Genomic DNA, 144,179 nt, shown 5'->3' with positions numbered 1-144,179 from the left:
ATATATATATATATATAAAAGATGCTGTCATATATATATATATATATATATATATATAAAACATGCCCAAAGAGACATTAGTCTACTGGGTTCTAGAGTCAACGCTATGTCGATTTCTGCTAGACGTGTCCTGTGGAACATGCACAGGTGATGCCGACTAAAAGAGGCATATGCAAGGTTTACCTTACAAGGCTGAGGAATACTGTGGAGAAGGGCTCTCGGACCTGGTCTCCACAGCTATAGCTGGTAATTCTGATCTTTTGCCTTATATTCCCGCACAGCCTAAGAAAGCACGACATTATCAAATGCAGTCCTTTCGATCACAAAGCAAGAAAGTCCGAGGTGCGTCCTTTCTTGCCAGAGGCAGGGGCAGAGGAAAGAAGCTGCACAACACAGCTAATTCCCAGGAACAGAAGTCATCCCCGGCCTCTACAAAATCCACCGCAGGTCGCTGGGGCTCCACAGGCGGAAGTAGGCCTGGTGGGGGCACGTCTTCGAAACTTCAGCCACAAGTGGGATCACTCCCACGTGGATCCCTGGGCAATAAAAATTGTGTCTCAGGGTTACAAGCTGGAAGTCGAAGAGATGCCCCCTCACCGATACCTCAAATCGGCCCGACCAGCTTCCCCCCACGAGAGGGAAATAGTGTTAACTGCATTTCACAAATTGTATCTTCAACAGGTGGTGGTCAAGGTTCCCCTCCTTCAACAGGGAAGGGGTTATTATTCGACCATGTTTGTAGTCCCGAAACCGGATGGTTCGGTCAGACCCATATTGAATTTAAAATCCCTGAACATATACCTGAAAAGGTTCAAGTTCAAGATGGAATCGCTGAGAGCGGTCATCGCAAGCCTGGAAGGGGGGGATTTTATGGTGTCTCTGGACATAAAGGATGCATACCTTCATGTCCCCATTTATCCACCTCATCAGGCGTACCTCAGATTTGTGGTACAGGATTGTCATTACCAATTTCAGACGTTGCCATTTGGTCTCTCCACGGCACCGAGAATATTTACCAAGGTAATGGCGGAAATGATGGTACTCCTGAGGAAGCAAGGGGTCACAATTATCCCATACTTGGACAATCTCCTCATAAAGGCGAGATCAAGAGAGCAGTTGCTGATCAGCGTAGCACTTTCTCTGGAAGTGTTACGGCAACACGGCTGGATTCTAAATATTCCAAAGTCGCAGTTGGTTCCTACGACAAGTCTGCCTTTCCTGGGCATGATTCTAGACACAGACCAGAAAAGGGGTTATCTTCCGATAGAGAAAGCTCAGGAACTCATGACACTGGTTAGGAACCTGGACACTGGTTATTAAAACCAAAACAGGTGTCAGTGCATCACTGCACTCGAGGCCTGGGAAAGATGGTGGCATCATAGAGGCCATTCCCTTCGGCAGGTTCCATGCGAGGACCTTTCAATGGGACTTACTGAACAAGTGGTCCGGATCACATCTTCAGATGCATCGGTTAATCACCCTATCCCCCAGGGCCAGGGTGCCTCTTCTGTGGTGGCTGCAGAGTGCTCACCTTCTAGAGGGCCGCAGATTCGGCATTCAGGACTGGGTCCTGGTGACCACGGATGCAAGCCTCCGAGGGTGGGGAGCAGTCACACAGGGAAGAGATTTCCAAGGTCTGTGGTCAAGTCAAGAGACTTGCCTTCACATCAACATCCTGGAACTAAGAGCCGTATACAACGCCCTGCATCAAGCGGAGAACTTGCTTCGCGACCAACCGGTTCTGATTCAGTCAGACAACATCACCGCAGTGGCTCATGTAAACCGACAAGGCGGCACAAGGAGCAGAGTGGCGATGGCGGAAGCCACCAGAATTCTTCGCTGGGCGGAGAATCACGTAAGCGCACTGTCAGCAGTGTTCATCCTGGGAGTGGACAACTGGGAAGCAGACTTCCTCAGCAGACACGACCTCCACCCGGGAGAGTAGGGACTTCATCAGGAAGTCTTCGCACAGATTACAAGTCGGTGGGGACTGCCACAGGTGGACATGATGGCATCCCGCTTCAACAAAAAGCTACAGAGGTATTGCGCCAGGTCAAGAGACCCTCAGGCGATAGCTGTAGACGCCTGGTGACACCGTGGGTGTTCCAGTCGGTCTATGTATTCCCTCCTCTTCCTCTCATACCCAAGGTGCTGAGGATAATAAGAAAAAAAGGAGTGAGAACAATACTCATTGTTCCAGATTGGCCACGAAGGACTTGGTATCCAGATCTGCAAGAAATGCTCACAGAGGACCCGTGGCCTCTTCCTCTAAGACAGGACTTGTTGCAACAGGGGCCCTGTCTGTTCCAAGACTTGCCGCGGCTGCGTTTGACGGCATGGCGGTTGAACGCCGGATCCCAGCAGAGAGAGGCATTCCGGATGAGGTCATTCCTACGCTGATAAAGGCTGGGAAGGACGTAACAGCTCAACATTATCACCGTATATGGCGAAAATATATTGCTTGGTGTGAGGCCAGGAATGCCCCTACGGAGGAATTCCAGCTGGGCTGTTTCCTTCACTTCTTACAGTCAGGAGTGAATTTGGGCCTAAAATTGGGTTCCATTAAGGTCCAGATTTCGTCCCTATCCATTTTCTTTCAAAAGGAGTTGACTTCTCTACCTGAAGTTCAGACGTTTGTAAAGGGAGTGCTGCATATTCAGCCCCCTTTTGTGCCTCCAGTGGCACCTTGGGATCTTAACGTGGTGTTGAGTTTCCTGAAATCCCACTGGTTTGGACCACTCCAAACGGTGGAGTTGAAATATCTCACGTGGAAGGTGGTCATGCTATTAGCCTTGGCTTCGGTTAGGCGTGTGTCAGAGTTGGCGGCTTTGTCACATAAAAGCCCCTATCTGGTTTTCCATGCGGACAGAGCAGAATTGCGGACCCGTCTAATTTCTGCCGATAGTGGTTTCATCCTTTCATATAAACCAACCTATTGTGGTGCCTGTGGCTACTACTGACTTGGAGGATTCCGAGTTGCTTGATGTGGTCAGGGCTTTGAAGGTTTATGTAGCTAGAACAGCTAGGGTCAGGAAAACAGAGTCTTTGTTTCTCCTGTATGCTTCCAACAAGCTTGGTGCTCCTGCTTCAAAGCAAACTATTGCTCGCTGGATCTGTAACACGATTCAGCAGGCTCATTCTGCTGCTGGATTGCTGCTGCCAAAATCAGTTAAGGCCCATTCCACTAGGAAGGTGGGCTCTTCTTGGGCGGCTGCCCGAGGGGTCTCGGCATTACAGCTTTGCCGAGCGGCTACTTGGTCAGGTTCAAACACTTTTGCAAAGTTCTACAAGTTTGATACCCTGGCTGAGGAGGACCTTGTGTTTGCTCAATCGGTGCTGCAGAGTCATCCGCACTCTCCCGCCCGTTTGGGAGCTTTGGTATAATCCCCATGGTCCTTACGGAGTCCCCAGCATCCACTAGGACGTTAGAGAAAATAAGATTTTACTTACCGGTAAATCTATTTCTCGTAGTCCGTAGTGGATGCTGGGCGCCCGTCTCAAGTGCGGACTTCTTCTGCAATGCTTGTATATAGTTATTGCTTCAATAAGGGTTATGTTATGGTTGCATCAGGGTTGGACCTGATGCTCTGTTGTTGTCATACTGTTGACTGGTTGTTATAAACTCATGTTATATGGTGTGATTGGTGTGGCTGGTATGTATCTTGCCTTGGATTACCAAAATCCTTTCCTAGTACTGTCAGCTCTGCCGGGCACAGTTTCTCTAACTGAGGTCTGGAGGAGGGACATAGAGGGAGGAGCCAGAGCACACCAGAACCTAAATTCTTTCTTAAAGTGCCCATGTCTCCTGCGGAGCCCGTCTATCCCCATGGTCCTTACGGAGTCCCCAGCATTCACTACGGACTACGAGAAATAGATTTACCGGTAAGTAAAATCTTATTTTTAATACCTACCGGTAAATCCTTTTCTCTTAGTCCGTAGAGGATGCTGGGCGCCCGTCCCAGTGCGTACTGTATCTGCAGTTATTAGTTTTGGTTACACACATGCTGTGTTTCTTTTCAGTCGGCCTGTTGCTAACGTTATTCATGCCGTGGCATACATTATGTTATTATTGGTGGTGTTTACACACAGGTTGTGTTACGTTTTCTGGCAGCATATTGCTGCACATTCTTCATGCTGTCAGCTGGTGTTCTATTGAATGCCATGTTCTGCGGCATGCTGGAGGTGTGAGCTGGTTTGATGCTCACCGTGGTTTAAATCATAAATTCTTTCCTCGAAATGCCCGTCTTCCTGGGCACAGTTCATAACTGGAGTGTGGAGGATGGGCATAGAGGGAGGAGCCAGTTCACACCCCTTTTAAAGTCTTAAAGTACCCATGTCTCCTGCGGATCCCGTCTATACCCCATGGTCCGTTTGGAGTCCCCAGCATCCTCTACGGACTAAGAGAAAAGGATTTACCGGTAGGTATTAAAATCCTATTATTACTACCCCCCCCCCCCCCACACACACACACACACCCCCCTCCAAAACAGCACACAGGGTACTGTGCCCCCACAACTACCCACAGTGACAGTAAGCAGGCACCACATACTCCCCCTGCAGTACAAATAGCACTGCACAGCTGGCTCACCACCCTCCTCATCTTCATGGTACAAGCGCCAATGGTACTGCACAAACAACTCAATTGATATTTGATTTATGTAATGGTAATATTGAAAGCTGCAAGAATATGGCCCTTCAGCGCAAAATGTTTTTGTGACATTAATGTGCTTTTTTTCATGGGCGCTGAGGGCATGGACCTGATTCTAACGTGTAGAGTTTTGTTTGTGTAAGTTCCCTCTGGGTGCTCTAGTCTTATCACAAAACCATACAAGGGCATCATGAAGGGGCAAGTATTACCTACCCGGCACGGGGGCAGCCAGAATTACAGTGGGAGCCTGAGACAGTAGCACATTTGGCTGCTCCGTGGCAGCGGTCTCTCACCCTAGCCCAGCTGCTGTGTGCTGGACTGTGGAGGGTCCAGGGAGGCTGTCTTCTCTCTCCTCCTGCAAGTGTTACAGGCGGTTTGCACTGGTTGCCCACACCCCAATACCTGCCTGCCTGGCTGAGGCAGACATATCCGCCCACCTTCAAAGTGTGCCTTAAAAAAAAAAAAGTGGGTAGGGGGTGTGGCTACAGGTCCATGATTTTGCCACAACCCCAGGCCCATTGCTGCTCTAGATGGCCCTGAATCCATAGGGCTATTGTGAGGGTTCTTGATGCCGCTGGTTTTACACTAGCCACTGTAACTGAAAAAAAATGTTTTAAGATGAAGCGCTTGATTGAAAATAATACTATATACTAATTAGACTCCTAGTGCAGCTAGTAACACAAGGGTTACTCAACCCTTGAAGGAAAAAATATGTTACAGCGTAGGTGGCTCTAATTTTAAAACTGTTTATTAAAATAGATACCTGTACACATTAATACTAAAAAGGACTAGCGGCTGGTTTAATTAGCACATATTGTACAAAATGTGTTATTCACACAAAGTAAAACATAACAATAAATATCTCTAAGGGTACAATCTGCTTCAAAGGTATGTGTTACAATGTAGCTAGAAGACTCTCTCAGTCTGCTGAGAGATCCCCAGGAAAATGGCGCTATGGCCATTTTCCCAGCGTTTTGCGCATGAGAGGTAGAAAAACTGTTTTTCCAAAGACTTGAGGATGTGTATTGAACTTGGGTACAGTGCTAGGGTCTCTAGTGACCCTAGTGCACTGAGTCGCTGTGCTGGCGGCTAGATGGGGGGGGGGGCACCCAGACAGAAACTGCACATGGGCCCCTCCTCTCTTAAGATGCCTTTTAAAGGAGATATGCCAAAAATGGGAAGTTTAAACATGCGTAATTGCTGTATACAAAAACCAGAATCACCCCCTGTGGCTGTGGTATGGAATTTAAATAGTAAGCTTCAATGAGGCAGAGGTAGGGAGTGATAAAATAAACATGAAAAAGTTTTTTGTTTCATTTAAAAAACAAAACATTATTTATTCAAAACATGCAGAAGTAGACAGGCACTGTCCACCTACTTCGGTGGGTTGGTTGGTCTGATGAATAGTTGGTTAGATGTGTGGAGCGCTGATGAAAAGTTGGTTAGATGTGTGGAGCACTGATGAAAAATTGGTTAGATGTGTGGAGCACTGTTTTAGTTGAACAGATAAGTTGGATGGTTGGAAGTTTGGAGAGTTGGAGAAAAGTTGGTTTGAAGTTGGTCTGATGTATGGCTAGCATTACTGAGCTGTGCTTGCAGCATTTTTACTGAGTCATGTGGGCCTGACAAAAGTCCCCTCACTGCAGGTAAGGAGGAGAGGAAGGAAAGTAGTGGAGTGAAGGGGGTGGAGACATAGGTATTCAGTGCTTGTCGGAAACTGCCGTCTTGTCGGAAAGATGGCATTTTCTGACTTTTTTAGTATTCAATCCTTACTCCATTTTCTCTAACGTCCTAGTGGATGCTGGGGACTCCGTAAGGACCATGGGGAATAGACGGGCTCCGCAGGAGACATGGGCACTTTAAGAAAGAATTTAGATTCTGGTGTGCTCTGGCTCCTCCCTCTATGTCCATCCTCCAGACCTCAGTTTGAATCTGTGCCCGGACGAGCTGGGTGCTGTTCAGTGAGCTCTCCTGAGCTTGCTGTAAGAAAGTATTTTGTTAGGTTTTTTATTTTCAGGGAGCTCTGCTGGCAACAGACTCCCTGCATCGTGGGACTGAGGGGAGAGAAGCAGCCCTACTCTCTGAAGATAGGTCCTGCTTCTTAGGCTACTGGACACCATTAGCTCCAGAGGGATCGTACACAGGATCTCACCCTCGTCGTCCGATCCCAGAGCCGCGCCGCCGTACCCCTCGCAGAGCCGGAAGACAGAAGCCGGGTCAGCATAAGAAGCAAGAAGACTTTGAAATCGGCGGCAGAAGACTCCAGTCTTCACTGAGGTAGCGCACAGCACTGCAGCTGTGCGCCATTGCTCCCACACACACCTCACATACTCCGGTCACTGTAAGGGTGCAGGGCGCAGGGGGGGGGTGCCCTGGGCAGCAATTGGGACCTCTTTGGCAAAAGTTTAGCATATATACAGTTGGGCACTGTATATATGTATGAGCCCCCGCCAAGAAAGTGTATATTTAAGCGGGAAAGAAGCCCGCCGTCGAGGGGGCGGGGCTTCTTCCTCAGCACTCAGCAGCGCCATGTTTTTTCTCCACAGCACCGCTGAGAGGAAGCTCCCCAGCCTTTCCCCTGCAGATACACGGTAGAAGAGGGTAAAAAGAGAGGGGGGGCACATAATTAGGCGCAAAAATCAATATAAACAGCAGCTACTGGGTTAACATTAAGTTACTGTGTTATTCCTGGGTTAATAGCGCTGGAGTGTGTGCTGGCATACTCTCTCTCTCTGTCTCTCCAAAGGGCCTTGTGGGGGAATTGTCTTCAGATGAGCATTCCCTGAGTGTGTGGTGTGTCGGTACGTGTGTGTCGACATGTCTGCGGTAAAAGGCTCCCCTAAGGAGGAGATGGAGCAAATGTGTGTGTGAGGGGTGTCTCCGTCGACAACGCCGACACCTGTTGGATATGTGTAATTAAGTGCTAAGGTGAATTTATTGCACAAAAGATTAGAGAACAGACAGGGAATCTACCCATGTCTGTCCCTATGTCGCAGAGACCTTCAGAGTCTCTCAATGCTCACTATCCAAAATAATAGACACTGATATCGACACAGGGTCTGACTCCAGTGTCGACTACGATAATGCAAAGTTACAGCCAAAAGGGCAGGAAACTATTCAATATATGATTATTGTAATAAAGATGATTTGCATATCACCGATGACTCATCTGTCCCTGAGACAAGGGTACACATGTTTAAGGGGAAGAAAGCTGAGGTAAATTTCCCTCCTCTCATGATGAAAAAGAGCTGGAATCTCCAGACAAGAGACTGGAGTTTCCCACAAAGAATTCTCAGGGAGTATCCTTTCCCTACTAGGGCCAGGATACGATGGGAATCTTCCCCTAGGGTGTCACGTTTGCCCAAAAGGTAGCCCTGACTTAACAGCTATCCTCAGGGATCCTGCAGATAGCATGCACATTCTGGTACACTACTCAGACCGGCGATTGTGTCGGCATGGGTTTATAGTGCTGTAGCAGCGTGGACAGGTACCTTATCAGCAGAGATTGAGACCCTAGTATGTATATATATATATATATATATATATTAAAGATGCTGTCTTAAGATATATACATGCCCAAAGAGACATTAGTCTACTGGGTTCTAGAGTCAACGCTATGTCGATTTCTGCTTGACGTGTCCTGTAGAATATGCAATGGACAGGTGATGCCGACTTAAGAGGCATATGGAAGGCTGAGGATTGTGTGGAGAAGGGATCTCGGACCTGGTCTCCCAGTGGCGCACCCAGGGGGGGTTTCCGAGCACCCAGAAACCCCCCTCCACTAAATTTTTTTTTTTTTTTTAGCTGCATAAGTATTATTAATGATTGTCTAGCGTCCTCTGCAGCATGCTGTCTTCCTGGTGGCACTTGTAAGTGCAATAAAAGTTTACTTTATTTTAATTATAGTACATATATATCCATGTGCATACATATATACACATGTATATACATACACACACACACACACACACACACACACACGATATATATATATACATGTGTATATATATGTGTGTACATATATATATATATATATATGCATGTTTAATATGCTTTGTATATGTGTATATGTATGTGTGTATGTATGTATGTATGTATGTATGTATATACATACTGCCCTGAGGACGGAGGAAGCTCCGAAACATGTTGGCTTGTTGCTAATAAAGAATAAAGAATTAACGGATTCCAGACTGCCAAGTGCCGCCTGCTTTACTCTTTGATCTATATATATATATATATATATATATATGTGTAGATATATGTATGTATATATACACACACACACTAGTTTTACGGACCCAACCTATACTGGGTCACCTCAGTTCCCACCCCCGTGATTGGCTCCGCCCAGTTCTGGAAACCCCCCCATGCAAATCCTGCGTTTGCCACTGTCTCCACAGCTATAGCTGGTAATTCTGATCTTTTGCCTTATATTCCTGCACAGCCTAGGAAAGCACGACATTATCAAATGCAGCCTTTCGAACACAAAGAAACAAGAAAGTCCGAGGTGCGTCCTTTCTTGCCAGAGGCAGGGGCAGAGGAAAGAAGCTGCACAACACAGCTAGTTCCCAGGAACAGAAGTCCTCCCAGGCCTCTACAAAATCCCCCGCATGTCGCTGGGGCTCCACAGGCGGAGCTAGGCCCGGCGGGGGCACGTCTTCGTAATTTCAGCCACAAGTGGGTTCGCTCCCTGTTGGATCCCTGGGCAATAGATATTGTGTCTCAGGGATACAAGCTGGACTTTGAGGAGATGCCCCCTCACCGACTGCCCTGCCGGCTTCCCCCCACGAGAGGGAAATAGTGTTAACTGCAATTCACAAATTGTAGCTTCAACAGGTGGTGGTCAAGGTTCCCCTCCTTCAACAAGGAGGGGGTTATTATTCGACCATGTTGTAGTCCCGAAACCGGACGGTTCGGTCAGACCCATATTGAATTTAAAATCCCTGAACATATACCTGAAAAGGTTCAAGTTCAAGATGGGATCGCTAAGAGCGGTCATCGCAAGCCTGAAAGGGGGAGATTTTATGGTGTCTCTGGACATAAAGGATGCATACCTTCATGTCCCCATTTATCCACCTCATCAGGCGTACCTCAGATTTGCGGTACAGGATTGTCATTACCAATTTCAGACATTGCCGTTTGGTCTCTCCACGGCCCCAAGAATATTCACCAAGGTAATGGCGGAAATGATGGTGCTACTGCGGAAGCAAGGTGTCACAATTATCCCGTACTTGGACGATCTCCTCATAAAAGCGAGATCAAGAGAGCAGTTGCTGAACAGCGTATAACTTTCTCTGGAAGTGTGACGGCAACATGGCTGGATTCTATATATTCCAAAGTCGCAGTTGGTTCCTACGGCTCATCTGTCTTTCCTAGGCATGATCCTAGACACAGACCAGAAAAGGGTTTATCTCCCGATAGAGAGAACTCAGGAGCTCATGACACTGGTCAGGAATCTATTAAAACCAAAACAGGTGTCAGTGCATCACTGCACTCGAGTCCTGGGAAGGATGGTGGCATCATACGAGGCCATTCCCTTCGGCAGGTTCCATGCGAGGACCTTCCAATGGGACTTACTGGACAAGTGGTCCGGATCACATCTTCAGATGCATCGGTTAATCACCCTATCCCCCAGGGCCAGGGTGTCACTCCTGTGGTGGCTGCAGAGTGCTCACCTTCTAGAGCGACGCAGATTCGGAATTCAGGACTGGGTCCTGGTGACCACGGACGCTAGCCTCCGAGGGTGGGGAGCAGTCACACAGGGAAGAAATTTCCAAGGTCTGTGATCAAGTCAAGAGACTTGCCTTCACATCAACATCCTGGAACTAAGGGCCGTATACAACGCCCTACGTCAAGCGGAGCACTTGCTTCGCGACCAACCGGTTCTGATTCAGTCAGACAACATCACCGCAGTGGCTCAGGTGAACCGCCAAGGCGGCACAAGGAGCAGAGTGGCGAGGGCAGAAACCACCAGAATTCTTCGCTGGGCGGAGAATCACGTAAGCTCTGTCAGCAGTGTTCATCCCGGGAGTGGACAACTGGGAAGCAGACTTCCTCAGCAGACACGACCTCCACCCGGGAGAGTGGGGACTTCATCAGGAAGTCTTCACACAGATTACATATCGGTGGGAACTGCCACAGGTGGACATGATGGCATCCCGCCTCATCAAAAAACTACAGAGGTATTGCGCCAGGTCAAGAGACTATCAAGCAATAGCGGTAGACGCCCTGGTGACACCGTGGGTGTTCCAGTCGGTCTATGTATTTCCTCCTCTTCCTCTCATTCCCAAGGTGCTGAGGATAATAAGAAAAGGAGGAGTGAGAACAATCCTCATTGTTCCAGATTGGCCACGAAGGACCTGGTATCCAGATTTGCAAGAAATGCTCACAGAGGACCCGTGGCCTCTTCCTCTAAGACAGGACCTGTTGCAACAGGGGCCCTGTCTGTTCCAAGTCTTACCGCGGCTGCGTTTGACGGCATGGCGGTTGAACGCCGGATCCTAGCAGAAAAGGGCATTCCGGACGAGGTCATTCCTACGCTGATAAAGGCTAGGAAGGATGTGACAGCTAAACTTTATCACCGTATATGGCGAAAATATGTTTCTTGGTGTGAGGCCAGGAATGCTCCTACAGAGGAATTCCAACTAGGCTGTTTCCTTCACTTCCTACAGTCAGGAGTGAATTTGGGCCTAAAATTGGGCTCCATTAAGGTCCAGATTTCGGCCCTATCCATTTTCTTGCAAAAAGAGTTGGCCTCTCTACCAGAAGTTCAGACGTTTGTAAAGGGAGTGCTGCATATTCAGCCCCCTTTTGTGCCTCCAGTGGCACCTTGGGATCTTAACGTGGTGTTAAGTTTCCTGAAATCACACTGGTTTGAACCACTTAAAACGGTGGAGTTAAAATATCTCACGTGGCAGGTGGTCATGCTATTAGCCTTGGCTTCGGCTAGGCGTGTGTCAGAATTAGCGGCTTTGTCACATAAAAGCCCCTATCTGTTTTCCATATGGATAGAGCAGAATTGCGGACCCGTCCACAATTTCTGCCAAAAGTGGTATCATCTTTTCATATGAACCAACCTATTGTGGTGCCTGTGGCTACTCGTGACTTGGAGGATTCCGAGTTACTGGATGTGGTCAGGGCTTTGAAGGTTTATGTAGCCAGAACGGCTAGAGTCAGGAAAACGGAGTCACTGTTTATCCTGTATGCATCCAACAAGCTGGGTGCTTCTGCTTCAAAGCAAACTATTGCTCGCTGGATCTTTAACACGATTCAGCAGGCTCATTCGGCGGCTGGATTGCCGCTGCCAAAATCAGTTAAGGCCCATTCCACTAGGAAGGTGGGCTCTTCTTGGGCGGCTGGCCGAGGGGTCTCGGCATTACAACTTTGCCGAGCGACTACTTGGTCAGGCTCAAACACTTTTGCAAAGTTCTACAAGTTTGATGCCCTGGCCGAGGAGGACCTTGTGTTTGCTCAATCGATGCTGCAGAGTCATCCGCACTCTACCGCCCATTTGGGAGCTTTGGTATAATCCCCATGGTCCTTACGGAGTCCCCAGCATCCACTAGGACGTTAGAGAATATAAGATTTTACTTACCGGTAAATCTATTTCTCATAGTCCGTAGTGGATGCTGGGCGCCCGTCCCAAGTGCGGACTTCTTCTGCAATGCTTGTATATAGTTATTGCTTAAATAAGGGTTATGTTATGGTTGCATCAGGGTTGACCTGTTGCTCTGTTGTTGTTCATACTGTTGACTGGGTATGTTTATCTCAAGTTATACGGTGCGATTGGTGTGGCTGGTATGAATCTTGCCCTGGATTACCAAAATCCTTTCCTTGTACTGTCAGTTCTTCCGGGCACAGTTTCTCTAACTGAGGTCTGGAGGAGGGACATAGAGGGAGGAGCCAGAGCACACCAGAATCTAAATTCTTTCTTAAAGTGCCCTGTCTCCTGCGGAGCCCGTCTATTCCCCATGGTCCTTACGGAGTCCCCAGCATCCACTACGGACTACGAGAAATAGATTTACCGGTAAGTAAAATCTTATTTCTCTGACGTCCTAGTGGATGCTGGGAACTCCGTAAGGACCATGGAGAATAGACGGGCTCCGCAGGAGACTGGGCACTCTAAAGAAAGAATTAGGACTACTGGTGTGCACTGGCTCCTCCCTCTATGCCCCTCCTCCAGACCTCAGTTAGAATCTGTGCCCGGCTCGAGCTGGTTGCACACTAGGGGCTCTCCTGAGCTTCTAGTAAAGAAAGTATTTATTAGGTTTTTTACTTTCAGTGAGATCTGCTGGCAACAGACTCACTGCTACGAGGGACTTAGGGCAGAGAAGCGAACCTACCTGCTTGCAGCTAGCTTGGGCTTCTAGGCTACTGGACACCATTAGCTCCAGAGGGATCGAACACAGGCCCAGCCTCAGTCGTCCGGTCCCGGAGCCGCGCCGCCGTCCCCCTTGCAGAGCTAGAAGACGGAAGATCCCGAGGACAAAATCGGCGGCTGAAGACTCCGGTCTTCATTAAGGTAGCGCACAGCACTGCAGCTGTGCGCCATTGCTCCCCATGCACACCACATACTCCGGTCACTGCTGGGTGCAGGGCGCTGGGGGGGGGGGGGGGGGGCGCCCTGGGCTGCAATTAGATTACCTTACAAAATGGCACAAAATACACATAATATAGTCTAATAAACTATATATGTGTTAAATCCCCTGCCATAATATTAATATAAAGAGCGGGAGAAGCCCGCCGAAAAAGGGACGGGGCTATCTCCCTCAGCACACTGGCGCCATTTTCTCTTCACAGCTCCGCTGGAAGGACGCTCCCCAGGCTCTCCCCTGCAGTTTCCAGGCTCAATAGGGTAAAAAAGAGAGGGGGGGCACTAAATTTAGGCGCAATACTGTGTATTATAGCTGCTATAGGGAAAAATCACTTTGTGTAAGTATAATATCCCTGTGTTATATAGCGCTGTGGTGTGTGCTGGCATACTCTCTCTCTGTCTCCCCAAAGGACTTTGTGGGGTCCTGTCCTCAGTCAGAGCATTCCCTGTGTGTGTGCGGTGTGTCGGTACGGCTGTGTCGACATGTTTGATGAGGAGGCTTATGTGGAGGCGGAGCAGGTGCCGATAAATGTGATGTCACCCCCTGCGGGGTCGACACCAGAGTGGATGGATATGTGGAAGGTTTTAACAGACAGTGTCAACTCCTTACATAAAAGGCTGGATGACGTAACGGCCGTGGGACAGCCGGCTTCTCAGCCAGTGCCTGCCCAGGCGTCTCAAAGGCCATCAGGGGCTCAAACGCCCACTACCTCAGATGGCAGACACAGATGTCGACACGGAGTCTGACTCCAGTGTCGACGAGGATGAGACATATACACAATCCACAAGGGGCATCCGTTGCATGATTACGGCAATAAAAAATGTGTTGCACATTTCTGACATTAACCCAGGTACCACTAAAAAGGGTATTATGTTTGGGGAGAAAAAGCAACCAGTGGTTTTTCCCCCATCAGATGAGTTGAATGAAGTGTGTGAAGAAGCGTGGGCTTCCCCCGATAAGAAACTGGTAATTTCTAAAAAGTTACTGATGGCGTACCCTTTCCCGCCAGAGGACAGGTTACGCTGGGAGACGTCCCCAAGGGTGGATAAAGCGCTCACACGCTTGTCAAAATTGTCAAAAAAGGTGGCACTGCCATCTCAGGATACGGCCGCCTTAAAGGAGCCTGCGGATAGAAAGCAGGAGGCTATCCTGAAGTCTGTATATACACACTCAGGTACTATATTGAGACCTGCTATTGCTTCAGCATGGATGTGCAGTGCGGCAGCAGCGTGGTCTGATTCCCTGTCTGATAACATTGATTCCCTGGACAGGGACACTATATTGCTAACCATAGAGCATATTAAAGACGTAGTCTTATCTATGAGAGATGCACAGAGGGATATTTGCCGGCTGGCATCTAGAATAAATGCAATGTCCATTTCTGCCAGGAGAGTATTATGGACTCGGCAGTGGACAGGTGATGCGGATTCTAAAAGGCACATGGAGGTTTTGCCTTACAAGGGTGAGGAATTGTTTGGGGATGGTCTCTCGGACCTCGTTTCCACAGCTACAGCTGGGAAGTCGACATTTTTACCTCAGGTTCCCTCACAGCCTAAGAAAGCACCGTATTATCAGGTACAGTCCTATCGGCCCCAGAAAGGCAGGCGGGTTAAAGGCGCGTCCTTTCTGCCCAGAGGCAGGGGTAGAGGGAAAAAGCTGCACCATACAGCCAGTTCCCAAGAACAAAAATCCTCCCCTGTTTCCACTAAATCCTCCGCATGATGCTGGGGCTCCACTGGTGGAGCCAGGTGCGGTGGGGGCCCGTCTCCGGAACTTCAGCGACCGGTGGGTTCGCTCAAAGGTGGATCCCTGGGTTCTACAAGTGGTATCTCAGGGATACAAGCTGGAATTCGAGACGTCTCCCCCTCGCCGTTACCTCAAATCGGCCTTGCCGGCCACTCCCCAGGTCAGGGAGGTAGTACTGGCGGCAATTCACAAGCTGTACCTCCAGCAGGTGATAATAAAAGTTCCCCTCCTTCAACAGGGAAGGGGTTACTATTCCACAATGTTTGTGGTACCGAAACCAGACGGTTCGGTGAGACCCATTCTAAATTTGAAATCCTTGAACACTTATATAAGAAGGTTCAAGTTTAAAATGGAATCGCTCAGGGCGGTTATTGCAAGCCTGGAAGAAGGGGACTACATGGTATCACTGGACATCAAGGATGCTTACCTGCATGTCCCCATTTACCCACCTCACCAGGTGTACCTCCGTTTTGTGGTACAAGACTGCCATTACCAATTCCAGACGTTGCCGTTTGGTCTGTCCATGGCACCGAGGGCATTTACCAAAGTAATGGCCGAAATGATGATACTCCTTCGAAAGAAGGGAGTTATAATTATCCCATACTTGGACGATCTCCTTATAAAGGCGAGGTCCAGGGAACAGTTGTTGGTCGGAGTAGCACTATCTCAGGAAGTGCTACAACAGCACGGCTGGATTCTGAATATCCCGAAGTCGCAGCTGGTTCCTACGACGCGTCTGCTGTTCCTGGGTATGATTCTGGACACAGAACAGAAAAAGGTGTTTCTCCCGGAGGAGAAGGCCAAGGAGTTGTCATCTCTGGTCAGAGACCTCCTAAAATCGAAACAGGTGTCGGTGCATCACTGCACGCGAGTCCTGGGAAAGATGGTAGCTTCTTACGAGGCAATTCCATTCGGCAGATTCCATGCAAGGATCTTTCAGTGGGATCTGTTAGACAAGTGGTCCGGATCGCATCTTCAGATGCATCGGCTGATCACCCTGTCCCCGAGGGCCAGGGTGTCTCTGCTGTGGTGGCTGCAGAGTGCTCATCTTCTCGAGGGCCGCAGATTCGGCATACAGGACTGGGTCCTGGTGACCACGGATGCAAGCCTCCGAGGTTGGGGGGCAGTCACTCAGGGAAGAAACTTCCAAGGACAATGGTCGAGTCAGGAGGCTTCCCTACACATAAATATTCTGGAACTAAGGGCCATTTACAATGCCCTAAGTCAGGCAAGACCCCTGCTTCAAAACCAGCCAGTGCTGATTCAGTCAGACAACATCACGGCGGTCGCCCATGTAAACCGACAGGGCGGCACAAGAAGCAGGATGGCGATGGCAGAAGCCACAAGGATTCTCCGATGGGCGAAAAATCACGTGATAGCACTGTCAGCAGTGTTTATTCTGGGAGTCGACAACTGGGAAGCAGACTTCCTCAGCAGGCACGACCTCCACCCGGGAGAGTGGGGACTTCATCCAGAAGTCTTCCAACTGATTGTAAACCGTTGGAAAAGGCCACAGGTGGACATGATGGCGTCCCGCCTAAACAAAAAGCTAAAAAGATATTGCGCCAGGTCAAGGGACCCTCAAGCAATAGCTGTGGACGCTCTAGTGACACCGTGGGTGTACCAGTCGGTTTATGTGTTCCCTCCTCTTCCTCTCATACCAAAGGTGCTGTGGATAATAAGAAAGAGAGGAGTAAGAACTATACTCATCGTTCCGGATTGGCCAAGACGGACTTGGTACCCGGAACTGCAAGAAATGATCTCAGAGGACCCTTGGCCTCTGCCTCTCAGACGGGACCTGCTACAGCAGGGGCCCTCTCTGTTCCAAGACTTACCGCGGCTGCGTTTGATGGCATGGCGGTTGAACGCCGGATCCTGATGGAAAAGGGCATTCCGGTTGAAGTCATTCCTACGCTGATAAAAGCTAGGAAAGATGTGACAGCAAAGCATTATCACCGCATATGGCGAAAATATGTTGCTTGGTGTGAGGCTATGAAGGCCCCCACAGAAGAATTTCAGCTGGGTCGTTTTCTGCACTTCCTACAGTCAGGACTGACTTTGGGCCTAAAATTGGGTTCCATTAAAGTCCAGATTTCGGCCCTGTCTATTTTCTTTAAAAAAGAACTGGCTTCACTGCCTGAAGTTCAGACGTTTGTTAAGGGAGTGCTGCACATTCAGCCCCCTTTTGTGTCCCCGGTGGCACCTTGGGATCTCAACGTTGTGTTGGATTTCCTAATATCACATTGGTTTGAGCCACTTCAGACCGTGGAATTAAAATATCTCACGTGGAAAGTGGTCATGCTTTTGGCCTTGGCTTCGGCTAGGCGGGTGTCAGAATTGGCGGCTTTGTCCTGTAAAAGCCCCTATCTGATCTTCCATATGGACAGAGCAGAATTGAGGACGCGTCCCCAATTCCTCCCTAAGGTGGTATCAGCGTTTCATTTGAACCAACCTATTGTGGTGCCTGCGGCTACTGGGGACTTGGAGGCCTCCAAGTTGCTGGATGTAGTCCGGGCCCTGAAAATCTATGTTTCCAGGACGGCTAGAGTCAGAAAGACTGACTCGCTGTTTATCCTGCATGCACCCAACAAGCTGGGTGCTCCTGCTTCTAAGCAGACTATTGCTTGGTGGATCTGCTCCACGATTCAACTTGCACATTCTGCGGCTGGACTGCCGCATCCTAAATCAGTCAAAGCCCATTCCACGAGGAAGGTGGGCTCTTCTTGGGCGGCTGCCCGAGGGGTCTCGGCGTTACAACTTTGCCGAGCTGCTACCTGGTCGGGATCAAACACGTTTGCAAAATTCTACAAGTTTGATACCCTGGCTGAGGAGGACCTTGAGTTTGCTCATTCGGTGCTGCAGAGTCATCCGCACTCTCCCGCCCGTTTGGGAGCTTTGGTATAATCCCCATGGTCCTTACGGAGTTCCCAGCATCCACTAGGACGTCAGAGAAAATAAGAATTTACTCACCGGTAATTCTATTTCTCATAGTCCGTAGTGGATGCTGGGCGCCCATCCCAAGTGCGGATTGTCTGCAATACTTGTATATAGTTATTGCCTAACTAAAGGGTTATTGTTATGAGCCATCTGTTCAGTGAGGCTCAGTTGTTATTCATACTGTTAACTGGGTATAGTTATCACGAGTTGTACGGTGTGATTGGTGTGGCTGGTATGAGTCTTACCCGGGATTCTAAATCCTTTCCTTATTGTGTCAGCTCTTCCGGGCACAGTTTCCTTAACTGAGGTCTGGAGGAGGGGCATAGAGGGAGGAGCCAGTGCACACCAGTAGTCCTAATTCTTTCTTTAGAGTGCCCAGTCTCCTGCGGAGCCCGTCTATTCTCCATGGTCCTTACGGAGTTCCCAGCATCCACTACGGACTACGAGAAATAGAATTACCGGTGAGTAAATTCTTATTTTTCCTCACAACCTAAGAAAGCACCGTATTACCAAATGCAGTCCTTTCGATCACAAAAAGGCAAGAAAGTCCGAGGTGCGTCCTTTCTTGCCAGAGGCAGGGGCAGAGGAAGGAAGCTGCACAACGCAGCTAGTTCCCAGGAACAGAAGTCCTCCCCGGCTTCCACTAATGTCTCCTGTGGAGCCCGTCTATTTCCCATGGTCCTTACGGAGTCCCCAGCATCCACTACGGACTACGAGAAATAGATTTACCGGTAAGTAAAATCTTATTTTTACCCACCGCAGCATCACCTCTGCCCGTTCTGTTCCTCCTCTCATTACTTCCGGCAGCCCAGGTGCTGTGCGATGTCCCTGACTCCTACTGACAGCAGCAGCAGTAATAATAATGTTAGGGGGAGGTATCAATGACAGTGGCTGGGGGGAAGAAGTACTGTACTAGAGCAGGGTCAGGGACACACAACTCCCAACTGGTAATATTTTTAATCTAACTGTTATGCTAGCCAAACATCAGAACAATTTCTTTCCAACCAGCCAACTGGTTGGCTGTTTGGAAAAATAATCTGGCAGTGTGTGGGAGCAAACGATTATCAGCCGTTGCTTCCACATGCTAAAAAACTTCCAGAAACAGTCTGTCCAGCTAGTTGGGAAAATCAAACCTGTTTGATTTTCCCAACTAATCGTTCAGGTATAGGGGAAACTTTCTCCCCAACTGAGATAAGACGGACACTGGCCAGCAGTGTCCGCCTACTTCTTCTCCATCACTGCCGGCTGGGCTGCCCCTGTTAGACTGGCAGCGAGCGGTGGAAGTGGAGCGGAGATGGGAGGAGGTTCAGGGGCAGCTGCGGCAGTCCATCACTGCTGCTGGGCTGCCCCTGTAATCCCGGCAGCGATGGCGTTAGTACTCCACTGTATGGCTAGCATTAGCATCGGGACCCCTGGCAGCTGCGTCAGAATGAGAAGCAGGGGCAGCGGCGGCACTCCACTACTCCATTGCTGCCCCTGTGACATTGGGACCCCTGGCAGCGGTGGCAGAGCAGGAGGAGACCCAGGGACAGGGGCGGCAGTACTCCACTGCTGCCCGACTGCCCCTGTGACATCGGGACCCCTGGCAGCGGCGACAGAGCAGGAGGAGAACCAGGGGCAGCGGCGGCAGTACTTCACTGCTGCCCCTGTGACACCTGGACCCCTGGCAGCAGCGGCAGAAGGAGAAGCAGGGGCAGCGGCGGCAGTACTTCACTGCTGCCCGGCTGACCCTGTGACACCGGGACCCCTGGCAGGGGCGGCAGAGCAGCAGGAGAACAAGGGGCAGCGGCGGCAGTACTTCACTGCTGCCCCTGTGACACCAGGATCCCTGGCAGCGGCGACAGAGCAGGAGGAGCGACCAGACTTACATGACTTATTACAAGTCTGGTCGCTCCATCCAACGTCACGTCATATATTTACTGATTGACTCACTGTTACGGCCTGCAATACAGTCATTAATTAGGTCTATATATACCTGGAAAATGTCACATAATGGATATGTACAGTTAAAAAAACAGATATTAGGGGACTGCAAACAACATCAAAGTGTCAGTGCCACCAGAGAACGCAAGTCACTGCCCCACCAGACAGCGCAAGCCACTGCACAGCCAGAGAACGCAAGCCACTGCGCTACCAGAGAATGCAAGCCACTGTGCTGCCAGAGACCGCAAGCCACTGTGCCACCATAGAATGCAAGTCACTGCCCCACCAGACAGCGCAAGCCACTGCGCCGCCAGACAGCGCAAGCCACTGCGCCACCAGAGAACCGAAGCCACTGCCCCACCAGAGAACGCAAGCCCCCTGTAGTCCCTAACCCCCCTTCACTGCTGCCCCTGTGACACTGGGCCCCCTGGCAGCGGCGGCACAGCAGGATGAGAACCAGATGCAGCGGCAGCAGTACTTTACTGCTGCCCCGGTGTCACCAGGGTCCCCAGTGGCATTACACAGGTCTGTGCAGGAGGAGAAGACCTGTCCCCTGCCCACACTCCACCCCAATCACCCACCACCCCTTCCCGGCGATCAGTACCCGGCTGCAGCAGTGTCCCCTATCCGCACGCACTCCAACGGCAACCACTCACAGGCACTCCCCTCCCTGCGATCACCATAATTTCTCTGTCATTTGCTGCCTTTGACATATATGACAGTCATGTGTCAAAAGGGGGGACTCTGCCTGTCGAAATGTGTTAAAAGGGAACTCTGCCTGCCGTAATGTGTAAGAAGGGGCACTCTGCTGCTGTAATATGTCAAAAGGGGACTCTTTTGACATACTGTAAATGTTTAAAAAATATTCAAAACAGGCAGACACTGTCCTCCTACTTCTGTGATATCACAAGGTGGACAGAAGTTAACAGGTTGGTTGGTCTGATGAAAAATTGGTTAGATGTGTGGCGCACTGTTTTAGTTGAACAGACAAGTTGGATGGTTGGAGAGTTGGAGAAAAGTTGGTCTGAAGTTGGTCTGATGTATGGCTAGCATTAGGCAGCTGGCATGCATCGCTGCTCAGTTTCTAACCCCTTCCTCCTCCCTTCCTACCAGGAAGGAAACTGCTGGGCCCAGAACCGGCGCACTACTAATAAAAAAAAAACAACCCAAAAAAAACCCAGAACGGAGCAGTGGGGTCGTTTGCTGTGCCTTTAGGCCCCCCAGCGGCCAGACCCCATAGCACTTGCATCCCCTGCACCCTCCATAGTTACGCCAGGGCCATTTCACAAAAAAGAGGGCAAATAAAAAATAAAAAAAAATGTATTTCTTCGTGGGCGGGTCTGGGCCATTTTTAGCCAGGGGGCTACCCTTGTTTTATGGGGTCTGTGATGTGATTGCAGTTGAATTGCGATTGCATCGCCGGCGGCCATTAGCATGCTGGGCTGCCTTGCCCTGTGCTGGGCGGCCCCCAGCATGCGATTCTAGGCAGTTGCAGTTTTGCTAACTTAGCAAAACTGCAACTGATACTGATTAAGGACCTTAGGTCACAGTTCCACCTGTGAAGCCTTTTGTAGTAGTGAAGTACCCCACAGTTAAAGGAGATCACAAACACTACAATGGAAACAGAGCTATCAATAATGACAACTTTTTTACTGTACAATACTTGAAAAGAAAAGGTGGTCTGGTTTTACAGGATTATGTTTTCCCCAAGAAAGAAAACATTGACATCATAAGCACAGATTTAGGCTGGGTACACACTTGGCGATATTCACCCGATATATTGTCTGATCCGGTGGATCGGATGATATATCGTTCACATCGTCCAGTGTATATTCACTATATCGTTAGCCCTGCGCACTCCCGTGTGTCTTTAACAATGTACAATATCTTTCGTTTTTACCCTGAAATTTAAAAATATTGTACAAGACGGTATGATCCTGGATGTGGCTGCTGAAAATATAGTAAACAATATCGTTCAGTGTGTATGAATGATATCGTTTGTGGGGGAAAGCTTGCACAATGTCACATCTGATGTGCATCAGCAAGTGTGTACCCTGCCTAAGTGCTGTGTACTTTGGCAGAGCCGTGGAAATTGTGTGGCAAACATTATTTCTCTGATTTGCCGTGTAATAATGAGTTTTGTTACGTGTTTATTGTTACACTACACAGAGTATAATGTATATTCTTTGTGTAACAGCTATTTCTCTTATGTCCTAGAGGATGCTGGGGTCCACATTAGTACCATGGGGTATAGACGGGTCCACCAGGAGCCATTGGCACTTTAAGAGTTTGAGAGTGTGGGCTGGCTCCTCCCTCTATACCCATCCTACCAGACTCAGTTTAGAAAATGTGCCCGGAGGAGCCGGTCACAGCTAGGGGAGCTCTACAGAGCTTCTTTAGAAAAAGGGTTTTTTTTTTGTTTATTATTTTATAGGGAGGCTGCTGGCAACAGCCTCCCTGCTTCGTGGGACTAAGGGGGGGGGGGGGGGGGGGGGTAATGTCCGCCCTGCGGGGTCTGAGCCACTATCTCTTCTGACAGGACACTGAGCTCCTGAGGGGATCGATCATTTCCCGCCACAGGGGATTGCTCACCCCAGCAGCATGCCGCCACCCCCTTACAGAGCCAGAACATTGGTGGCGATTGAGTTACCGACTCCCCTAGTACGCGGGGGGCCGGTGTGAAGATGGCGGCAACAGGGTATGGAGCACAGTACTAACTGCGCTCCGGGGCTCAGCGGTACATAGTGCGGCGCTGTGAGGGGCACCCTGAGCCAGCGCCTACACCCTACACTGGTCACCCAGCCTGTTGGGGTCCCGGGATCTCTGCCAACATAATTCCTCAGGCCAGTATAATCCTATGATGAGCAGGAAGACCGCGCCATTTTGGGGGCGGAGCTTCTCCTCAGAGCAGACCCAGCAGCGTTCAGTGCCATTTTCCTGCCTGCACAACGCTGTCAGTGAAGAACAAGTCCCTCCAGAACAACTCCAGCTATCTCTCACGGTACCAGGGGGTCGTAGAAGGGGTGGGGTGAGGCTGTATACAGGCTGTGTAACCTATTAAGGTGCACAGTCAGCGCTGGTTGGGGGTCTCCCTTTACCTAAATAGCGCTGTGTGTTGGTTGGCTCCAATCTCTGTGTCTCTCTTGCCATGCTTGGGGGTGAAACTCTGTCTGCCCTCCCCTGTGTGTGTGGAGTGTCTATGGTCTCCATTAAGCTATTTCCAGGGACTCTGTGTCATATGCTGCAGGATATGTCCTCTCAGGATGATCCCATTCCATGTACACAGAATTGCACTGTCTTAGCACAGATACCAGCAAGGGAGACTGAGTGGTTATCCTCTATCAAATCTATGAGTTCTCAGATTTCTACTAGGGTTGCACAGAATGAGTATGCAACTCAGGCTTTACAGAACTCTATGGCAGTCTGGCCCAGTTCTGTTACCTCAGGGCCCCCCATTGTATATTCCCAAAAACGCGCTCTTGCACAGATTATGCAGGGGATGTGTTGAAGTGGGCAGCATCTCTTGCAAAAGCGGTGCAGTTGATGATAGAGGCCATTAGGGATGTGTTGAATATTACTGATACAACACCTGTGCACAGTGTCGGGCTGGGGCATGTCGGGCCCACCGGAGGAATGCAGTGGTAGGGGCTCATGTTAGGGGTGTGGCCAGTCCGCAGAGGGGATGTTGCCTGTCACCTCTTTGGTTTGACTAACCATTAGAGAGTGCAATGTCTGGGCCCCTTCATAAAATATACATTAAATTTAGTGATGAGCGGGTTCGGTTCCTCGGAAACCGAACCCCCCCAAACTTCACCCATTTTACACGGGTCCGAGGCATACTCGGATTCTCCCGTATAACTCGGTTAACCTGAGCGCGCCCGAACGTCATCATCCCGCTGTCGGATTCTCGCGAGATTCGGATTCTATATAAGCAGCCGCGCGTCGCCACCATTTTCACTCGTGCATTGGAAATGTTAGGGAGAGGACGTGGCTGGCGTCCTCTCCGTTTATTCATTGTTGATGCAAATATTTGTGCTTGCTTATATCTTAATTGTGGGGACTGGGTAGCAGCTGTATTATTAATATAGGAGGAGTACAGTGCAGAGTTTTGCTGATCAGTGACCACCAGTTTTATCCGTTCTCTGCCTGAAAAAAACGCTCCTTATCCGTTATCTGTGCTCAGTGTGCTGCATATGTCTGTGCTCACACTGCTTAATTGTGGGGACTGGGGAGCAGCAGTATTATATAGGAGGAGTACAGTGCAGAGTTTTGCTGACAGTGACCACCAGTATACGTTGTCTGCCTGAAAAACACTCCATAGCTGTGCTCAGTGTGCTGCATATATCTGTGCTCACACTGCTTAATTGTGGGGACTGGGGAGCAGCAGTATTATATAGGAGGAGTACAGTGCAGAGTTTTGCTGACAGTGACCACCAGTATACGTTGTCTGCCTGAAAAACACTCCATATCTGTGCTCAGTGTGCTGCATATATCTGTGCATCACTGCTTTATTGTGGGGACTGGGGACCACCAGTATATTATATAGGAGGAGTACAGTGCAGAGTTTTGCTGACCAGTGACCACCAGTATACGTTGTCTGCCTGAAAAACACTTCATGGGGTAAATTTACTAAGAATCGTATTTTCCCGTTTGAGGTCAAAGTTCAATCACGAATGACATCGAAAGTGTAAATAAGCAACTTTTTGAATTGATTACGACTAATTTACTAAGCTGCCGTATTCTGCATTTTCGTTTTTTCCGATGTCGATGTCATTCGTTTTTTTAGGCAGTGTTTTACGTGAGTGACTTGTAAAACACTGCCGACTTTAATACAATGAATCTCGGCCGGATCTGAGAGATCCGTGCAGGGCTTCATTGTGCACCTTGTAAAAAAAAAAAAAAAAATGTTTAAACTTAAAAAAAAAATTGCGTGGGGTCCCCCCTCCTAAGCCAAACCAGCCTCGGGCTCTTTGAGCCGGCCCTGGTTGCAAAAATATGGGGAAAAAATTGACAGGGGTTCCCCCATATTTAAGCAACCAGCACTGGGCTCTGCGCCTGGTCCTGGTTCCAAAAATACGGGGGACAAAAAGCGTAGGGGTCCCCCGTATTTTTGAAACCAGCATCGGGCTCCACTAGCTGGACAGATAATGCCACAGCCGGGGGTCACTTTTATACAGTGCCTTGCGGCCGTGGCATCAAATATCCAATTAGTCACCCCTGGCCGGGGTACCCTGGGGGAGTGGGGACCCCTTCAATCAAGGGGTCCCCCCCCCCAGCCACCCAAGGGCCAGGGGTGAAGCCCGAGGCTGTCCCCCCCATCCAATGGGCTGCGGATGGGGGGCTGATAGCCTTTGTTGAAAGTAATGAATATTGTTTTTAGTAGCAGTACTACAAGTCCCAGCAAGCCTCCCCCGCAAGCTGGTACTTGGAGAACCACAAGTACCAGCATGCGGCGGAAAACCGGGCCCGCTGGTACCTGTAGTACTACTACTAAAAAAATACCCCAATAAAGACATTACACACACACCTTGAAAGTATAACTTTAATGCATACATACACACCACCATATACACATACTTACCTTATGTTCACACGAGGGTCGGTCCCCTTCTCCAGTAGAATCCATGGTGTACCTGTTGAAAAAAACCTACTCACCAAATCCAGTGTAGAGGGCTCCTCGGATAATCCATTTGTAATCCACGTACTTGTAAAAATAAAAAAACGGGACACCCGACCACGAACTGAAAGGGGACCCATGTTTTCACATGGGACCCCTTTCTCCGAATGCCAGAAACCCCCTCTGACTGATGTCTAAGTGGGTTTCTTCAGCCAATCAGGGAGCGCCACGTTGTGGCACCCTCCTGATCGGCTGTGTGCTCCTGTACTGTCTGACAGGCGGCACACGGCAGTGTTACAATGTAGCGCCTATGCGCTCCATTGTAACCAATGGTGGGAACTTTCAGGTCAGCGGTTGACCGAAAGTGACCTCACCGCTGACCTGAAAGTTCCCACCATTGGTTACAATGGAGCGCATAGGCGCTACATTGTAACACTGCCGTGTGCCGCCTGTCAGACAGTACAGGAGCACACAGCCGATCAGGAGGGTGCCACAACGTGGCGCTCCCTGATTGGCTGAAGAAACCCACTTAGACATCAGTCAGAGGGGGTTTCTGGCATTCGGAGAAAGGGGTCCCATGTGAAAACATGGGTCCCCTTTCAGTTCGTGGTCGGGTGTCCCGTTTTTTTATTTTTACAAGTACGTGGATTACAAATGGATTATCCGAGGAGCCCTCTACACTGGATTTGGTGAGTAGGATTTTTTCAACAGGTACACCATGGATTCTACTGGAGAAGAGGACCGACCCTCGTGTGAACATAAGGTAAGTATGTGTATATGGTGGTGTGTATGTATGTATTAAAGTTATACTTTCAAGGTGTGTGTGTATTGTCTTTATTGGGGTATTTTTTTAGTAGTGCATGCCTATACAAACACGGGATAAAAAAGCAGGTCTGTTTTTTTTTTTAGCACTTTTTCAGGATTTGTATTTTAGCACGGCAGTGTTTGGCTATTGTCGGCAGTGTTTGTGTTTTGCACTTTCTAGTAAATGACCGATTTCTACCAAATTGCAGGCGTATTTGACCGATGGTGTATTGATTCGTGATTTTTTCCTAGGACTTCCAAAATATTACGAATGCCCTCATCACTGCCGAGATTTTTGCTTAGTAAATTACCGAGATGACACTTTGAAGAAAAAACGGCATCTCGGTCAAAATCGGGACCTTAGTAAATATACCCCCATATCTGTGCTGCATTGTAGTATATAGTAGGAGTACAGTGCATAATTTTGCTGACCACCAGTATATAATATATAGGAGTACGGTACAGTAGGCCACTGCTGTACCTACCTCTGTGTCGTCAAGTATACTATCCATCAATACCTGTGGTGCATTTCAGTTTTGCACAGTTTGCTGACCACCAGTATATAATATATAGCATTACGGTACAGTAGGCCACTGCTGTACCACCTCTGTGTCGTCAATTATACTATCCATCCATACCTGTGGTGCATTTCAGTTTTGCACAGTTTGCTGACCACCAGTAAATAATATATAGCATTACGGTACAGTAGGCCACTGCTGTACCTACCTCTGTGTCGTCAAGTATACTATCCATCCATACCTGTGGTGCATTTCAGTTTTGCACAGTTTGCTGACCACCAGTATATAATATATAGCAGTACGGTACAGTAGGCCACTGCTCTACCTAACTCTGTGTCGTCAAGTATACTATCCATCCATACCTGTGGTGCATTTCAGTTGTGCGCAGTATATATAGTAGTAGGCCATTGCTATTGATACTGGCATATAATTCCACACATTAAAAAATGGAGAACAAAAATGTGGAGGTTAAAATAGGGAAAGATCAAGATCCACTTCCACCTCGTGCTGAAGCTGCTGCCACTAGTCATGGCCGAGACGATGAAATGCCATCAACGTCGTCTGCCAAGGCCGATGCCCAATGTCATAGCAGAGAGCATGTAAAATCCAAAAAACAAAAGTTCAGTAAAATGACCCAAAAATCTAAATTGAAAGCATCTGATGAGAAGCGTAAACTTGCCAATATGCCATTTACGACACGGAGTGGCAAGGAACGGTTGAGGCCCTGGCCTATGTTCATGGCTAGTGGTTCAGATTCACATGAGGATGGAAGCACTCATCCTTTCGCTAGAAAACTGCAGTGCCACTCCTAGATGGGCCAGGTGTTTGTGTCGGCCACTTGTGTCGCTTAGCTTAGTCACACAGCGACCTTGGTGCGCCTCTTTTTTTCTTTGCATCATGTGCTGTTTGGGGACTATTTTTTTGAATTGCCATCCTGCCTGACACTGCAGTGCCACTCCTAGATGGGCCAGGTGTTTGTGTTGGCCACTTGTGTCGCTTAGCTTAGTCACACAGCGACCTTGGTGCGCCTCTTTTTGTCTTTGCATCATGTACTGTTTGGGGACTATTTTTTTGAAGTGCCATCCTGCCTGACACTGCAGTACCACTCCTAGATGGGCCAGGTGTTTGTGTCGGCCACTTGTGTCGCTTAGCTTAGTCACACAGCGACCTTGGTGCTCCTCTTTTTTTCTTTGCATCATGTGCTGTTTGGGGACTATTTTTTTGAAGTGCCATCCTGCCTGACACTGCAGTGCCACTTCTAGATGGGCCAGGTGTTTGTGTCGGCCACTTGTGTCGCTTAGCTTAGTCACACAGCGACCTTGGTGCGCCTCTTTTTTTCTTTGCATCATGTGCTGTTTGGGGACTATTTTTTTGAAGTGCCATCCTGTCTGACACTGCAGTGCCACTCCTAGATGGGCCAGGTGTTTGTGTCGGCCACTTGGGTCGCTTAGCTTAGCCATCCAGCGACCTCTGTGCAAATTTTAGGACTAAAAATAATATTGTGAGGTGTTCAGAATAGACTGAAAATGAGTGTAAATTATGGTTATTGAGGTTAATAATACTATGGGATCAAAATGACCCCCAAATTCTATGATTTAAGCTGTTTTTGAGGGTTTTTTGTAAAAAAAACACCCGAATCCAAAACACACCCGAATCCGACAAAAAATTTTCAGGGAGGTTTTGCCAAAACGCGTCCGAATCCAAAACACGGCCGCGGAACCGAATCCAAAACCAAAACACAAAAAACGAAAAATTTCCGGTGCACATCACTAATTAAATTCAGCTGCTGCATGCATGATAATGTACCAGATTAATAACAGCAATGTACTGTAGAAAATACACTATAGTCAGGGCCGGACTGGCCATCTGGCACTTCTGGCACATGCCAGAAGGGCCGATGGCCAGGTGGGCCGGTCTGGCAGCTGCAACCCCTCCCTCTTGACACTCCCACCTCCTCGCTGCGGCCGCTGTGCTCCGGGGAAAAGTCCTCTCCGCTCTCGTCCCACGTTCCCAGAATGCCGATGGGGGTGCGACGTCATCGCGCACAGCATTCTGGGAGCAGCCGCGGTGATGGGAAAAGGCCGGGGAGTAGCAGCAGAAGCAGCAGCCGCCCCAGCATGGCGTGTACTACACGCAAGGACCATGTCTGCTGCCTGCCTGAGCCCCTGAGGAGGAGTCCCGCCACCATGCAGATCCCGGCCCCAGCAGCAGCACACACATGGCCAGCTGCAGCATCAGCACTGCAGGGAGAGTGCTGTCCCCTGGCCAAGGTGAGTGCGAGTGTATACATGCACTGACTGATTCCTCCCTCTGTCTCTCTATCTCTCTGTCCTCACCCCCCCCCCCAACCCCTCTCTCTCTCTCTCTTTTGTCCTCACCTCTCTCTCTTTTGTTCTCACCCCCCCCCCTCTCTCTTGTCCTGACCTCTCTCTTTTGTTCTCATCCCCCCTCTCTCTTGTCCTCACCTCTCTCTTTTGATCTCACCCCCCCTCTCTTGTTCTCACTTCTATCTCTTTTGTCCTAACCCTCTCTCTGTCTCTTCACCTCTCTTTTCCTCACCCCTCTCTCCCATCCACATCCCTCTCTCTTTTTTGTCCCCACCCCCTCTTTCTTTTGTCCCTAACCCCTCTATTTTTTGTCCACACCCCCTCTCTCTTTCTTTTGTCCTCACCCTCTCTTTTTTGTCCCCACCCCCTCTCTTTTTGTACACACCCCCACTCTCTTTGTTTTGTTCTCACCCCCTCTTTTTTGTCCACACTCCCTCTCTCTTTCTTTTGTCCTCACCCCCTCTTTTTTTTCCTCACCCCCTCTCTTTCTTTTGTCCTCACCTCTCTTTTGTCCTCACTCCCCCTCCCTCTAGTCCTTACCTCTCTCTGTCTCTTTCTTGTCCTCGCCTCTCTCTTTTGTTCTCACCCCCCTCTCTTGTCCTCACCTCTCTCTCTTTTCCTCCCCCCTCTCTCCCATCCACATCTCTCTCCTTCTTTTGTCCTCACCCCCTCTCCTTCTTTTGTCCTCACTCCCCCTCTCTCTAGTCCTCACTTCTCTCTATCTTTTATCCTCACCTCTCTCTCAGCTTTACCACCTCTTTTGCCCTCACTTCTCTATCTCTTGTTTTCACCACCCTTTTGCCTCACCCCTCTCTCTTTCTATCGTCATAGCACAGAGCATTCTGGGAGCAGCTATGGGGGAGAGAAGTCCTAGGAGCAGCAGCGCGGCGTCTGCCCACAATCGCCCAGTTTACAGCCTGCCTGAGCCCCTGAGGAGGAGACACGCCACCCATGCAGTCCTGGAACCCGGCCACAGCAGCACCACAGCACATGGCCAGCTGCAGCATCAGCAGTGCAGGGAGAGCGCTGCCTCCCACCAAGGTGAGTATGGGTATACCCATGCCATGGCTGTCTCTCATTCTCTCTCTCTGTCCTCACCTCTCTCTCACTCTCTTGTCCCCACCTCTCACCCCATCCCTCTCTCTTGTCCTCACCTCTCTCTCCCGTCCTATGTCTCCTGCCCTCACCTCTCACTTTCATCCTCACCTGTCTTTCTCTTGCCTTCACCCCTCACTCTCTCTCAAGTCCCGACCTCTCTCTCTGTCTGCACCTTTCTCACACTGTCTTTTGTCATCACCTTTCTCTCTCTATCTCGTCCTCACCTCTCTTGTCCTCACCTCCCTCCCTCTCTTTCTTGTCCTTGCCACTCTCTTTCTTGTCCACACCTCTCACGCGCTCTCTCGTTCTCACCTCTGTCTCTCCTGTCCTCACCTCTTTTACTCTCTTCTGTCCTCACCTCTCTCACTCTCTCTCTCGTCCCCACCTCTCTTTTGCACTCCCCTCTCCCTCTCTCTCATGCCCTCACCTCTCTCTCAGGCCTTGACCTCTCTCCTACTTGTACTCACCTCTCTCTCTCTCTCTCTCTCTCTCTCTCGTCCTCACCTCTCGCGCTCTCTCTCTCTCTTGTCCTCACTCCTCTCTCTCTCGTCCTCTTGTCCCCACCTTTCTCTCTCTTGTCCCCACCTATCTTTCTCTTGTCCTCACCTCTCTCTCTCTTGTCCTCACCTCTCTCTCTCGTTCTCTGTTTGGCTTTAAAATATAGATTGCCTTGCTCTAGATGGGCGTACAGTGAGGAGCTAAACTGGACAGACCTGTGTGCTCAGTCCTTCTCTGCACCTCTGCCAGCTCCCACAGCCTTCTCCTCCGCACCATCTTCGAGGCCCACAGCCTCCTCCGCCCCGCGCCGACCACAGCCTCCTCATCCACCACAGCATCCTCTGCTAAATAGGTAATCTTACCCTGCTGCCTTTCTCTCTCTCTAGTCCCTACTGTATGCCCTTGCTGTCCCTCTCTCTATCACTCTCCCTGTCCCTGTGTCCTTGCTGTCACTTTCCCTGTCCCTCCGTCACTCTCCCTGTCCCTCCGTCACTCTCCCTGTCCCTATGTCCTTGCTGTCACTCTCCGGGTCCCTCTGTCACTCTCCGGGTCCCTCTGTCACTCTCCCTGTCCCTATGTCCCTGCTGTCACTTTCCCTGTCCCTCTGTCACTCTCCCTGTCCCTATATCCCTGCTGTCACTTTCCCTGTCCCTCTGTCACTCTCCCTGTCCCTATGTCCATTCTGTCACTTTCCCTGTCCCTCTGTCACTCTCCCTGTCCCTATGTCCCTGCTGTCACTTTCCCTGTCCCTCTGTCACTCTCCCTGTCCCTATGTCCCTGCTGTCACTCTCCCTGAATTTTGTCTCATTCCATGTGGCATAATGTGAATTTCGGCTCATTCTGTGTGCTACAATGTGAATTTCAGCTCATTCTGTGTGCTATAATGCAAATTTTGGCTCATTCCATGTGCTGTAATGTGAATTTTGGCTCACTCTGGGGTATATTTACTAAGCTCCCGATTTTGACCGAGATGGTGTTTTTTCTTCAAAGTGTCATCTCGGGAATTTACTAAACTCAAATCACGGCAGTGATGAGGGCATTCGTATTTTTGTTGAAGTCCAAGAAAAAAATTACGAATGAATACACCATCGGTCAAATACGCCTGTTATTTGCTAGAACTCGGTAATTTACTAAAATTTGTATTTCACAAATACTGCCGGCAATAGCCAAACACTGCCGTGAATAAATACAAATCGTAAAAAAAAGCAGTTTTCAAATAGACCTGCTTTTTTTTACCGTGTTCTGATAGGCATGCACGGATCCGAACCCGTGCATGTTTATCAGTGGGAAGGGGTGGGAAAGTGTTAAAAAAAAAAAAAATGCGTGGGGTCCCCCCTCCTAAGCAAAACCAGCCTCGGGCTCTTTGAGCCGGTCCTGGTTGAAAAAAATATGTGGAAAAAAATGACTGGGGTTCCCCCATATTTAATCAACCAGCACCAGGCTCTGCGCCTGGTCCTGGTGCAAAAAATACGGGGGACAAAAAGCGTAGGGGTCCCCCGTATTTTTTGAACACCGGGCTCCACTAGCCAGGTACATAATGCCAGAGCCGGGGGACACTTTTATTGTGGTCCTGGCTGCCCTGGCATTACATACCCAACTAGTCACCCCTGGAGGAGTGGTAACCCCTTAAATCAAGGGGTCCCCCCCCTCCAGCCACCTAAGGGCCAGGGGTGAAGCCCGAGGCTGTCCCCCTCATCCAAGGGCGGCGGATGGGGGGCTGATAGCCAAGTGTAAAAAATCAGAATATTGTTTTTAGTAGCAGTACTACAAGTCCCAGCAAGCCTCCCCCGCAAGCTGGTACTTGGAGAACCACAAGTACCAGCATGCGGTGGAAAACCGGGCCCGCTGGTACCTGTAGTAGTACTACTACTAAAAAAATACCCAACAAAAAACAGGACACACATACCGTGACAGTAAAAGTTTATTACATACATGCACACCTCCATACATACTTACCTATGTTCACACGAGGCTCGGTCCTCTTCTCCATGTAGAATCCTCGGGGTACCTGTGGAGAAAATTATACTCACATAATCCAGTGTATCTTCTGTTCTTTGTATAATCCACGTACTTGGCAAAAAAACAAACCGGAAACCCGACCACGCACTGAAAGGGGTCCCATGTTTACACATGGGGCCCCTTTCCCCGACTGCCAGGACCCCCCCTGACTCCTGTCAAAGAGGGTCCCTTCAGCCAATCAGGGAGCGCCACGTCGTGGCACTCTCCTGACTGGCTGTGCGCTCCTGTAGTGTCAGCGGTTGACCGAAAGTAACCTCACCGCTGACCGCAAAGTACCCATCATTGGATACAATGGAGCGCATAGGCGCAACATTGTATCTCTGCCGTGTGCAGCCTCACTGACACTACAGGAGCGCACAGCCAATCAGGAGAGTGCCACTTGAATTCCACTTGAATTCCTTCAGAAAGGGATTTACCAATTTTAGGTTCAGAATGGGCCTGAATGAACCATCCGGTTTCGGTACCACGAAAAGGTTAGAATAGTAACCTTTGTTTTGCATATGAGGAGGGGCCGGTACAGTAACCTGTGCCTCCAACAACTTCTGGACGGCTGCTTGCAGGACAGCCCTGTCTGCCAGCAAAGCTGGCAAGCCTGATTTGAAGAATCGGTCAGGAGGGAGATCTTGAAATTCCAGCCTGTACCCCTGGGACACGATATCTTGCACGCAGGGATCCAGGCCGGACGACACCCAGACGTGACAGAAAAGCCTGAGTCTCGCTCCCACCGTCTGTGAGACTGACCTGGGTTGGGGGTGTTGTGAACTCGGGGGTTCTTCCGATGGTCGGGAAGAGGAACCACCGCTGGGTCGGAGCAGAGATGGCCGGATATAGGTTTTCCTCCTATAGGACTCTGACAGTTAGAATTGGTGTAAAAATGCTAAAGAACTTTATTATGAGACGGGAGCAATACAGCGACACATAAAAGGGAGAGAAGTTGTGGGTGATGTCCACGGTTACTGAATAATTTGTGAGCGATGTCTACAGACACTGATGAATGAAGAACTTGTGAGCGATGGTGAAAGACACTTGATGAATGAAGAACTTGTGAGCGATGGTGAAAGACACTGACAAATTAAGAACTTGAGAGCGATGGTGAAAGACACTTGATGAATGAAGAACTTCTGAGCGATAGTGAAAGACACTGACAAATTAAGAACTTGAGAGCGATGGTGAAAGACACTTGATGAATGAAGAACTTGTGAGCGATGATGAAAGACACTTGATGAATGAAGAACTTGTGAGCGATGGTGAAAGACACTTGATGAATGAAGAAGTGAGCGATGTTTAAAGACACTGTTGAATGAAGAACTTGTGAGCGATGGTGAAAGACACTGAAGAATTTGTGAGCGATGTTTAAAGACACTGCTGAAGGAAGAACTTGTGAGCGATGGTGAAAGTCACTGAAGAATGAAGAACTTGGGAGCGATGTTTGGAGACACTGTTGAAGGAAGAACTGGTGAGCGATGGTGAAAGACACCGATGACTGCACTGCAAAGAAACACGCTGGTTGCTGGGAACTCTGGATACTTGGCTGCCGAAAGACACCCTGAAACGCTGGAAGCACTGTAGTACAGCTGCAGGGAGACACACGGTGAACAGGAGCACTGGCATCCACTTTAGGGGAAAAGACGATACTCAGGCGCCGGGGCTCTGACCGGCATCTGGTTTTGAATTCCCCGCCTTTTCGCGATTGGTGGAGCGGGTAGGTAACGTCAGCCGCTCTCCGCCCCCATGACGCCGGACGTCATGGCGGCGCCCACGCTCCGGGGAACCTCCGGGAGCTGCGCCAGCCAGACGCCGGAACCCGAGGACCGCCGGAGGTGAGAGCTGCCGGACCGACCAGCAGACACGCAGGGGTAAGCGCGGCCGCCGCTGCCCCTGGCGTGTGACACACTGCCACTCATTCCAAAAGTGCTAAAGCTCATAAGGAGAACAAGGGTTCAAGCGATCCTCATTGCTCCATACTGGCCAAGAAGGTCTTGGTACACGGATCTACTGCTAGAAGAGCCGAGGCCTCTTCCTCTTCAGGAGGACCTGCTGCAGCAGGGGCCGATCGCCTATCAAGATTTACTGCGGCTGATTTTGACGGCATGGAGGTTGAACGCCAGATACTAGCTCGGAAGGGCATTCCAAACAAGGTTATTCCTACCCTGATACAGGCTAGGAAAGGAGTTACGTCTAAACATTACCATCGTATTTGGAAAAAATATGTATCTTGGTGTGAGTCCAAGAAGTTTTCTACGGTGGAGTTTCAACTGGGACATTTTCTCCTCTTCCTGCAAGCAAGTGTGGATATGGGCCTGAGGTTGGGATCCATAAAGGTCCAAATTTCGTCCCTATCCATTTTCTTCCAGAAACAGTTGGCTGCCCTCCCTGAGGTTCAGACCTTTTTGAAGGGAGTTCTGCACCTCCAACCTCCCTTTGTGCCACCTACGGCACCCTGGGATCTTAACGTGGTGTTGCAGTTCCTCCAGTCGGACTGGTTTGAGCCTCTACAGGAGGTTGAGGTCAAGTTTCTCACGTGGAAGGCTGTCACTTTGTTGGCCTTAGCTTCTGCTAGACGTGTGTCGGAGTTGGGGGCTTTGTCATGTAAAAGCCCATACTTGATCTTCCATGAAGATAGAGCTGAGCTCTGGACACGTCCGCAGTTCCTTCCGAAGGTTGTGTCGGCAATTCATATCAACCAACCTATTGTGGTGCCAGTTGCTACTGACTCCTCAGTTTCATAAAAATCCTTGGATGTTGTAAGGGCTCTGAAAATCTATGTGGAGAGGACTGCTTGTCACAGAAAATCGGACTCTCTGTTTGTCCTGTATGATCCCAAGAAACTTGGGTGTCCTGCTTCTAAGCAGACAATCTCTCGCTGGATCAGTTTCACTATCCAGCATGCGTGTTCTCCGGCAGGATTGTCGTGTCCTACGTCTGTTAAGGCCCACTCTACTCGTAAAGTGGGTTCTTCCTGGGCGGCTGCCCTGGGTTTCTCGGCTTTACAGCTTTGCCGAGCGGCTACTTGGTCTGGGTCGAAAAGGTTTACAAAGTTCTACAAGTTCGATACTTTGGCCTCTGAGGACCTGAAGTTTGGTCAATCAGTTCTGCAGGAGCCTCCGCACTCTCCCTCCCATTCTGGGAGCTTTGGTACATCCCCATGGTACTAATGTAGACCTCAGCATCCTCTAGGACGTAAGAACGTAAGAGAAAATAGGATTTTGGTTACCTACCGGTAAATCCTTTTCTCGTAGTCCGTAGAGGATGCTGGGCGCCCGCCCAGCACTTCGTTTTCCTGCAGTGGTTATTTGGTTCAGTACAACTTCGTTTTAGTTGAGTACTGCATTGTTACTTGGTAAGTAATGTTTCAGCGGTTGCTGAGTTTCAAGCCAGTTAGCCTGATGTGCCTTGTATGTGTGAGCTGCTATGAATCTCGCCACTATCTGTGTAAAATCCTTTTCTCGAAGATGTCCGTCTCCTCGGGCACACTTTTCAAGACTGAGTCTGGTAGGAGGGGCATAGAGGGAGGAGCCAGCCCACACTCTCAAACTCTTAAAGTGCCAATGGCTCCTGGTGGACCTGTCTATACCCCATGGTACTAATGTGGACCCCAGCATCCTCTACGGACTACGAGAAAAGGATTTATCAATAGGTAACCAAAATCTTATTCTTATGTGATATTAGTTATAAAAACGTGCCTATTTTGATAAATCTTAAGCATAAACATAACTGGAAATTTGTGGTCCACAATTAACTATTTATACAAACGTAATCTTATGTAAGACTATCGCTATTGTAAAGGAAAAACTTGCCATTTACCTAATTTAACAAATTTATATTAAAAAAAGTTTAATACTAAGGTTTATTAATCATTCATGGCATGTAGTCCTAACTTAAACAAAAAATGTGTGAGAAACATTAATTCTTTAATTTACCAAGTAGAATTGAGTTTATTCTTATTATACTATAAAGAGAACAATTTATCCTGTGTAATATTTTCTCTACGTAACACTAGTTACATGTGTGTAACGTTAGTTACAATAAAATCTATTTAATAACTATTAAACACCGTTAAAACTTATGGTATTTCATTTAAATAAATATACTAACATGATCATATTTAGTGCTGTACTAAAGAAAAAATGCCATTTACATAAGCTATATAGAGAATTCTAACAAAGGCTGTTACTTTTAATCACTCATAACATGTAACGTTAGTTACAGCAAATTGGACCAATTTTTTTTATTAAATGTCAACCTAAGTTTTTCGTCAAAAAAAAGTTAATTATACTTTTAAAAGCATATTATCTTCCTCATATCTTGTAGTAGTATATTTTATACATCTTCCATCTATTTGGAGGTTATGCAGTATTGATCATGTAACAAACAGTAGATATGTAACATTAGTTACTTTGAAATGGCCCGCTACTGTTTGTAACTGTGTGAATATAGGTGTATGACAGTATGTATGTGTATAAGTGTGTGATTATATGTATGTGTGTATATATGCGTACAACCAATCCAGTGGCGGATCTTGCCACGGGCAAGCAGTACTTTTGGCCGGGGTGCCGCCTTCCGGAAGGCGCCGCACCCTGGCAAGATCCGCCACTGTTCCCCCCGCTGTGCCCGCCGCTGGTCCCCTGCTTTGAAGGGAACCAGACGCTACGCCTCTAGTTTCCCTTCATGGAGAGGACCTGTGCTGTGCGGTGCGCGATGACATCATCGCACACCGCACAGCAAAGGTCCTCTCCACGAAGGGAAACTAGACACGTAGCGTCTAGTTTCTCTTCATGGAGAGGACCTTTGCTGTGCGGTGCGCGATGACGTCATCGCGCACCGCACAGCATAGTGGCACAGACACTAGGGGTCATAATTGACCTCTAGTGTATATGCTGTGCTATGGTAGAGATGTAATGACGTCTCTCCCATAGATCCGAGGACTGGAGAAGAGCGGCGCCGGCGGAGGAGGAGGTCTGGAATCAGGAGCGGGGATTGTAAGTATACTTTTATTTTATTTTTCTTCCAACTGCGCTACAGGGGCACAAATGGGGGCGTAACTGACGACGCCCCCATATGAAGCCACGCCCCTATTTTTGCCCGGGGCGCCACAAGGGCAAGAACCGGCCCTGAACCAAACCTTTAGATAATGAAGATTGTGACCTCTTTGCGTGCCAAAGGTACGGTCTTGCTGCAGGGGATGTGACTTTTTGAGAAATGCCATTCCTATGTACTCATCTCCCACTTTCTTTACATTCGGAGTATGCCCAGCACTCCGGGAGCTGCTGACCATGCCCTCAGTCCTTCTCTCCTGTGAATAGACACTGCAGGCATACACGCAGCATCTGTACACTGCAGCTCTGCTAAGCAGAGCAGCGAGTGAGAGGGGGGCCTCTTAGCCTTCCTCCCCATGGTGGGACTCTGCACCCTTTGGGTGGAACAGTGCCCAAAAATGAGGCTTTTCCCAAAAATCAGTACTTTTGGGAGCTATGTATATGTGTGTCATGCATTTGTATGTATAAAACATTGGGCCTAATTCAGACCTGATTGCAGCAACAAATTTGTTAGCTAATAGGTAAAACCATGTGCACTGCAGGTGGGGCAGATATAACACGTGCTGAGAGAGTTAGATTTGGGTGGGGTGTGTTCAAAGAGAAATGTAAATTGCAGTGTAAAAATAAAGCAGCCAGTATTTACCCTGCACAGAAACAATATAACCCACCCAAATCTAACTCTCTCTGCACATGTTATATCTGCCCCCCCTGCAATGCACATGGTTTTGCCCATTAGCTAACAAATTTGCTGCTGCGATCAAGTCTGAATTAGGCCAATTGTTTTATATTAGTTTCCCACCTTTATATCTTTGATTGACAATGTTCGGAGTACTAAACGGTATTTGTTCTGTTTTGTAGGAATCTGTTCATTTTAGCAAAGTCTGTACCCAACTACTGTTGCAAAGTGCTTCTGAGAAGGTCCTGTACAGTTGAAGATGCCTTAGCTGTGATTGTTGATGATTCAGGTGTGGAAGGACAACCAGAAATAGACATTTTGCCACCCAATGATAGAACAGAAATCTGATGTTGAAGACATTTATGACAATCAGATCCAGGTGATGTTTGTGGTGAGTTAGATGTCATTTTATATTCATAGTCCAGTTCAGAAACAGAAGTTGAAGCTTCAAATTCATATAATAAATTTGTGGCATTACTGCCTAGGAAACGTTCAAGGAAAGAGCAATTTGTGCCGAACTAGAGCAAAAGGGATGATTTTGTTGCTGTTCACAAAGGCTTTCCGCAGCCATTAGCGGCCATTACTTGTCATCTACCACTCAGGGTAGATGCTGTGTTGTCGAAAAAAACACTAAGGCGGAAATTCAGTTGTTTTAATAGTGGCAATAATTAATAGGCGACTAACGGAGCAATTCAATTGTTCCTGTCACCCATTAATTATAATGTTTGTCATGACCAAATAGCCTGGGACCAGGTTTAGCTACGTATAGCTAATAGACTTATCTTCTCTTACTGCTCCACAACAAATGCGTATAGACTAAAGTACTGGATGTGAAGTGAGAAATGCTGTCTGGGCATCTAAACGGGACACTTTTTGCACATTTCTGATCACCAGCCCAGCATGCTGTGAGCAGAAATGTTTGTGCCAGCGGCACTCACTCCCTAACGGAGCAGCAATTAATAATAATAATAATTTTATTTATATAGCGCTCTTTCTCCAACAGGACTCAAGGCGCTTTACAGACATCAAAAACAATGCACATGATACAGAGGATTTGAGTAATACAACAATTGACAAGCAACAGACATAAAAGAAAACCTTAAGCCCACAGAAAGCATAACGCAGGATTGGTGCAGGCATTTTGGGTAATAACTTCCAAGGGTTGTGTATTCCACCCTCACAAGGTACCAGGTGCAGCAGCCATCTTAGGCGCTCGGCGTAGGATTGGGATAGTCGACCCCTAGAAGTGATGACACAAAATGGGGGTGATTTCAGAGTCCTACAGTTCAGAGTAGGGTTCCATCAGGCCTATGTATTTTTCATCCCATCCACAAGTGTACCATATGGGGCAGCCATGTTGGGCGCACTTTGGAGGTTACACTGTGGGAGGTGAACCATACAAGGGCCAAGGTCATATATGGGAAAACTGATGCTTATGTAGTAGTATGATGTACCCTGCATGTAGGGCACAATGGAAAGGTGTGCAATCAGTGGAGGTAAACATTACAGGAAAAACACATGGTGGGGTGGAAGAGAGCAATGGAGGGGAGAAAAAAAAAAAATAGCAGGTAACTAGTGGCAGAGTAGGATTGGGCTAACATTTTGATCAGATCTTAGTACGGGTGGGTAGGAGAATGTGGGGGGCATACTCAATACTCAGAAGCAATGGGGATGTCCCTGCTGAACCTGGTCCTGTGCCCCACAGTTCCCTGTTCATCTTGGGGGTTAGGCCCGGGGGCAGGCTTGATGTTCTCAGCCAGAGAGGTGCTAAGCCTGGAACAATTGAATTGTTCCATTAGGCGCCCATACCAGAGCAAAACAAAACTATTGAATTGCCCCCAAAAAATGGTGTAAATATTGTGGTAAATGTTTTAATTAAAAATTATTTCAAGCCTTTCTTAAAAATCACTGATTAGTTGGCAGAGAGTATTATTTGCGGTTTACTTTCTTTACATTTTGCTATTTGTGTTTGTGCCATGTGTTTGTCATGCAAGAATAAAAATGTGCAAATGCCGTTTGTACCGCCAAAGTTCCCAAAGTTGAACATACGTCTGTCTTCCATTCTGTTTTACATAGCAATTCCCAAATGTGGCTTACAACCTTAGAAACAATCTAAATTCGTCATTGTAAACTTTGAAAGAAGTCTGCTTAGTGGTTCATAGTGCGGTGGGTAAAACGTTTAAAAAAAAAATGGTATCATAGTGGCCTCCATGAAATGTAAAAATAAATAAAAATATATTTCTGCTGCAGGGTACACTGGGCTCCACAGGGAATGACATTGGGGTGTAGAGTAGGATCTTGATCCGAGGCACCAACAGGCTCAAAGCTTTAACCTTCTTGCTAGAATGCATAACGCTGCCTCCTCTATAACTCCGCCTCCATGCACAGGAGCTCAGTTTTTTAGTTGGTGCCATGCAGTAAGCAGGCATACAACATGGGGGCTGCTCCAGGAGCGCGGAGAATAAGTTTTTAAGAAAAATGAAGACTTCAAGGGCTGCAGATGTCAGTTAGACATCTCCTGCTGCAGCTTTATCACCTCTGAGGAAGATAGATATATTGAGCTTAAGCAGTATCAGCCATTTTGTTAAGTAGCATCCATGATGTAGTGAAGAAGAAGTATGCTTTACTGAGAAATCATAATAATGCTGACATTTCATAGTTAGGACGTTCTGTGAGAAACAAGGTCCTAGCTATAAGTCTTGAAAACATATTATTAGGCAGTTTGTCTTGTGTTTAGACTTCTCTTGAAAGACACAATGGAAGGGGTTAGCTAGATTGGGTTTCTGGAAAGAGATGCATTTTGTTACACTTTTTGATGTATATCAGTTTTTCATGAAAGTAACTTTCTGCTATATAATGTCATGCTGAATAAAGTTGCTTCAGTCTCATTTTGTGGACATAACTGCGTGTGTTGTCTGCTTCCTGGGATTCCCAATCGATTAGTAAACAAACGGTATCGTACAGACAATTGAATAGACTTGATAAGAAGGAGGCTTATCTCTAATAACAGTTACATGGGGGCTCTTGTTCCGGGATCGATGAGCTTATCGATGTAAGATGACGACGCAACTGCTGGATGTGGGCAACTACTGACATACCTGGGTAAGTAATCTGAAGATTGATCATTATATATCAACCTGATTACTCTGTCAGTACTTGTATACAGTCCTCTGGTCTGTTCATCTGATTAGGTAAGCAATATTCGATCATTTGGACCCAATTGTCTGTTTGAAAAGCATTCATTATTTTTCTGTGTGCGCAGATAAAAATGAAAAGTTTTCGTTTCACTGTTGCAAGGGAAAAATGTGGTTTTATTTTAAAGTTCTAAGTTTCAGTTTCACTTTTGCAAGGAAAAAATGTGGTTTTATTTTTAAATGACGTGTCATATCTGCAAATGTTCAGTATTGTTGTGGTATGATCCTGCAGTTGAATCTGATTATTGTGAATTCAAAGGTACGTTGCAAAATAGTGATTTCTGTTTTTTAGGGAACCTTAAGCTTTGCTGCAGTTGTGGGGTGGCATGTTGATAATGTGGTGATACAGAAATTTATCACCAATAAATTTTCTATTTGTCTTGTGTTTAGACTTCTTGTGAAGGACACAACGAAGGGGGTTAGCTAGAGGGGGTTTCTGGGAAGAGATGCATGTTGTTATACTTTGTGACGTATATCAGTTTTTCATGAAAGTAAGTTTCTGCTATATAATGTCATGCTGAATAAAGAACTTCAGTCTCATTTTGTGGACATAACTGCGTGTTTTGTCTGCTTCCTGGGATTCCCAATCGATTGGTAAACAAACGGTATCTTACAGACAATTGAAGGGACTTTATAGAAGGAGGCTTATCTCTAACACCTCCCCCAGCGGCGCTGTATACTCCCGCGCCCTGGTTGCCGGGTTCTTACAGAGGAAGCTCTGGTTTTCTTCCACTTAGTCACACACACGACCGCTGTTCTCCTGGATCGCGTCGCCGCACTCAGGGAGGAGGTAAGTGGGTCCCCCCAGCGGGACCCGCTGTAAATCGCGATCCCGTGCGGCCGGTGTGGACACTGTGGTAGTACAGGGACCCCACTAGACCACCAGGGCAAGGGCACAGGTTGGTTTTCTCTCATAAACCGTTTATATAAGCCCACAGTACCCGGTGGTGAAGTCCAGCAGGGGGATAAGGCTTTGACCTGAAGCCCCTTCCCCAGTCCCAGGGCGCCATTTAGAGTAAATGTCCCCGCCCTGGAGCTGCATATCTCTCTCTCACTCCCTGTCAGCGTTTGGGCGCCATTAGGACAAGCTGAGCTGATTCTGGGACTGTTTGGGCAAATCCTCCTCTGTAAAGCCGCCTGCATGTCAGCGCTGTGCATTTTACAGGACACTTAAGTATTCTACATGTCCGCTGACAGTGTTAGTTAAGAAAGAGTGCATTTAGTCAGGGTTATATAGTAAAAGTACCCTGTGATATACATTCAGTCTTTACTGTGTATTGTTATATCTATTGAGTGTATAGCTATACATAGTACTACTCTGTATTGCTAGTTCAGTGCAGTTTTATTGCATATCATAATTTCTGCATTGTACAATGTGACTATGTGTGTGTGCATATAGCTGCTTTGTGACCTCCATTTCGTGTATCTCACTCAGATTGCTATCCCTATATTCTATAACCTGAGGGGGCTAAGTGCGTCAGGTTTATCATTTAATAGAGGTAGTTCACAGGATATACTCAGTATGTATTTTAATCATGATATACCTCTTGAATTCCCTGTTTGTGCTGATACACTGCACAGCGGGTTTTTGTCAGGTATTGTGCTGCTGATATTGTACTGCGGTGCCCTGCATTGAGCTTTCGGATATGTCCGCTACAAAGGGCAATGGTGCTGGGGCTGATCCCACATTGCGTGGTGGTGACACTGCAGACACATTTGAGGAAAACATAGCAGCTGAGGGTTCAGGTTCTGGGGATCCTTACCCCCAAGTGGGACTGTAGCAACGAGGGTTCAAAACGACCCACCTTGGGCTACCTTCTCCATGCTATTGAATATGCTGGTAACTAGACTATCGCCCCCTATGGGACCTCCTGTGCCGGTACAAATGCGTATGGTCCCCGCGGTTAACCTGTCATGAGCAGCTCAACTGTCTGCTCAGTTACAGCAATTGAACCAATCACCGACCACTCAGAAGTCTAACCCTCGCCCGCCTAAGAGCAAGGGGTCATCTGAGTGGGCCATTACTTCCTCACAATCCACCAACGTCCCAGACTCCTCGTCTGATGAGGATGGTGTTTATACTGACCCCACAGATTCTGATCCCGACGCTTCAGATGGGGAATCTGTTTCACAGGAGGATGTTCCTGACTTGTTGGAGGCTATCAGGACCATTCTTCAAATTACTGATGACCCGGAGCCTGATGGTGCCCCTAAGAAATCGGACAGGTTTAAACGTCAGTGGTTAAACAAGTTTTACCTCATTCTGACCATTTAGTTGACATACGTCAGGAGTCCTGGGAAAATCCAGGAAAGAAATTCACGCTTCCCTCGCAGCGGAGCTAAGTAAAAATTGGGAAACACCCCCGCCAGTGGATTCGCAGGTGGCGTGGCTGGTGGTATCCTCAGGACTGCTGGTAACTACTGTCACATCTCTGAAAGAACCGACGGATAAGCGTGTGGAGGGTTGTTTAAAGGCAATTTACACCCTAACTGATGCTGCGCATAGGCCCACTATGAAGGGTGGGCTCAGGAGCTGGAGGCGGAGTTGCCTTCCAGTGCTTTTGATCATGCTAGACAATGTCTGTCTTATATTGTCACAGCTTCTCACTACATTAAGGAGGCGGCTTCTGATGCCGGTATTCTGGCGGCCAAGGCTTCTACTACGTCCATTTTGGCTCGCCGGATTCTCTGGTTACGGTCCTGGTCTGTGGATCTGGACTCTAAGAAAACCCTGGAGGTACTGCCTTTTAAGGGAGACATTCTTTTCGGAGAAGACCTCAACAAGATAGTGGCTGACTTAGCTTCTGCAGCAGGCCTAGCACAGCACCCCACAATAGTTTGTGGGTGGATTTCTAGGGCAGTAGTCAAGTGGCCCAATAATATTATGAATGGATTAGACACTCTGCCCCAGGATGAGGTCATTACTCTGCTGCAACACATACAGGATGCTGCAAATTTTATGAGCGAGGCTATAAAGGAATTGTGTAAGATAAATGGCCACACTACTGCTATGGCAGTTTCGACACGCAGAGCTCTGTGGTTACGTCAATGGTCAGCGGACACTGATTCCAAAAAGGGTGTAGAAAATCTTCCCTTTACAGGTGATGCCTTGTTTGGGGACGACTTAAATAAATGGATCTCCCAGGCAACAGCAGGTAAGTCTACCTATCTGCCATCGGCTGCGCCACCAGCTAGACGTTCTTACACAGGACCCTCCCCGCAGTCCTTTCGTGTGGCAAGGTTCAGAGGCAGGGTTCTCTACCACTACCAGAGGATCTCGTGGTAAGTCCTGTAAACCGGCAACTGCTGCCACTCTGGACCAGACCACCGGATCCCCTGCCGCTAAGCCTTCCGCGTGACCGTTGGCCCCAGCAGCAAGACGACATTTAGGTGGGTGCTCGCCTTCAACACATTGCCCACGTGTGAGCAAAGTCCTGCCAGGATCCTTGGGTGAGGGACCACATTTCCCAGGGACACTGGCTGGAATTTCAAGCACTTCCTCCTCACAGATTTTTCAAATCGGGCTTGCCAGTTTTACCCACAGCAAAAGTTACCTTGCAAGAGGCTATTCAAAAACTTGCGGACAGGGGTGGTTCCAGTACCTCCTCCGTTACGCAACAGGGGTTTTTACTCCAGTCTTTTTGTCGTTCCAAGACCAGATGGTTCGGTGCGACCCATCTTAAACCTGCAGTCTCAAATTCAAGATGGAATCCCTGCGGGCAGTGGTGTCCGGTCTGGAAGAGGGGGAATTACTGGTATCCCTAGATGTCAAGGATGCTTACCTACACATTCCCATGTGGCCCCATCAGCAGGCCTACCTCAGGTTCGCCATCTTGGATGACCATTTCCAGTTTCAGGCTTTGCTCTTTGGCCTGTCCACAGCTCCTAGGGTCTTCACCAAGGTCATGGTGGAGATGATGCTGGAACTGCGCATGATGGGAGTCAACATAGTCCCCTACTTGGTCGATCTCCTGATAAAGGCTATGTCCAGGGAGCATCTCTTGCACAGCATCGATCTGCTGACTCGCCTGCTTACGGATCATGGGTGGATTCTAAATTTCCTGAAATCTCACCTTGAACTGACCCAACGTCTTCAGTTCCTGGGAATGATAGTGGATACAGTGTCTCAGAAGTTGTTTCTTCCGATGGACAAGGCCATTGCTATCCAGGCTACGGTCCGCTCATTGCTCCATCCTCGCAAGATATCCATACATCTTTTCATACGCTTGCTGGACAGGATGGTTGCTGCTTGCGAGGCAATCCAATACAGCAGATTTCATGCCCGGCCATTTCAGCTGGACTTGCTGGATAAATGGTCGCGGTCTCACTGTCACATGCATCAGGAAGTGACCTTATCTCCAAAAACCTGGATTTCTCTGTTATGGCTACAAGTTCCTCACCTGGTAAAAGGCAGGAATTTCAATATCCACTCGTGAATACTACTGACAACGGATGCCAGCCTCCGGGGGTTGGGGATCTGTGACCAAAGGGGCGCAGTTCCAGGGGATATGGTCAGTTCAGGAATCTGCTCTGCCGATAAACATCCTGGAATTCAAGGCAATTTACAATGCTCTTCTGCAAGTTTCCCATCTCCTGAAGGATCAGGCAATCCAGGTTTAATCGGACAACGCCACAGCAGTGACGTACATAAACTGACAAGGGGGAACAAGAAGCAGAGCGGCGATGCGAGAAGTGTCAAGAATACTCATCTGGGCGGAGGCCAACGCAAGGGCCATATCAGCCATATTCATTTCAGGTGTGGACAACTGGGAAGCGGACTTCCTCAGCAGACACGACCTTCATCCAGGGGAATGGGGCCTTCTTCCCCAGGTGTTTGAACAGTTAATTCACCGGTGGGGCCGTCCACAGATAGATCTGATGGCTTCTCATCTCAACAAGAAGCTATGCCGTTACTGTTCCAGAACTAGGAATCCACAGGCTGTAGTAGTGGATGCGCTGACGACACCATGGGGGTCATTCTAACTTGATCGCACGCTGCAGTTTATTGCAGCGGTGCGATCTGGTCAGAACCGCGCATGCACTGGTGCCGCAGTGCGCCGGCGCATGCCAGATGGCCGAAGGCCGTCGGGCCGCTACGATCGCTTCTGCCTGATTGACAGGCAGAGGCGGTCGCTGGGTGGGGGGGGGGGCGGAAATGCCCTGTGCTGGGAATTTCTCCGCATGTCAGTGTGAATGATCGTAGCTGTGCTAAATTTAGCACAGCTACGATCATCTCGGAATGACCCCCCATGACCGTACCAGTTTGTATACCTGTTCCCTTCTCTACAGCTAATCCCAAGGGTTCAAAAAAAAACTAAGAAGGAAAAGAGTTCAGGCAATTCTAATTGCCCCAGATTGGCCTCGACGGGCGTGATACTCGGACCTCCTAACCATGGTTCTGGAGAATCCCTGGCCTCTGCCGTTTGAAAAGGATCTTTTTCAGCAAGGTCCGTTCATTTATCCAGACTTACAGCGGCTACGTTTGACGGCTTGGAGGTTGAGAGGGAGATTCTAGCTAGAAAAGGTCTTCCCTCCTGGGTTATTTCCACCATGGTCCAGGCCAGGAAGATGGTTACGTCTAAACATTATCATCGTATCTGGAAAACGATATTTCCTGGTATGAAAGTAGAAAGGTTTCTCCCGTGGAATTTAGAATGCGTCGCATTCTACTTTTCCTGCAAGCGGAAGTGGATATGGGCCTACGTTTAGGTTCCATCAGAGTCCAGTTTTTCTTCCAGAAACTACTTGCCATGTTGCCGGAAGTACAAACTTTCCTTAAAGGAGCTCTTCATATGCAACCACCCTTCGTACTTCCCACGGCTCCGTGGGATCTCAATGTGGTTCTGTCTTTTCTTCACAATTGGACTGGTTTGAAACTTTACATAGGGTGGAGTTGAAATTTCTCACCTGGAAGACAGTGATGTTGTTAGCATTGGCGTCTGCCAGACATGTCTCTGAATTGGGGGCCTTATTCTGTAAGAGCCCTTATTTGATTTTTCATGAAGACAGGGCGGAACTCAGGATCAGATGTCAGTTTTTGCCAAAAGTGGTGTCAGCTTTTCATGCGAGTCAACCCATTGTGGTTCCGGTGTTGTCTGATGCCTCCGTTGGTCCATAGTCCTTGGATGTGATGAGGGCTCTGAAGATTTATGTCAAACGGACTACTCGTCATCGGAAATCTGATTCGCTGTATGTCCTTTATGATGCCACCAAGATTGGTCATCCGGCTTCTAAGCAATCAATTGCTCGTGGGCTCAGGTTGACCATTCAACAAGATTATACTTCAGTGGCTCTGCCTTTGCTGACATCTATTCAGGCCCACTCGACGAGATCTGACCAGGGTGTCTCGGCCTTACAGTTGAGCTGAGCAGCTACTTGGTCTGGTTCAAATACTTTTGTTAAGTTCTATTGGTTCGACGCCTTGGCCAAGGATGACCTTCAGTTTGGTCAGGCGGTGTTACAGAGGTCTCAGCACTCTCCCACCCATTTGGGAGCTTTGGGACTTGCCCATGGTACTAAAGTACAGATCCCCAGTATCCACTAGAACGTAAGAGAAAATAGGAATTTAATACCTACCGGTAATTCCTCGTAGTCCGTAGTGGATTGCTTACCTGAGTAACTGTTTGGTTGGCCCGCCGTTGCGGTCCCATTTTGTTGTTGGGATAACTTTGCTATCCTGGTTAGGTTGGTGTTGCTATCCTCTGTTTTGGTTAGCGCCCTCCTTTTGGTTCTGGTTGTGTGTTGGCTTAGTGCCTCACTGCTGTTGTACCTGTTTTCTTCTCTCGTGGTATATCCGTCTCCTCGGGCACAGTTTCCTAGACTGAGTCTGGTAGGAGGGGCATAGAGGGGAGGAGCCAGCACACACATACACACACTAAAGGTTTTAAAGTGCCAGGCTCCAGTGGACCCGATCTATACCCCATAGTACTAAAGTACAGATCCCCAGTATCCACTACGGAGAAAATATTAAATTCCTATTTTTTCTACTGTCAGCTTATACCTTTCCCTTTTTGTTTCCTAAAACCCTACAAACAGATATAGGGGTTTAATATACTTCACTGCTACCAGTGTTTGTGAAGGTTGTCACAGTAATATAATTGTTGCACACTGCTTAGTGCCATATTGTGTGTTATACTGTTCTTGCAGCTATGTCTAGCAAAGGCAAGGGTCACAAGGAGGCTGCTGCTCCTATGCTGGTCTCATGCAAGTCCTGTTCAGCGGTTTTTCCCCTCAGGACATTGTTCAGGATGGTATGTTTGCCTTTTGCTACATCCTACCCAACCAGCCAGCCCCTCCAGCTCCTGTGCAGGATCTTCCCTGGGCTTCTTTTTCACAGATACTGCCACAGATAGCTGACCGTCTAGCAACCCCCGTGGTGCTTCGCCCACAGCAGCTATACCAATCAGCTATGCCTCCTCCCTGGGTGGATGTGCTCTCTATTTTCAGTACTGTCTTACTACTATCTCTACTGTCTGTCAACAGATGTTACAGTTTGAAAGACCCTTGCCCACTAAAGTCACTAAGTGTGCTGTACTATCCTCACAGTCTACGTAGCTTTCAGAAACTGAGCAGTCATCTGTAGAGGCAGAGGAGGCATATGTCTCTCACAGAGTGCCTCTCAGGGGAGGAGGAGCGTCAGTCTACCTTCGATAAATCTGCGCTAGTAAGGGCCGTCAAATCCATTCTTCAAATAGAAGAGGAAGAGCCTGCTCCTAAACTAAAAGCTCCACTGTTTAAGCGCCAGAAGGTAGGTAGGGCTTAATTTCCTCAGTCTGAACAACTTAGTAAACTCATGCGAGAAGCATGGAATGCCCCTGGTGAAAAGTTCCAGCTACCCAAGACTGGCTTCGTTTTACCCTATTCCAGTGGCTGATTGTGCTAAGTGGGAGGTTCCCTCAGCCATGGATTCCCATGTGACACATCTGGTTAAAACCTCTACCTTACCTATCCCTATAACATCTTCCTTAAAGGAGACTACAGATAGGAGACTTGAAGCCTGTCTCAAATCTGTTTATTCACTTACAGTAGCTATTACTCGGGCAGTTATGGCCGCTTCCTGGGTGGCTAAAATTATTGAAAGTTGGGCAGAAGCTCTTGAGTAAGGCCTTCCCTCTGACGTTTCCCGGAAACATATGTCCCACATCACGCATATCAGAGATTAAGCTTCCTACGTAGGTGAAGCTGTTACTGGATATACTGGTCTCCTGTTTCCAAGGTGTCTGCTGCTTTGGTGCTAGCCCGCCGCATCTTCTGGTTATGTCCATGGAAATCTGACATGGATTCCAAAGGGTCCTGGAAGTGCTGGCTTACACAGGGGATATCCTATTTTGGTACAAAATTGGACAAGATTGTGACTACTTTGGCAGCCGCCAAAACTGCTTTTCTGCCCTCGGCATCTATCCCGAGGTCTCGGACATCTACCTTTCAGTCCTTCTGTCCCCAAGGCAAAGCTAAAGGTCAGTCCTTCCTTTGGCAGTCAGTTTCTCCAAAGACCGCCAAGCAGACCTGGGCTACCAGACGTCCAACTACCAAGTCTGAAGACAAACCGTCAGCCTGATGGGACGGGCCTCCTCCTGAGGGATCCCACGGTGGGAGGTCAACTTCTTCAGTATGCACAGTCCTGATGTCAGACAACCACAGATGCCTGGGTGCAAGAATTGATGTCTCACAGATACACTGTCTTATTCTGGGGCGCCCCCCTGCAATTATTTTGCACAGGCCCCCATCAGATCCAAACAAGGCTGTGGCCCTCCAACGGGTCATTCAGTCTCTACTGCAATCAGGGGTATTAATCCGGAACCCTTTGGCACAGCCCAGGATGGGGTTTTACTCTACTCTGTTCCTACTTCAGAAATCCAATGGGTCTCATCGACCTATTCTCAATCTCAAATGTCTCAACAGGTTTATCAAGGTACCCAGGTTTCGTATGGAAACCCTCCACTCTATTGTCCTAGCTATAGAGTCTGGGGACTTTATGGTATTCCTAGACATTCAGGATGCTTACCTCTCATCAGCAGATCCTACGGCTTGCTGTCCTACAGCAACTTTTCCAATTTAGGGAACACCCCTTTGGTCTTTCTACTGCTCCCAGGGTCTTTACTAAAAGTATGGCTGTTAGGGTGGCACAGCTGTGTTATCAAGGTATTATAATACTTCCCTACCTGGACAACCTGTTGATTTTCACACACTCTCCTGAGGTCCTTCATCACCATCTTCATCTGACCATTGCCTTCCTGCAACACCACGGATGGCTAATAAACTGAAAAAAGTAATCCCTTATGCCTTCTCAAAGGATGTTACATCTGGGAGCTCTCTTTGATTCTCAGGTACAAAGAATTTTCCTGCCAGCAGACAAGTTTCCGCACTGCAGCTCAGAATGTTCAAGTTGCGTCACAGTCGCCGAGTGTCCATGCACTCAGCCATGCAGGTCGTGGGGTTCATGGTCTCCACCTTCGACATGGTGGAGTATGCCCAGTTTCACTCCGGACCCCTGCAACACCTGGTCCTGTACAGATGGAATGGACAGCCACATCTGATCAGGTCCCAGACAATGGTCTTCTCTCCGGAAGTTTGACTGTCCCTAGCCTGGTGCCAACCAGGCGTCTCATTTGGACAAGGGTATTCCTTACCACGGATGCCAGTTTCCGTGGATGGGGGCAGTGACCAGTCAACACTCTTTTCAGGGCCTTTGGACTCCTACCAAGAGTTGCTTACCAATCAATGTCCTGGAACAACGAGCTGTCTACAGAGCATTCACTCAGGTACGGTCCATTCTACAGGGGAAACTGGTCCAGGTCCAGTCCAACAATGCCACTGCGGTGGCCTACCTCAACTATCAGGGAGGCACTCACAGTCAGTTGGCAGTGCAGGAAGTGACTCACATTTTCCTGATAGGCCAGACGTCATCTCCCGGCCATCTCGACAGTGTTCATCTCAGGGATCCTCAACTGGGATGTGGACTTCTTCAGCCGTCATGACGTGCACGCCAGCAAGTGGGCTCTACAGCCAAAGGTCTTCCAGCATCTGGTGGACATGGTCCCTGGTACTCTGCAAGGCGCTATGACCCTCTGGTTTTTAGAGTTTCCCGAATCCTGGCTTTTTGTCAATATAGTTTGGATCTCGGACTCTGCCTGGCCTCTCTGAAAGTGTACATCTCTGGGCTGTCAATATGGTTCCAGCACAGAACTGCTCCACTGCCGAATGTTCACACCTATCTTCAGGGTGTCCTCCGTACTCAACCTCCAGTGGGAGGTTCTCCAAGCACTTCATTTGGATCCTTGGAATCAGCACACCTCGAAAGGCTAACTGCAAAGACTCTTTCTTCTGGCCATTACATTGGACAGAAGGATGTCAGATTTAGGTGCGCTCCCACCACTCCCTGGACCTCTCGGCGGGGTAGGCCTCCTTGGACGTGGTCCATGCCCTTCAGATCTACATGGATTGTACCAGGTCCATCTGGAAATCGGGTTCCTTCTTTGTCCTCTACGGATTCCACAAGCGGGGCTGGCAAGATACCAAACACACTCTGGCCAGATGGCTTTGCTTGACTATCTTACAGGCTTACCCTCCCTGTGTTGGATACAGTCTCTGCTCATTCTACTCGCTCTGTGGGTCCTTCATGGGCAGCCCGCCGAACAATTTTGCAAGGTGGCCACGTGGTGTTCTTACCACACCTTTCTTAGGTTCTATGCCTTTAATACATTTGCCTCTCAGAATGCTTCATTTGGATGCCGGGTTCTCCTCTCAGCTTAGGAGTGTACCCTCCCTTGAACATCTGCTTTGAGACATCCCCATTGTCTCCCCTGTGGAGCCCTATGGACCCTGAAGAAGAAAAGGAAAGTTATGGTAGACTTATCTTTGTTAACACTCTTTATTCGAAGTCCATAGGGTCCACAGGGTGTCCACGCTCACACACCTGGCTTCTGTGGGTTTTTTCTCTTGGTCATCAGTTCCCTTCTCTATTGCGTGAGTGTGATTCTTGTATGTACCAGTCTTCCTTCCCTCCTATCCTGCTCCTGCCTTGGGCTTGTAGACAAAACTGAATAGCCTAGGGTGTGGGCTGTGGGTGGGGTATAGGGGGAAGGACCGGAGCATCCTCGGATGTGTTAAAGCTTTAACTGTTTGGTACCCAGTCCTATCCACCTCCTGCACCTCATTGTCTCTCCTGTGGACCCTATGAACTTCGAAGAAAGAGAGTTAACAAAGGTAAGTCTACCATAACTCTCCTTTTCCCCACTATCAAGCACTGTGGAGCAGTGTGGTAGCCTACAAACCAACTATAACAATCACTAGTGTAGTTTAGGTACAAACATGCTTTGGTAAAGGGCACAATATACTACCAATGTGTACGAGCTTTTGATAGCTGTGGTGACATTTGTTGTCACAAAAGCACTCCTCTAGTGGCAGTTTATTATTAATTCCACTTTCTCTGTCTGTAAGCTGAGCACATCAGTAAATTTAGTAGAGTAATAATTTATATAGGAGATAGATTTTGCTATTTATATAGTAAACCTTCATTTACAGTAATCTACCAATGGGCATATTTCAAGACATAATGAAATTCTACTATATTTATATAAGGCAGGATACCTGATAAATATCTTATTTGGTTTAGACTAAAGACACTGTTGTTTCTTGCAGTGTACATTAAGTACTTTTTCCCTCCAGTGCTTATAAAGTGTTTAGCCCAGTGGTTTCCAAACTTTTTTGAATCACGGCGCCCTAGAATATCAGAAATTTTTTCACGGCACCCCTAGGCCAAAAATGTCTTATTGAGAAATTTAGAAAGAAATATTACATTAAGTAGATCACATTTATATGTCATCCTTATGGTCAGTTGTGTGGTGAGGGACAAGATTTGCTTCTGTTTGGCCACATTTTATAACTGGCAGCCACCAGCACTGGTTTTGCCTATTATATTGACCATGAATAATTTGAATTGGTCCCGGACTACCAACCCAGGGCACCCCTGCAAGTGTCCCGAGGCACCCCAGGGAGCCACGGCACACAGTTTGGGAACCTATGGTCTACAGATTGTACTTGTGTGCATGTTCCTAAAGTCTATAAAACCTGTTTGATACTGATAATTCAAGAATATAAACTAGTAGACTTTCCCACAGTTTATCTCTTCTTGCTTCATCATTCAACATTGCCTCCAGCAATGGTGTTGATACTTGGCTAGATAATGCTAATGAAGTACATTCAGTGGCACAGTACTATATGGAACCGTTAATATGTTTTAATGAACACACTTCTAATGCTCTGGTAAAGCAAGGATAAATGTACAGGGCCTTTTTCTACACTTTTAACTAGACATATTAGAAAAAGTAAAAAAAAAAATTAAAAAAGCATGTTAGTTGCAGATAGATCTCTGTGATTCATACTTATCTACTCTACCGGAATATCCAGGAAACTTTAATGTCAGGCTTCCAGGACTCATGGGGCATGATGACAGAATTTTGAATTATATTGGGGCTCTGCTTCCAGCTGTACACGATTATATAATTGCTGCATCCCCTCCCCTCCCCACATCTCCAACCTGGATGTCCTTTTCAGGATTCTCCAATAGGTAAATGTAAAAAGACTGAATGTATGCAGCGATCTGTCAGCTCTAGGTTTACTAAGGACAGAAGCCTTATATAATAAAATGATGTCCTCACGATGGCATGTAATAATGGCATGAACTCTGACCCCTTCCACCAGGGTCGGACTGGCCCATTAGAGGCCCTGGGAGGTCCCTGGTGGACCCCAGTGCCTCAGAGCCTCTACCATATTGTAGGGCATAGCCAGATCACAAGCAATTTAATTCAGTCAGTGTCCTTCTGTCACAGAGATCAGGGAAGAGATGATTAAGAATGCACCGTCCATCACAATCATCAGTCCAGGACAGGACTTTTCACACTATGCTGTTGCATACATAAGGAAAGAAATCAAACTCTGCTATCTGTCATGGTCATCAGTGTGTGTGTGTGTGTGGGGGGGGGGGGTTGGGGGGGTGGGTGGAAGAGTCGGACTGTAAGGCTGTTCTAAATGTCAGTTGGAAGGTAGGAGCAGGAGGTGTCGGGAGTAGAGAGAATGGGAAGAGACAAGAGTCTTGCTGCAAGTGTAGCACTGGACAAACGCATCAAGGTTTATCCAAATCTTCTAGTTATACAAGTTATTAACTATGTGCCACTACCACATGCATTACCATAATATGCCATTAACACTAGATTGTAAGCACAGAGAGAACAGTCAGTGATTTACATCTTTCTGTTATTTACATTCATACTGTATATAACCTCTGCCCCCTGTTGTCTCCTACTCACTCTTTGTTAGCAGTATAATCCACTACTTAAGCTTTCCCTTTTCCCTCCCATTAAACACTGTGGGGCATATTTATTATTAATTGTAGCCATCGTCCAATATGAAAAATTCCTTATCACTGCAATCCTTTGCAATAATTAATCTTTATTTGGCAGAATGTATGATCTCCGAGTTGCCGGGAACAGGGCTTTGTTAGGAGCCCTTGGCGATCAGCTAGAGCTAAAGTGATCGCATCACTTCCTAGTTCATCCCCCCACTGCACTGCTGCATGCACAGACATCCCCTGGAGCATACGCATGCAGCACATACGCATGCAACAATCACTGGGAGGGGTTCTCCCAAAGAAATCTGTGCATGTATCGTGTAGGCTACAATGGCTAATTACATCTTCTGTTAACTACTAAAGTAAAAAAAATTTCTTACAGCACCTGAAATTGAGTTTTACAGTGTCCTATTTTACTTTTTTTTATATATATTAAAAAAAAAAACTAATTATGTACTTTTTATTAAAGATTTGAAAAGTTAATACCCATAAAAAAATAAAATAAGACGTACAAGAAAGAAAAAAAAAACATGTCAGACATAAAAATCGGTGTGCACTAACGTAGAATCTTGACTCAAATGAACATAATGGAGTAACAAAAGGGCAATGGGTGTCATTCCGAGTTGATCGCTCGCTAGCAACTTTCTGCAGCCGTGCAAACGCATAGTCGCCGCCCACAGGGAAGTGTATTTTAGCTTTGCAAGTGTGCGAACGCTTTTGCAGTCGAGCACTACAAAAACAGTTTGTGCAGTTGCTGAGTAGGTCTGAACTTACTCAGCCCTTGCAATCACTTCAGCCTGTTCTTGCCTGGAATTGACGTCAGACACCCGCCCTGCAAACGCTTGGACACGCCTGCGTTTTTCCAAACACTCCCTGAACACGGTCAGTTGACACCCATAAACGCCTTCTTCCTGTCAGTCTCCTTGAGATTGGCTGTGCGAATAGATTCTTCGTTAAATCCATCGCCCAGCAATGATCCGCTTTGTACCCGTACGACGCGCCTGCGCATTGTGGTGCATACGCATGCGAAGTTTTGCAGAGTTTTGACCTGATCGCAGCGCTGCAAAAAGTTGCTAGCGAGCGATCAACTCGGAATGACCCCCAATGTCCCAGCATTCATTATAGCAATTAGAAATATACAACTAAAGAAGTAAAGAAAAATGAAGAAATAGATACAGCATCTCAACTGTCCAACAGGTGTAAAAAAGCAATGATTATGTTCATGCATACAGTAAAACACCATAATACAGTACATAAGAACAATAGAACGAGGGCCTGAAGGCGCCATCCAGGCCCACCTGGCAAAAGTTAGGACATCAGTGGGATTTCATTGAACGAGAAATTAAATACAGATGAATACTCTTGCACCTACAGAATACCAAAACAGAGAGGATAAAAATGATTAAATACATATCTAACATTTCTAAAATAAAATAATAATCACAAAAAAATACAAACAAGAACAAGACATCCCACCCCCCAAAGTCCCCTCACCCTGTATACCTGACCCCCAACCCAGGCATAACTGGATCCTTAAACAAATCAGCCAACCATGGGATTATGAAGCCGACAGAGGAATCCTAGCAGCAGGCGAATAGAGGAACCACTGGAGCAGAGGAACCAGCCAGGTAAATTGGAGTTACAGCCAAAAGGGAGGACAACTGCAAGATAGTGGCACACAGTAGCGGCTCTCCGGAGGGTGCCGCCGCCGTGGCAAGATCGACTACTGGTGCTGCCCGGTGCTGTTTAGATGCCCGGTGCACTGAATTGAGCGGCACGTAGACGCTAGAGGTCATAATTGACCTCTAGTGTCTATGCGGTGCTATGAGATCCGGCGGCCGGAAATGGAGGGCAGCAGTGGTCAGGAAGCAGAGGCAGGGATTGTAAGAATTCATTTTTTATTTTATTTTCTACTCTACAGGGGGCACAGTACTGGGGGCAATACTATTGGGGGCACAGTACTGGGGGCACAGCTACAGGGGGCATAACTGACCATGCCCCTTCTCCATGAAGCCACGCCCCTATTTTTTCGCCCGGGCGCCACAAGGTCTAGATCAGGCCCTGTCGACTCAGCGTGCCCCAGATGAATGGACAGACGGAACGGAAGCTGGAGAGGAGGCAAGCAGGGTGAATCACTCCCAGGAGTGAACCAGCAGGTAAGTGCCACTACACAAGGCAACTGCACAGCTGTAGAAGGAAAAAGGAACACCAGTTTTCTGAGTGAAAGATGAACTGGACATTCAGAATACCAGGAAATTGTTAGGGAGCTCAGCACAGAGCATCAGACAGGCTAGAAAGGGAACACCCCATTAAAGCAACCAAGAGCTGGAGGAATATCCAGGTAACTAGGGCACATAACAGGAGAGCTGGCAAGGTGCTGGCTGTGCAATGCTACTCCAGGCCACACGGTTCTATTTTAATTTTGTGTGTAAGTGCCAGAGAAAAAAGGTTACGTTCGCACGCAGCGGTTTGTCGCTGCGGTGCGAACGGGTCCAGATTGCGCTTGTGTGGCGGCCGCACTGCACATGCGCAATGTTGCCCCGGCGACAGGGGTCGGCGGGTTACGTCGCATCCTACAAAAAAAACAGTCGCAGAGCCGACCGCAAGATTGACAGACAGAAGGCGTTCCTGGGCGGATCCGGACTGTTGGCTGCCGTTTTCAGGGAGTGGTAAGGAAAACGCAGGCATGTCCAGGAGGGCAGATGTCTGACGTCAAAGCCGGCTCCAGCATCGTAGAGATCGTCGCACAGGGTAATATGTCCAGGGCTAGTCTAAAATACACTCCCCCATAGGCGTGTACTAGTTGATCGCAGCAGCAGCAAAAAGTTGCTGGCTGCGATCAACTCGGAATGACCACCTATGTCTCTCATAGTTGACTGCCAAACTGCCAAACTCCTATTTGTGACTGATTACGCACCGTTGGACTCTATTCACTGACTCCGACAGAGGCAAAAATGCACAGCAGAGAGTGATGGGGCAGTGAGATAAGCAGTAGGCTAGAAAGAGAGGTGGATAGAAAGGTATATGTTTAATTTGCCGGCTGTCGGGATCCCGGCGTTCAGGATACCGACACTGGAATCCCAACAGCCAGAATACAAGCCCAACATGACTTCCCACTTTTTGGTATCCATGACACCCATAGAGTGGGAATAGAACCTGTGGCGAGCGCAGCGAGCCACCGAGACCACAGCATGGCAAGTGCAGTGAGCCCGCAGGGGACTCTATGTGCTTGCCCTGCTGCCGGTATACTGGCGGCCGGGGTGCCGCTGACGGTATATTGACGGCCAGCATCCCGTCTGCCGGTAAATCATACTGAACCCGGTGTCAGGTCTGTGTTTGTGTCTGTTCCCAGAGGGGGCATTAGCGGGTCAGTGGTGGTGCGAAGGAGAAAGCGAGGAGGTTGAAGTAGATTCCTGCGCAAATTATATTTATTGAGGATACACACACGAAATAAAGGAAACTGGAATAATGGTGGAATGTGCAGATGTATCAGCGAGAAATGTTCGCTCTGGAAACCGATGATTAACAGAGGTTTTACAACTATCGGTCTGGGAACCGATGATAACCTGGAGCAATTGATGATCGGCCTGGGGACCGATGTTGAACTGGAGGAATCGATGGTCAGCCTAGAAACTGATGTTGAACTGGATCAATCGATGGTCGGCCTGGAAACAGATGGTAATCAGGGGTAGATGACGACCGGCCTGGGAACCGATGGCGAACAGGTACAATCGATGATGGTCAGCCTGGGAACCGATGGTGAGCAGGTGCTGGGACTACACAGGCAGTTAGTACACTTGGCAGCAATGGAAATAGGTTTGGCTAAGCAGGAGACAGTTGAGGAATAAAGCAGGATTCCCAATGCAGATAGAATGGTACTGATACTGCTGCAGGCAGCTAACGAACAGGTATGAGTAATAATGCAGCACCTGGAGAGAGTCTCTGACTCTCTCCAGTGAATGCTGGAGCAGAATGCAGATGGAGCTGCAACCAAACTGGATGGCTGGTGCCTGTAGTACCACGGAGCACTGACACAGGGGAGTCTCAGGGGACTGCTAGTGAATGCTGGAGCAGAATGGCTCCAACCAAACTGGATGGCTAGGTGACAAGGCTGCAACAAAACTGGATGGCTGGTGCCTGTAGTTACACGGAGCACTGACACAAGAGAGTCTCAGGAGAAGCTGTGCATAGGATGTGACGCGTTGTTCAAGGGGATGTAGTATTGTATGCCGGCGGTACTGAAGACCACCCGTTCAAGGCACTGGAGCATTGTCTGAGCTTCCCCTGTATTCCCCTTAGTCAGCAGGGATTAGATAATGAAGTCATGTGAGCGCTCAGGAGTGGATAGCACCAAGTCAGCTGTCTGCAGGTGTCATGGCATACCCTCCAACTGTGCCTTTTTAGCAGGTACAGTACCTTTCTTTATGGTCTGTACCGATTTTTGGCTCTCCAAACTTCCATTGAAAGTATAGGAAAAGGGGCGTGTCCCTTTACCCGTGGCTACGCTCTCTATTCTAGTTTGTACCGATTTTTATGTGTAAAATGTTGGAGGGTAATGGTGTCGCCCATACTCTGGAGATGGTGGGAATACATTGGGGTACACGCTATATGGCAAGCAGGGTACACACTGGAGAGGATCTCTGCACATTGCAGGCAATCATGGAACATGCAGCCAGGCTGAGGAAGTGACCTCCGGACCTCCAGTGCATCAGAGAACTAGTAAGTGATGTGATGCAAAATGCAGATTCCTGACACCCGGATAGAAAATATTAGGTGGCAAAGAGAAATGGGAAAAGAAGAGGAGAAAGTGTCACCAGGAGATAGATGGAGAAACATATGAGGGTGGTGGAGACAGGAAAAAAATAAAAGCCAGGCAACACTAGGCATTACAGCTAGTAAATAAGAAAATCCTTACCAATTGATTTTTCCTATTCCTCAGAGTTTGTTTTATGACCGTTTGTGCTTTATCAGAGTTTTGGGATGTGCTGCTGTTGAACGGTGGCTCAAATGCACTTGGGTCCTTAGTTCTAATTGGATTATTGTATTGTAGCTCATCCAGAGATGGGACTTCTGTGGAGGGGGAAAAGTGTTGAAGGGAATGAGGTGCATTGTGTTGCTACCTGTATCTTGCCAATGTTTTTCTTTCAACAGTACAGCAGTATATAATATATATTACTTTTCTTTATTTGTTCCATTGTTTTTATGTAAACCACAGATATAGCTGCTAAGGGATTTATTTTTTACCAGCAGGATTCCAGCGCACAATGATTCATAATCCTTTGTCATATAAATGGTATCCTATGCCTTTGGGGTGGTATCCTTTAATTATGTGATCCTAAACTTACATTGTTTTATAAGGCATTGATCCACTGCACTTGCCACTGTTAATGCCTCTTGTTTATTTGTTTCATATTTTTATTAATATTTTTGTGATTACATCTTCTCATGCAAACCTGTGCAATATTTTTTAATCTATCATATGTCGGCTGTTTTCCTAGGTGTTTAAAGCAGGCATGGTTGGTGACTGTCTCACCGCTTAATAGCCAGTGGGCATTTGAGCTTTAAATCAGTTGACAAACATTAAGCTTAATTCTGATGTTACAATGGAGTTACCATGTTTATAATTCTGAGTGATAGTGTTTGATCAGTATATGAATATCAATATATAAACCCCACTGTTTATTATGCTGAGCCTCTGTGAATTTTATATATATATATGTGTGTGTGTATATATATATATATATATAGATATATATATATATATATATATATACATACATACATACAATGCCTAAAAATTATAGGAAAGGGGGGCGCCAATAGTGCATTAAAAGTTTAACAGTTTATTCAAACATCACACAAAGCATATAAGATAAAATCCGTACCAAAGGTGGCATTATGACCACCGCTTGTATAGCAGCTTAAAACGTAACCTGAAGGCACATACTCCACCGCGTCATCCGACCAGGATTAGTTGTCTGCGTCAAGGGGCGCGGCGTGACACGACTAATCCCGGTCGGAAGACGGACAGGTATAGCCAATACTGGGATAGCCAAAACAGGGATAGCCAATACTGTTGTACCTAGGGGTGCACTCAGTGTCGTATTGGCCCACAGGGGTAACGCCCGGAGGGCCCCACTACCTGAGGGCCCAACCCCTCCTCTAGAGAACAGGATCCAGACTGTTCTTTTGAATTATACATGTTACCTTATACTACACTGGACTATAGTGTATTTCTACAGTGTGCTAACAGTATTTACTATATATATATATTTATCAAGGGACCAAAACCATGCACTCCCTAATAGTTATTCAAACCTCTGTGGTGGCTGGTCACACCCCTAAGCATGGGCCCCCACCCCTGCATCCCCCCCGGTGGGCCCTTCATGTCCCAGTCCGACACTGGATGCACTAACCCCTAAATCCTCCCTTGATGGTATGCAGACCTGCACATATATCCATGCAATTCTGTTTTCTTATGTCATTGGTCTTGAAATACCAGTGCAAAAAAAAAAAAAAGGACTGCGGGAAATGGGGTGAGATGTCTGCATACGACAACAGGACAAAGACCTTGAATAGAGATGGTTCTTCATATTTAGCATATTCTGGTATGAATAGATTCTCTGATAGAAAGTGTACCCAATAAACTATCTAAGGTAGGAACTTGTAAATAGTCTCTGTGTACCTACTGTACTACTTTCAAATTGCTAAAAAAGAATATTGTTCACAAAGGATACGTGACTTTTTTAAGAGTTGAATAGATCATCAAAAAGCACCTTTCTCTTACGTCCTAGAGGATACTGGGGTCCACCTTAGTACAATGGGGTATAGACGGGTCCACTAGGAGCCATGGGGTATAGATGAGTCCACTAGGAGCCATGGGCACTTTAAGAAATTGATAGTGTGGGCTGGCTTCTCCCGCTATGCCCCTCCTACCAGACTCAGTTTAGAAAATGTGCCCGGAGGAGCCGGTCACGTTTGGGAAGCTCCTGAAGAGTTTTCTGCATTTATTTTCTTTTTTATTGTTTTCAGGCAGGTCTGGCTGGCACCAGAATGCCTGCTTCATGGGACTTGTGAGGGGGGGACGGCCCAACCTCCCTAGGGTTAATGGTCCCGTTCCCCGCTGACAGGACACTGAGCTCCTCAGGGTCCTATTCGCAAGCCACCCCTAACAGAGCTAGAAGTCAGAAGAGTGGTGAGTAGGTGGCCGGCGTCCCGGTTAGCGGGTCGCTGGCTGTAATGCTGGCACAAGAGCATGAGTGCAGCGCTGAAATGCAGGCTGCGCTCCAGGCTTCAGAGACACTGTAGTGACCGCTGTGAGGGGCGAGCTGAAGCCACTACTGATACCCACACTGGCAGTGCACTACAGGGGTTTTAACCCACTGTAGCACAGTATAATTACCTCAGCCAGGGAAGACCACGTGCCATTAAGGGGGCGGGGCTTCACTCTGAGCGGATCCTGCAGCTCACCAGCGCCATTTTCCCTCTGCAGCTATACACAGGCAGATTGACAAAGAAGCGCAGCTCCACCACAAGGACTCAAGAACACTTCATTGGTACCAGGGGGGTCATGGCAAGGTAGGGGGGGGAGCAATATTTGGTGTATGAAGGGTGCTTAGTTTGCGACCCAGCTAAACTTGTTATTTAGCTATAGGGGCGCTGTGTAGCTGGCTCCATTATACTCTGTGTCTCCCTAGGAGGGCTCTGTATGGGTTAACTGTACTTTTAAACTATTTTGTGTGTGTGTGTTCTTTCACATTTACTATGTCAAAGAAGAGTGTATCATGCACAGCAGAGTGTTTTTCTCAATCTGGGGGATCACTGCCGTCTACTCAGGATAGTACACATTCTCAGGCTAGTGGATCTGAACCAGTATGGTTAGATTCATTAAAAGGGATGATTTCCAATATTTCTAATAAATTATCCCAAAATGAGAAGGAGACGCAATACTTAAGGCAATCTGTTGATAACCTGATGAATAGAGATTCAGTGGTTATTCCAGCGTCTCGGACCCCTGCCATTTGTCCACAGAAGCGTACTCTGGCCTAAATCATGCAGGCTGATAACGATGATGTATCAGACCCAGAGGAGGGTGAGGTGGACTCGGAAGATGGGGATGCAGCTTTGTCACAGGGAATACAGGCCCTGATAGAGGCTATTAGAGAGGTCCTGCAAATCCCTGATAAGGTATCCGAGGACGAGGAAGAATCTTATTTTAATGTGAAAAAGAAATCCTCAGCTACGTTCCCTGCATCTAAGGAATTAAATTCCCTATTTGAAGCAACTTGGGTAAATCTTGACAAGAAGTTTCAGGACCCAAAATGGTTACTCACATCCTTCCCGTTTCCTCAGTATGATAGGAAAAAATGGGAAACCCCAACGATTGTTGACGCATCGGTTTCTAGGCTGTCTTGTAAGATAGTTTTACCTGTCCCTGGGGCAGCTTCCTTGAAGGATGCTACAGACCGTAAGATTGAGACCTCTCTCAAATCTCTGTACACAGCTGCGGGGGTGGCCCAGAGACCCACTATAGCTTGTGCATGGAGCTCTAGGGCCATTGCTAAATGGTCAGTTAATCTAATTGACGGGTTAGATTCCTTACCCAGGGGGGAGATAATTTTACTCCTACCGCATATACAGGATTCTGCTAACTTTATGGTGGAGGCCATAAAGGAAATTGGTTTACTCAATTCACGCACCACTGCCATGGCAGTGTCAGCACGCAGGGGCTTGTGGCTACGCCAGTGGACTGCGGATGCGGATTCCAGGAAAGGCGTGGAAAGCCTACCTTTTACAGGTGAAGCCCTTTTTGGAGATGAACTGGATACATGGATATCCAAGGCTATGGCGGGTAAGTCTATATACCTTCCTTCCACAGCTCCCCCGGGTAGAAAATCCTACACTGCTCCAACTCTACGGTCCTTTTGGACAGCAAAGTTTAAAAACAAAACCAAAGGTTCTTCTACGGCCTTCAAAGGCAATAGAGGTAAACCCAGAAAACCAGCAACTGCAGGTTCACAGGAACAGAACCCTGGTTCTGCTTCCTTCTAGCCTTTAGCATGATGGTGGACCGCACTGCCTAAAAGACAGGCAGGTGGGAGCCCGTTTGAGATTCTTCAGTCACATATGGGCAACGTCATGCCAGGTCAAAGATTTTATAGCCCAGGGCTACAGACTGGAGTTTCAGGAACTCCAACCATACAGATTCTTCAAATCAGGCTTACCAGCTTCTCGAGAAGCAAGTATGACTTTACAGGAAGCAATTCAGAAACTGGTGCGGACTCGGGTCATTGTTCCAGTTCCTCTTCAGCTGCAAAACCAGGGTTATTATTCCAACCTGTTTGAAGTTCCGAAACCGGACGGTTCGGTAAGTCTCACATTTTAAATCTCAAGTTGTTGAACCCGTACTTACGGGTAAAAGTGATAGTGGGTATGAAAATGTGGCGCTACCCAGTTGCTATTAGGATACTTCAGATACAATGAATAAAGTTAAAAATATAAAAATTTATTACACTCTGTAGCATACAAATCATGTAACTTATAAAATTGCCACACATACAGGCATTGTGTGGACAAAATAAAAACATATAGTTCAGGAGTCCTACCAAGGGATACGTTGGGGAGCAGCAGGTGGTGATGAATGCAGGGAAGTCCGTACTTGCCCTGCATAAGCTCCCAGATCTTAAGTCCTTCCTGTGGCATGTAATCCTCCTCTGGTCCAAGGAGTGATGGTGCCAACGTGTTTCAGAATATTAAAGTTCCTTTTTCAAGACATATGCCTGTATGTGTGGTTATTTCTCTATCGTCCTAGTGGATGCTGGGGTTCCTGAAAGGACCATGGGGAATAGCGGCTCCGCAGGAGACAGGGCACAAAAAGTAAAGCTTTTCCGATCAGGTGGTGTGCACTGGCTCCTCCCCCTATGACCCTCCTCCAGACTCCAGTTAGATTTTTGTGCCCGGCCGAGAAGGGTGCAATCTAGGTGGCTCTCCTAAAGAGCTGCTTAGAGAAAGTTTAGCTAGGTTTTTTTATGTTACAGTGATTCCTGCTGGCAACAGGATCACTGCAGCGAGGGACTGAGGGGAGAAGGAGTCAACTCACCTGCGTGCAGGATGGATTGGCTTCTTGGCTACTGGACATCAAGCTCCAGAGGGACGATCACAGGTACAGCCTGGATGGTCACCGGAGCCGCGCCGCCGGCCCCCTTGCAGATGCTGAAGACAGAAGAGGTCCAGAATCGGCGGCTGAAGACTCCTGCAGTCTTCTAAAGGTAGCGCACAGCACTGCAGCTGTGCGCCATTTTCCTCTCAGCACACTTCACACGGCAGTCACTGAGGGTGCAGGGCGCTGGGAGGGGGGCGCCCTGGGAGGCAAAATAGTACCTATATAAGGCTAAAAATACCTCACATATAGCCCTAGAGGCTATATGGAGATATTTAACCCCTGCCTGATTTCTCAAAATAGCGGGAGACGAGCCCGCCGGAAAAGGGGCGGGGCCTATCTCCTCAGCACACGGCGCCATTTCCTCTCACAGCTCCGCTGGTCAGGACGGCTCCCAGGTCTCTCCCCTGCACTGCACTACAGAAACAGGGTAAAACAGAGAGGGGGGGCAAATTTATGGCGATATTTTTATATAACAAAGCAGCTATAGGGGAGCACTTATTATAAGGCTATCCCTGATATATATATAGCGCTTTTGGTGTGTGCTGGCAAACTCTCCCTCTGTCTCCCCAAAGGGCTAGTGGGTCCTGTCTTCATTAGGAGCATTCCCTGTGTGTCTGCTGTGTGTCGGTACGTGTGTGTCGACATGTATGAGGACGATATTGGTGTGGAGGCGGAGCAATTGCCAAATATGGGGATGTCACCTCCTAGGGGGTCGACACCAGAATGGATGCCTTTATTTATGGAACTACGGGATAGTGTCAACACGCTAAAGCAGTCGTTTGACGACATGAGACGGCCGGACAATCAATTAGTGCCTGTCCAGGCGACTCAAACACCGTCAGGGGCTGTGAAACGCCCTTTGCCTCAGTCGGTCGACACAGACCCAGACACAGGCGATGACTCCAGTGGTGACGGTGACGAATCAACCGTATTTTCCAGTAGGGCCACACGTTATATGATTTTGGCAATGAAGGAGGCGTTACATTTAGCTGATACTACAGGTACCACTAAACAGGGTATTATGTGGGGTATGAAAAAACTACCTATAGTTTTTCCTGAATCAGAAGAACTAAATGACGTGTGTAATGAAGCGTGGGTTGCCCCTGATAAAAAGCTGATAATTTCAAAGAAATTATTGGCATTATACCCTTTCCCGCCAGAGGTTAGGGAGCGCTGGGAAACACCTCCTAGGGTGGACAAGGCGCTAACACGCTTATCTAAACAAGTGGCGTTACCCTCTCCTGAGACGGCCGCACTTAAAGATCCATCAGATAGGAGGATGGAAAATATCCAAAAAAGTATATACACACATGCAGGTGTTATACTACGACCAGCTGTAGCAACTGCCTGGATGGGCAGTGCGGGGGTAGTTTGGTCAGAATCCCTGATTGAAAATATTGATACCCTGGACAGGGACAATATTTTACTGTCGTTAGAACAAATAAAGGATGCATTTCTTTATATGCGTGATGCACAGAGGGATATATGCACACTGGCATCACGGGTAAGTGCTATGTCCATTTCGGCCAGAAGAGCTTTATGGACGCGACAGTGGACAGGCGATGCGGATTCAAAACGGCATATGGAAGTTTTGCCGTATAAGGGGGAGGAGTTATTTGGAGTCGGTCTATCAGATTTGGTGGCCACGGCTACAGCCGGGAAATCCACCTTTCTACCTCAAGTCACTCCCCAACAGAAAAAGGCACCGACTTTTCAACCGCAGCCCTTTCGTTCCTTTAAAAATAAGAGAGCAAAGGGCTATTCATATTTGCCACGAGGCAAAGGTCGAGGGAAGAGACAGCAACACGCAGCTCCTTCCCAGGATCAGAAGCCCTCCCCGGCTTCTACAAAAGCCTCAGCATGACGCTGGGGCTTCTCAAGCGGACTCGGGGACGGTGGGCGGTCGTCTCAAAAATTACAGCGCGCAGTGGGCTCACTCGCAAGTAGATCCCTGGATCCTGCAGATAATATCTCAGGGATACAGGTTGGAATTAGAGACAGATCCACCTCGCCGTTTCCTGAGGTCTGCTTTACCAACGTCCCCCTCCGAAAGGGAGACGGTGTTGGAAGCCATTCACAAGCTGTACTCTCAGCAGGTGATAGTCAAGGTACCTCTTCTGCAACAAGGGAAGGGGTATTATTCCACTCTTTTTGTGGTACCGAAGCCGGATGGCTCGGTAAGGCCTATTCTAAATCTGAAGTCCTTGAACCTGTACATAAAGAAGTTCAAGTTCAAAATGGAGTCACTCAGAGCAGTGATAGCGAACCTGGAAGAGGGGGACTTTATGGTATCCTTGGACATCAAGGATGCGTATCTCCACGTTCCAATTTACCCCTCACACCAGGGGTACCTCAGGTTCGTTGTACAAAACTGTCACTATCAGTTTCAGACGCTGCCGTTCGGATTGTCCACGGCACCTCGGATCTTTACAAAGGTAATGGCCGAGATGATGATTCTTCTTCGAAGAAAAGGCGTATTAATTATCCCATACTTGGACGATCTCCTAATAAGGGCGAGGTCCAGAGAACAGCTAGAGATGGGATTAGCACTGTCTCAAGAAGTGCTAAAACAGCACGGGTGGATTCTGAATATTCCAAAATCCCAGTTAATGCCGACAACTCGTCTGCTGTTCCTAGGGATGATTCTGGACACGGTTCAGAAAAAGGTTTTTCTCCCGGAGGAAAAAGCCAAGGAGTTATCCGAGTTTGTCAGGAACCTCCTAAAACCAGGAAAGGTGTCTGTACATCAATGCACAAGAGTCCTGGGAAAAATGGTGGCTTCTTACGAAGCGATTCCATTCGGCAGATTCCACGCAAGAATTTTCCAAAGGGATCTGTTGGACAAATGGTCAGGGTCGCATCTTCAGATGCACCTACGGATAACCCTGTCTCCAAGGACAAGGGTGTCTCTTCTGTGGTGGTTGCAGAGTGCTCATCTATTGGAGGGCCGCAGATTCGGAATACAGGATTGGATCCTGGTGACCACGGACGCCAGCCTGAGAGGCTGGGGAGCAGTCACACAAGGAAGAAACTTCCAGGGAGTATGGACGAGCCTGGAAACGTCTCTTCACATAAACATTCTGGAACTAAGAGCAATATACAATGCTCTAAACCAGGCAGAACCTCTGCTTCAGGGAAAACCGGTATTGATCCAGTCGGACAACATCACGGCAGTCGCCCATGTGAACAGACAGGGCGGCACAAGAAGCAGGAGGGCAATGGCAGAAGCTGCAAGGATTCTTCGCTGGGCAGAGAATCATGTGATAGCACTGTCAGCAGTGTTCATCCCGGGAGTGGACAACTGGGAAGCAGACTTCCTCAGCAGACACGATCTTCACCCGGGAGAGTGGGGACTTCATCCAGAAGTCTTCCACATGCTGGTAACCCGTTGGGAAAGACCAATGGTGGACATGATGGCGTCTCGCCTCAACAAAAAACTGGACAGGTATTGCGCCAGGTCAAGAGATCCGCAGGCAATAGCTGTGGACGCGCTGGTAACGCCTTGGGTGTACCAGTCGGTGTATGTGTTTCCTCCTCTGCCTCTCATACCAAAAGTATTGAGAATTATACGGCAAAGAGGCGTAAGAACGATACTAGTGGTTCCGGATTGGCCAAGGAGGACTTGGTACCCGGAACTTCAAGAGATGATCACGGAAGATCCGTGGCCTCTACCTCTAAGGAGGGACTTGCTTCAGCAGGGTCCCTGTCTGTTTCAAGACTTACCGCGGCTGCGTTTGACGGCATGGCGGTTGAACGCCGGATCCTAAAGGAAAGAGGCATGCCGGAAGAAGTCATTCCTACTTTGATTAAAGCAAGGAAGGAAGTAACCGTGCAACATTATCACCGAATTTGGCGAAAATATGTTGCGTGGTGCGAAGATCGGAGTGCTCCGACGGAGGAATTTCAACTGGGTCGATTCCTACATTTCCTGCAATCAGGATTGTCAATGGGTCTCAAATTGGGATCTATTAAGGTTCAAATTTCGGCCCTGTCAATTTTCTTTCAAAAAGAATTGGCTTCAGTCCCTGAAGTCCAGACCTTTGTTAAGGGAGTGCTGCATATTCAGCCTCCTGTGGTGCCTCCAGTGGCACCGTGGGATCTAAATGTGGTTTTGGATTTCCTAAAATCTCATTGATTTGAACCACTAAAAAAGGTGGATTTGAAATATCTCACATGGAAAGTGACCATGCTTCTAGCCCTGGCTTCTGCCAGGAGAGTGTCAGAATTGGCAGCTTTATCTTACAAAAGCCCATATCTGATTTTCCATTCGGACAGGGCAGAACTGCGGACTCGTCCGCATTTTCTCCCTAAGGTGGTGTCAGCATTTCATCTGAACCAGCCTATTGTAGTGCCTGCGGCTACAAGTGACTTGGAGGACTCCAAGTTACTGGACGTTGTCAGAGCATTAAAAATATATATTGCAAGGACAGCTGGAGTCAGAAAATCTGACTCGTTGTTTATATTGTATGCACCCAACAAGATGGGTGCTCCTGCGTCTAAGCAGACGATTGCTCGTTGGATCTGTAGCACAATCCAACTTGCACATTCTGTGGCAGGCTTGCCACAGCCTAAATCTGTAAAGGCCCACTCCACAAGGAAGGTGGGCTCCTCTTGGGCGGCTGCCCGAGGGGTCTCGGCATTACAACTTTGCCGAGCAGCTACGTGGTCAGGGGAGAACACGTTTGTAAAATTTTACAAATTTGATACTCTGGCTAAGGAGGACCTGGAGTTCTCTCATTCGGTGCTGCAGAGTCATCCGCACTCTCCCGCCCGTTTGGGAGCTTTGGTATAATCCCCATGGTCCTTTCAGGAACCCCAGCATCCACTAGGACGATAGAGAAAATAAGATTTTACTTACCGATAAATCTATTTCTCGGAGTCCGTAGTGGATGCTGGGCGCCCATCCCAAGTGCGGATTATCTGCATAAGTTGTACATAGTTATTGTTAACTAATTCGGGTTATTGTTAAAGGAAGCCATCTTTCAGAGGCTCCGCTGTTATCATACTGTTAACTGGGTTTAGATCACAAGTTGTACGGTGTGATTGGTGTGGCTGGTATGAGTCTTACCCGGGATTCAAAATCCTCCCTTATTGTGTACGCTCGTCCGGGCACAGTACCTAACTGGAGTCTGGAGGAGGGTCATAGGGGGAGGAGCCAGTGCACACCACCTGATCGGAAAAGCTTTACTTTTTGTGCCCTGTCTCCTGCGGAGCCGCTATTCCCCATGGTCCTTTCAGGAACCCCAGCATCCACTACGGACTCCGAGAAATAGATTTATCGGTAAGTAAAATCTTATTTTTATAAGTTACATGATTTGGATGCTACAGAGTGTAATCAATTTTGATTTCTCATACGTCCTAGAGGATGCTGGGGTCCACTTCATGACCATGGGGTATAGACTGTTCTGCAGGAGCCATGGGCACGCTTAAGACTTTTCAATGGGTGTGAACTGGCTCCTCCCTCTATGCCCCTCCTCCAGACCTCAGTTTTAGAAATGTGCCCAGGCAGACTGGATGCACTCTGAGGAGCTCTACTGAGTTTCTCTGAAAAGACTTATGTTAGGTTTGTTACTTTCATTGAGAACTGCTGCCAACAGACTCCCTGCTTCGTGGGACTGAGGGGGCAGAAGTAGGCACCAACTTCCGGAAGAGTTTCATGGCTCTACTTCTGGCTGATAGGACACCATTAGCTCCTGAAGGGAACTGAACGCTAGCTGTGCCTAGATGCTCACTCCTACAGCACGCCGTCACCCCCCTCACAGAGCCAGAAGTCAGAATACAGGTGAGTAGAAGAAGACAGATATTCTATCAAGAAAAGTGATGGCTGAGGTACAGCGCAGCTGGCGGGAGCGCAGCGCGCCATTGCTGCCCACACACACAGGCACTGCAGGGTGCAGGGCGCTGGGGGGGGGGGATGCCCATGGCAGCAAAAACACCTCTATAAACTGGCAAAAAGGGTGCAGGCACAGCCCTACCCCCGCCAGTATAAATATTATGAAAAGTTTTTGAGGTAAAAAGGGCGGAGCTTCTTCCTCAGGCAGCCAGCACACTGCTCAGTGCCATGTTCTCTCTCCTCAGGCTGCAGAGAAAACGCTGGTCCTCCTTCACTTCCTGCTACAAGTATCAGGGTGTAAAACGGGGGTGGGGGGGCACAAGCGAATCTGGTGCTTTACAAGTGTGTTTTACTGTGTAAAAAGCGCTGCATGTCAGTGGGCATTCTGTGTTCACAGGCATTAGATACTGGCGCTGGGGTTGTAAACTGGCTGCTCCTAAACTGTGTCCCTCTGACAGATTTTACTGTGGGTCTGTCCACTAATAAGTCCCAGTGTGTCTGTGTGTGTGTGTGTTGTATACGTGTGTAAGACATGTCAGAGCAGGGAGTTCCTCCCCGGAGGAAACCATTTTAGGGACACAGAAGTGTAATGTGGTGACGCTGCCGGCACACCAAGAGCCTGCATGGGTGAAAGAAATACGTGATAGTATGCATCATATCAATAGGAGATTAGATAAGTCTGAATCTCATGCTGAGTGCTGGAGAAAATCTGTGGAGGATGTGATTTTTCAGGTCTCTGTTCTTCCATCCACAGGTGACCCGTCTGGGTCACATAAGAGACCATTTGCAAATATTGTGAATACTGATACTGACACAGACACTGATTCTTGTGTCGACGATAGTGACTCCAGGGAAATAGATAATAAATTGGCAAAAAATATACATTATATGATTGTGGCTATAAGGGAAGTTCTAGAAGTCACGGAAGCCACTCCTGTACCTCAGGAGAAGGCTTATTTCTATAAAGAAAAGAAATCTAAGGTCACTTTCCCTCCTTCCCACGAGCTTAATACACTCTTTGAAGGGATGTGGGTGAATCCCGAAAAGAAATTTTGTATTCCCAAGAGAATTCATATAGCTTATCCTTTCCCGGTGGAGGACAGGAAAAAATGGGAGTCACCCCCTGTGTTAGACAGTGCACTGTCCAGGTTGACAAAGAATGTAATTCTAACACACAGTAAATTTATGGTATACCAATAGCGCTATTAACACGTGTTCACATACAGAAAAATATCTTACATCAACAATGGTTTCCTATTGCAGCTTAGCAGAAGGAAATGCTGTGAGTAGCAGGCCACAGATCGACCATAGGCTCGTATCTCAGATGTATTCACCTCATAAATGAGGATATGGAGTCACCTTCAAATATTTCAAAAACAAATGGACATGGTGCAAGTACAGCCAGATATTTGAATAAAAAGGTGATTTTAATACAAGAAATTCACAAACCGAGAGAAAATATAAGCATGTAACCACTATTGTGGGTTAGAACATAGCAGCAGGCATCAACACCGTTACCCTCCCAGGTCTTCAACAAGGAAGCCGATCAGAGCTCCGGAATCTCCAACCCACTGGTAACTGTCACGAACCTCGGGCAGCGGCGACCGCGCTTGTCCCTGCGGGTGGCCTGGTCTGCCCGGCGCCTCTCTTCCCCTGTCAGTCTCCGGCTTCAGCGGCGGGTCGGCGCTGCTCTCCGGCGGCTTCCCGGAAGCAAGGGCGCCGCCATCACAAGCAAGGGCAAGGAGGCGGAGCAGGTCTGACGTCACCTGCCTGCTCCGCCAATCAGGCTAGGGCGGGGAATTTAAAATCAGATACCAGGCAGAGATCCGATGCCTGAGTATCTTCGTTTCTCCTGTGGAAGCTATGATCCAGAGCTCCCTCGTCCCTGCAAGCATCCTGTGCTTCCAAGCATCCTGTCCCTGCAAGCATCCTGTGCTTCCAAGCATCCTGTCCCTGCAAGCATCCTGTGCTTCCAAGCATCCTGTGCCTACAAGCAACCTGTGCTTCCAAGCATCCTGTGCCTACAAGCAACCTGTGCTTCCAAGCATCCTGTGCCTACAAGCACCTCCGTGCCTCCAGTTACCTCCGTGTCTCCAAGCACCTCGTGCCTCCAAGCACCTCCGTGCCTCCAAGCACCTCCGTGCCTCCAAGCACCTCGTGCCTCCAAGCACCTCGTGCCTCCAAGCACCTCCGCGCCTCAAGCACCTCCGTGCCTCCAGTTACCTCCGTGCCTCCAGTTACCTCCGTGCCTCCAGTTACCTCCGTGCCTCCAAGCACCTCCGTGCCTCCAAGCACCTCGTGCCTCCAAGCACCCCGTGCCTCCAAGCACCTCCGCGCCTCAAAGCACCTCCGTGCCTCCAGTTACCTCCGTGTCTCCAAGCACCTCGTGCCTCCAAGCACCTCGTCCCTCCAAACACCTCGGTGTCTCCAAACACCTCCGTGCCTCCAAGCACCTCCGTGCCTCCAAACACCTCCGTGCCTCCAAGGGTCTCCCAGCACTCCCTGTACTCCCAGTACCTCAGTGCCTTCAATACCACAGTGTCTCCAATATCTCAGTACCCCAGCCTTCATTATTTCTACAAGTCTTGTCTTACAGGAGACCTACAAGAATTCCTCTGGGCCTCCCGCCTGCCGTCTTAGTTCTGCATGAGGAAGACCTACATCCGGCCATCTCTACTACGACCCAGTGGCGGTTCCTCTTCCCGGTCATCGGAAGAAGCCCCGAGTCCACAACACTCCCAAACCAGGTCAGTGATAGTATACTCAGGCCACATGGACTCGGGGGATCGGAACACGGACTCTAGTGCCATCCAGAACCTGGCTTCTCGAGTGCAAAGTCAGGAAGCAGCACAAGGTCAGGTGATGCAGTACCTCCAGCAGTTGTCCGGGCGTCTGGATCAGATTCAGGCGTCTCTGGCCTCAGTAATTCCGGCTCCTGTTCCAGCAGTCGCACCAGTTGCCGTTGCCAGCAATGTTCAACCATCGGCCGGTGTCACTCCACGCCTTCAGTTGCCTACTCCGTCCCGCTATAATGGGAATCCCAAAAATTGTCGTGGTTTCTTGAACCAGTGCGAGGTACATTTCGAGCTACTTGCACACAACTTTCCTACAGACCGGTCCAAGGTAGCATATATTATTTCTCTGTTGGAAGGTTCTGCTTTGGATTGGGTGTCTCCATTATGGGAACGATCTGATCCCATGGTTTCCAACTACACCAACTTCATCTCGTCCTTTCGAAGGATTTTCGACGAGCCCGGCAGAATGACCACTGCTTCTTCCGATTTGCTCCGTGTTCGGCAGGGCGCCCGTTCCGTGGGCCAGTACGTGGTTCATTTCCAGACCATTGCTTCCGAACTACGCTGGAATAATGATGCCCTGAGAGCTGCCTTCTGGAACGGTCTTTCCGACCGGCTGAAAGACGAGCTGGTTACTAGAGATCTGCCGGATCCATTAGAAGATTTGATTTCCCTTTGCGTCAAGGTGGATCTTCGGATGCAGGAGCGTGGAAGAGAACGTAACCGTTCGGATCGTTCCAGGTTCCGGAATCCTACTCCTAGGCCGGTGGCCTCACCTAGCTCAGATGAGCCCATGCAAATTAACCGCTCCCGACTGTCTCCGGAAGAACGACAGCGTCGTCGTGAGGGTAAACTCTGCCTTTACTGTGGAGCCGCAGATCATTTTCTTAAATCTTGTAAAGTCCGTCCGGGAAACGGGCAGACCTAGCTTGTTCCGGAGGAGTCAAGCTGGGAGTTACGACAAAAGCTTCTCCAACTTCGGACTGCTTGCTTCCAGTAACTCTAGTCTCCAATTCAGTCTCCAGGTCTTGTGAAGCCCTATTGGATTCCGGAGCTGCAGGGAACTTCGTTTCTTCCTTCTGTGCCCAAAGTTTGGGTTTAAAGTTACGGCCTATCGAGCGGCCAATTTCACTGACGGCTATCAACGGGACTAGAATTTCCAAAGGTCTCATAATGTGGCGCACGGGGCCAGTTAAGCTGCGGGTCGGGGCTCTACATCAGGAAGATTTGGAACTCTTGGTAATCCCAGAAATGCCCCATGATCTGGTTCTTGGAATGCCTTGGCTGAAAAGTCATAACCCCCACATCGATTGGAAGTCGTCACAAATTCTGTCCTGGAGTTCCTTTTGTCACACTAATTGTCTTACTCCTGTTTGTCCGCTCCGTGTTACCTCCAAAACGGATGAAGAGCACATTCCGGAGGCATATCAAGGGTACAAGGACGTATTTTCGGAACAAGCTGCTGACCTGTTACCACCTCACAGGCCTTGGGACTGCCCTATTGACCTTGTCCCAGGGAAGACGCCACCTCGTGGTCGCACATATCCTCTGTCTCTTCCCGAGACTCAAGCCATGTCGGAGTATATTAAGTCCAATATGCTCAAGGGATTCATTCGCCCCTCTTCCTCCCCTGCTGGTGCAGGCTTCTTTTTCGTGAAGAAAAAGGACGGGGGGTTGAGACCATGCATCGACTACCGCGGCCTAAACGACATTACTATTAAGAATAAATACCCCTTGCCACTAATCACAGAGTTATTTGATAGGGTTCGTGGTGCCCGCATTTTTTCAAAACTCGACTTGAGAGGAGCTTATAATCTTATACGCATCCGAGAGGGGGATGAATGGAAGACTGCCTTTAATACCCGAGATGGGCATTACGAATACTTGGTGATGCCGTTTGGTCTTAGTAATGCTCCCGCGGTTTTCCAGGGATTCGTCAACGAAATCTTTCGTGATATGCTGTATCAGAGCGTTGTGGTATATCTGGACGACATACTGATTTTTTCCAAGAATCTTGTCGAACACAGGACTCAAGTCAAAGAGGTGCTACACCGTTTACAAGAGAATCATCTCTACGCCAAGCTTTCCAAATGTACCTTTGAAGTAACATCTATTCCGTTCCTCGGTTATGTCATCTCGGGGACGGAGCTTCGCATGGATCCGGAAAAGTTGTCGGCCATTCGTGATTGGACTCAGCCTCTTTCCCTGAAAGCAATACAAAGGTTCCTGGGCTTTGCGAACTACTACAGGAAATTCATTAAAGGTTTCTCCACCATTGTTGCACCCATTACTGCCCTGACGAGAAAGGGTTCTAATCCTAGTTTGTGGCCTCCGGAAGCCATTGTAGCTTTTTCTCGCTTAAAGTTAGCTTTCACGACGGCTCCAGTTCTCCAACAACCAAATTTCGAGGAACCCTTCTTCTTAGAAGTTGATGCATCTTCAGTCGGGGTGGGGGCTGTCCTCTCCCAGCATTCCTCTGATAAGAAATTACATCCGTGTGGCTTCCACTCTCGTAAATTCTCTCCAGCCGAACGAAATTACTCTATTGGAGACCAGGAACTCTTGGCAATCAAATCTGCCTTGGAAGAATGGAGATATCTTCTAGAAGGGGCTAAACATGTGTTTACCATCTACACGGATCACAAGAATTTACTGTACATCAAATCCGCACAATGTTTGAATCCTCGCCAGGCGAGATGGGCACTTTTCTTTTCCCGATTCTCGTTCATTATCAAGTACCGTGCCGGGACTCTCAATATTAAAGCAGATGCGCTTTCCCGTTCACAGGTTCCCACAGACGAGGATGAACCTCCGGAGCGGGGTTTAATTCTGAATCCAGTTTCTGTCTCTGCTGCTTTAACTACTCCAGCTCCTCCTCCTGGAAGAATGTCCGTACCAGCTAGATTCCGCCCAGGAATACTACGGTGGGTCCATAACTCCAAGTTTTCCGGTCATCCCGGCGCTCAGAAGATGTACAAGTTTCTGCAAAGGTCTTACTGGTGGAACACCATGAGGAAGGATGTACAAGATTGCGTTAATTCATGTCCCCAATGTACACAACATAAATCTCCTCGTCTGCCCCCTGCAGGGTTACTTCGTCCTCTGCCTATCCCTGTGAGACCCTGGACTCACATTTCCATGGACTTCATCACTGACTTGCCCTGTTCCAAGGGTTGCAACACCGTTTGGGTTATCGTTGACCGTTTTTCGAAGATGGCACACTTTGTGCCCTTGACTGGTCTTCCGACAGCACCGAAACTGGCTCTATTGTTTATCCGAGAACATTTTCGTTTGCATGGGTTGCCACAAGAGATTGTTTCTGACCGTGGAGTACAGTTCACCGCCAGGTTTTGGAAAGCCCTTTGTTCAACTCTACACATTAAACTTAAGTTTTCGTCGGCTTATCATCCCCAAACAAATGGACAAACGGAACGAGTCAATCAAGATCTAGAGACTTTTCTTCGGTTGTATCTCTCTCCTTCACAGGACAACTGGGTGGAGTTGTTGCCTTGGGCGGAGTTTGCCCATAACCATTTGTTTCATTCTTCCACTGGGGAATCACCATTTTTCGTCAACTACGGGTTCCATCCCCGTGTTCCGGAATTTCCAAGCCTTCCGATAATAGAGGTTCCTGCTGTAGCGTCCACTCTACGACACTTTGGACAAATTTGGAGAAAGGTTCATGCTAATCTTAAGCAGGTTTCTGTTCGGTACAAGTTCTTTGCAGATAAGAAACGGCAAGCCGCACCTCAATATAAAGTTGGGGACAGGGTATGGCTGTCCACACGGAATCTCCGGTTGAAGGTGCCCACCATGAAATTCGCTCCAAGGTTCATCGGTCCTTACCCTGTGCTACAAGTCTTAAATCCTGTGGTCTGTAAACTGGGTTTGCCTGCCCATCTTCGCATACCTAACGCCTTCCATGTTTCTCTACTCCGTCCCCTCATACTGAATCGATTCCACTCAGCACTCCCAAGGCCAACGTCCGTAGTGGCAGAAGCTGGAGCGGAGTTTGAAATCAAAGCTATTCTGGACTCTCGTTATCTTCATAAAAAATTACAGTACTTGGTGGACTGGAAGGGTTATGGACCTGAGGAGAGAAGTTGGATTGGGGCTACTGAAGTAACGGCTCCTCGTCTGATTCGGATCTTCCACTCCAGACATCCGACTAAGCCCGGGAAGTGTCCAGGGGCCACTCCTGGAGGAGGGGGTACTGTCACGAACCTCGGGCAGCGGCGACCGCGCTTGTCCCTGCGGGTGGCCTGGTCTGCCCGGCGCCTCTCTTCCCCTGTCAGTCTCCGGCTTCAGCGGCGGGTCGGCGCTGCTCTCCGGCGGCTTCCCGGAAGCAAGGGCGCCGCCATCACAAGCAAGGGCAAGGAGGCGGAGCAGGTCTGACGTCACCTGCCTGCTCCGCCAATCAGGCTAGGGCGGGGAATTTAAAATCAGATACCAGGCAGAGATCCGATGCCTGAGTATCTTCGTTTCTCCTGTGGAAGCTATGATCCAGAGCTCCCTCGTCCCTGCAAGCATCCTGTGCTTCCAAGCATCCTGTCCCTGCAAGCATCCTGTGCTTCCAAGCATCCTGTCCCTGCAAGCATCCTGTGCTTCCAAGCATCCTGTGCCTACAAGCAACCTGTGCTTCCAAGCATCCTGTGCCTACAAGCAACCTGTGCTTCCAAGCATCCTGTGCCTACAAGCACCTCCGTGCCTCCAGTTACCTCCGTGTCTCCAAGCACCTCGTGCCTCCAAGCACCTCCGTGCCTCCAAGCACCTCCGTGCCTCCAAGCACCTCGTGCCTCCAAGCACCTCGTGCCTCCAAGCACCTCCGCGCCTCAAGCACCTCCGTGCCTCCAGTTACCTCCGTGCCTCCAGTTACCTCCGTGCCTCCAGTTACCTCCGTGCCTCCAAGCACCTCCGTGCCTCCAAGCACCTCGTGCCTCCAAGCACCCCGTGCCTCCAAGCACCTCCGCGCCTCAAAGCACCTCCGTGCCTCCAGTTACCTCCGTGTCTCCAAGCACCTCGTGCCTCCAAGCACCTCGTCCCTCCAAACACCTCGGTGTCTCCAAACACCTCCGTGCCTCCAAGCACCTCCGTGCCTCCAAACACCTCCGTGCCTCCAAGGGTCTCCCAGCACTCCCTGTACTCCCAGTACCTCAGTGCCTTCAATACCACAGTGTCTCCAATATCTCAGTACCCCAGCCTTCATTATTTCTACAAGTCTTGTCTTACAGGAGACCTACAAGAATTCCTCTGGGCCTCCCGCCTGCCGTCTTAGTTCTGCATGAGGAAGACCTACATCCGGCCATCTCTACTACGACCCAGTGGCGGTTCCTCTTCCCGGTCATCGGAAGAAGCCCCGAGTCCACAACACTCCCAAACCAGGTCAGTGATAGTAACAGGAAGCTGTGTCGGTCAATGGTAGTCCCCAAATACGTCAGTCACCACGCCTGAAGCTTTTCGGACCTTAGTCCTTCATCAGAGGCATGGTGGCTGACTAACAATGTTACTCCTAAATACCCCATCTAATTATGTGAAGTAGCACCAGGTGTTCTTCTTAATCCCATCTCATCCGTTACCGCTGGTTTCCCCGCGGAAATGACGTTCGCGGAAGCTCTACCGGAACCGGAAGTACGTATCGTGCGTTCCACGGTGCGTTTCACCTGCGATCACGCCGGAAGTAAGACTGTTGTATTCCAGGGTGCGTTCCAAATGTCCCATTGCACCGCTTCTACAGAACTTAGCGCTCCAAATCGCTTGTAAAGTCCTTAGATCGTCCATAACAGGAGTAGAAATAATATATCCACAACAGTGTATACCCAAAATAAAAACAAACATAAAAATATATTAAAACAATGAAAATTAAAACATCATAAAAACCACTTAAGTTCAAACTCAGAATTTAAGCCCTTGGAGATTAATGAATTCAATTTAAACATCCATTTCATCTCCGCCTTAGCCAAATTAATCTCTAAATTACGATTTCTCCAGTTCGGAGTAATGGTTTGAATACTCATAAAATATTTTAAATATTTTGGATTGCATTGATGTACTTTTTTAAAATGCATGGAGACTGAATGTGTTTCTAACCCCTTTCTTATATTATAGGTATGTTCGGCAAGACGAGTCTTAAGGTTCCTACTCGTCTTGCCGACATAAAAAAGATCACATGTGCAAGATAAAACATAAACAACATTTTTGGTGTTACAAGTAATAAAATGACGGATGTGGAATTTCTCCCCATTTACATCAAACTCTTTTTGTTTACTAGGGCCCTTTACCAGACGGCACATGGTACACAGTCCACATCTATGGAATCCATGGCTCCTAGTGCTTGTACGTTTCGTATCATTTATAGCACTGTGTACCAGCTCATCTTTAATATTTTTGGCCCTCCTATAAGTAAATAGTGGTTTTTCAGGGATCTCTTTTCCTAAAACAGGGTCCTCTTTTAAAATTCTCCAATAGTAGTAGGATCCTCCAAAATAAAAATAATTGTTTGTTAGAATAAATTTGATACTTTTCAGGACAAACGATTTAGTGGCCTCTGAAAGTGCTGATTTATCTAAGAAGTATGTCACTGCTTCCAAACCCCTCTCCATCTCTATTATTGTATAGAGCGTAGATACATCTGCACTTATCAGGGTGAAATTGTCACTCCATTGTATGTCCTCTATAACTCTCAATACATCACTCGTATCCTTGAGGTATGAGTTAGTTAATTTCACCAGAGGCTGTAAATATGAGTCGACCACTGCCGAAAAGATTGGAGGAAATGCTATTTGTACCGGCAACTATTGGTCGTCCAGGGGGGTTAAGGGGATCCTTATGTATCTTGGGTAAGGTATAAAAGGTTGGCACAGTGGGAAATTTAATATTAATGAATTCACTTTCTGATTTGGTCAAAACCCCACTTTGGACAGCTTCCTCTGTCAGGTTGTTTAATTCTTTTACTATCCTTGCCGTAGGGTCTGTTTTAAGCTTACGGTATGTTGTCCCATTTTCAAGCTGTATCAGAATTTCCTCGATGTATCTATCTCTGTCCATCAGAACCACACCTCCCCCTTTATCTGCGGGTTTAATTATCAGACTCTCGTTATCCCTTAACACCTTTAGGGCCAGATATTCATTCTTTGTTAAATTACATTTAAATTTCTTTTTCTTTTTCATAAGTTCCTGTACCTCATTGTTTACTAATTTGCCAAAACACTCAATGAAACACCCTTTTTGATGGGACGGGTAGAAGGTGGATTTTGGTTTGAACTTGGAGATCACTACTCCTTCCTCATATTCACATTCCTTACCCTCCTTGTTTAGGAAAAACCTTTTCACTGTGAGTTTCCGGATATATCTATTAATATCCACAAAAAACTCAAAAGGGTCAACCCGTCTAGTGGGTGAAAACTTAAAACCCTTTCTCAGGACATTTTCCTCATCTTTGCTCAAAAGTTTTTTTACTGAGATTGAAAATCTTTGTGGTGGGGTTGGTGGTTAAAGAACTTGAAGATGAACTTATTCCCTTAACTTTCTTATTTTTCTTACCTGACCCTCTTTTCCCTCTTTTATTCTTTTTGCGTTTAGGTTTCTCCTTTACCACCTTCTCCCCATCCTTTGATCCTGATCTAAAAAATGGGGGATCTGATCCCTTCTTTCATTGATATCAAAGCGATTCCTCTCAATAGGTATTCTATAATTTCTTTGTAAAGGGTGATAACTGTTGTGATAACTATCTTTTGATCTATAATTTACATTTGACCTATAATTTTCCTGCTGAGGGTATCTTGAAAAGGGCTATAAGAGGGAAGATCTGGAATGTTCCAAATTGCGGTTGGAATCAATAGATAGGAAATCCTTGTTAGATAGGAATAAGAAGATTCAGGATATAGGTAGTCAATTTCAAACATGGAATTTTATAAGTGATTTCAATATTCAACACAAGGAAATTGAGTCCATCTTCAAGAAACATTGGAAAATTTTAAAAGAGGACCCTGTTTTAGGAAAAGAGATCCCTGAAAAACCACTATTTACTTATAGGAGGGTCAAAAATATTAAAGATGAGCTGGTACACAGTGCTATAAATGATACGAAACGTACAAGCACTAGGAGCCATGGATTCCATAGATGTGGACTGTGTACCATGTGCCGTCTGGTAAAGGGCCCTAGTAAACAAAAAGAGTTTGATGTAAATGGGGAGAAATTCCACATCCGTAATTTTATTACTTGTAACACCAAAAATGTTGTTTATGTTTTATCTTTCACATGTGATCTTTTTTATGTCGGCAAGACGAGTAGGAACCTTAAGACTCGTCTTGCCGAACATACCTATAATATAAGAAAGGGGTTAGAAACACATTCAGTCTCCATGCATTTTAAAAAAGTATATCAATGCAATCCAAAATATTTAAAATCTTTTATGGGTATTCAAACCATTACTCCGAACTGGAGAAATCGTAATTTAGAGATTAATTTGGCTAAGGCGGAGATGAAATGGATGTTTAAATTGAATTCATTAATCCCCAAGGGCTTAAATTCTGAGTTTGAACTTAAGTGGTTTTTATGATGTTTTAATTTTCATTGTTTTAATATATTTTTATGTTTGTTTTATTTTGGGTATTCACTGTTGTGGATATATTATTTCTACTCCTGTTATGGACGATCTAAGGACTTTACAAGCGATTTGGAGCGCTAAGTTCTGTAGAAGCGGTGCAATGGGACATTTGGAATGCACCCTGGAATACAACAGTCTTACTTCCGGCGTGATCGCAGGTGAAACGCACCGTGGAACGCACGATACGTACTTCCGGTTCCGGTAGAGCTTCCGCGAACGTCATTTCCGCGGGGAAACCAGCGGTAACGGATGCGATGGGATTAAGAAGAACACCTGGTGCTACTTCACATAATTAGATGGGGTATTTAGGAGTAACATTGTTAGTCAGCCACCATGCCTCTGATGAAGGACTAAGGTCCGAAAAGCTTCAGGCGTGGTGACTGACGTATTTGGGGACTACCATTGACCGACACAGCTTCCTGTTACCAGTGGGTTGGAGATTCCGGAGCTCTGATCTGCTTCCTTGTTGAAGACCTGGGAGGGTAACGGTGTTGATGCCTGGTCCTATGTTCTAACCCACAATAGTGGTTACATGCTTATATTTTCTCTCTGTTTGTGAGTTTCTTGTATTAAAATCACCTTTTTATTCAAATATCTGGCTGTACTTGCACCATGTCCATTTGTTTTTGAAATATTTGAAGGTGACTCCATATCCTCATTTATGAGGTGAATACATCTGAGGTACGAGCCTATGGTCGATCTGTGGCCTGCTACTCACAGCATTTCCTTCTGCTAAGCTGCAATAGGAAACCATTGTTGATGTAAGATATTTTTCTGTATGTGAACACGTGTTAATAGCGCTATTGGTATACCATAAATTTACTGTGTGTTTGACTATTCTGAGACTAGTGAAGAGTCTCGTTCAGGTCTACTAAAGCTGCATTTAACGATTGGCGCTGTATGTGAATTATCTTCCTTTCTATAAAGAATGTAATTCTCCCTGCACCTGGCACGGCTTCACTAAAAGAGCCGGCAGACCGAAAGATGGAAACTACATTGAAATCCATTTTTTTTGCCAATGGTACACTGCTCAGGCCCACAATTGCTTGCGCGTGGGTGAGTCGGCTATTGAAAAATGGTCAGAAAGCGTGTCATCAGAAATTGACACGATTGATACAGATGTGATACTCCTTAAGTTAGGGAATATCAAAGACGCTGCCGCATACATGCTAGAAGCGATGAAAGATATTGGACTCTTGAGTTCACAAGCCGCTATCATGGCAGTATCGGCTCGGCGGGCGTTGTGGATTCGCCAGTGGAACGCGGATGCAGATTCCAAAAGAAATATGGAGGCTCTCCCATATAAAGGTGAGGCCTTATTTGTCGATGGACTGGATGCGTTAGTCTCGGCGGCTACCACAGGTAAGTCAACATTTTTGCCCTTTGCGCCTGCAGCGGCAAAAAGGCATATCACCCGCACATGCAGTCCTTTCGGCCCAATAAATACAAAAAAGCGAGAGGTTCCCCCTTCTTTGCGGGTAGGGGAAAGGGAAAGAAGTCCACAGCAGCTTCAGGTTCCCAGGAGCAGAAGTCTACCCCTACTTCTGCCAAATCTTCAGCATGACGCTGGGGCTCCTTTGCGGGAGGCCGCTCGGGTGGGGGCATGTCTCAAACTGTTCAGCCAAGGTTGTATTCTGTCTGACCTGGATCCCTGGGTGTTGCAAATAGTGTCTCAGGGATACAAGCTGGGGTTTGAAGACGTTCCCCCATGCCGATTTTTCAAATCGACCTTGCCAGCTTCTCTTCCAGAAAGGGAAGCAGTAACAGCGGCAATCCAAAAATGATGTCAGGATCAGGTAATAGTCTTGGTACCTTTGTCACAACAAGGGGAGGGGTTTTATTCAAGCCTTTTTTGTAGTTCCGAAGCCGGACGGCTCGGTCAGACCAATCCTAAACCTGAAAAATCTGAATCTCTACTTGAAACGATTCAAGTTCAAAATGGAATCACTGAGGGCAGTGATTTCCAGTCTGGAGGACGGGGACTACATGGTGTCGGTAGACATAAAAGATGCTTACCTGCATGTTCCCATTTATCCTCCTCACCAGGCTTATCAATTCCAGACGTTACCTTTTGGTCTCTCCACGGCGCTGACGGTATTCACCAAGGTGATGGCGGAGATGATGGTTCTCCTGCGTCAAAAAGGAGTCAATATAATTCCTTATCTAGACGATCTCCTGATAAAGGCGAGATCCAGGGAGCAGTTGTTACAAAACATCACACTCTCCCTGTCAATACTCCAACAACACGGTTGGATCATAAATTATCCAAAGTCACAGTTGGAACCGACGACAAGATTGTCTTTTCTCGGGATGATTCTGGACACAGAAGTTCGGAGAGTACTTCTTCCAGTGGAAAAGGCTCTGGAAATCCAGAAAATGGTAAAACAGATATTGAAACCATCGAGTGTGTCGATTCATCAGTGCATTCGCTTGTTGGGGAAGATGTTGGCAGCCTACGAGGCCATACAGTTTGACAGGTTCCATGCCAGGGTATTCCAGTGGGACCTTTTGGACAAGTGGTCGGGATCCCACCTACACAGGCAGCAGAAGATAATCCTGTCGTCAAAAGCCAGGATTTCGCTCCTGTGGTGGCTACACAGTTCTCACCTACTAGAGGGACGCAGGTTCGGGATTCAGGACTGGCTCCTGGTAACCACGGATGCAAGTCTCCAAGGCTGGGGAGCTGTCACTCAGGGAGAAAGCTTCCAGGGAAAATGGTCAAGTCAGGAAGCCTGCCTTCACATAAACGTGCTGGAATTGAGAGCCATTTACAACGGCCTTCAACAAGCGGTACATCTTCTTCAAGATCATCCCGTGCAGATCCTGTCGGACAGTGTAACAGCAGTCGCGTACATAAACAGGCAGGGCGGAACGAAAAGCAGAGCGGCAATGGCGGAGGTGACGAAGATCCTCCTCTGGGCAGAAAGACATGTAAAGGCTCTGTTGGCAATTTTCATTCCGGGAGTAGACAACTGGGAAGCAGACTTTCTCAGCAGACACGATCTACATCCAGGAGAGTGGGGCCTACATCAAGAAGTCTTCACAGAGGTGACAAGTCTTTGGGGAGTTCCTCAAGTAGACATGATGGCATCTCGTCTCAACAAGAAGCTTCAGAAATATTGTTCCAGGTTAAGAGACCCTCAAGCAATAGCAGTGGATGCGCGGGTGGCCCAGTGGGTGTTCCGGTCGGTGTATGTCTTCCCTCCACTTCCGCTGATCCCAAAAGTGCTCAGGATCATAAGAAGAACAAGAGTTCGAGCAATCTTCATTGCCACAGACTGGCCAAGGAGGGCTTGGTACCCAGATCTTCAGGAGTTGCTCATAGAAGATCCTCGGCCTCTTCCTCTTCGCGAAGACCTGCTGCAGCAGGGGCCGTGCATGTATCAAGACTTACCGCGGCTACGTTTGACGGCATGGCTGCTGAGCGCCGGATCCTAGCCCGAAAGGGTGTTCCCAAGGAAGTCATCCCCACCCTTATTCAGGCCAGGAAAGGAGTAACGTCGAAACATTACCACCGTATTTGGAGAAAATATGTGTCTTGGTGTGAATCCAAGAAGGCTCCTACGGAAGAGTTTGAGTTGGGACGTTTCCTCCATTTTCTGCAGGCTGGTGTGAAGGCGGGCCTACGATTGGGATCAATCAAGGTCCAGATTTCGGCCTTGTCAGTGTTCTTCCAAAAACAATTGGCCTCTCTTCCATAGGTACAGACCTTTGTGAAAGGGGTTCTGCACATCCAGCCTCCATTTGTGCCTCCAGTGGCACCATGGGACCTTAACGTGGTGTTGCAGTTCCTTCAATCAGATTGGTTTGAGCCTCTACAAGAGATAGAGTTGAAGTTTCTCACTTGGAAATTGGTGATGCTTTTGGCATTGGCATCCGCGTGGCGGGTGTCTGAATTGGGGGCCTTGTCTCACAAGAGCCCTTACCTGATCTTCCATCAAGATAGGGCAGAGTTGAGGACTCGTTAACATTTTCTTCCGAATGTGGTTTCATCTTTCCACATAAACCAACCTATTGTGGTGCAGTAGTTACTGACACGTTCACTGAGTCAAAGTCTCTAGATGTGGTTAGGGCTTTGAAGATTTATGTCGCTAGAACAGCTCGAATACGGAAAACAGAGTCTTTGTTTGTCCTGTATGTTCCCAACACGATTGGGTGTCCTGCTTCCAAGCAGACTATTGCGCGTTGGATCAGAAGTACGATTCAGCACGCTCATACTATGGCTGGATTGCCGTTACCGACGTCGGTGAAGGCCCATTCCACTAGGAAGGTGGGCTCATCCAGGGCGGCTGCCCGGGGGGTCTCGGCATTGCAACTTTGCCGAGCAGCTACTTGGTCGGGGTCAAACACATTTGCTAAATTCTACAAGTTTGACACCTTGGCTGATGAAGACCTCAAGTTCGGTCAATCGGTGCTGCAGGGTTATCCGCACTCTCGCGTCCATACTGGAGCTTTGGTATAAACCCCATGGTCATGAAGTGGACCCCAGCATCCTCTAGGACGTATGAGGAAACAGGATTTTGATATCTACCAGTAAATCCTTTTCTCCTAGTCCGTAGAGGATGCTGGGCGCCCGTCCCAGTGCGTACTTTACCTGCAGTTTTGTTTTTAGAGTTACACAAGTTGTGTTATATTAGTTTCAGCATGTTGCTGTAATTGGTTCATGCCTGTTGGCGTGTGTTCTGTTGAATGCCCTGTTGTGCGCCATGGTTGAGGTGTGAGCTGGTATGTATCTCACCACTAGTTTAAACTTAGTAAATCCTTTCCTCGAAATGTCTGTCTCCCTGGGCACAGTTCCTATAACTGAGGTCTGGAGGAGAGGCATAGAGGGAGAAGCCAGTTCACACCCATTGAAAAGTCTTAAGTGTGCCCATGGCTCCTGCGGAACCGTCTATACCCCATGGTCATGAAGTGGACCCCAGCATCCTCTATGGACTAGGAGAAAAGGATTTACCTGTAGGTATCAAAATCCTGTTATTTTTTACTTTATTCGTTGTATCTGATGTATCCTAATAGCAACTTGGTAGCGCCACATTGTAATACCCACTATCACTTTTGCCATTTGTTCCAGTGAGGTTAGGGTACCCCTTTTTTTGGTATTAAAAGGCCATCTAACACCCAGTGAAGGGCCCAGGGTTTCCTGTCACCCATCGTACTTACGGGTGTTCAAGTTCAAGATGGAGTCTCTGAGAGCAGTGATCTCAGGTCTGGAGGCGGGGGAATCCTTGGTGTCTCTGGTTATCAAGGATGTGTACCTTCATATTTTGATTTGGCCGCCTCATCAGGCTTATCTAAGGTTTGCATTACAGGACCGTCACTACCAGTTCCAGGCCCTGCCATTTGGCCTCTCTACGGCACCGAGGGGGGTGGTCTTCAGTATGCCGACTGTCGGGATCCCAGCGCACAGTATACCGGCGCCGGAATCCCGACAGCCGGCATACTGACACTTTGTCTCCCTCGTGGGGGTCCACGACCCCCCTGGAGGAAGAATAAAATAGCGTGGCGCGCAAGGGGCTCATTTGCACGCCACGCTGTCGGTATGCCGGCAGTCGGGCTCCCAGCACCGGTATGCTGGTCGCCGGGAGCCCGGCCGCCGGCATACCATACTACACCCCACCGAGGGTGTTCACCAAGGTAATGGCAAAGAGGATGTTTCTCCTCCGCAAACAGGGAGTGAACAAAATACCCTACCTGGACGATTTGCTGCTAAAAGCACCATCCAGGGAGAGGTTGTTAGTCAACATTGCCCTCTCAACCCGACTACTCCGGGATCACGGGTGAATTTTGAACCTACCAAAATATCACCACTACCACTGATCCCAAAGATTCTCAAAAGAATAAAAAGGCAAAAGGTTCAAGCAATTATCATATTGCTCCGGACTGGCCAAGAATGGCCTGGTATGCGGATCTACTGGAGATGCTCATAGAGGACCCCTGGCCTCTACCTCTTTGCGAGAACCTTCTCCAACAGGGGCCATTCGTCTATCAAGACTTACCATGGCTACGTTTGACAGCATGGAGGTTGAGCGTCAAATTCTAGCCCGGAAAGGGATCTCGGATAGGTTTATTCCAACCCTGATCCAAGCCAGAAAGGGGGTAATGTCTAAACATTACCACCGTATTTGGAAAAAATACGTCTCTTGGTGTGAGTACAGGAAATTTCCTGCGGTGGAATTTCAACTGGGTCGTTTTCTCCTTTTTCTGCAGTCAGGTGTGGATGTGGGCCTACGTTTGGGCTCCATAAAAGTCCAGATTTCAGCCTTATCCATTTTCTTCCAGAAACAATTGGCTTCTCTCCCTGAGGTTCAGACATTTTTGAAGGGGGTTCTGCACATCCAACCGCCTTTGTGCCTCCTACGGCACCTTGGGATCTCAACATGGTGTTGCAGTTCTTGCAATCGGACTGGTTTGAGCCTTTACAGGACGTTGACGTCAAGTTTCTTACGTGGAAGGCCGTCACGCTGTTGGCCTTGGCTTCTGCGAGGCGTGTGTCGGAGCTGGGGCGTTGTCTCACAAAAGCCCCTATTTGATTTTTCATAAAGATAGGGCTGAACTCAGAACTCGTCAGCAATTTCTTCCAAAGGTGGTGTCTGCGTTTCATATCAACCAACCTATTGTGGTTCCGGTGGTTACCGACACCTCTGCTACTTCAAAGTCCTTGGATGTTGTGAGGGCTTTGAAGATCTATGTGATGCGGACAGCTCGTCACAGGAAATCTGACTTGCTGTTTGTCCTCTATGATCCCAATAAAATTGGGTGTCCTGCTTCAAAGCAGACAATTGCACGCTGGATCAGGCTTACTACCCAGCATGCTTATTCCACGGCAGGTTTGCCGTGTCCAAAATCTGTACAGGTCCACTCTACTAGATCGGTGGGTTCTTCCTGGGCGGCTGCCCGGGGTGTTTCGGCTTTACAACTCTGCCGAGCAGCTACTTGGTCTTGTTTGAATAAGTTTGCTAAGTTCCCCAAGCTCGATACTTTGGCCTCTGAGGACCTTCAGTTTGGTCAATCAGTTCTGCAGGAACCTCAGCACTCTCCCACCCGGTTTGGGCGCTTTGGTACATCCCCATGGTACTAATGTGGACCCCTGTTTTCTCTAAGGCAGGCATGTCCAAACTGCGGCCCTCCAGCTGTTGTGAAACTAAATATCCCAGCATGCCCTGTCACAGTTTTGCTGTCAAAGAATGCTAAAGCTGAATCAGGGCATGCTGGGATGTGTAGTTTCTCAACAGCTGGAGGGCCGCAGTTTGGACATGCCTGCTCTAGGACGCATGAGAAAATAGGATTTTAATTACCTACCGGTAAATCCTTTTCTCGTAGTCCGTAGAGGATACTGGGCGCCCGCCCAGTGCTTTGTTTCTACCTGCACTGTTACTTGGTTAAGTATTGTTGGTTTAGTGGACCCGTCTATACCCCATGGTTCCTAGTGAACCCGTCTATACCCCATGGTACTAATGTGAACCCCAGTATCCTCTACGGACTATGAGAAAAGGATTTACCGGTAGGTAATTAAAATCCTATTTTTTATGAAAACGAATGTTGACATTTAACAAACTTATCTATATTTTTTAATACTCTTTGCTATTATTATTTAATACTGCAAATGTGCAGTATGCTAATCAAATAATGATGTTAAATAAATGTACATTTTTTTTAATATAATACTAATGTTCCAAAGTTTCAGACTTACATTACTGGATAAAAGAGTATAAACAAAAAACATTATTCATCTGACTCCTGCATTATAACACAAATGGCAAGACACGACTATCCAGACTATCTATTCATTATAGATTACATTAAAGCATAAATCTCCTCTCTATTTACCTAGCAGTCATTTCATGTAAAATAAAATGTACAAATTAGTAAAAGAGAGAAGAATGGACTTACAGTAAGTGAAAAAAACACAAGTCAAATAGAGTAATGAGCAGCAATACATATCCTGTCTCAATTAAAGTATTCACTATTAACCTGACCAAGGCATGTGATGCTCATTACACTAATAACTACTGTATATTTGAAATATAAAATCTTTTAAATGTTATGTATAATGATAACCCCATCATATTTTGAAAGCTGATCATACAAGCCGTTTCTAAGTAACAAGTGAATTATAAAAATTATGAGTAACTAAATCTTGACACACTGAAATGATGGTGCTAGTTTTTCTCATACATGCTAAATTCCTTAGTATTGTAAATTTAATTGTTTGCTATGCTTTTTATCAGTGGGCCAAGCTGAGGGTGAGACAGTAAGGGCCAAATTCAATTAGCCCCGAAAAGCCATTTGTGGTAAAAAAAAAAAAACCCGCAATTTTTTTTTAAATTCAATAATTTTTATTGGTTTTTCACTTTGCAATTAAACAATACAACAAAACTACTAAACATACAGTATTCCAGATAAGGGAATACGCAGATTCCCATCTAAAAAGTTTCAATCACATCATGTGAGATGTGCAGGCTCCACTCATGCATATACATTTATAAGTCAGGAGAAGTGACAGATATTGAGACACAATATTCAAATATAATAATCATGTATATCTCAAAAACTAATCAACCAACTATATTTGTACAACACATAACCTCAAACCCGGGCAAGTAGGAGGCTGGCCGCGGCCCCATGGGCGATACACGAAAGGGAAAACAACGCTATCAGTACAGACCCACCTACACACTTCCACACAATCCCCATGGTACATGGCCCATCCCTCCATCTCGTCATCATATTGGTCACACTGTAGCAAGTAATCAGTCACTATGGTTCGTTGAATTAGTAGAGCTGAGCCATCTGCCCCATAGGTCGTGATACTTTTTCCTTGCTTTTCTAGCCATGTATACATATTTTTCGTGAGCAGCCGTTTCATTGACGAGCGAAACCCATGACTGTACTGTGGGAGCATCCTTAGCCAACCATAATCTAGCGACACACACCTTGGCTAAAGCACACAGATTGATCAGATATCGTCTGCTAGGAGCATCTAGTGTCTCTTCCTCCAAAGCCGACAACACACATACCACCGGAGTACACACATCCAATGGAATACCAGTCGACACCATAATGTTAATAATACCCGACCAAAACACTGCCATCCTGGGGCAAAGCCAAATAATGTGCCAAAAATCAGCATCCAGACTGCCACATTTAGGACATCTGGTAGTATGAGTACCACCCATGCGGGCCAATCTCACTGGTGTCATGTATACTCTGTGTATAATAAACAATTGGATTTGCTGATATTTAGTGGTGGTGGTAGATAACCGTGGGGAGCAAAGAGCATTCTCCCATACCTCGTCAGAAATTGTTCCCAGGTCTGATTCCCATTTATTTCTAAGAGAGGATAATGGGTCAGAGTAGTGAGACCGGAGTATACTTGTATAAATACTGGATACCAAATGCCCGTTACCCAGATTCTGTAAGAGTGACTTGACTGGGGAGGCCAGAATCTTCGGAGGGGTATTAGAAAACTGTACATTAATCGCATGTCTCAGTTGCAAATAACGATAAAAATAAGAGGAGGGTAAATTATAGTCCTGTTGGAGCTGCTGGAAAGATTTCAATATATCGCCATTATACAATTGCCCCAGGGATGTAACCCCCCACCTACCCCACACCGCCCTAATATGCAGCGAGGCCAATTCTGGGAGACCAAGGACATTATCTAACGGAGTGTCTGGGTCTATACCCTGGCCCAGCAATATAGTATGTACCCGCTTCCACACAAGAGTGGCCTGCCTTATTATAGGGACCTCAGACAATTTAGTGTTCCCACAGAGTAACAACTGCAGCGGCGTGCCACCAGGATACTCCTGCAGAAACATTTGTGAGTGTAAGGTGAGTCTGTCGGAGTCAGACATCCACTCCCAGATATGCGCCAACTGCGCTGCATAATAGTAAAATTTAAAGACAGGGAGGGCCAGTCCTCCCATCAGTCTTGGTCTAGACAGGGTGTCAATCTTCAACCGTGCTCTCCTGCTAGCCCAAATCAAGGAAGATAATAGGCTGTCAATTTGCCTGAATACTTTTAAGCCAATATATATAGGTGACTGCTGAAGAACATAGAGGAGCTTAGGGAGGTACACCATTTTCACTAAGTTGACCCTACCAGTAATAGTCAGAGGCAAAGACCCCCAAACCTTAATTTTCGAGCGGAGGTAAACAATCTGCGGCATAATATTAAGAGTAACATAAGTACAAGGGTCATTCGATACCCAAATACCCAGATACTTAAAGGAGTCTACCCACTTAAGCGGGATATGGATCAATGGGGCTACCGGGATTGGACCCTTAAGTGGAGTGATATTGGATTTATCCCAATTAATTTTGAGCCCGGAGAATTGTCCATAGGTGTTGATCATATCCAGAATTATTGGCATAGAGGAGACATAATCCTGAACAAATAGCAAGAGATCATCAGCATATAATGCTATTCTATCTTCTCTTGCGCCCACCTTAATACCCATAATATCGAGACTAGCTCTAATCAAACATGCCAATGGTTCAATAGCGATGGCGAACAATGTGGGGGAGAGAGGGCAGCCCTGTCTCGTTCCCATGGACAAAGGGAAGGAATGTGATACGTATCCATTCACCGAGACCCTGGCCATGGGCAGAGAATAAAGCAATCTAACATATTTGATAAAATTGGGACCCATGCCAAATCTACTCATGGTTTCCCACAAGAAGGCCCACTCCACCGAATCAAAGGCCTTTGCGGCATCTAAAGAGGCTACAACAGAAGAGCAGGCCTCCCCATGAGAAACCTGAAAATGGGTGAACAAGCGCCTTAAATTAACAGCAGTGGACTTACCAGGCATAAATCCTGTTTGGTCCGGGTGAATGATTTGGGTTATAACCCGATTGAGTCTAGAAGCCAGGACCTTGGCCAGGATTTTAATATCCGTGGGTAGCAGAGAGATAGGTCGATATGACTCAACCCTCTTGGGGTCCTTATCTGGCTTGGGAATCACTATAATCAATGCCTCCGCCATAGAAGGGGGAAGCATATTTTGCTCAAATATAGTATTAAATAGAGTAAGCAACTGAGGGGCGAAAAATCTAGCGTGTTTCTTATACAACTCCGATGGGATACCATCAAGGCCAGAGGCCTTGCCATCTGGAGATGCAGTGATCGCAGCCTCTACCTCCTCCAACAACAGAGGAGCATCAAGAAGAGCTCTAGCCTCACTGGAGATACAGGGCAACTGGATTCGATCCAAGTAATTACACAATTCTAGCGGGGAACATGTTAGTGTGGAGCTATATAACGCTTGATAATATGATACAAATTCCGTGACAATTTGGGGGGTGCGGTCTAATACCGTCCCGGCCGAGTTCACGACCTCTAGTACCGTATGAGAGGAACGGTCCCCCCTTGCAAGATTAGCCAAATAAGAGCCCGGTCTATCCCCTGTAGCGTAGTGAACATGCGAGGAGAATAGAAGCCTGTGCTGGGTTTTCCCCCATAGATACTCCTTCCATTCTTTCTGAGCATGGAGCCAGTCTAATTTAGAGTTGTCCAAGCCATCCCGTATGTATACCATCTCAGAAGCAATAACCCGAGCCTCCAGCTCAGCCTCATGTTTCTTAAAAGAGGATTTAAGACTACCCACTCTTTTGATCAAAGTCCCTCTCATGAAAGCTTTAAAGGTATCCCACAATAAGGAGATGTCGGTAGTGTCCGTATGTGAATTAAAAAATTCTAGCCAGCTAGCTTCCAATTCGGATCCCGCACCCATATGCGTGAGCCAGAAGGGGTTAAATTTCCATACTGCTTGGCCCCTCTGACAGCTTAAGTCAATATGTACCGAACAGGGGAGTGATCCGAAATACCCCTAGTCTCATATTTAACACCATGTATCATAGGCAGGAGCTCCCGAGTGAGGAGAGCCAAGTCTATCATAGAGAAGGGAGTGTGAGAAACACGAATATTGCCTCAGGTCAGGATATTTCAATCTCCAGGGATCGACCAAGCCCAGCTCAGAGACAGTATCTGCAAATGGAGACCGCTTCGGCTGTGGGTTGGAGGATGCCATGGAGAACCTATCCAGTTCATGGTTTAAGACATTGCTAAAGTCACCCATACATATAGCAGCCACCCCCGGGGACGCAGCCATGAAGGTTGATACTTTTTTAAGAACGTCAGGCGAGTAAGGAGGGGGCACATACACAGCTAGCAACAGTAAAGGAACGGAGTTAATTTTACATTTTAGAAACACATACCTCCCCCACTGATCTGTTTGTACACTATCAAGCAAGAAAGGAACAGACTTTCTAATCAGAATCGACACTCCCCGGGACGCCGAGGTATGCGTGGAATGGAAAGCCCACCCCACCCACGGCTTTTTAAGGGACAGAAGTCTAGTGCCTACCAAGTGGGTCTCCATTAAACAGATTACATCAGATGCATATTGTTTGATCTGCCTAATTACCAAGGAACGCTTGATTTTGTCATTGATCCCCCTCACATTCCAGGACAGAAACCTGACCAGAGCCATAACAGAGCCCTTTCAACGATGAAGCAGATGACCCGCGACCAGCCACCTCCAGTACATATCCACCCACCCATACCAGTGTGCAGCTGCAAGGGAAGCACATCTGAAACAAGCACACTGCACATCAGAGAATAAAAACAAAACAATACTTTCTTAACATAACCCCCACCCCGTACACCACTGAAAACTTGCAGCATACCTGATTCCCTAACAAACAACTCTCCCAAAAAGCGAACACTAACAACTAAGGCAAGAAATACCCTTACACATTGTACAAAGTCAAATAAAACAAAAGAAAGACTCAAAAGGGGGCCAAGAATTCAATGACCCCGCGGCAGGAGTAACCTCCAGCTAAATTCAAGTCCCCCCTAGGGCCGTCAGAACAGCCCCACCTATAGAACCATTTAGGACCATACATCGGGACAGGGATATACCCAGGCGGCCCTGAGAGTAACCTATAGAGCTGAACAGGATGCTAGTTCAGGGCAATATGAGGCAGATATAAGGACATAAGTAAGCACCGTAACATATTAGTGAAAGCAGAATAACAATTTTAAAGATATCCCAGCATTTACCCCATCAACAATGAGCACACATCCCTCCCAGAAACCCAATGCTTGGGTTCAGTCAGCGGCCATCGCCCGCAGTGCCGGAAAGTGTCTGTCCAGCCACACCGAAGCCTCACGAGGAGTCAAGAAGAATTTAGTTTCTCCATCCGAAACCACCCGCAGTTTAGACGGAAAGAGCATGGCATAGGGGATGTTCAGGTCACGCAGCCTGCGTTTCACAGGGACAAACTGAGCTCTATCTTTTTGCACGTCAATTGCGAAATCCGGGAAGACTGAAATCGGAGAACCGTTCCACTTGAGGGGGCCCCTAGTGCGGGCCAATTTCAGAATCACATCCCTATCCCGGTAATGAAGCAGCTTGGCAATGAACGTACGGGGAGGTGCCCCTGGAGGTAAAGGATGCATCGGAACTCTGTGAGCGCGTTCCACCGCAAAATGTGAGGTGAACTCCTCCGCTCCAAACGCGTCCAACAGCCACTTCTCAAGAAATTTTTCAGGGGAGGCACCTTCCTCTTTCTCAGGGAGGCCGACGAAGCGGACGTTGTTCCGCCTCAATCTCCCCTCCATATCGGTCATCTTTTTATTTACCTCCAACATCTGCGACTCCAGGGCAGAAGTACGTCTGCCGATTGGCATAATTGTGTCCTCCAACGTGGATACGCGCGTCTCAACTTCACCGACTCTCTCTCGCACTCGCTGAAGGTCCTGATGAATAATGGATAAGTCCGCCTGGACCTGACCGATCCTGTCGGCCAAGCGGGCTTCGCTGGCCGTGACCGCATCCAGCACCTTTTGCAGTGCCGCATCCGTAGCCTCCGCAGAAGAGGAGCCAGCCGACGGAGAAGGCGGCGATGAGGTCGACTGTAACTCCCCTCCCTGTTGGGACCGTGTCGGAGGGTTTCTAGCAAATTTCTCTAACTTCGCCGCAGCCGCGGCAGATTGATGTGGTTTAACCATTGCAGCCAGGCCGGTAATAGAGAGCCAGAAATTATAGTATATCAGAACTGTCCAGGTGCTACGTGTGTAACTGTGAAGTATATCAAAACTGCCCAGCTGCCGCTTATGGACACATAGTATATCAAAACTGTCCAGTGGGTATGCATGGAGAGGGCAGTATAGCAAATCTGTCCAGGGACAGCCTGTCTAGATGCTGCCCGGAAGCATCCGCTGAGGGCCAACAGGATACTGTATCGAGTGTCTCACACTGTGTCCCAGTATATATCAATAAGCAACAGGGCAGCCCAGCCAAGGAGCCACTATCAGTTTATATTTAGTGTAGGGAGATCTGCAGGCACGGATGCTCCCACACGTCTCCCTCCCAGGCCAGCTCCGTCCCCCCAGCAGTGTAAGTGCCTCTCCGAGAGGCAGACAGGGGAGTAGAGCAGAAGCCGCAGTGGTGATCAGGGGATCGGCGGCGGGACCCGCGGCAGTGCCGTAGCAGGGGTCAGGCAGAGTCTCCTCGTCTCGGCTCCACACAGCGGCAGCAGGAGCGGAGACGGGCAGCAGTCTCCAGCGCGGGGAAAGGAGAGCGGGTCACGTGGCTTGGCTGGCCCCGGCACCCCGCTCACACAGACAGTCCGGCTGCAGCGGGAATCGAGGGTACAGCTCCCCGTCCGACACGGCGGCCCCACCAAGAGTTCCCACAGGTATGGGGCTATTCTCGGGCCCAGGGGGGGACACAGGATTTAGTTATCGGATATTGAAGCTGGAGAGCCACAGAGCCTGTGTGCTACTCCATGTCCGCCTTGGCCACGCCCCAAAACCCCGCAAATTTACCGTTAATCACGAAAGGGGTCCCTTCAATTGTCCACGAAAAATGGATTTGTGGGAACTCAATTCGCCACCCCTGAGCAGGTGATAAACATGGGAAAATCCCTATTTTAAGTTATAAATGTCAGAATTTGGTTTAGAACCACTGGGATACCCCCCTACATGACTAATTAGGCACTTAGAAGCTCTTAATTATGTTTAATTGACCAATAATGTCATTTTTTAGGTGAAAAAGTGCAAAATGATGGAAATTGTGATACAGGTTGAGTATCCCTTATCCAAAATGCTTGGGACCAGAGGTATTTTGGATATGGGATTTTTCCGTATTTTGGAATAATTGCATACCACAATGAGATATCACGGAGATGGGACCTAAGTCTAAGCACAGAATGCATTTATGTTTCATATACACCTTATACACACAGCCTGAAGGTGATTTTACCCAATATTTTTAATAACTTTGTGCATTAAACAAAGTGTGTCTACATTCACACAATTCATTTATGTTTCATATACACCTTATACACACAGCCTGAAGGTCATTTAATACAATATTTTTAATAACTTTGTGTATTAAACAAAGTTTGTGTACATTGAGCCACAGAAAACAAAGATTTCACTATCTCACTCTCACTCAAAAAAGTCCGTATTTCGGAATATTCCGTATTTCGAAATATTTGGATATGGGATACTCAACCTGTACAAAGTATTGGACAGGCATATTGGGATGCTTTATGAGGGGGACAAGTTTTTTTTAGGTTTGCAGGTGGGAGTAATTATTATTATTATTTTATTTTCAAAGTGGTGTAAAATGACCCCTATATATAATTATACCCATTTTTATGTACCCCCAATTTAATTTTAGCACTCTTTTTTTTTTTTTTTATAAATTCTTTATTTTTCCATTTTTAAAAGGAACAAGTACGGTGCAAAGGTAGACACTGTCACAGAAAAATAAACAAGATTCACAACAAATGACAAAAAATGGAAAATAAAATTCACATAAAAAAAACATTCATATTGTCTGCCATGTATTCTTTCAAATAACCACGGTTGCATAGTAAATGTGAACAAATAAACATAAAAAAATGTTCACTTAGAAAACAATAAAAGAAAATTATCCAAGTATAACAATGAAAGATATAGACAAGACAACGGAATACACAAAAGGAGGGAAGGTCAGGGTGCAGGGAGGAAGGCAAGTATCAACCATCGAATAGCAAAATTAACAGAGATCTGTGTGGCTAACTAAAGAAACGGTCAACAGAGCAAGCCTAATGTACAGTCTAGCTTATGTATGGTGTGGGGGAACAAGTGCAAGATATATTGGAGAGCTGTATAAAGTATGTCATCCATATACATATAAAAATCTAGTTGTTGGCACCATTCCCAAATCGTAGGTGGGGCCACAGATCTCCAATGGACAGGTACAATGGCCCTGGCTGCATTACATAAATGTTTAAGAAGCTATTTTTTTTGTTTGTGGACAGCAGTATATTAGAGTGTGACAACAACCAGAAATCTGGACCTACTGGAACCTGGTAGCCTACTATTTTGGTTGACAGATCGATAATCTTGGTCCAAAAAGGAATTATTAACGGGCAGTCGCACCAGATATATATTAGAGTGCCTCTATCCTTGCTGCAGTGCCAACACAGAGGGGAGACAGATGGGTAAAATGTATGTAGAAGAGTGGGGCACCTGTACCATCTAGTTAGTAGTTTATACTGGGTTTCGGTGACCTCAAGGCTCGTGGAACACTATGCAGAAATTAGACATTGCTTATCCCAGTTTATTGTAATTCCACAAGAATTAAGATCCCCATTCCAGGCGTCGAGAAATGTCGGATGGGATGGAAAATTACTGTGTAATAAAATTTTATATATCCCTGAAATTGTGTGTGTGGGTACATCATTTCAAACGATGTAAGGTACCTAAGAAATTTTGACAAATCTGTATGAGAAGATATAAAGGAACGTATTTCAATGTAAAACCAGTCATCTTACGCTAGAGTAATGTCCAGTCCACTAATCACAGAGAAGGGTTGAAGTACATGAGGTCACACAATCTGTATAGGCCTGCCTTCTTCCAGGTTGAGGCCATCTTACCAGAGATACCGGGAGGGAAATCAGGGTTATCCAAGATAGGCAAAAGTGGAGATATTACAGAAGAGATTTCGGAGTCGTTGCGAAGCCGCTTCCAGAGCATTAAAGAGGGGCCTACTGTCAGACGTGTACTGTGAGGTCATTTAGAGAGCCAATAAACAGCTTTCAGATGTCATTTCGTTGATAAGTTTTCCAAGTCTACCCATTGCAGTTTTGTTAAACCAGTCTGGGACCAATCCATAATCCTGTGTAGGACTGTGGCCTGATAGTAAGCGCTGATCATAGGCAGTTGTTGCCCACCTTGAGTTTTACGACGAAATAGGTTACAATGTTTGAATCGAGGCTTACGGCCTCCCTAAAGTGACTGATTGCTTTATGGACTTCCGATAAAAATTGGAGCGGCAATTTCAAGGGAATCGTCTGGAATAGATATAACAGTCTGGGAAGTATATTCATTTTCACAATATTGCTACGTTCTAACCATGAAAATTTCTGTGTGAGCCATTGCGCCATCTCCTGTTTCAGTTTTTTCAAGAGGGGTACATGATTTAAGATGACAGTCATGGCAAGAGAAGTTGGAATTAGAACACCTAAATATTTTATATGGGATGGGTGGCCATGTAAATGGAAATGCCGTAGTAAAAGCCAAAACCAGCCGCCCCTGTAAATTAACACTCAGAGCCATGGATTTTGCGTAATTAATTTTAAAATTAGAGAGTTGACCGAAGCGAGTAAATTCTTTCATAAGGTTGGGGAGAGAAACTATCGGGTTAGTTATGACCGCTAGTAGGTCATCTGCAAATAGAGCCAGGCAATGGTGCAATTTGCCAGCCCGTAGACCAGTAATATTAGGGTTACTTCTTATCGCCTTAGCTAAAGCTTCCGTACATAGGCCCTCATTCCGAGTTGTTCGCTCGGAGTTTTTCATCGCATCGCAGTGAGAATTCTCTTAGTGCGCATGCGCAATGTTCGCACTGCGACTGCGCCAAGTAACTTTACTATGAAGAAAGTAAGTTTACTCACGGCATTTTCATCGCTCCGACGTTCGCATTGTGATTGACAGGAAATGGGTGTTACTGGGCGGATGCACGGCGTTTTAGGGGCGTGTGGCTGGAAACGCTACCGTTTCCGGAAAAAACGCAGGAGTGGCCGGAGAAACGGTGGGAGTGCCTGGGCGAACGCTGGGTGTGTTTATGACGTCAGCCAGGAACGAAAAGCACTGAACTGATCGCACAGGCAGAGTAAGTCTGAAGCTACTCAGAAACTGCTAACTCGTTTGTAATCGCAATATTGCGCGTACGTCGGTCGCAATTTTAAGAAGCTAAGATTCACTCCCAGTAGGCGGCGGCTTAGCGTGTGTAACTCTGCTACATTCGCCTTGCGAGCGAACAACTCGGAATGAGGGCCATAGAACAAAAACCACGGGTGAAAGAGGGCATCCTTGGCGTGTGCCATTAGATATCCTAATTGATTCTGGGAGTGTGCCATTCACCCTAACTTGAGCCGATGGAGCCCTATACAGTACCGATATTTTTTGCAGAAATATTTCACCCAGGCCAAATCGTCTAAGAACCATATCCATGAAGACCCAGTCCACCCGGTCAAAAGCTTTCTCAGCATCAGTCGAGAGAAGCAGCAGAGGGGAATGTGTAGACTGAGCATGCGCAATGATATCAACTACTTTAATGGTATTATCCCTCGCCTCTACCTGGAACAAAGCCAACTTGATCAGGGTGGATGACATCTGGTAGAAGGGGCCCAAGACAATTGGCTATGAGTTTGGCAAAGAGCTTAACATCAACATTCAAAAGCGAAATATGTCTGGATGGGAGAGAAGGGTCTTTACCCTCTTTTGGGTTGACAGTGATATGGGCTCTAAGAGACTGGTCAGAGAACGGGACCCCCCCCCAGAAACAGCATTACATGCTTTAAGCAAAAGGGGGACAAGTTTTTTATTTAAGTATGTTTTTTATAATTTTTTTCCATTGAACATACATATACATATACCAACACATACAACATTAGACGTCTGTCAATCTCCATGCAAAATAAAAATTACAATTCATCATGTTCGGCAAGTTTTCAATAAATCATCTAAACCATGGCAACAATTTATATATACAAATACTAATACTGGTTCCTGCTTGAACCCGCATCCGGTGAGCACGCCCCAGCATTGTTACTCCACAGTTTTTTCTAGTGCCAATTATATACCTTTATTATTACCCTCCCCCCTACTTTTCCTTTTTCCTTAGTGATATTTTCAGTACCCCACTCTACTATATCTTATCCCCATTAGTGTACTTATCCCTATCCTTAATCATATTTCTATTTACTCCCCATATTTATGATATCAATTTAATCCCCAATGTTTTCCCGTGAAATATACTTTACCTTTATGCAAGGTACTTGTCTGTCATGAACTATACGTTCCAGCCCTCCCATCTATCCCTTAATATTCCTTTTATTTCTATATCCTATATAATTATAATATATTATCATACTCCCCACCCATAAATCTTTACTTTCAGTGCATTGCATGCTAATTTTAACCATTTTTTTTTAAATATATTTAAACTCGTTACACAATTGCCGGAGCCTCCCACTCACCTGATGCAATCCAAGCAGTTCCCAACAATTATAAACCTCCATACCTAACCTGCCAAGCAATCCTGTTCAAGCAAGCAAAGAGGGCACATCTGCACCATGCTAATTTTCCTAGGTAGAGTTGACCAACCTCTTGTAATACTTGGATTGTATCCATCTACCCATATAGTCACATTTTTGAGAGATATACACGTATTTTTCATGTGCTACCACTTGATTAACAAGTGCTATCCAGCTGTTTATTTCTGGGCCCGCTGAAGCCATCCACCTCCTAGCAATTATCACCTTAGCCAATGAACACAATACTGTAGCATATTTTTTATCATTTACATCCAGAACATTATGCTCTATCCCCAGAGCACAAAACCTGGGGGTTAACATTCTTTCTGGTATTCCCGTCCTTATTGATACTTGAATCACTCTTCTTCAAAACGCACTCAACTGGGGTCATTCCCACAGCAAATGCCAGAAGGTGCCTGGGACGCTCATACATTTTGGACATACGTCCGAGTTTCTACCTCCAAACTTCATCATTCTTACAGGAGTTAAATAGGTCCTATGTAATATAAACAACTGTATCTGTTGAAATCTTATTGATTTTGTAGCCCCTTGAGATGATGCCATCTCCAAACTCCATGCTTCCTCACTTATTGGACCAATATCCCTCTCCCATCTATCTCTAAGCCCAGGAAGATCCTCCACAGAATATGCATTTGCCAAAAAGTTGTAAATGCGAGATACGGCTCTACTTGGCCCTATACCCCTTAATAATATTTTAACAGGTGAATCCTCTATGTTTGGAGAGGATTCATGGAATTGGGCCGATAGTGCATGTCTCAGTTGTAGGTACCTATAAAAGAATGACCCCGGCACATCAAATTCTTCTCTCAACTGTGAAAAAGACTTCATTATCTGAGAGCTATATAGTTGGCCTATCAGAAAAATGCCCTTAGAACCCCAGGCATTATCCCACTGTAAATATCTCAGCTCCCTTAACCCTTTTGAATTCCTCAGGGGAGTATCTGGATCCAATCCCTCGTATTCTGTTAATCTAGTTGCCTGGCTCCAGACCTTTGCTACCTGGGCAACTATAGCCAGAGCTGTGCGAGGAAGGTTCCCGGATAATAACATTTGTTCTGGAGTATGTCCTATATTAGCCTGTGCTAACAGGAAACATATCTGTCCATTCGCCTGCCCTTCCACTCTCCATTTTTGTATATGTACCAATTGCGCTGCCAGATAATATAACGTAAAATGTGGAAGTGCCATCCCACCTTTTTTTCTTGACCTAGTTAAAGTATTTATTTGAATTCTTGGACGCTGGTTTCTCTAGAACAGTGATGAAAAAGGGGGACAAGTTTATCGCAAAATGCTTTGTAGTAAGTAATGGGGAAGCCATCTGGGCCCAGACTTTTACCCAACGGAGAGGCTTGAAGGGCAGTAGTGAGTTCATCTTCCGTAAAAAAGGGGCCTCTAATGCCTGCATGATCTCGACCGGGAGAGAAGGAAATTCCACTGCTTCTAAAAACGTTTCAATTGCGTCTCTGTGAGCATCAGTGTCAGAGACTGAGCGTGTCAAGGTTAAATTATACAGCTCCGTGTAATAGGCATAAAAACCCTCGCAATATATTTTTGCCAGTAACATAAGTGGTGCCTGTCGAGTCTTTGAATTTAGGGATGTATGTGAGTGCACGCTGCGCTCTGCGGGCCCGGGCCAAAACTTTCCCCGGTTTGTTCCCCCACCTATAATACTTATGACGAGAACGGCGGAATGCCGGACGCGTACCATCATCAAGGAGGCTATTAAGGGAGGTTCTTGCTTTTTGCAGTTCAACAAACGTATCGGATGCCAATGTCTGTTTATGTAGCATCTCCAGCGTCTTAATTTTAGAAAGAAGAGCATTTCTACATTCAGCTTTTTGTATTTTAAGGTATGAACCTAGCTGGATGCATTTTTCCCTAATTATGCATTTATGCGCCTCCCACAACGTAACTGGAGAATCATCAGTGGTATCATTTGTAACAATATAATCATCTATTGCCTTCTTCAACTGGTTACGGCAATCTGGGTTACGGAGTAATTGTTCATTAAATCGCCACTGCCAGTTTCGGATAGTGGGGTGACGGAGAAACAACGTGAGTGTGATGGGAGCATGATCTGACCCAACAATCTGACCAATAGATGCATCTGATCAACAGATCAAGATGCAAATGGCCCACACAGAAATAATCTATCCGAGAGTAGGAATTATGGGGAGGTGAGAAAAATGTGGAGTCTCTGTCTGCCGGGTGAAGCAGGCGCCAGGTCTCAATTAATTGAAAATCCTGTAAAAGCAGCCTAAATCTTCTGGACTCTCTCAAGGAGGACCTGGAAGAACTGGTAGTGGAGTCTAATAATGGTTCAAGAGCCCAATTAAAGTCCCCACCCAGAACAAGAACCCCCTCAAAACTCTGCTCTGTGGACTCAAGTGACTGTAACCATAATCCCTCTACCGTCTCTGATTTGGGTCTCTGTGACATCAGTTATTTGAATGTGTTTGTCAAACAATATGGCAACTCCTCTGGCTTTTACAAAAGTTGAATCATTTACAAAAGCCCAATGGAAAATGTCGCGAGCGTAAACCTGGCGAGGTGCCTTTCTTAAAATGTGTATCTTGTAAAAAGACTATGGCAGCCCTATCTGTACATAGCGTGTGCACTAAGCGAGATCATTTCTCTGGGATTTTCAGGCCTTTCACATTATAGGAGAGTAATATTAAGCTAGACATGGTGATTGAATGAGGGAGGGCAACCATAATTCAAAGAGCCACCCAGTATCACTGAGTATCACACAGCTAATTCTTATCGGAGAAAGGTAAAAGTCAACCTGGAGGGCAGGAGAGACACAAGAGGAGGAAACGAACAGACAGATAAAGATACAGGCATACCAGAAATAACAGGATACTAATGCAATAATGTCTATCGTAGAACATGGTGGCAAGAAAAGTGTCCAAAATGAAAAAGGACGAAAACAAAAACACTCTGCATTGAAAGCCATGGGGTCCAGTAGATTCACCATGGACAAAAAAATGTACAGCAGAGAATGGGGCGGTAAGGGTACTAGTGGATCTGGCAGTGCAGCAAGCTGTAAGAGCAAATACAATAGTGACCATTATAGAAAAATACACGTCTAGTCGGCAGATCAGAAAAGTGAACAGGCAACCTAAGGCAAATAAAGGCCAGTCAAGGCCGAGGAAAAAGCAACATAAATGAACATAAATGAACTAATGCAGAGACATAACTGTTAAAGAACCTCATAACAAATCAGTAAACATTGAAAACATTACCAACTCAGGAGGGCAAAAAGACCGTGAGGTCAGCATGTATCAACTGAAAAGTAGCAATCGATGAAGAACAGTGCCGAAAAAGAGGCAGTAGAAGATACATGTAAATCTCTATTCAGGTAACATCTGTAGAGCCTCCAGGGAAGTCAGTACAATTGCGCCTTCTAGAATTACGAGCCGTGCGCCACGACTGTGTGCGGGGCTGAGACAGTGTAGCCTGTTCCAAGGGAACCATCCAATTGGGAAGCTTAATGGATGGAAGTCCTAAGGCAGAGTAGAAGTTAGGAACGTCCTCATGATTGTAAAGAATATAAAAAGTCCCCTCATGGGTCACCTGGATACTTATAGGATATATTCAGCGAAATCTGATTTTCCGCTTGTTAAGTTCCTCAGTGATTGGGCGCAACAGTCGTCGTCGTTGCAATGTGGCCCATGAGAGGTCCTGAAAGATCTGTATGGGGTGGCCGTTAAAGTCTAATTCGGTAGCCTGTCGTGACGTTCTCAAAATCTCCTCTTTAACTTGTAAATAGTTAAGCTGGCAAATTATATCTCGTGGACGCTCTGTGGGACCTCCTTTGGGGCGAAGAGCTGTGCGCTCTATCAAACATGATCTGCAAGTCTTAGCGTCCAGAAGTACATTAAAGATTTTGGTGAGAGCATCCACAATACCCTGGGGGGGTCGGGGGGGTACACCCTTTGACAGAGCACTAATCTGCTAATGCCCCAGTTGTCTAAATCCTCAAGTCTACGTTTCATATCAATCAACGACCGAGATTGGCGAGAGACAAGGTCATGGAGAGCCGCCAGTTTAATGTCTGCTTCCTCCCTACCCTCCTCTAGGGTCACCACATGATCCGCCACTTGAGTGAGATCACTTTGCAAGGTGGTGATACAAGCTTGGATGAAATCCTGGACCCTTATTGGAGCTGCCAGAGTGGGTAGGCAGTGGAGCCAAGGAGACCACATCCCCTTCCATGAAGCTGGATTCCAGGGACGGTGAGGAAAGAGCAGAAGAAACAGAGTCACAAATGGTTGTGCAAAATAGTGTATGAAAAGCTGCGGTTTTAGAAGGCTTTGCCGGTGTGTTGTCAGATTTCTTGGAGCCACAGCGTCTCGGCATGAGGTAAAAAGAGCAGACACTACATTAGGTCGACATTGGAGAATCAATATGAATGACTAGAGGCAGCTAGAACACTGCCATAGTACGCGGTCCCCTCAACGTGGTTTGGCTACATAATTTCGATAATAGGTCACGCCATCAGGACTGAGTGGTGGAGTATATCCAGAAGGGGGAGAACTTCCACAAATCAAAGCATGATATAGCTGAAGGAAAAGTTAGGCACAATCAATTCTTCATGGAGAGCTGTGGGTCAATCCTACACAGGTAGTTATATCAATTCAGACCACCAGAGGGAGGTTGTGTCTGCAGGTGTGTACACAGGAATCTAGGATAGGACAGTACTTACCGTAGCAGGGCAGACTAGAAAGGGTGCAGAGCACACTGCACTTCCTCTACCGGCAGAGCCAAGGCCCACTACAGCCAGAGCACCAGTCTATAGTGAAGGAGCTGTCTTAAACCCCAGTACCTGGAGTCCAGTGTCTGGCTGGAGCTCTCCAGATCAAGGCAGAGCAGCTGGCTCTTCAGGAGGAGAGAGGAGCAAGATGGTCACCGGGTGAATCACTGCTCCTGTGCAGCAGCCCAGTCCCCAGCATCTCCAGTCCCCGGCACAGGCAGGAGCACCAACAGAGGACCCCGCACTTCACACTGCGGCCGCCGGGTCACCACCAGACTGAGGAGCAAGTCGGAGCAGGGCAGCGGCCCCGACTTCGGAGGGCCAAACGGAAGTGCAGCACAAATCGAGATCCTGGCCTGGGTCTTATCACACCAGGGGGGAATTGTAAGCAATCAGGGTGAGAAGGGAGACCAGAGGGCAGGCACTGGGGGATAAATAAATACAATTGGAGCTGGAGCTCAGGACAAACGTGGCCGTCTCCTGTATCAGCCAAGCTACGCCCCCCTTTAGCACTTATTTTAATGAAAAAAACTTGCTTTTTATCATTTTTATAAATAAAAATGCATAAAACAGTAATTTGACCCAATTTAAGTACCCAATATACTTTTCTTATAACCAATAATACACTTTTAATACTGCTATCTGATGCTAGTTTTTTTTTTTTTTTGGGGGGGGGGGGGTACAGGCAGATTTAACCATTTTTTATTTTTCACTGTAGGCAACATTTTTTGCGGTAATAATGTTTTCGCAAGTCTGCAATTGACTAGGCGAATCGCAGGTGCGCACAAACCCGCCAAAAGCCTGTTTTTGTAGGAAAAAAAGCATCATAAAACGGCATTCATGGTAAATTACAGAGACTTCGCATCTAATTGAATTTGGCCCAGTAAGTTACTTAAAATTGTTATAGAAAAGGTTTAGGTAATACTGAAATGTTTGAGAAATTTAGGCAGATCACTCATTTTCTCAGTAATCAAATTTGTGCACTAGAACTTGTACATACTTTAAGCTTTATATAGTCACCTTGTGTACAATTCAGAGAGCTTCACATACTCAGAGCCAGGGGCGTGTTAGGAGAGGAGGAGGACCGTGTGCAGACTTGGGGTGGGCCTCCTCCACTCCATGGTGCCGTAGGCTATTTATTTCGCTTTTTTTTAGATTTCATACTGCGTATGCGGGCGGCCATTTTTGGTGGAATTTTTGCAGAATCTGCAGCGCCCATCGCGGGATTCCGGAAAGGTAAGTGTTACAACAACATGGGTGCAGTGTATGCAGTGTGGGCTCCTTTGGACCCAGGGGACCGTGAGCACTGCACACACTGCACCCATGATAGAAACGCCAATGCTCAGAGCTCTAATTACAAGGCAGTGATGAGTCATTTTTCTTTTTAGATAGAAAAATGGATTATCACTCTATTGTGCAATTCATAAAAAGGGCCAGATAGCAATGGTTTCTCATGTAGTGCCTTTAAATCAGTTAATCGCATATTTATAGTAAGTTATGAGGACTGCGGTCTTTGGGCCTTATGTGTGTTTGCAAGCTAATCAAAAAAGTAAGCAACTGGGCAAAATCATGTTGCACTGCTGGTGGGGCAGATGTAACATGCAGAGAGATTTAGATTTGGATGGGGTGTGTTCAAACTGAAATCTACAGTGCGAAAAAACCTGTCTTAACATTTGTGGGCTACATGCAAAAGCAGCCAGTAATTACCCTGCACAGAAAAAAAGATTAACTATTTCCTCCCCTTGTATTGCAACATGGTTTGTTCTAGAAACAACAATACTTTTTCTGCATTGCTTCCACATCTGAATCAGGTCCATTATGCATTTTATATCCACGCTTATCACATTTTTTTAAAGCAAGAATTGCATTGCCATACTGGGAACAGGGAAGCATGCTTATGCATACCCAATAAGGAAATGTGAGGAATGTTTATTGGGGGGTCAATCCGAGTTGATCGCTCGCTAGCTAGTTTTAGCAGCCGAGCAAACGCTATGCCGCCGCCCACTGGGGAGTGTATTATAGCTTAGCAGAAGTGCGAACGCATGTGCAGCCGAGCTCTGCAAAAACAGTTTGTGCAGTTTCTGAGTAGCTCTGAACCTACTCAGCGCTTGTGATCACTTCACCATTTTCGTGTCCGGATTTGACGTCCTACACCTGCCCAGCGAATGCCCAGCCACGCCTGCGTTTTTTCAGACACGCCAGCGTTTTTTCAGACACACCTGCGTTTTTTAAAACACTCCCTGAACACGGTCAGTTGACACCCAGAAAGGCTCCCTTCCTGTCAATCTGCTTGCGGCCGTCAGTGCGACTGAAAACTTTGCTAGAACCTGTGCACAACCACAACGGGCTTTGTACCCGTACAACGCGCGTGCGCATTGCGGGCTATACGCATGCACAGAAATGCCGATTTTTAGCCTGATCGCTGCGCTGCGAACAACGGCAGCTAGCAATCAACTCGGAATGACCCACATTGTGCATGCTGGCACTCTCCGGCTTGCATGCACAATAAGGGTATTGGCCAAGGGTGCATTTAATAAGTTTGGTCGCACAGGAATCATTTGAGCCTCCAACTAAAAGGAGTACAGCCTCTTGATGGCTGTCATCCACCATGAAGTCAGCATTTAAGTGAGACATGCAAAAGGAGTAGAAGCTGGACCTATCCTGATTCACATTCTGGTCCTTTCTTTTGTGTATTTCTGTTCATCCAGTCCTATTCACATGTCTCTGAGTAATCTGACTATTTGTGTCTGTGAACCTTATCCAGAGTTGCATGCAAGTACATTTTTCGGATAGATCTTGCATATTGTCACACTGGGCATGCATCTGAGCCAAGCATGTGTAACCAGGAGAAGCTGCAGGTAATTCATACTCAAAAAAAAAAAAAAAAATGCTTTGCCAGTCCCTTGTCTTGTTGCAATAATAAAAAGCTCAACTTAGCAATATTTCAACAGGCAGACCAGGATTGATCAGTAGGTGTTTTATATTCTTTCTATAGTGCAGATGCTTATCCTTTTTTCAGTCCCGGCACTGCAGGCTATAGTTATGGTAGCATGTAGTTATGGTAGCCAGGACTTGTCAGAGCTGTCTGTCTATTCGAAAAGTACATGCTTTGATTGGTGCCAGTGTTCTATACTACATGCCAACTGTATCACGAAATGCCAGGCATGGACAATGTTGGCAGAGAGAAGATTAAGAACAGTTATAAGTGTTACCTACCCTCACATTGCTGGTAGATGCAGATAGAAGAAACCACATCCAGGAGTAATAAGGCTTGACCAAAATAGACAAAAAGCACCCACTCATATAAGTTGCGGGTGTATTTATATTGTGCACTTCTATACCAGATAATTAGTCTTCGAAAGATTATATTATTCTTAAGTACTCTTGTAGAGCCCGTGGAAAAGTAGAAGCAGGCATAACAACATAAAGTGTTGTGTGCACTCGAGAGGGGATCAGTAATAAAATCCATAGTGGAGGACGTTTATGGTTTATCCAGGCTAGCAAGTGGTTGAAGATAACTAATGGCTCTTTGAATAGGAGTTTTATGATGGGCACAGGCAATGTAAGCTAGAATTAAATGTCTCGCATATGTGACAATGTCATCTAGTCCAGTCTGCAGCTACCTGCTGAGTATTTTTCATTTGTGCACTCCGCTATACTAAGCTTGGAAGGTAATATGGTTTGCAAACATTTTAACAATTTCCCGCAGACTATAGATAAGACCTTATCCGCGCTATACTCCAACATCACTGAGGTTGGACTGCATATGCACATGGTTGCTTTCAGTTTCTTTCTACCTCTGTGCCTGTGTCTTTATGGTGTATATAGGGTATCCAGGCCTACCTTTCTGTGCTAGGTGATTATCTACAGTGTATCTAGTCTAGCGCCTGATCACTGATCATACTGATTTAGGTTACTCAATGTGGCTGTTCCCAAAACTATTTTGTCACACTGTGTAGCAGACCATTGCTACGGCTCCAGACCGCTTTTCACACTGACTCCTGCTTGTCTGTCCATACTGTGTACCAGATTTTTGCAACAATTCCAAACCATTCTTTTGACTGACCCTTTTCTACTATTGTCCGCACTGTGTATCAGACCCCTGAAACTGCCCCTGACTATGCTTTTACTTTGAAATAAAACAAAACCATAAATTAACCATATTGTTATATTAATATTTATTATACATACCTGAGTAACTATATTTAGAGAAAATGTCATCAATGGGAGATATGGGACTGGTGCAATATGCATAGATTTTCAATATGAGGCCGGATCTTAGAAAGACTCTCACAAATATCCTCTTCACCATTGCAAAGAATGAAATTAGGATGCTTAAATGGGACACCCAGATACTCATTGGTAACTCTGGTGGACAGGTGGGAAAAGAGCAGTTAGTGATTGGGTGATCAATTGTTAGCATCATGACCAACATAGAGACGCCCATGCAAAGCAACAGAAACTAGTCAAATACGTATGAGTAGATATACTGTAATGTCCTGTAACGCGCCGAGTGATGTAGGAAGGTCTGGAAGTCAGATGTATGACTGGAAGTAAAATATTAAAGCCCTTATTAATGATTTTGGAGTAGTCATTTTCAAAAGAAATCCTTTTTTTTTAATGCAATCTGTTTTGTATTGAAAATCAACAAAATTTTATACATAACATTATAGCAAAATTGTATGAATTATAATGACAAATAGCATCTAGCTTAATCGATCACAAAGATGGAGAGAAAAATAAGGGAAGGAATGAGAAGGCAGAAAAAGAGAGAATATAAATGGGAGAGTGTGAGGCATTTGCTGGCAGGATGAGTTTGCAGGTACTGCCTCAATAGCCAGGAGCAGGGATAGGAGTTAGGAGCCAGCTACAAAAATGTGAAAGTACTACGTCCGGGAAGTAAGAGGAAGATTGAGGGATTATAGTGGAGATGAGGTGGTCATGACCGCTGACATGAAGAATTCTTTCCAGAGACTGGGGCCAAGTACAGCTTGTATGTGTCGGATTCAGTAAATCATTAACCAATCATAGTGTTTTCATAAATTGAGGACTTTAGCCATGGCTAAGGCAGTGAGATGCTCCACAGCCATCTAGGATCAATTCTTTAATCCACTGAGAGTTTGTGGGTCTTCAAATACATGATTGCCTTCACTGTGTTCATAAAGTGTTTTCAGAAGTGACTTTTAATTTGGAGATTGCATGTCCATTAGATTAAAGAGCCAGAACTCAGGGGTAAGTGTGATCTGAAAAGCCATTATGCACACATTAATGTATTACACCATTACCCCTATCAAGCTGGAGCAGAGCCATCAGATGTTGAATAGTGTACCAGTGCCTTTATTGAAGCACCTACAAAGATCTGAGTGGTGACACATAGGCCCTCATTACGACCCAATCGCACGCTGCACTTCTTCGCAGCGGTGCGATCGGGTCTGAAATGCGCATGCTGACAGCGAGGAAAGCAGTCGCAGCGGCGACCGCAAGAAGATTGACAGCAGGAAGGCGTTCTGGGGCGTCAACTGACCGTTTGAAGCCATTTTCGGGGAGTGGTAAGAAAAACGCAGGCGTGTCCAGGCGAGCGGAGGGCGGATGTCTGACGTAAAAGCCGTGACCATCATCGCTGGACCCGTCGCACAGGGTAAGTATGTCCAGGGCTGGTCTTGTTTTGTGTGAAACTTTTTTAGCATAGCAGGGCTGCACAAGTGATCGCAGCCCTGCTATGCTAAAATACACTCCCCCATAGGCGGAGATTAGTTGATCGCACCAGCAGCAAAAAGTTGATACGTGCGATCAACTCCGAATGAGGGCCATAGTCTCTCTGTCACTCCCTGCTCAAAAAGACAATCTAGTGATTATCTTGTTATTGTGACTCACTGACTGTCAAAGAACAAGAACTGGAATTGGTAGATTTGAAAATCTGGAGCCTAGAACTTCACTGAGGTATTAGGAAGACATGATTGTAGTTTTGGGAAATATGCGAGACGGCCGGAGCTCCGAGACTCCGGCCGAACACGTACGTTTTTTTAAACCAACCATGTTTTGCCTTGTAAACGTTTGCTGATTTAAAACTTACAGGTTCGGCTGTAGTCTAGGATCTCTGGCTGGCCTTCTCGCAAACCATTACATTCGGCCCGAGGTGTTGGAGAACGGACTTAGGGATTCAACAACAATGGGGCCCTTTTGGAGTCCAATGATCAGGAATAGACTTGATAAAATGTTGCAGTTTTAGATAAAACACCTATGTCAGGAGAGTAAAAGCTGTGTGAAAGTCAGCTAAAGAATTTCTCTCTCAAATACACCAGCTGGCAAGGTTTGGGCACCCCATCCATACACCCAGCCAGTCGCGATTAACTGTTCTTTTTCTGAAAGTAATAAGCTTGACACCATGTTTAAATCATTTTGACAAGAATCTTAAAATGGTGAAATAACTAATTTGATTATGGGCCTGATTCACTGCCATTTGTACACAGTGAGCGATTATCGTGAGACTGCACATGTGCTGCAAATGCATTGCGTGTGTGCGAAGGGTAAAATGTGATTGCACTGCATATGCAGCCTAATTGTAAAGAGAATGCATTTTGATTGACAGTAAGTGACCGTTTGTGGGTGATAACTTGGCATTTGTGGGGAGTGGTTGGGAAAACGTAGACGTGTCATGGACGTTTTTAGGGAATGTATCTGACGTCATCTGTGATTGCTGCGTTCAAAAACATGGCGCCCGGTGCGACTGCATTCTCATTGATGTGAGTATGCTGGGGCCTGCCACAACTGTCGATGGTGCTCATTATTTGTGTATACATTGCTAATCTGTTAATGCATATGCAGATTTGTGAGTACATCGGTGGGCGTCTTTTATCCTTTTTGGGCCTCTCTTCACATGCAATTTTTAGCAAGAGCAGATATGTGAAAATAGCTATCTCAGCCTCAATAGCGATCCATAGTTAATTAGGCCCACTGTTTGATAAAATAGAATGAAAGATTTTTTTGCATACTCATTTGAAGATTTGATAAATATTCATATTTCATTAAGCTGAACTTTTTGATTCATTTCCAACTTATTTGAGACGTGATGTAGTCAAGATTTTAGTGGTCAGTATCCCTATGGTCACAATGTCGACATCGTAATCCTGCTGACCACAATGCCATTGGATCCTGACGGTATTAGGGTTAGGGTATGGCTGCAAGAGGGGACGGTTAGGGATAGGCTGCCAGAGGGGTGGGTTAAGGCTAGCTGTAAAGAATACTCACGGGATCCATCGGCATTCTGTCTGTCGTGATTCCGCTGTCAGAATTCTGACCACCTGGATGCTGACTGCCGTCATTTCATACCCAACTCCATGAAACACTAACAGCAAAAGGATAAATAGATAAGTCATCATTTTATATACCTGAATTCCACATCTAGATGCAGTCACAATCATGTCAACACTTCAAATATTGGGAATGTTGACATCGAAAATGTTAATCATGTGAAGTGTCGTCATTCTGCATAATGCCGACATTAGGGAGGGATCGTTAGGGGATAGGCAACTGTAGAAGGTTTAGGTTAGGGATCGGGGTAACATACTCACTGCAGATAACTCCACCTGAACTCCATGTCAGCTGACCACCGGTCCACAAAATACCGCCAGAGCAGGTAAGTGAAGCTTCTGCACCACTATGAATGTTGGCTAAACAAACACAGCCCGTCCACAACACAACTAAGAATATATATATTTTATCTCTTGCTTATATTAAAGTTTATTTTCGGCCTTGCTTACTAGTGTTTATGTAGTGATGTTTATTGAAAATAACAATTGAGGTGAGCCTGTTTAGCATATTACGCACACTACTGTTATATTTTCTCTTTCATCCACTAGGGGACACTGGAAATCTTAGACAGCTGGGTGTGTAGGTTGTAGACCGGAGGTAGCACAATGTAAAATAAAGCAGGAGCAGCGTCCTTTAGCTAGCTGAGAGACTTCCGTAATTAGCAGTTTCCCCGTCGCCTGAGGACAGGACTGAGCCGCTCCTGTCTGCTAGGCATAGTAATTATGGGGACCCAGCGGCGGCGGCACACAGGGCTCCGGAGCGGCAGTCAGACAGTGTCCAGCGGGAGGACCGCACATGCACTGTTGACAGGGGGTAGAGCGGATAACATAGAAGCTCTCCCAGCAGACAACTCATTATAGGTTGTGGAGGTTTCACGGAAGCCAGCATGCAGCAGTGGAGGTCCGCAGGTCTCGCGACGGGTGTGCTAAGTGTGTAAGGCAGGGGGAGTCAGAACACAGTAAGGATCGATGTATACAAGAAATTTCACTTGCGGCCATTTTGTTTTGTAGACTAGGCGCGCAATTAGAGCGGGCAGTCCTCTCTGAGGAGGGAGGGCTTAGTTTCTAATTGTCTATCAGATGCTCACTAGAAGGATTGCATGAGCAGATTATACAGTGATTAGAAGGCTGACTATTTTTAGAATGATTATAGCTGCTTTACTTCACATGATCTTTCTGTAAAAGAAGCGATTTTTAAAAGTTATATTTCTCTTACGTCCTAGAGGATGCTGGGGACTCCGTAAGGACCATGGGGTATAGACGGGCTCCGCAGGAGACATGGGCACCTAAAAGAACTTTCTAGTATGGTGTGCACTGGCTCCTCCCTCTATGCCCCTCCTCCAGACCTCAGTTAGATCTTGTGCCCAGAGGAGATAGGGTGCATTACAGGGAGCTCTCCTGAGTTTTCTGTAAAAAGAATTTTGTTAGGTTTTTTATTTTCAGGGAGCTCTGCTGGCAACAGACTCCCTGCATCGTGGGACTGAGGGGAGAGAAGCAGACCCACTTCTTAAGAGTTAAGGGCTCTGCTTCTTAGGCTACTGGACACCATTAGCTCCAGAGGGAGTCGGAACACAGGTCTCACCCTGGGGTTCGTCCCGGAGCCGCGCCGCCATCCTCACAGATGCCGGAAAAAAGAAGCCGGGTGAGTATGTCAGACATAAGAAGACATCAGGCGGCAGAAGACTTCAGATCTTCATGAGGTAAGCGCGCAGCAGGAAGCTGCGCCCCATTGCTCCCACACTTACACACACACATGGCACTGATGGGTGCAGGGCGCAGGGAGGGCGCCCTGGGCAGCAATAAACCTCGTTTTAGGCTAAAAAGTATGGAGTTAGGCTGCGGAGGCAGTAAACTACGGATCCCCACCATTTTTTTTTCAAATTCACGAGCGGGACCGAAGCCCGCCGTGCGAGGCTGCAGAGAACGCTGGCCCCCCGGACTCTCCCCTGCTGAGCATCAGAGGGCTGAAAAAAAGAGAGGGGGGCACATAATTAAGGCGCAGTGAGTGGGGAAATCTATATACATTTATATGTATATATAAAAGCGCTATCTGGGTTTTTTTTTCCTGGGTCAGTTGGCGCTGGTGTGTGCTGGCATACTCTCTCTCTGTCTCTCTAAAGGGCCTTCTTTAGGGAATTGTCCCCTTATAGTTATATCCCAGTGTGTGTGGGGTGTCGGTACGTGTATCGGCATGTCTGAAACGGAAGGCTTATCCAAAGAGGAGGTGGAACAGATGAGTGGTGTGTCTCAGTCGGCGGTGCCGACTCAGGATTGGATGGATATGTGGCATATGTTAAATGCTAGTGTAGCTTCACTGCATAAAAGACTGGACAAAGCAGGGTCCAGTGCGTCGGCAGGTAATCAATCTACGGATTATACCGACTCACAGGACCCGTCGGGGTCTCAGAAACGTCCCTTCTCACAAATAAGGGACACAGATACCGACATGGACTCTGATTCCAGTGTCAACTATGATGAAGCAAGATTGCACCCCAGGGTGACAAAAAGTATTCATTGCATGATTATTGCAATAAAAGATGTGTTACATATCACTGATGAGCCCTCGGTGCCCGACACGAGGATACACATAAGGGAAAGAAACAAGTTATAAACTTTCCTCCTTCCCATGAAATTAATGAGTTATGTGAAAAAGCATGGGAAACTCTAGATAAGAAACTGCAGATTCCCAAAAGGGTTCTTATGGCGTACCCTTTCCCTACACAGGACAGGGTACGTTGGGGATCCTCTCCCACAGTGGACAAAGCCTTAACACGCCTTTCCAAGAAGGTGGCGCTACCGTCCCCTGACACAGCGGCCCTCAAGGATCCTGCGGACCTCAGGCAAGAGACTACACTAAATTCTATCTACACTCATACTGGTACTTTGCTTAGACCGGCAATTGCGTCAGCATGGGTATGTAGTGCAGTAGCAGCGTGGACGGATACACTGTCAGCTGACCTTGATACCCTAGATAGGGATACAATTTTGTAAACATTAGCTGATATTAAGGATGCAGTCTTATATATGAGGGACGCTCAAAGAGACATTGGTTTACTGGGTATTTCAGCAAGAAGAGCCTTATGGATCCGCCAAAGGTGATGTATTGTTTGGGGACGGCCTTGCGGACCTGATCTCTACAGCTACCGTGGGTAAGTCGACCTTTTTACCATTTGTTCCCCAACAGCAAAAGAAACCCCCACAATATTAGATGCAGTCCTATCGGTCGCATAGATCCAGAAGAGGTCGGGGCTCCTCTTTCCTCGCCAGAGGTAAGGGTAGAGGCAAGAGGACACCTGCTGCGGCTGGTTCCCAAGAGCAGAAGTCCTCCCCGGCTTCCGCTAAGTCTACCGCATGACGCTGGGGCTCCCCTGCGGGAGTCCGCACAGGTGGGGGCACGCCTTCGACTATTCAGCCAAGTCTGGGTTCAGTCAGACGTGGACCCTTGGGTGATAGAAATAGTCTCCCAGGGCTACAAGCTGGCATTCGAAGAGGTGCCCCCACGCCGATTTTTCAAGTCGGCCTTACCAGCTTCTACCCCAGAGCGGGAAGTAGTGCTAGCTGCAATTCAAATGCTGTGTCAACAGCGAGTGATTATCAGGGTTCCCCTGAGCCAACAGGGAAAAGGGTATTATTCAACCCTATTTGTGGTTCCGAAGCCGGATGGTTCGGTAAGGCCAATTTTAAACCTAAAATCCCTGAACCTGTACCTGAAAAGATTCAAATTCAAGATGGAATCGCTCCGAGCGGTGATAGCCTGCCTGGAAGGGGGGGATTTTATGGTGTCACTGGACATAAAGGATGCTTACCTTCATGTCCCCATATATCCCTCTCATCAGCAGTACCTGAGATTCGCGGTACAGGATTGTCATTATCAGTTTCAGACATTGCCGTTTGGGCTGTCCACGGCCCCGAGGATTTTCACCAAGTTAATGGCGAAAATGATGGTGATCCTGCGCAAGCGAGGAGTCACAATTATCCCATACTTGGACGATCTCCTGATAAAAGCGAGATCAAGAGAGCACTTACTTACTGGAGAACGTGTCACTCTCTCAGAGAGTGCTTCAACAACATGGGTGGATTCTCAATCTACCAAAGTCACAGTTGGTTCCGACAACTCGACTACCGTTCCTAGGCATGATACTGGACACGGAACAAAAGAAAGTTTTCCTCCCGTTGGAAAAAGTCCAGGACCTCCAGAACATGGTCCGAGAACTACTAAAGCCGAAAAGAGTGTCAGCTCATCAATGCACTCGGGTTCTGGGGAAAATGGTGGCAACTTACGAGGCCATTCCCTTCGGCAGGTTCCATGCAAGGACGTTTCAATGGGATCTTCTGGACAAATGGTCCGGGTCCCATCTACAATTACATCAAAAAATAACACTGTCCCCCAGGGCCAGGGTGTCTCTTCTATGGTGGCTACAAAGTGCTCACCTTCTAGAGGGTCGCAGGTTCGGCATTCAGGACTGGATCCTGGTAACCACGGATGCGAGCCTCCGAGGATGGGGAGCAGTCACCCAAGGAAGAAATTTTTAGGGACTATGGTCAGACCAGGAGTCCTGTCTACACATCAACGTGTTGGAACTAAGGGCCATATACAACGGCCTTCGACAAGCGGAGAATCTTCTTCGCAACCTAACGGTTCTGATTCAATCAGACAATGTCACAGCAGTAGCTCATGTGAACCGCCAAGGCGGGACAAGAAGCAGAGTCGCGATGGCGGAAGCCACCAGGATTCTTCGCTGGGCGGAAAATCACGTAAGCGCTCTGTCAGCTGTCTTCATTCCGGGAATGGACAACTGGGAAGCAGACTTCCTCAGCAGACACGATCTCCATCCAGGAGAGTGGGGACTTCATCAAAAAGTCTTTGCAGAGATAACGGGTCTCTGGGGAGTTCCTCAAATAGACATGATGGCGTCACGCCTCAACAAGAAGCTTTGGAGGTATTGTGCCAGGTCCCGGGACCCTCAGGCAATAGCAGTAGACACTCTGGTAACGCCATGGGTGTTCCAGTCGGTCTATGTGTTTCCTCCGCTTCCTCTCATCACAAAAGTGTTGAGGATCATAAGACGAAAAAGAGTACAGACAATACTCATTTTTCCAGACTGGCCTCGAAGGGCCTGGTACTCAGATCGTCAGGAGATGCTCACAGAAGATCCTTGGACTCTTCCTCTAAGAGAGGACCTGTTACAGCAGGGGCCTTGTCTGTTCCAAGACTTACCGCGGTTCCGTTTGACGGCATGGCGGTTGAACGCCAGATCCTAGCGGAGAAGGGTATTCCAGAGGAGGTCATACCTACTCTAATAAAGGCTAGGAAGGAGGTGACGTCAAAACATTATCACCGTATCTGGCGGAAATATTTCTCTTGGTGTGAAACCAAGAATGCTCCTACGGAAGATTTCCATCTGGGTCGTTTTCTCCACTTCCTACAGATAGGAGTGGATATGGGCCTAAAGTTAGGCTCTGTTAAAGTACAGATTTTGGCTTTGTCAATATTCTTTCAGAAGGAATTGGCTTTTCTTCCAGAAGTCCAGACTTTTGTAAAAGGAGTACTGCACATCCAGCCTCCTTTTGTGCCCCCAGTGGCACCATGAGACCTGAACGTGGTGTTGCAGTTCCTTAAATCACACTGGTTTGAACCCCTTAAAACGGTGGAGTTAAAATTTCTCACCTGGAAGGTGGTCATGTTGTTAGCCTTGGCATCTGCGAGGCGTGTGTCAGAATTGGCGGCCTTGTCTTACAAGAGCCCTTACTTGATTTTTCATGTGGATACAGCGGAATTGAGGACTCATCCTCAATTTTTACCCAAGGTGGTGTCTTCATTTCATATGAACCAACCTATAGTGGTGCCTGTGGCTACGAGTGACTTGGAGGATTCCATGTCCCTGGATGTAGTCAGGGCCTTAAAAATGTATGTAGCCAGGACGGCTAGAATTAGGAAAACAGATGCATTGTTTGTCCTGTATGTTGCCAACAAGATTGGCGCGCCTGCTTCGAAGCAGACTATTGCTCGCTGGATCTGTAACACGATTCAGCAGGCTTATGTTACGGCTGGATTGCCGTTACCGCATTCAGTAAAGGCCCATTCCACTAGGAAGGTGGGCTCTTCTTGGGCGGCTGCCCGGGGCGTCTCGGCATTACAGCTTTGCCGAGCAGCAACTTGGTCGGGGTCAAACACTTTTGCTAAATTCTACAAGTTTGATACCCTGGCTGATGAGGACCTAGCATTTGCTCAGTCGGTACTGCAGAGTCATCCGCACTCTCCCGCCCGATTGGGAGCTTTGGGATAAATCCCATGGTCCTTACGGAGTCCCCAGCATCCTCTAGGACGTAAGAGAAAATAAGATTTTAAACCTACCGGTAAATCTTTTTCTCCTAGTCCGTAGAGGATGCTGGGCGCCCGTCCCAGTGCGGAAAATCTGCAAGACTTGTATATAGTTATTGCTTACATAAGGGTTATGTTACAGTTAGAATCGGTCTTGGACCGATACTGTTGTTTGTTCATACTGTTAACTGGTTAGGTGTATTCCAAGTTATATGGTATGATTGGTGTGGGCTGGTATGAATCTTGCCCTTAGATTAACAAAATCCTTTCCTCGTATTGTCCATCTCCTCTGGGCACAGTTCTCTAACTGAGGTCTGGAGGAGGGGCATAGAGGGAGGAGCCAGTGCACACCATACTAGAAAGTTCTTTTAGGTGCCCATGTCTCCTGCGGAGCCCGTCTATACCCCATGGTCCTTACGGAGTCCCCAGCATCCTCTACGGACTAGGAGAAAAAGATTTACCGGTAGGTTTAAAATCTTATTTTTTTTTCTTTCAAAGGACACTGCTGACGGGTCCTGCGGAGGAGGAGCATCTGAATTCATCAACCCGGTCAACTCCAGCTGTTTCAACAGTTGGTGGTGTGGGGGGTTGTAAACGTCAGGCTGGTCAAAAAGATTTTTTTTATTACATTTTAATTCAAGTCCAGCTGTGTAACTCCCAATTTTTTCATTGCTCCCTCTATCCCTACGGTCTTTCTCCTCCTATTCTAATAGGGTGATAGTACTGCTGATTGGTGTGAGTTTGTGTGTTAAACATGTCTAAAGCACCTTCCAAGACCACAAAAACTTGCTACGTATGTTCAAAATGTGGTAAAAAGAGTACTAATATGGGCAACTCCGGGGTGTGCGATACATTTTTGGGAATGGACACTCAACCTGGGAGCAGTGGTCCGTCCGGGTCATGGGAACATGCCCTGGTTGATATTTCTAAGAAAATGGTGGAATCCCGCAAACAACATTTAGAATGGGCTGCGGGTTTTTCCAAGGCTATGGAGGATTCTTAATTAGAATAACTCCCCCAGCACAGGTAGAGAAGAATGTGCGTAAACTGGTAAAGAGGCCCCTCCCCCTCCTGCAGGAAGAGTCGAAGGAGGAGGAAGGTCTCATACAGATGAAGGAGGAAGGAGAGTTAGTGGAGGCAATGAGGGGTTAGGGTCAGGGGGTTAGAATCCCTTGTTGAAGGGGTAAAACGGGTCCTTAACTTCAAGGAAGAAGAGGTTAAGGAACCTGAGGTTTTTTATTTATTTGAGTCTCAGAAACCGCAGACAGCAGTCTTTCCGATTCCTCAGACTCTCCAGGATCAGATGGATGAGGCATGGAAGCAGCCAGAGAGACGCTTCCAGATCCCAAGAAAATTCATGGCTAATTATCCACTACCCAAGGGGGTTATGTCTAAGTGGGAGGTCCCGCCGAATGTGGATGCCTCCCTGGCTAGATTGTCTAAGAAGACAATATTACCGATTGCAAACTTGACTACACTAAAGGATGTGTCAGATCGTAAGTTGGATACGTCACTAAAGTCTATCTTTGTGGCGGCAGGAGCACCACAAAGGCCTACCATTATTAGTGCTTGGGAGAACAAGGCTATTGTAGTATGGACTAGTCAGATTGTTCAGGCAGTAGCGGAAGATAATAGCCAGGAAGAAATGGTTCGACTAGCGGAGCATATCCATGAGTCGGCTACATACATTTGTCAAGCTGTTGAGGATGCTAGCAGGATAGCGTCACGCATCTCGGCTTCGGCAATATCGACCAGAAGGATTTTGTGGCTCAGAGAATGGCAAGTAGACTCTGATTCCAAAAAGGCAGTGGAGGCGATCCCCTTTGTAGGGGAAGCTTTATTTGGTCCAGAATTAGACAAGTGGATTTCTCAGTCAACAGCAGGAAAATCTACTTTTCTACCTACCACGTATCCTAGAACTGCACCACAAGTCAGAAGAAATTACTCTGGTCCGGTGTTAAATTATTTTAGGTCTCAATCCTTTCGAGCAAGAGGAAGAGGTTTTGGCGATCAATCTCATGAAAACAGAGGCAGAGACCGTTCCCAGTCCACAGCCCGAAAACAGGACCCTAAACCTACGGCTAAGACTATGGCATGATGGTCTCCCAGGTCACCTGGGGTCTCCTATGGTGGGCGCATGGTTGGAAAGGTTTCGGGACACCTGGGCCGAAACTTCAACAGAGATCTGGATCAACAATATTATTTCCCAGTGATACAAGATAGAATTTCTGAGCCGACCTCACAGTCCGTTCTTTTCAAATGGCCTTCCTCGGTGTCCTCAAAAGGCGAGGCATTAGATACGGCAATTTAAAAGTTACTTCACATGGAAGTTATTATGCCTGTCCCGATTTCTCAGAGAGGAACGGGATTTTATTCGAATCTTTTTGTAGTGCCAAAACTGGATGGGTCTGTCAGGCCAATTCTCAATTTAAAAGTTTTGAATCAAATCCTGAAAGTTTACAGATTCAAGATGGAGTATATACAGTCAGCTATATATACCGAGGCTGGAACAAGGAGAGTTCATGGTGTCCATGGACATAAAGGACACGTACCTTCATGTCCCAATTTGGACCCCACACTAAGCCTATTTATGGTTTGCAGTGGACAAAATTAATTAACAGTGCAGAGCCCTACTGTTCGGCCTATCATCAGCCCCGAGGATCTTTACAAAGATCATGGCAGTCATTGTAGCGAGATTGAGATCGTTAGGGGTAACGATAATTCCATATGTGGACGACCTGCTGATCAAGGCTTCCTCTCAGGACCATTTGATCCAGGATGCTCAGATCACTCATCAGTTTCTGATTCGACACGGCTAGATTGTGAATTTCAAAAAATCCAACCTACAACCAACACAGAGGATTCAATTCCTGGGTTTAATTTTTAGATACGATACATCTGAAGATGTTTCTCCCAGAAGACCAGATTCGATCCATCAGTGAAATGATACGTCAGGTTCTGCAGAACCAGACGGTCTCTCTGCATCTTTGTGTAAAGCTCCTTGGAAAGATGGTAGCTGCATTCGAAGTGATCCAATATGGCAGGCTTCATTCCAGACCCTTTCAGCTGAATCTGATTGCTCAGGGGGCAGGCATGCATTGATTTCTCCACCGAAGGATTCGCTTTGTCACCCGAAGCCAGGACCCGAAGCGGCGGGAAAGAGGTTTGGAATCTGGGATTGGAAGATTCTGATAACAGATGCCAGTCTCAGAGGATGGGGAGCAGTACTGGAAAACCATCAGTTTCAGGGAAGATGATCACTGCAGGAGTGCACTCTTCCAATAAATGTACTGGACCTAAGGGCCATTTACAATACACTTTTTATGGCGGACGACCTACTATGGGCTCAACATGTGAGAGTGCAAGTGGACAATGTGACGGCAACTGCATACATAAACCGTCGGGGAGGAACAAGAAGCCGCATTGCTTTAAAAGAGGCCACAAAGATTCTGTCTTGGACAGAAAAGCGCAACATAATCCTGTCGGCAGTCTTCATTCCAGGAGTGGACAATTGGGAAGCAGACTACCTCAGTCATCAGGACATGCATACTTCGGAGTAGTGTCTACACCCTCAGGTATTCGAGGCAGTGGTAAGAAGGTGGGGTCGACCACAGATAGACCTAGTGGCCTCTTGGAACAACCATCAGCTGCCAAGGTATGTGGACAGGACGCGGGATCCAGCAGCAGAGGCAGTGGACGTGCTGGCAATTCCCTGGACATATGACCTAGTGTACATCTTTCAACCATTCCCACTGTTACCAAGAGTGTTAAAAAAAGGTGAAACAGGAAAGAGCATGGATGATTCTGATAGCACCAGACTGGCCGCGCAGAAGTTGGTACTCAGCTCTGAGGGGACTTCTAGTGGAAGATCCTTGGAAACCACCACTGAGGGAGGAGCTGTTGTCACAAGTCCCATTCCTTCACCCGGATCTGAACCATCTACATTTGACGGTATGGTTCTTGAGACCAGGAAACTAAAGGACAGAGGTATCCCGTAATCGGCTATTCCTACTATGTTGGCTGCACGAAAGCCAGTCACTGTAGCACATTACTATAGAATATGGAAGAAGTACATGGACTGGTGCCAGCCTAGGGGTTGGAACCTTAGAGAGTTCCGCCTTACTAGACTGTTGAGGTTTCTTCAGAATGGTTTGGATGGGGGTTTGAGATTGGTCTCAGCCCTTTTGATCCTTTTCCAGCAACGTCTAGCGGCCTTGCAGGAGGTCCAGACATTTTTGCAGGGGGTTACAACCACCTTTTCGTCCTCCCACGGGCCCGTGGGATCTAAATTTGGTGGTAGAATTTTTGAGATCGGCAGTTTTCGAGCCTTTGGAAGCGTTGGATCTAAAATATATGAGCTGGAAGGTAATCCTGCTCTTGGCTTTAGCGTCAGCAAGGTGAGTCTCTGAGCTAGGAGCCTTGCCATGTAAGTGCTCCTTTTTAGTTTTTCATGAAGACAGGGCGGAACTCCGTACAAAAGCGACATTTTTACCTAAGGTGGTTTCGGGGTCTCACATAAACCAGCCGATTGTAGTCCCCGCCTTCAAAGGATTGCCAGAGGATGACGTGTCTTTGGACGTGGTCAGACCCTTGCGGGTCTGTGTCCAGACTACGATTTCTATCAGGAAGTCGGATGCTTTGTTTGTATTGTATGATGGACTCAGGAAGGGCTGGCCGGCTTCAAAACAGACTTTGGATAGATGGATTCGTCTAACCATAAAACAGGCACATGTTTCTTGTAGTAAGAGAATTCCTTTTCGGATAGGGGCTCACACCACAAGATCAGTGGGACCCTCATAGGCTGCGGCAAGTGGAGCTTCCACTACTCAACTTTGCAGGGCTGCAACGTGGTCATCGGCACACAAATTCACTTGTTTTTACAAGTTTGATACATTTTCAGCTAGAGCTGCAAATTTTGGACTTTTGGTTCTTCAGGCCTCGGACAGCACTCCTGCCCATGGGAGTATCATTGGGACGTCCCCAGCTGTCTAAGATCTCCAGTGTCCCCTAGTGGATGAAAGAGAAAAAAGGATTTTGGTACTTACCGATAAATCCCTTTCTCTGAATCCACTCGGGGACACTGGACGGGTGTCGGTGCTGTCAGCCTGCATGTTCTTATAAATTTAGCTCAAACAGTTTTGTTATTGGGTTATTAGTTCCCGTATGGCCTGGATTTTTCATGTTCCCTCTTCTCTCTGTCAATTTTCAAACTGGAGGGTTGGGGGGGCGTAAAGGGGGAGGAGCCGGCTGTGCATAATTTTTTATTTTACATTGTGCTACCTCCAGTCTACAACCTTCACACCCAGTTGTCTAAGATCTCCAGTGTCCCCGAGTGGATTCAGAGAAACCGATTTTCTTCGGTAAGTACCAAAATCCTCTTTTTTTTATATTCTGCTCTATATAAAATAATGAAAGTAGTTAATTTTGGCCTTGCTTGTTAGAACTCAACTGTTGCATGTCTGCTCTCATCTGCTGTCAAGCCACGCTCCCCCAGTGATGGAGTATTTCACACCATTATTCCTCTCGATACCTAGCAACTAATCAGGTGTTGCAGCAAATAGTTTGAAAACCACTAATCTACAAGTTTCAAGTGGTTCTAAGAGCCAATTCACCTTTTTTGCCAAAAGTTAGGTCATGTCAACCAGGGGTTGTATTACCATCCTTTTACCTACAGCCAGTTGGTGAAAAAGAGATGAAACTAAATTAATTTCTGTAGATCTAGTGAGGGAATCATTATATATAAATCCTGGATAGAGGGTATTAGAAATTAATATTTGTGAGTGTGGTGGGACCTTTAAAAGGTCCCATAATAATCACACGGCTCATTACAAGCCAATTCCAGATAGTTGACTGCAAACTCTTGTGCAAAAAAGGACTTGAGTGCCAGAAGCAGGATGGACATTTATTGTTTGGGTAACAACAGTTCAACAGTTCACAGTTCACTGCGCATTAGCAAAAGATTATTTTAGCTTCAGTGAGCTTACTCTCAATAGTTGATTTTATCACACATTTTTCTACTGGATGTTCTTCGTACCATACCTGTATGATTGTGACCCTATGCATTTGTCCGTTTCCTGACAATGAACCTGGGATCACCATATGTTCCTTCGGCTTGTTCCCTTCTCCAATTGAGTCTTTTCTATTGATTTATTTTTCAAATGCTGATAGTGGAATACATTTAGGGGATACGTATTGTAGATGTCCTGTCACATACTTTTTCACAATCTTTCTATAGATAAAGAGACACTTGTTAAGACTTTGTGCTGCATATAAGCCTTTGTCAGACCCTCGTGAAACACATTAGGTACACTCCCACAGCTTACGATATCTCTCACAGTTCTTGACCTAGGTATACAGGTTTAAAATTATTAATCCAGAATTATTGTCATAATTCCCAAATTTTCTGGATTAAAAATCAATTGTATATGATGCAAAATCAAATTAATAATTGCCATAGTAAATTTATTTCAGTAGAATAAAAAAAAAACCAGTAAAGGAAGGCACATGTAACTGACGTCTTCTGAAGATAGTAATTAGAGGTTCTTGTCATAATATACCATACACATTGTCATACTATGGCCCTCATTCCGAGTCGTTCGCTCTGTATTTTTCTTCGCATCGCAGCGTTTTTCTGCTTAGTACGCATGCGCAATGTTCGCACTGCGACTGCGCCAAGTAATTTTGCTATGAAGATAGTATTTTTACTCACGGCTTTTTCTTCGCTCCGGCGATCCTAGTGTGATTGACAGGAAATGGGTGTTACTGGGTGGAAACACGGCGTTTTATGGGCGTGTGGATAAAAACGCTACCGTTTCCGGAAAAAACGCGGGAGTGGCTGGAGAAACGGAGGAGTGTCTGGGCGAACGCTGGGTGTGTTTGTGACGTCAAACCAGGAACGACAAGCACTGAACTGATCGCAGATGCCGAGTAAGGTTGAAGCTACTCAGAAACTGCTAAGTAGTTTGTAATCGCAATATTGCGAATACATCGTTCGCAATTTTAAGAAGCTAAGATTCACTCCCAGTAGGCGGCGGCTTAGCGTGTGTAACTCTGCTAAAATCGCCTTGCAAGCGAACAACTCGGAATGAGGGCCCTAGTTTTATACAATGCTCACTGGTACACTTTGTAGCCCAGCTCTGCTCTTTTTGGGAGTAGAGAGGAGGACCTGGGGAATTAGAGGTCCCTACCGATGGGTCCTAGTGATGCACTGCTCTGCCCTTTATAACAACTAATCTGTTATGGACATGAAGGCGTTTCTGTGGATTACTTAAAATGTGTGTAGAGGCATTGTATTATAATTCTTTAGAAATGTTTTATTTTACAGATACATGAATGTTTTTGTCATTCCTAACCATTTCTCAAGTAGATGTACTGATACTATACGCTCTGCAACCATCAAATATGAAGAAGACTTCCTTGACAGGTATTAACAGATCAATAATAAAATGGTTTGAGAATAACAGGCTTGCAGGATGGGCAATATTGATGTATCTGTAACTACAAGTCCCAGTAATCTTGCACATATGTAATAAGGTTTTTAGGAAACTACGGGGTTCACAGGTTATATAAAGCAGACTTACTGGTGGATACCATAATGGAGTACGAAGGCAGTATATGGGTCATTGAACTGATTTACTGCTGAGCTCTGGAAGCAAGAAGGTACAGCATGAAGCACAGTTACAGAGGAACTGCAGGGCTGCATAACAGCAGAAAGCCAAAGAATAATGAGGTATAGGACACAGGAATTGATGAACAGCAGGGCTGCCTAGGAGCAGGGAGGTATGGTGAACAGCAGGGATGCCTAGGAGTAGGGGGGTATGGTGAACAGCAGGGCTGCCTATGAGCAGGGAGGTATGGGACACAGGAACTGATGAACAGCAAAGCTGCCTAGGAGCAGGGAGGTATGGTGAACAGCAGGGCTGCCTAGGAGTAGGGGGGTATGGTGAACAGCAGGGCTGCCTAGGAGCAGGGAGGTATGGGACACAGGAACTGATGAACAGCAAAGCTGCCTAGGAGCAGGGAGGTATGGTGAACATATCATAAGAGGGAAAAAGGGAGTGGGAAACTACTGCACTAGTATTTTATTCAATGGTTTATATTGGATACCCCTCCATATATAGTACTGCCTTATGTCTGGTCAGATTTAGGGGGTGCTGCCACACAATATATTGTTGCCAATATAGAGAACTGGTTTTAGAAAGGAAAGGATTGGACTTGGGGTGGCGCACTAGTATTGAGTAAACATATTTAAAATATAACTTTTATTCCATCTTCATAAAAGAGCCAAGAACTGTGAAATTATTAAAAATCAATAAAGACAGAAGTGAGACATAGTGCAACATATAAAGTTAAAAACACACACTCTTCAAATCCACTGTGCTGTGCAATGTTTTATATATGTAGTAAATATATTCTAGGTTCTATGACCTTGTTAATAGTTGGTTAGTGTTGTCAGGATGTGATCACAATATCGAGTTAGGTGCAGACTTGCTACAAGTAGACAGTAAGGTGATATAATTGATCTACTGGTATTAAATAAATTCCATATCTTTATTCGACTTGAGTCATCTGTGCCAACCTCCTACACCACACTTTGACCTCTATATAAGGCATGCATTTCTAGGGAATATATCCTGTGTAACAGTAAGTATAACAAGTATATCCTAAAGTAAATCCTTCATACGGTGATTCGTGTGGAACAGAGGTATGCGCTCTCAGTCTCAGCTGTCAGCGCACTTGTAATATGCCTCTATCAGCACCAATTGCATTGGTATATCAAGATCGAACTGGTAATTATCCGCAATCAGTGCTTATGACTACTCCTTAACACGGAATATGTTTGTAGTCATGAGGTATATAACTTGATGATACTCCGAATGCCACTTTTTATTAGTGACGTTAGTCAGTGCTCTCAGTCTCTGCTGTCAGCACTTATTAAGGGTGTTCAACATATATGGATTTGTAGGCAAGACTTCCACTTGTCAACTTTTATAAACTGTCCCACAACTTAAGGTCTGTTAACCGTAGTGTAAAATTCACACTGATACACCGAGGAATTCCTCAATTAAGAAATATGATATCTCTGGTGCTCTCAGTCTATGCTGTCAGCACTCACAATTATTGAGGAAATATATAATGAAGGTAGCTTTTATATTTTTAAGATAATTTAATTATACTGGATGGACCCATCCTTAATCATGTGGTTGTATATCAAGACTGTTACACCTTTAATTTCTTCACACCCTATCGTTACAATCAGTATTCTATATAACTGTAGTAACTGCTTATTGCCTATATAGGCCGTATTAAATGTGAGATTGCATGAATTTAGTATGCTAGTGGGTGTAGGTATATGACACCATAATCTCTGGTCACCAGTGATAGTGTAAACACTCACAGATCACTATTTTAAATGTTTAATACCCTCAATCTCTGTAATTAGTATAGGGGTTTCATCTATGCCGACTGCAATGATGTGTACACTTTATCATATACTGTCTCTTGATAATAACTTCTCTGTGCCGGTTGATAATTCACAATGGTCACAGAGACCTCCAACAGTACTATTAAAGTATCAGCTTCAATACATTCAATTTGAAGTTAATGAATGCTCGATTTATCACCATTTGAGGTTTCTTATTAACTGCTGATTCTCAACAATGTGTGTAGCATTCTTTATTCGTTATTCACTATCTGGGCCATATCAAACATAAATAAGCCCTGTATGTTTGTAGCTGGTTACAATTACTAAACACTGTTAGACATTATTGCATAGCAGTAGCTACCTGGAGGTTGTAAATCTAAACATGGTTAGTTGTCATTATGTTGCAATCACATGTAGGAGTTAAATAGGGTTCCTCTGTGTGCTTATACTGAACGCTGATAAGTTGATACAATGTTGCTAAGCTTCTATTGCTATCTGAACTTGGCTGTTGGAGTTAATAGAGCCTGTGCTGCACCTAGAAGTATGTCACTATCTCATGGAGAAATCGCTGTATCGATACACATTATCTGACTAACACATAAAGCTATAACATGCACATTGGATTAAACACATGGCTAAGAGTGTGAATCGCCGACGCGCGTTTCACAGTTTTAGTTTCGTCAGGGCTAACCAGAGTGTCTACCCTGTTTAGAATATCATTGTAAAGCCGCACCAATCGTGGGGCGGCATTGCGGTCACGTGACCGACCCGCCCTATCACGGCGCGGCACTCGGACCTGGGAATCTAGTGATGTAGATAGTCCGATCATGTGACTCGAGCCATCCAATCAAGTACCTAATCTCGTCACTAGAGGGAAGAATAGATAGTAACTAAATGTCTGGTGTGACAAGCTTCTTGTTACCACCATGAAGTCGGAGTGGTATTACTATCTCTGTCACTGATGCGCGTGCAATCTCGTCACTAGAGGGAAGACTAGATAGTAACTAAATGTCTGGTGTGACAGGCTTCATGTTACCACCATGAAGTCGGAGTGGTATTACTATCTCTGTCACTGATACGTGTGCAATTTACATAGTCATATGCTGGTAACGCGTGCAATTTACATAGTCATATGCAGGTAACGTCATCCTATCTATATGTCAGGGGACCACAATTATCTTTTAACCATAAGCTGATATTATGTGTAAATAATAATATTAACCAAAATAAAACCGTGGCTCAAATAAAAATAATAAAACAAACAAAATCAGTGCTTGTGAAAAATAAACTGATTACACATAAAACTATGAATAATACTTGGTGTAAATATGTGAAATTATATTAATATTTTTTTTTTATAAAAGATTTGTTATTTATTTAGAGGCAAATGTGCGAGTATAAATTTGTGTTGGAATGAAGGTGTAGTGACAGTAGTGACAACACTTAGATGTGGTGAAAATAAAGTGAATATGGTGATCTATAAAGAGAATTTATAAAAGTTGCTTCTGTGGTGTTATTATCTCATCACTGTGCTATTCTATGGGTTTATATCTAAACTTATTATTTCTGGTGATTGGTACTGTGAGCATCATATATAAATGAGAATTGGATGTGTAGTAGCCTAAACCTATACTGATAACAATTCTCATGTAAATGTAAATTATACAAGTGCATCCATCAATTTCTTCAGTCCCTGAAATAGATAGGTTGTTATTCCTACACAATAATTTATACAGAATTCCTGTTAGTCTTTAATATACATATTGTATATGGTTCTATTGCACGTTTAAGGGAGGGAATAACATATGTCATGTGGATCCTCTAAGGGTTCAACGGTCAACAATAAAAGTTCTATTAGTTCCCCCATATGATATTGAATAATTACGGATATTTTAATGATTTCCAACTGTAGCTGTATGTAGCTGAATCCATTTATAAGCCGTTCTAAAATTTCCAGGAACATATAGCTATGACCTTGGGCTACAGGGTCATTAGCAAAGTCCCAGTTATCTAACATTTTGATTCTTTTCTTATATAGTGATTATACTTTTATATATTGTTACTGTATTGTTGATTAATCTATAACTTTCTATCATCTCTTATACAGAATCATCCCTTCTATTCATCATGGTAAGTATATGGACATAGAATAGGTATACTTAATCTGAATTCGGCCCTGGACATTCGATAAGATTTGATTAATAGTCCCTTTTAATGTTATATGATTTTAATTATCTTTGTTATTATTAGTCTGTGAATGGATCTTTTCAAGGGTGGGAAAAAGGGAAGAGAGTTAAGTACACCTAATAAGATATATATTTTCAGAAAGGTGGAGTACCCCATTTTTTTAGACTTCTTTGTAACGGCCTGGAAAGGGCCAATTACATTCAATTGTGGGAAAGAAATATAACTTGAAAGGGTTGCTTCCTACAGGAATGGGAGATAGCTGTTATATTCATTGAGCCCCACTGGTTGCAGACTGCCCATCAAAAATATGAGTTTAGTCTCCAGTTTCAACAATTCATTATCAACATTACCCCCTCTGATGCCCAACTGAATACGTTGCATGCCGTATGCTTTCAGGCCTACCGCTTCTCCTCCATGATATTGCAGGAAATGTTTGGCCACTGATGTTAGGGTTCTAAACCTCTCTGCATCTTTTCTCGCATTTTTTATGTTGTTGGCATGTTCCAGGATACGGACCTTAAGTGGGCGGATGGTCTTACCGATGTAGCTTTTGCCACATGGGCATTCAAGATGATATACTACGCCCAATGGGGTACAGTTAATATAATTCTTAATCGACCATTTTTTACCAAATTTATCTGTATATGACTGTTGTGGTATCATATATTGGCAAGCTTTACATCGGCCGCATTGATATGATCCTTTCCTGTGATACAGTTGTTTTGGGGATACAGTGAGATGGCTATGTACAATTAGATCTCTCAAATTTTTGGATCTCCTCCAGCTGCTTTGTACTCGATTGGGTAGCACTTGTTTCAAAACTTCATCAGTTTGTAATATAGACCAGTGTTTCTGCAAGATGCCATTGATTTCCTTCCATCTGGGGTTGAACGTACTGATAAATCTGACCGGTTCCTCCCTTTGTGTTCTAATTTTAGGGGTTAGTAATGATTCTCTCGTGTATGATTTTACATTCTGAACGGCAGATTTAATAACCTTATTACTGTATCCCCGTTTCTTAAGGCGATTACATACTTGGGTTTCACGTTCTTGATAGATCTTTTCATCAGAGCAATTTCATTTAGTACGGAGTAGTTCCCCTTTAGGTATTGCTTTAATAGTTGCAGGTAAATGGGAGCTGTTAAAGTGTGAGATACTGTTAGTCGCAGTTTTCTTGCGAAAGACATCGGTACTAATCCTACCATCATTCTCAATTATGATACTCAGATCCAAAAAGTGAATCTCTCTTTGATCTTTCTCTCCTGTCAGTTTTAAGTTAAGGTCATTATGGTTCAAGATGGTAATAAACTCATCCAGCATCTCTCCTTCTCCCTCCCAGATTATTAAGATGTCGTCTATATAACGGAGGTACAGTAGGATGTGCTGTGTGTATTTCTCCATCATCTCATTAAATACCTGTTCTTTTTCCCACCATATTTCTTTCCCACAATTGAATGTAATTGGCCCTTTCCAGGCCGTTACAAAGAAGTCTAAAAAAATGGGGTACTCCACCTTTCTGAAAATATATATCTTATTAGGTGTACTTAACTCTCTTCCCTTTTTCCCACCCTTGAAAAGATCCATTCACAGACTAATAATAACAAAGATAATTAAAATCATATAACATTAAAAGGGACTATTAATCAAATCTTATCGAATGTCCAGGGCCGAATTCAGATTAAGTATACCTATTCTATGTCCATATACTTACCATGATGAATAGAAGGGATGATTCTGTATAAGAGATGATAGAAAGTTATAGATTAATCAACAATACAGTAACAATATATAAAAATATAATCACTATATAAGAAAAGAATCAAAATGTTAGATAACTGGGACTTTGCCCAATGACCCTGTAGCCCAAGGTCATAGCTATATGTTCCTGGAAATTTTAGAACGGCTTATAAATGGATTCAGCTACATACAGCTACAGTTGGAAATCATTAAAATATCCGTAATTATTCAATATCATATGGGGGAACTAATAGAACTTTTATTGTTGACCGTTGAACCCTTAGAGGATCCACATGACATATGTTATTCCCTCCCTTAAACGTGCAATAGAACCATATACAATATGTATATTAAAGACTAACAGGAATTCTGTATAAATTATTGTGTAGGAATAACAACCTATCTATTTCAGGGACTGAAGAAATTGATGGATGCACTTGTATAATTTACATTTACATGAGAATTGTTATCAGTATAGGTTTAGGCTACTACACATCCAATTCTCATTTATATATGATGCTCACAGTACCAATCACCAGAAATAATAAGTTTAGATATAAACCCATAGAATAGCACAGTGATGAGATAATAACACCACAGAAGCAACTTTTATAAATTCTCTTTATAGATCACCATATTCACTTTATTTTCACCACATCTAAGTGTTGTCACTACTGTCACTACACCTTCATTCCAACACAAATTTATACTCGCACATTTGCCTCTAAATAAATAACAAATCTTTTATAAAAAAATTTTATTAATATAATTTCACATATTTACACCAAGTATTATTCATAGTTTTATGTGTAATCAGTTTATTTTTCACAAGCACTGATTTTGTTTGTTTTATTATTTTTATTTGAGCCACGGTTTTATTTTGGTTAATATTATTATTTACACATAATATCAGCTTATGGTTAAAAGATAATTGTGGTCCCCTGACATATAGATAGGATGACGTTACCTGCATATGACTATGTAAATTGCACGCGTTACCAGCATATGACTATGTAAATTGCACACGTATCAGTGACAGAGATAGTAATACCACTCCGACTTCATGGTGGTAACATGAAGCCTGTCACACCAGACATTTAGTTACTATCTATTGTTCCCTCTAGTGACGAGATTGCACGCGCATCAGTGACAGAGATAGTAATACCACTCCGACTTCATGGTGGTAACAAGAAGCCTGTCACACCAGACATTTAGTTACTATCTATTCTTCCCTCTAGTGACGAGATTAGGTACTTGATTGGATGGCTCGAGTCACATGATCGGACTATCTACATCACTAGATTCCCAGGTCCGAGTGCCGCGCCGTGATAGGCCGGGTCGGTCACGTGACCGCAATGCCGCCCCACGATTGGTGCGGCTTTACAGTGATATTCTAAACAGGGTAGACACTCTGGTTAGCCCTGACGAAACTAAAACTGTGAAACGCGCGTCGGCGATTCACACTCTTAGCCATGTGTTTAATCCAATGTGCATGTTATAGCTTTATGTGTTAGTCAGATAATGTGTATCGATACAGCGATTTCTCCATGAGATAGTGACATACTTCTAGGTGCAGCACAGGCTCTATTAACTCCAACAGCCAAGTTCAGATAGCAATAGAAGCTTAGCAACATTGTATCAACTTATCAGCGTTCAGTATAAGCACACAGAGGAACCCTATTTAACTCCTACATGTGATTGCAACATAATGACAACTAACCATGTTTAGATTTACAACCTCCAGGTAGCTACTGCTATGCAATAATGTCTAACAGTGTTTAGTAATTGTAACCAGCTACAAACATACAGGGCTTATTTATGTTTGATATGGCCCAGATAGTGAATAACGAATAAAGAATGCTACACACATTGTTGAGAATCAGCAGTTAATTAGAAACCTCAAATGGTGATAAATCGAGCATTCATTAACTTCAAATTGAATGTATTGAAGCTGATACTTTAATAGTACTGTTGGAGGTCTCTGTGACCATTGTGAATTATCAACCGGCACAGAGAAGCTATTATCAAGAGACAGTATATGATAAAGTGTACACATCATTGCAGTCGGCATAGATGAAACCCCTATACTAATTACAGAGATTGAGGGTATTAAACATTTAAAATAGTGATCTGTGAGTGTTTACACTATCACTGGTGACCAGAGATTATGGTGTCATATACCTACACCCACTAGCATACTAAATTCATGCAATCTCACATTTAATACAGCCTATATAGGCAATAAGCAGTTACTACAGTTATATATAATACTGATTGTAACGATATGGTGTGAAGAAATTAAAGGTGTAACAGTCTTGATATACAACCACATGATTAAGGATGGGTCCATCCAGTATAATTAAATTATCTTAAAAATATAAAAGCTACCTTCATTATATATTTCCTCAATAATTGTGAGTGCTGACAGCATAGACTGAGAGCACCAGAGATATCATATTTCTTAATTGAGGAATTCCTCGGTGTATCAGTGTGAATTTTACACTACGGTTAACAGACCTTAAGTTGTGGGACAGTTTATAAAAGTTGACAAGTGGAAGTCTTGCCTACAAATCCATATATGTTGAACACCCTTAATAAGTGCTGACAGCAGAGACTGAGAGCACTGACTAACGTCACTAATAAAGAGTGGCATTCGGAGTATCATCAAGTTATATACTTCATGACTACAAACATATTCCGTGTTAAGGAGTAGTCATAAGCACTGATTGCGGATAATTACCAGTTCGATCTTGATATACCAATGCAATTGGTGCTGATAGAGGCATATTACAAGTGCGCTGAGACTGAGAGCGCATACCTCTGTTCCACACGAATCACCGTATGAAGGACTTACTTTAGGATATACTTGGTTATACTTACTGTTACACAGGGTATATTCCCTAGAAATGCATGCCTTATATAGAGGTCAAAGTGTGGTGTAGGAGGTTGGCACAGATGACTCAAGTCGAATAAAGATATGGAATTTATTTAATACCAGTAGATCAATTATATCACCTTACTGTCTACTTGTAGCAAGTCTGCACCTAACTCGATATCGTGATCACATCCTGACAACACTAACCAACTATTAACAAGGTCATAGAACCTAGAATATATTTACTACATATATAAAACATTGCACAGCACAGTGGATTTGAAGAGTGTGTGTTTTTAACTTTATATGTTGCACTATGTCTCACTTCTGTCTTTATTGATTTTTAATAATTTCACAGTTCTTGGCTCTTTTATGAAGATGGAATAAAAGTTATATTTTAAATATGTTTACTCAATACTAGTGCGCCACCCCAAGTCCAATCCTTTCCTTTCTAAAACCAGGTATGGTGAACAGCAGGGCTGCCTAGGAGCAGGGAGGTATGGTGACCAGCATGCTGACTAGGAGCAGGGAGGTATGGGACACAGGAACTGATGAACGGCAAAGCTGCCTAGGAGCAGGGGGGTATGGGACAGTAACTGATGAATGGCAGGGCTGCCTAGGAGCAGGGAGGTATGGGACAGGAACTGATGAATGGAAAGGCTGCCTAGGTGCACCGAGGTATGGGACCCAGGAACAGATGAATGGCAGGGCTGCTTATGAACAGGGAGGTATGGTAAACAGGAACTGATGAACGGCAAGGCTGCCTAGGTGCACCAGGGGGGGGACGACGACCCTGGAACTGAGGAACGGCAGGGCTGCCTAGGAGCAGGGAGGTATGGGACATAGGAACTGATGATCAGCAGGGCTGCCTCGGAGTAGCAAGGTATGGGACCCAGGAACTGATGAACGGCAGGTCTTCCTAGGAGCAGCGATGTATGGGACTTAGAAACTGATGATCAGCAGGGCAAAATATGGGCTACAGGAACTTACAAATAGAGACCGGGAGCCCAAGGAACACAATCTGATATGGAGAGATACAGCTAGGAATACCGAAACACACAGCCCACAGCAGGCAAATGACAAGGCAAGTAGAGTCCAGAGCTTACTATTTAAAGTGAGTAAAAACTGTGAGTGTTCAGGTGGGACCAGAGTTAATTTTTTAAACTCCAAAGTTGCAGGAAAGAACTGAAATGTTATCAAGGAACCAGGGGCGGATTGGGAACAAAAAGCGTCCCTGGAAAAATGTGTACTAGTGGCCCCACATGGGCAGCACCAGAGGTGTAAGGTCTAGCCATGGGCCATGGCAGCAGAACCCTCCCCCCAAGACTTTCCAGATAGTGGGCATGTCCAGCATCAAGGGGGAAGTTAAAAAGAAATAAAATTAAATATTATAAGCACATTATATGATACACCTTCAGAATTTAGGAAACTATAATTCTTTAGAAAGATATTTTCTTGCTTATTACACCAACCATATCCCAATCACTACTCACTCAATCTTATATGTCAGCCAAGCAGGCAGACAGAGCATACACTAGATGATCTGCAATCACAGGCTAAGTGGCAAAGTAATTTTCATATATGCAAATTATTTTGCATCCTATTCATTATGTCTATAAAAAAGACCACATGTCCTCAAACATAACAGGCCCCGCAGGTGCGTCGGCCCACCGGGAATCTTCCCTACAACCCCTATGGCCAATCCGCCTCTGCAAGGAACTAAGGCCCAGATTTATCAACCCTTGGTGAGTGATAAACAAACCAATCAGCTTCTAACTATAATTATATAACTGTAACATTACTGTTAGGAGCTGATTGGTTGGTACTTTATCACCGTGCAGTTTTATCACTCTTCAAGGCTTGATAAATCTGGGCTTAATTTCTTGCTTCTTCAAAATTTCTTTTGCGATGTATCTTTGAGTGCCAAATTGCCTTGACTTCCTGCAGTTTACCACTGCTTGCCCTATAAGATAGTAATTTGCCATATCATCAGGGGTTAAAGTGGGACGGGAGGGGGGCTGAGGTAGAACTTAGTTCCACCACCTGTAATGGTAGTGGGAACTAGTTCCACCTCCTCCATTACCCTGCACAGAAAAGCTGGCCCTTCACCTGCGACAATCGATGATGCAGGTCAGTGTTAGTATTACTGATGAGCTGCAGCCACCTCTCCCTTCCTCAGGTCCTGATGGCTCCATGATCCTTCTCCATCTACAGCCCACCCCTCCTGGTACTCACACATGCTGTGTCTGTTGGACAGCATTCATCCTCTCCTTAGGTAGCAGTGGCTTCCTTTTCCTGCATGGCGTATGTGATGTCATGCTGTCACCGCTGCTGAAGTGAAGAAGTGCCATGGAGAGGAGCAGGCTCTGTGCATCTTGAAGGCAAGATGAGAGGGGACTGGAGGGAGAAGAGAGGTGGGGAAGCTGCTGGAGGGATACAGGGCATGGAGCTGCTGGAGGGAAATGGGCAGTGAGCTGCTGGAGTGACAGAGGCAGAAATGTGTATAAGGGGCACTAGCACTACTGTGGTCATAATGTGTAAGGGGCAATACTATTGTGGGCATTATGTGCAAGGGGCACTTCTACAGTGGGCATTCTGTATATAAGTGCCATTTCTGTGGACTTTATTTTTATAAGAAGCACTACTGTGGTCATTATGTGTAGGGGGCACTACTACTATGGGAATTTTGCATAAGGGGCATTACTGTTGGCATTGTACATAAGGGGCACTGCTGAGTGGCATAACATATATCAAGGGTACCATTGTGTAGCACAATGTGAATAAAGCACTACGGAGTGACATAACCATAATAAAGGGCATTACTATGTGGTGTAATATGAATCAGGGGCACTACATGCGGTATAATGTACATAAGATTGTGCTACTGTGTGGTGTTATTTGAATTGGGGGTACTATTGAGTGACCATGCTACTTCTTTGTGAGATCAATGTCCCTTTATAAAGTATGGGAGGTAGGGCCATTTTAGTTTTTAGTTTCCAGTAGAGATGAGCGGGTTCGGTTCCTCGGAAATCAACCCCCCCCGAACTTCACCCATTTTACACGGGTCCGAGGCATACTCGGATTCTCCCGTATGGCTAGGTTAACCTGAGCGCGCCCGAACGTCATCATCCCACTGTCGGATTCTCGCGAGATTCGGATTCTATATAAGGAGCCGCACGTCGCCGCCATTTTTCACTCCTGCACTGGAAATGATAGTGAGAGGACGTGGCTGGCGTCCTCTCACTTTGTTTCAGGGGGCTGCATATCTTTATTCTGGGGACCAGCAGTATTATAGGAGGAGTACAGTGCAGAGTTTTGCTGACCAGTGACCACCAGTATACGTTGTCTGCCTGAAAAACGCTCCATATCTGTGCTCAGTGTGCTGCATATATCTGTGCTCACACTGCTTTATTGTGGGGACTGGGGACAAGCAGTATTATATAGGAGGAGTACAGTGCAGAGTTTTGCTGACCAGTGACCACCAGTATTATACGTTCTCTGCCTGAAAAACGCTCCATATCTGTGCTCAGTGTGCTGCATATATCTGTGCTCACACTGCTTTATTGTGGGGACTGGGGACCAGCAGTATTTCCAGGGGGTGCCAAAATCACTAGCACTGGCTCTGCTTAATGTGAGGGGTGGGGTGTGGAATAGGTGGCAGGGTAAATGAGTTCCACCACCTCTCCAGTACCACTTTAAGCCCTGCATATCATCACCCCATGTCCTCATCCTAACTAGTTTATTTTTGTTGTTGTTCCTACTTATGATATTACACTATTACCATGTATATTCCTTGTACGATGCTGTAGAAAGTTTGTGGCGACTTAAAAATTAAAGGTAATATTTCAAGGGTGTAGTATGGTATGCCGGCGGCCGGGCTCCCTGCGACCAGCATACCGGCACCTGACCGCCGGCATACCGACAGCGTGGCGAGCGCAAAGGAGCCCCTTGCGGGCTTGCTGCGGGCACGGTGGCGTGCGCGCCACCCTATTTATTCTCCCTCCAGGGGGGGTCGTAGACCCCCATGAGGGAGAATATCTGTCGGTATGCCGGGTGTCGGGATCCCGGCGCCCGTATACTGTGCGGCGAGATCCCGACATTCGGCATACTGAAGACCACCCATATTTCAATTATATATTGACTTCCTAAATTGCTAACTGTGAGACCGCAGTGCGAGCAGTTATCGGCAGAGTGTGCATGTGCTGCGAAAGCATTGCGCATGTGCGAAGATCAAGATTCAATCACTGTATGCAGCATAATTGTACAGAGAGCGCAATTTGATTGACAGGAAGTGACTGTTCATGGGTAGTAACATGGCATTTGTGGGCAGTGTTTGGGAAACTGCAGGTGTGTCATTGCTGTTTTGGGGGCGTGTATCTGATGTCATCTGCGAACGCTGTGATGAAAAACATGGTGCCCGGTGTGACTGCATTCACATTACTCTGAGTAGACATATGTCAGCCGCAACTGTGGAAGCTTCACCATGTGTCCTTGAAAAAAACACCCGTCGCGGTGTTGAAACGTCTGACCCTCATGTTGTTTTTTTCATAAAATATTTAACTTTTTCACCAAATCCGTGGAGTGCCGCATGGTTTTGTGACACGGGGTCAGTGGACATCTGTCCCCCACCATCGCAAGCCTTTCACTGTGCATACTTGAAGGAGGGCACCCCGGTCATACGTTGTGATAACTGAGTGCCAGCTACACTGCAAAGATATATTTCTCTGACGTCCTAGTGGATGCTGGGGACTCCGTAAGGACCATGGGGAATAGCGGCTCCGCAGGAGACTGGGCACAAAAGTAAAGCTTTAGAACTAGCTGGTGTGCACTGGCTCCTCCCCCCATGACCCTCCTCCAAGCCTCAGTTAGATTTTTGTGCCCGAACGAGAAGGGTGCACACTAGGTGGCTCTCCTGAGCTGCTTAGTGAAAAGTTTAGTTTTAGGTTTTTTATGCTCAGTGAGACCTGCTGGCAACAGGCTCACTGCATCGAGGGACTAAGGGGAGAAGAAGCGAACTCACCTGCGTGCAGAGTGGATTGGGCTTCTTAGGCTACTGGACATTAGCTCCAGAGGGACCGATCACAGGCCCAGCCATGGATAGGTCCCAGAGCCGAGCCGCCGGCCCCCTTACAGAGCCAGAAGACAGAAGAGGTCCGGAAAATCGTCGGCAGAAGACTTCCTGTCTTCAACAAGGTAGCGCACAGCACTGCAGCTGTGCGCCATTGCTCTCAGCACACTTCAAACTCCTGTCACTGAGGGTGCAGGGCGCTGGGGGGGGGGCGCCCTGAGACGCAATAAAAACACCTTGGATGGCAAAAAATGCATCACATATAGCTCCTGGGCTATATGGATGAATTTAACCCCTGCCAGAATACACAAAAAAACGGGAGATAAGGCCGCCGAGAAGGGGGCGGAGCCTATCTCCTCAGCACACTGGCGCCATTTTCCCTCACAGCTCCGTTGGAGGGAAGCTCCCTGGCTCTCCCCTGCAGTCACTACACTACAGAAAGGGTTAAAAAAGAGAGGGGGGGCACTAATTACGCGCAGTATTAAAAATACAGCAGCTATAAGGGGAAAAACACTTATATAAGGTTATCCCTGTATATATATAGCGCTCTGGTGTGTGCTCGCAAACTCTCCCTCTGTCTCCCCAAAGGGCTAGTGGGGTCCTGTCCTCTATCAGAGCATTCCCTGTGTGTGTGCTGTGTGTCGGTACGTTTGTGTCGACATGTATGAGGAGAAAAATGATGTGGAGACGGAGCAGATTGCCTGTAATAGTGATGTCACTCCCTAGGGGGTCGACACCTGAGTGGATGAACTGTTGGAAGGAATTACGTGACAGTGTCAGCTCTGTATAAAAGACAGTGGTTGACATGAGACAGCCGGCTACTCAGCTTGTGCCTGTCCAGACGTCTCATAGGCCATCAGGGGCTCTAAAGCGCCCGTTACCTCAGATGGCAGATATAGACGCCGACACGGATACTGACTCCAGTGTCGACGGTGAAGAGACAAATGTGACTTCCAGTAGGGCCACACGTTACATGATTGAGGCAATGAAAAATGTTTTACACATTTCTGATAATACGAGTACCACCAAAAAGGGGTATTATGTTCGGTGAGGAAAAACTACCTGTAGTTTTCCTGAATCTGAGAAATTAAATGAGGTGTGTGATGATGCGTGGGTTTCCCCCGATAACAACTGATAATTTCTAAAATGTTATTGGCATTATATCCTTTCCCGCCAGAGGTTAGGGTGCGTTGGGAAACACCCCCTAGGGTGGATAAAGCGCTCACACGCTTGTAAGAACAAGGGCTCTACCCTCTCCTGAGATGGCCGCCCTTAAGGATCCTGCTGATAGAAAGCAGGAGGGTATCCTAAAATGTATTTACACACATACTGGTGTTATACTGCGACCAGCAATCGCCTCAGCCTGGATGTGCAGTGCTGGGTTGGCGTGGTCGGATTCCCTGACTGAAAATATTGATACCCTAGATAGGGACAGTATATTATTGCCTATAGAGCATTTAAAAGATGCATTTCTATATATGCGTGATGCACAGCAGAATATTTGCCGACTGGCATCAAGTCTAAGTGCGTTGTCCATTTCTGCCAGTAGAGGGTTATGGACACGACAGTGGTCAGGTGATGCGGATTCCAAACGGCATTTGGAAGAAGGGGAGGAGTTATTTGGGGTCGGTCTTTCAGACCTGGTGGCCACGGCAACAGCTGGGAAATCCACGTTTGTACCCCAGGTCGCCTCTCAACATAAGAAGACGCCGTATTATCAGGCGCAGTCCTTTCGTGGGCAACCGGGCAAAAGGTTCCTCATTTCTGCCCCGTGACAGAGGAAGAGGAAAAAGGCTGCAGAAATCAGCCAGTTCCCAGGAACAGAAGCCCTCTCCCGCCTCTGCCAAGCCCTCAGTATGACGCTGGGGCTTTACAAGCAGAATCAGGCACGGTGGGGGCCCGTCTCAATGAATTTCAGCGCGCAGTGGGCTCACTCGCAATTAGACCCCTGGATCCTTCAGGTGATATCTCAGGGGTACAAATTGGAATTCGAGACGTCTCCCCCTCGCCGTTTCCTAAAGTCGGCTTTACCGATGTCTCCCTCTGACAGGGAGGCAGTTTTGGAAGCCATTCACAAGCTGTATTCCCAGCAGGTGATAATCAAGGTACCCCTCCTGCAACAGGGAACGGGGTATTATTCCACACTGTTGTGGTACCGAAGCCGGACGGCTCGGTGAGACCGATTCTAAATCTAAAATCTTGAACACTTACATACGGAGGTTCAAATTCAAGATTGGGTCACTCAGAGCAGTGATTGCGAACCTGGAAGAAGGGGACTACATGATGTCTCGGGACATCAAGGATGCTTACCTTCATGTCCCAATTTACCCTTCTCACCAAGGGTACCTCAGGTTTGTGGTACAGAACTGTCACTATCAGTTTCAGACGCTGCCGTATGGATGGTCCACGGCACCCCGGGTCTTTACCAAGGTAATGGCCGAAAGGATGATACTCTTTCGAAGGAAGGGAATTTTAGTTATCCCTTACTTGGACGAT

Source organism: Pseudophryne corroboree, chromosome 2 (assembly GCF_028390025.1).
Source record: "Pseudophryne corroboree isolate aPseCor3 chromosome 2, aPseCor3.hap2, whole genome shotgun sequence".
Taxonomy (NCBI): Eukaryota; Metazoa; Chordata; class Amphibia; order Anura; family Myobatrachidae; genus Pseudophryne; species Pseudophryne corroboree.
Note: the sequence above shows the minus strand (reverse complement) of the source record.